Source organism: Lytechinus variegatus, chromosome 5, assembly GCF_018143015.1.
Source record: "Lytechinus variegatus isolate NC3 chromosome 5, Lvar_3.0, whole genome shotgun sequence".
Lineage (NCBI taxonomy): Eukaryota > Metazoa > Echinodermata > Echinoidea > Temnopleuroida > Toxopneustidae > Lytechinus > Lytechinus variegatus.
This window is the reverse complement of record NC_054744.1, coordinates 47,006,254-47,126,420: the sequence shown is the minus strand read 5'-3', so window position 1 is coordinate 47,126,420 and position 120,167 is coordinate 47,006,254. Positions and strand designations below refer to the sequence as shown.

Below are 120,167 nucleotides of genomic sequence, written 5' to 3'. Positions count from 1 at the left end.
CATCTTTTTATTAATTTCACGCTAGACGCCACATTGAGCCTATTCATTACGCCACTGGTCATATTCAAACACGAAATAATTAATCAAAATTCTTTTTATTCCTAAACCTCCCAAGAAAAAAAATTTGGGCACCGTTGCCGTACTCTGTTCTCAAACTACCGTAGTAACGTTGCTTAACAGCCAATCAGAATGCAGTATTTCGATCGGCGTTCATGGTGGCGGGAGGGTGGGTGACTGACACATTTTTCTTCTGTGAGGGATTTTTTTATAGTTAAGTTTAGGAATGGGGGGTCAAAAATGTAATAGTCACTGCCGTACGCAGATTTTTTTTTTCATTGGGGTCAGGGTGCAAAAACAAATTCTCGAGGAAAATCAAAAGTGAGGGAGTGAAGTGATCGAGCATGTGCTCGTGGCGCTTTTGTAATTTCTCTCGTGAAGTTGAATGATTAGACCTCTGGAGACTTTTGGTGAATTTCGGCGATTTTTTTTTTTTCAAATTTCTTATAGAGGGTAAACTGTCCCCCTTGCACAGCATACGGCCATGGTAAGGAGTGTAAACATTTTCGGCGGCCAGACATTGCGTAAAGGCAAAATTTTACAACAAAAAAAAAAAAACTTCGAGCGACTGCGAGCGAAGCAAACAATAAAAAAAATGAAGTAATCAATGCAAAAACTATTCTTATATGACATTAGAAAATATATAGGCCCTATTTCACCTTGTTTCTTTTCATTTTCTTTCCTTTCTTCTTAATTTGTCGTTACTATTTTTTTAAAGCTCCATGCGTGCCCCAAGCTCCACATCCATAAGCCAACTAGAGGGGGGTGGGGGCGGTGGGTCCTTTAGATTGAAGTTTTAAGAGTATGTTATGTCTACACCAAGACTAGGTTCTACGTACATGTACTTAAACGAAAAAAATGCGAGCGCGAAGAGCGAGCTGCATTATTTTGAAAAATGACTTGACAATGAGCTATTTTGATAACTCTTGTCAGCTTTCACGGTTACTAACCTTTTATACACTCTTTTTGATTTCTTGTCTCAGGTCGTTTTTATGTTCTCTACTCATTTTACATCATGAACCAGGATAAAAAATACTAACAAAAATGGAATTACATTCAAGGGTGGTAAAATTAACGGAATACACCCATGCGCTCGGTTGCAGGGAGGTGTTACATAAAAAGATATCATGTCATGTTCAAATCATCAACATGAACATTTCATTCTATAAAATTTTCAGCCTGGAATTTGTTCTTTCCCCATCCAACTGTTTCTAACAATATCTAATAAAGATTATTAAATTTAATAATAGTACATATAATTGGATTCAGCTTTATGCAAAATTTGATATAACATTTGGAAAAGAATGTCACTCCTTCAAATCTTTTAAACTTCATCTTTTTAGAGTGGACACGGAACGAAATAGTCCCCACAAACCCACATTGATTTACGTTCTTTTAATGCGTTGTATTTTATTACTGAAATTTAATTTAAAAAGATAATAAAACAGAAAATTGTCCGCATGAATAAACCTCCGCATGAAGATACATTCATTACAAGCAAGATACAATGACGTTTTTTGTCATGACTTGAAGGGGGGCAATAATGAAAGACTTCTCGAATTATTTCAATCGATGCTCTCTATGAAATTGTCTGAAAAAATGCTAAACACATCTTCAACATGTTCAATCCTATGATATAGTCTGCTATTGCTAAATTTTCTGTGATTCAACCTACTTGTCTGATAGTAGTCAGTTACTATACTACCCCCCCAAAAAAAAATCACAATAATAAATAAAAATAATCATCTGAAAAATAAAAGACAAAATCGACAGATAATGTTAAAAAAATCCACAATATATTTTCTTTGTTCAGCATTATTATGATTAACCCTAATTTAATGGTCAGGGCATAATCAACTGAGCAGAACTATCGGAAATAGCTTCATTCGACACATATTTTTTCCCTCATGCTTAAATCGATGAGAATGCTCGAGAACCGCTTAAAGTGTCCCAATGGGAGGGAGGGTGTTCTTTTCTCCCTGAATCTCTGGGGAACGTGAAATGATCGGATCGGCTTTGAATACACATTGGTATGAACTGTGAGTCGATTAGCCAAAGCACAGAAAGTGAGAAATTTTAATTAGTGCTTTTAAAAGTCATCCAGTGTTTTATTTTCTATCCAGGAGACAAAACTCATTATATACAAATGCGTAATGACTTTAAGAGTCGATAGGAGAAGTAGAGCGGCAAAAATATGAACATCAAGTGCGATTTAAAAAAAAAAAATAAGGAGAGGCATTTATTAAACACTGAAGAGTCATTTTGTAGGATAGACCCACGCTATGATAGAAAAAAAGCAAGAAACAAAGCAATGATGATTACATTGATGATCGAAACAATATGATTCAGGGTGTGGGAAGGGGTGTTACTCTTGCGCTGAAAACGGGGAACATCAATACAAACGATAATTTTATCTACGCAAATTAGGACAATGATAATTTATTTTATTATGACCATTTTGCTGCTTAAATATTTTAATTATTAGTGCTACTACTGCCGCTGCTATACTACTACTATTGCTACTACTAGTACTACTACTACTACTACTACTACTACTACTACTACTACTACTACTACTACTACTACTACCACCACCACCACCACCACCACCACTACTACTACTACTACCACCACCACCACTACTACTATACTAGTACTACCCCTATTTACCCATCTCCCGATTTGGGGGGTCGCGCGATCACTGCATGGGTAAGTGCAGTGTGGATGAAAACGTGCAGTGAGCTAGGGGACACGAATCTCGAAGGGCCAGCATCTGGACTACCGACCACATTGTTCGACTTTTTACAATATATCATTAAATGTTGGCTTTTTCAAAAGAAATTCCCCTACATGCAGATGGGGTTCATATTTACTTTCTCCAAAGAAAAATCACAAGCGTGGATGATGTCCCCAATTTTTGTTTGCCCAATGTTCCATTCCGTTCTGAAAAAAAAGAAAGAAAGAAATACGTGGAAGTTGATTAGTCCCGCTCTAAGTCTAAGCTCATTTTCAGTCACTCAGTAGTGTATGCGTGCAGTGTTTGCGGGGTACTCTCACCGTATTCAATTAAAAATAATACAATATATTAAAATGCTTAATCATGAAGGCCATCTTTGCTAAGACCTACAAAACATCGATTTTAAACTATGAGGTAATCCTTCATTGTGTGTTTCGGCTGTTATTAAAAGATACAATTAAAAAAAAAATAATAAAGTCAAAGAAGAAGAAGAATATATTATACAGGATGTTTCTTGGAAGGATTCATCATCAAATCAGCTTAAAAGTGGAAAATATGAAATGTAACGAAATATCTATTGAGAGAGTATAAAATTAGAGACATTGTATTGTATGGGGGTGATGATAGTGACCGATTAGCATTGACGAGACATCAAAGCGACCGAGCAGTAAAGGTGGTAGGAAAAAAGGGGGAAAAGTGAAAAAAAAAATCGACCAAAGAAAGGAACAGAGGCGTGACAGAAATGAGAATCGCCACAGGATGAGAGGTGAATACAGAAGCACCGGAAGCAATTCTGGATGAGGGGAGGGGGGGGCTCACGTTTTGGGGGTGGGGGCTCATGTTAAACATATGGCCGTATAAAAAAAATTTCCAAGGGTTAGAGGGGATGACATTTTTCAAAGAATCTCAAACGCGAGAAAGCATCCCCAATTGCCATTTTTTGCAATTTCAATAGCGAAATTCAAAGATTTGGTGCATCACAAATTTAGTGAATTTATTGAGACGACTGCTTCCTTCTCCTTCTTTGGTAAGACCAAGGTTTAGAATAATGCCCCACACCCCCCACATTTCCTTCATATCCTGTACCCAGCAGCACTGTTGAATATTGCATACACTCTCAGAAAATATGTCCCATTGGTGAAAATACGAAATGTCATGAATGTCGGTGAACAGAAAATTGTGTGTGAAATGGAGATTTCGCTAAAAAAAAAAACAGTTGATTGGTTAATAACCGATTTGATAGGATGGTTAAAACATTTCGGAGAGGGCGAATGAAATTCTATCTTATTTTAAGTAACTTACGTTAATTTTCTTCTTCTTCTTTCAGTTATATACACTTCGTTTAGCAATAATTGCGACCTCATTCAGATTTAGAATTTCATGAAACATTGACGTATGGAGCGACAATAATAATAATACATGATTAAACAATGTAACACAATGCCTGGTCAACATTCGGCGGTTTTCTTTCAACACGATATTGATAAATGATTTCTGTTCGTTGTTGAAGGGATGTAAATCCCATCATTAACGAACATTACAAAAAAAAATGTTGGAAAAACAACATTGTGAAAAAATTCTCTTTCTCTTCCCTTCTTCTTCTCTCTTCCTCTCCTACGCTAAATCATTATTAGTATCATTATTATTGATAACATTAACATCATCATTATTATCATCATCATCAGTAGTAGTAGTAGTAGTAGTAGTAGTAGTAGTAGTAGTAGTAGTAGTAGTAGTAGTAGTAGTAGTAGTAGTAGTAGTAGTAGAAGTAGTAGTAGTAGTAGTAGTATAAGTAGTAGTAGTATTAGCAGCAGTAGCAGCAGTAGTATTATTATCATTATTACACTCTTAATGAGGTTGGGTGAAAAAGGCAAAATTGGTTGAGATCTGTCCATAATTGGGTAATAAAACTCATAATAGGGTAATACCTTTGTTTAATTGAAAAATATAAACATATTTTTACGCGCATGCATTCGTAATTCCGGAGCTTCGTTATTCCGAAAACGAAATGAGGTTCGTAATTCCGAAGGTTCGTTAGTCCAAAAACTAAATGATTAACGAACCTTATTTCGTTTTCAAACTTACGCTAAACCTTCGGAACAAGGAACCTTATTTCGTTTTCTGATTAACAAACCTTCGGAACATTGAACCTTATTTCGTTTTCGGATTATCGAACCTTCGGAATAACGCCACAAATGTTCGGATGAACGAACCCTTTTACGTTTTCGGATTAACGAACATCGAGGAATAGGCAATTTACGTGTTCCGGAATTACGAACCAGCGGAATGAAGAACCTTCGGAATTACGAAGTGTAACCATTTTTACGAACCTGTATTACCCAACAGAGTGGATGGCATGTTGCCCAACATTTTAAGTGTGTACTATTATTAGTATTATGATGATGATGATGATTTTTATTATTATTGTTATTATTATTATTATTATTACCATCATTATTATTTTGTTATAATTATCATCATCATTATCATTTTTTTTCTAGGCAACTGCCTTCATTTTATATGTCATTTTTTTTTATGAATTAGGTAAAATAAAATTGTGAGCGCTTTGAGCCATTTGGGGAAAGCGCGCTATAAAAAAAATTGTATTTTGTTACCATTATTATTATCATTATTGTCATTATTGTCACCATCATCACCATCACCATCATTATCACTTTCATCATTGTGGTTGTAGTAAAGATGAGAGCATCCATGCAAGCAGTCGAAGGTTGGTAGTGATAGACACCTGTCAATCGTCATCATACCTAGAATAACACTCATCTTCTGTAAATGGTGATCTGTTTTGTCTCACTTACTCTCTTGATTCTTCTCACAAGTGCATGTATGGTTGCATCAGTACCCCTCTCCAGTCTCTCAACACCCCCCTCCACCCCCTTCCACCACATACCATTCTGATTGTCTGACCCCAATCGGAAACCATTTCGATAGTGCAAACGCGTCCTTTTGAATTCCAAATTAGTGGGCATTGAGTACCTAAACGAGGTAACAATGGTCATTAGGCAAATAAAGTGTATTGATAAAGGGATGGAGAGGTAACGGACAATAGGGCCAGACGCAGACGGGTTTGTTGAAAATCTTCTTTAGCTTTCTAAACAATCTCAATCAGGGAGAGTTTTAGAGCTTATTATACTTGTGTCAACCGAATCATTGAGTTTTCATTTCCAGAAGTTGGCTGCTTGATTGTGTCCGATGAGGATTATCCGTGGGGGAGGTACTCTTGATGAGTTTGGTCGGCGCCTGTTGCACTTTTGGTGAGCACATTTTAGACCCCCTTCAAGGAACCAACCTTCTTGCACACTGATGGTCATTGGGGATAACATCGATACCCGCTCATCACAGAGAGTATGCGTTTTATATGCTTTCGGGGTTACACTTCGTAATTCTGGATGTTCTTTAGTCCGAAAACGAAAATGAGGTTCGTAATTCCGAAGGTTCGTTAATCTGAAAACGAAATGAGGTTCGGAATTCCGAATGTTCGTTTGTCCGAAAACTAAATGAACAACGAACGTCATTTCGTTTTCGGATAAACGAACCTTCGGAATTACGAATGTATACGTGCTTTCGGTATGCTTTTCACACTGCATTTCCTTAACCCCGAACTACCCTTTACCCCATACTATCCTTTTTGGTCTTTCTTAATCCCTTACTATTTGCTTAGCCGGGGCGAACATTGCCGATTTTGCCACACAGATTGTGATTAACGTGCAATTTCGACTTCTGTGATTGGCTCATAATGCTATAGCAGTCCAGTTTCGTTCACACTGCACCTCTTAGCACTGCAATAATCCGGCTAACCCTGTTGTTTTTGCAAGGCCAGATAGGACCTTACTATTTACCGAGCTAGCCCATTTTGATAAAACGTAGTTTGAAACCGAACCCAGGGAAATTGGTGGGGCTAAGCAAAACATTCAACATTTTTAGTACAAAAATCATATTTTGTGATAGATTTTGACATAATTTTCAGAAAATAGCATCGAATTTCACCCTTCTCTCTTCCCTTTTCTAATTTTTATTTCTTGGTCGTAAAACCCATCCGCACGTCACTGCAGTTTGTTATACCATGGACCCTATACTATGCCCTCAGTGACAGCATTCTGAATTTGTGAACATTGATGATTCTGTCGCAATTAATGCATTTAAAGGGATGGTCCGGGCTGAAAATATTTATTTCTTAATACATAGAGTAGAATTCACTGAGCAAAATGCCGAAAATTTCATCAAAATCGGATGACAAATAATAAAGTTAATAAAGTTTACAATTTAGCAATATTTTGCGAAAACAGTCGTCATGAATATTCATTAGGTGGGCTGATGATGTCACATCTCCACTTTCCGTTTTCTAATGTTATTACACAAAATCATATTTTTTCATTATTTCATACTTGTGTGAATGATATGTCCCCCTTATCATGCTTATAATGAAATAAGTTGCAGCAATAAATATCTAATGCACTAAATTAGTTGTCAATGAAATTTTTCTAGTACTTGGAGGAAATAATTTGAATAAACTTCATTTCATATAATAAAATACAAAAGAACAAATAGAGATGTGACAACATCAGCCCACCTAATGAATATTCATGACGACTGTTTTCACAAAATATTGCTAAATTTTAAAATTCAATAACTTTGTTATTTGTTAACCGATTTTGATGAAATTTTCAGCATTTTGCTTAGTGAATTCTACTCTATTTATTAAACTATACATACTTACAGCCTGGACCATCCCATTAAAGCACTTGCCTGATGACATCTGAACTCGCTATAGTTCGATCCTGGTCTCCTCTTTTTATTTTTTTTCCGGGGATGGGGTCACAAATTTAGCTTGTTTGGATGTTGAAAGCAATTGAAAAAAACTTTGGTTGTCTATATTATTATTCTTCAGTTGTTAGTTTGAATTTTGACATTGTCAAAGTTTAGGTACTCAATGAATGAAAATTGATTAAAATCGACCAAATTCATTTAATACGCAAATAATATGCAAAATCTATATCTTATAACAAAACAAAGGATCATATAAACGAGCAAATATTTACGTCAAATCACCCAACAATAAGTTGGTTTAAGTATTTCATTACATAGTTTTTACCAAATTTTTGTAAATTTGAATATGATTGATTTACAATACATATCAACACTGGAGACCCCACGCTCAGGAAAAAATACAGGAATGTTTGCATTACAAAAAGGTAATTAAGACTCAAATATAAAACCCGTTATGTTTAGATTAATATGAGAATAGAAAGAGGGTGACGTCATTGATTTTATTCTTAATCTGCATAAGCCGCCTGTGTTACATGCTAAGTAAAATTAATCGAAACTGTGACATGCCACAGCTTTCTTATTTTACTTCAAATTTCGATGAAATGTTCAAGGTTACACTGTCTTTTTTAATTTGATTTAATTTAATTTCGTTTATTTCCATTTCAAATATACATAATTTCTCTTTCGTATATTTTGATATACAGATATATAAGCAATAAAACATACAGCAAGTTTCTACGTGCAAAAATTCTCAATACAGTAAAATTAAAATTAACTATGTTGGGGCGTGCATGGCCTGTGACATTGCGGTAAATTTCAAAATTTACATTTCTCAATAAAATGTATCTTCACTGAGTGGGCTCTCTTCAATAATAAAGTGAAAATGATATAATTTCTGTTATTTTGGCACAATAAAATATAAGTTCTCACAATTTGTTACTTTTGTAAAGTGACAATCATCTTTTGATACATGGTCAACCAAAATGCAAATTAATTGTTGATATTATTTATTTCTTGGCAGAGAACTTAGCCTACACAGAACTTAGCCTACACACTAGTGTTAAATCACACTGATTAAAAAACTAGAAAACTATGTCGTTAATATATTTTTAAGAGGGGTAACTCTATGTTCCTTTTGTTTATCATATACTTTATTTTAATGACTCATCGATATTGTTCGAGACCTAGTGTCATTTTGTGATTGTTCTACTGACCATGAACCCGTTTCATTATAAATTCAATACAAGAAAGGGATGGGTAATCCTCTTTGGAGTGACATTTCATAAGACAATCATGGTGATTAGGTTAGGTGTTAACCATTGAATACGAACAGGGGTAACATCAGTACCCTCGTCTTTGTATCACGATAAAGAAATGTCCGCTTGCCAGTTGTAGATGTGATAACAGATATGGCCCAGATTTTTTTATTATTATTATTTTAATCTCTAATATTTTTATTTTTTTTTCTTTTTATTATTTTTTTTTCAGTTTTTTTTTGAGGGGGGGGGGGTCAAATTACCCATGTTACCGGTGGATAGATCTTTGATTTCATCAGGCTGAATAACAAGGGGAATGTGTTCGCGTCTTTTCCTTTTTTGAACAAGTTCCAAGAGAATCTTCGACTTGTGTTGTATTGGGTTGCATTTTTAAAATCACGTTAAAACTCACATTCAGTCACAACATGCAGCTTTTTAGCAAGTCCATAAACATTAAAAACAGGTGAAAGTGAAATAAGAAAATATTTCATAGAATTACAAGTTATTATAATTTAAGAGGGGTTTATACACTTCAAAAGAGTTTATCCAATACTGGGTAAAATGATACCAAATACTTTATTAATGTTGTTTTGAAATTTACCCTTAAAACATGCATTTTGCCAAATATGGATAGGGGGAGGTACACATCAAACATACATGTTCCCTTTCTACCCAATATTGGTAGGTTTTTACTCAATCTTTTCAGAGTGTAATTATCATGATAACCTCCTGACTTTGATATCACACTCAAGAACTCGCGCATTTTAAGATCGAACGTAAATCGTTTGATTTATTAACCATAATTGCAATTATTATTCGTTGTTTTTTCCAAACCACTTTCAAATAGTAAAGGTGGAATATTACAAGATCGTACATAACGGAAAGCTTCAAGTTCCTGTTCTTGATCCAGAACAAGTTGGAAAGGGAAAGAAAACAGGTGGAACGTACACTGCAAAAACACCGGTGTTAATTTAACACATGTATCTATATCGGTCCACAACAGAGAGGTGTTAAAACAACACCGATTTGGCTTTGAGCTAACACCAATTCGACAGTTAGGCAACACCAATTAGTGTTAAACCAATATCGATTTGAGTCTTAACTGGTGTTGTTTCGACGCTTGTCTGGTGTGGACCGATATAGATTCCGGACTGGTGTTAAATCAGCACCGGCGTTTTTGCAGTGTAAAAAGTTTGCGTGATTATTTTGACAATATGTGTAGCAATTCTTGATAAATTGTTTTAAACATCTTCTCTTGAAGCCCTTTATGACAAATTAAGAAGATATTTATGTCTTGTTTTTGCTGGTAATAATGCCCGAGTCCGAAGCTCGCTATATCGGTTTCTTTAAACAGTCCTTGAAATAAATAAAAACACCTATATATATATATATATATATATATATAATATAATGCAACATATCTCTTCGGGATTTGTCATTTCCTGTATAATTTCCTTTTGTATTTTTTATACTTGTATTTCTAATCACTTTCTAAGTTGTTTGTTGGTTTAAATGCTGTAGTATACTGGATTGTTGACACTCTAAATGGCAGGGAATTTAAGTAAATCTAGGTGGATTGTAGTTAGGTACTAATTTAATGTTTGATTTAGTCTTAATCCTAAAGATTCATTTTTAAATCTCAAAGGATTGAAGTTCAAATCCCTCCAGATTTGTATATATACAAATTAGGACTAAAACGAAATCCAAAAGCTGATTAGTCTCTAACTACAGTCTACCTGAATTAACTTTTAGATCACTGCCATTTCAGTAGAGTGGAGAGTAGACCGACCGCTAGCTAGCTTCATGATTAGCAGTGGCGTACCGTGGGTCACGGCATTGGGGGGGGGGGGGCACCAGCAAAAATTTCGGGTTACTTAGTGATCGCTCGAAGCGCGCTCAGTTGCCAGGTATACTGACCTACAGAGACATTTTAAGAATATGCAGTGCCATTAAACAGATGTGTATCTCACTGACTAAATAATGCGAGTGCGAAGCGCGAGCTGAAAAAGTTTGATATTCACACCCAAAAAGGAACATTTTAAGCATATTTTTGTAATCATGATACGTATACCTGTCTCGCTAAACAAACAATGCAAAGCGCGAGCTGAATTTTTTATATTGACATCAAACAGGTATATTTAAGGACTACATTTTAGGAATCCATTAAGAGTAAAAATATTTTAGCATAGTCATCTTATGCTAGTGCCAGCCTTTGCTGACTTTGTTAGAATTACATCTTAACACATGAAGCACTTTTGTAGTCATTGTAATCATGATTATCATACGCATCTCACTAATCAAATACTGCGAGCACGAAACGCAAATTAAAATTTTGGAAATTCAGACCTGAAGAGGGACATTCTGAGGCTTGTTTGTAGGAATTCGCTCAGACCATAGGTATTTTACTTACAAAATGATGCAAATGCGAAGCGCGAGCTGAATCTTCTCTATATATTGAACCTAAACATGGATATTTTAAGGACTATTTTTTAAGGAATCCATTAAGAGTATACCAGTCATCATATCTCACCATAGTCATCTAATGCGAGTGCCTAGCGCTTTCTGATTTTGATAGAATTACATCTGACACATGAAGCACTTTTTGTTGTCGTGGTCATACGCATCTCACTAATCAAATACCATGAATACTGCGAGCGCGAAGCGCGAGCTGAATGTTTAGAAAATTCATACCTGAAGAGGGGCATTCTAGGCTTGTTATTAGGAATTCACTACGACTGTACGTATCACTAACCAAATTATGCGAGCGCGAAGCACGAGCTGAAAATTTTTGATATTCAGATCAGAAAAATTGACATTTTAAGGACTGATTTTAGGAATTCATGAAGAGCAGACATCTCATCAATCAACTATCACGGACAGGAAATGTTCTATATCAAGACCTTAAAGTAGGGCAATCACTTTAAGTAGTAATGAAAAAGAAGCAAATGCCACTACATAAAACAATAACTAGAATTGCGAGGACATATATTTGGTGTATATAGATTTGAAAACGGGAAGTTTTAGTACAAAAGGATTATATATCTCGTTAAAGGGATCGTTTAACTTTGTGAGAAGCTGATTTAAAAAATTCTCAAACTAAGATGAAATATGTTTATGAGTTTATGTATTTGTTCCAAGAAACCCTAGAAATCATCTTTATTTCGGATGAAAAGTTGTTAGTATGTGGGAATATGTGATTATATTGGATCGCGTCTACTAGACGATTTTTCAAATCACTGAGACTTCGCCAATTTGAACGCCTCCCTCTGCCGTTGAGATCGTACTAGTATTAACGGCTACGCAAGCGAGAACTGTCAATCAACCAACAGTGAATAGTGGGGGGGGGGGGGGGAGGGCCTCTACGGCCGGTATCGGCGGCTGCACTGAGAATTGTAAACATTACATGCAGCGCATGTTCCGCTGGCCCGTGCCGTGTAATGTAGCGCCTTGCCGGTTCTTGGGTGTCGAAGCAGAGAAATTCACTTTGAAAGAAGAGAAACAGAATCTGAGCGCAATACAAGATACGTACAGACCCTTTTAGATAAGAAAAATTGCGGACTTACTGATTCCTCGCCGGGATGATAGTAACGTGGCAAATTTGGGTCGATGTATTACTTGAAGATAAATCTAAAGTGTAGCATAAGAATATGTGCGATCCAAAACATATCATACATGTACTTGCGAATGGAATAAGGACATGTGGCCTCTCGAGCTCTGTGTAGTATGTCGTGAACTGAGGGGAGGATCCGGGGCCGGGGGAGAATGCCTTCATCCCATGCATGAACGTTTCATAGTTGATGTGGGTATGCAAATTACTTGGTATTACGTAAGACTCTTCTCATATCGCTCGAAAAATGAACATAATGCAGGACATAATGTTTTCATTTCTAATGCATGTGCAGTCATATGATTATAATATTTCATATATTTAAGACTGAGCTCTGATGGGCCGAGCACAACTGCGCTGGCTGGTCAAGGAGGGGAGGGGGGGGGGGGCAAATCCGACTTGCACCCCCTTTTTGAGAGTAGTAATCAAAACTTTTGAGGTAAATATGCCATACATTTTTCCCACGTGTGCACCACCAACCCCCCCCCCCCCCACCCCTTGAACGGGAGGTCCTTTCCTCTTCTTTTTTTGCTTGACAAATTTTTGGCGAAATACCTTTTAGATGAAAACCTTTTTATTTTTTTTGCCGTGTCAAAATTTTCTCAGGAAATGGTGCCCCCTCCCTTTAGAAAGTCCTGGATCCACCCCTGCACAACATAAAGCTGTTTATCTCCCCCTTCAACACATAACTGCACACAGCCAAACAACCAATGTAATGTGATTCCTAAAAAGAGTTAGTAAAAAGAGTTCGTGCAGTATAATATATATATATATATATATATATATATATATATATATATATATATATATATATATATATAAAGGTATATCTTGGGCATAAAAAGGACATAAAAATAATTGCATTCTGCGGCCGGCGGCGAAAGTATAAATATATTAGATTCTGGATTGGCAGCGTTGAAGCATAATCTTCCGCCGCCAGTGTCAGAATGTATATTTTTAGGTCCTTCGGGGATGATAAGAAATATTTCCATCCACGTTTCACATCAGCAGATACAATACTTATTATCATTTAGGAGGGATGTCCCATGCAACTAAAGTCTGATTTTTTAAGTACATCGTAGCTTTATTTTTATAATCATGGACCTACTATGGCCTAAATTAATGATGCGAGCGCGAAGCGCAAGTTAATGTTCACTCTTATATTTCGATTTGAAAGGAAATATAGGAGCGCGAACTGTTTTATGTACATGTACATCTTAAACGGGTCATTCTACTCTTGGTAATCAAGCAGGGTATGGATATCTTAAACATTTTGATTTGATTTGGTTTGATTTATGTTCTCGCGTATAACATTGTTTAAAATTTTGGCATGAATCATAGAGTGTAATTAAACATTATGATTCAACCCACACACACACCAAATTATCCATATCCAACTATTACTATAAATTAAAAATTAGCAAGATCGAGGATTGTCATATTGTAAGCATATTGCTTTTAAAAAAATGACTGAAAGCCGAGATTCAAACTTACTATTTAATTTGCATTGATGATACAACAGAATGGTGCGAGCACGGAGCACGATGCACAAGTTGAAAATTGTTAATATTTTGACATGAAGAGCTGAATCGGGTCATTCTAAATTACGGTTATATGGTAAGTGTAAAGATTATACGCTAAGCGAGCTGAAATTTGCTGAACATTGGATAAACTGTTCTGTAATATTGCATATTTTCCTAAATAATGATAAGAGCGCATGTAGAACGCAAGCTGATTTTTTTTTATATATTCGCGATTGAATTTTTTTGTATAATGATTTCTATTTTTCTGTTTTTCAAATCGTTCCTCTTTCCTTATTTCATTCACATTTATTCTTCTTCTTCTTATATCCTTTCTTATTGATCCTCTCTGTTTCCCCTTGCTCTATATAGGCATAGGTAGAAAAGCCCAAGAAACTCCAGAATCCTGAGACGTCAAGATGGTATTTTGTACCAAAAAATATGAAGTCATGCACCAACCTAAAAATATCAATTCAATCGGATTTAAAAAAAAATGTGGAAAGACACATAGTGTTCGGCGACAGGGCATATAAAGTTAAAGAATAAATAAAGAAATGCTAGTAAACGCAGAGAGTTGAGTTTTAAAAGTTCCTCGATCTTATATTCAAACCCTATATTTTTATTTCAATAGCATTTTCGTGAAATTCCTTATATAAAATTGCATTATAAAGGGTTATACATGTATAAAGCTATTCCCGGGATGCACGGTTTCAAATCTCCCGAAATTTTCGGAATTTCGGGAGATTTGACCTTTTCCAGGAAGGGTTCTGAATGAAACAAATCAAGGAAATTTCGGGAAATCCGAAGATTACAAGTAAACAATAATTAAACATAGCAACTATCAACATTCATGTTATATTTTTCAAAATTGTTTGCTGAAAATTTTCTGTTCGCGCTAACGGATTTCGTAATTATGTTGATCTTTCAAAAAAGGGCATGAATAAACGGGTTTTAAGTCCTTAATTTTGTTTCGGCTGGCTACATTATTTGTAGGATTTTTTTTTAAATATCAAACTAGAAATTCCAGGAAATGTCTATAAATTCGAGAAGTTTGTTTTGGATCTGTGGAAACACCGATGCACATGACCCTGGGAAGCGGTGGTGCTAAATCACCTCCAAGATTTATATGGGGGTACAATGCTATAATGTACTGGTTTGATCCAAACACCTTCATTTCGGAGGGGATTTTTTTTATATATATTTTTGATTGTATGATTATTTTGCTTTAAATTTTAATTGTTTTCCTTTGTCAAAACTGCTAGTTTGGTATCATTAGTAAATCGTAATATTCAACTTTTTCTTATTTTATTTCCATATTTATTCTTTCTTTTCTTTTTTTTCTTTCCCTCTTCCTTTTTAAGGGGGAACTGCCCCACTTATTTAAATTCAGGAGGGCGTCCCCCCCCCTCGCTTCCATTTATCGATACCTTTCCCATTCCCTTCGTTGGTCTGCAAATCTTATTTCGACGTCAAAGTGTACACTATTATACAACACATGAAAGAGAGAAAATTGGGAGAGAGACGTAAAATGAAAGGACAAAAACGATAGTGTGACGTGGTTGAATTCTCTAATTATTCACAAAGTGCAACCCTGGACATGGAGGAATGGGGGGGGGGTCTGAACATGTCGTGATTTTTGAAATCTTGAAATGAATATCATTACATCATTATGGGATATAAACAGGGGGAAAAGACACACAAGAACATAGCAGACATTTTCGTTTCTAAAATCAAAATGTGCTTTATTTTTTCTCCTTCTTCAATTTCTTGTCTTGTCCGAGGTTGGAGGTTGGTTGCCAGCGACCCCCTCTCTTCACGCCAGCACATTTACACACTGACGAAGCGGATCGGAGAGATGAAATCGTATATCTCCAGAATGGTCGATGAAAAAATTAAAATTATTGAAAGGGGTAGCGGGAACGGAACGCTACAGATTAAGCCAACCCGCGGCCCCCTGAAAAAAATGGAGACGAGGGAATTGGAAGGGGCAAGTAGCGTATTTGTTCTAAATAATGATAATGATAGTAATAAAATAATATCAGATTTATATAACACACGTGTCCATCTTGTTAGGTGCTCAAGGTGTATCATTTTACTGCTTGATTCGTGTGATCAAAACGAACATACCTATAATCCTTTATTTGAGCCCCTCGCCCGCGCAAACGAAAAACACTATACGAACTTCCACAACCATGCAATAGAGAGAGAGGGGGGGGGGGGGGGGGGGAGTGGTGTTCATTTTCAAAAGTGATTATTTTATTTTATTTCTTTATTAATTTATATTTTTGCTTACGAGCTACACTCCATCGTAAATGTTCAAAATGTTTGTCGGTATAGCCCTTGATTCTACAAACGTATACTACCGGTACCGACGTCAGACGACCATGAGTCTTGGAAGTGTTCGACACTCTCAGTCACATATTCTTTCGCCATACCAAGGCCCAAGGGGCATTACCAGCTTTCTCAGTTTTGGCATTATTCATTATTCATTTCATTTATTTATCTGTTATATATTGGAGGGCTTGACGTACTACTAAGGATCGAAGTTCTAATACAGTCTTATCTTACCATATCTCATAAGGTCTAAATATATCACATTTCAGCTCATCTTATTGTATACTTTTTATTTAGAACTGAGAGTTGAATATTCTGGGCAGTTATTGTAGTCATGAACAAGATGCGTATCTATGATTCATACCTGCGAGCGCGAAACACAGAAGTAATTTTTTAACATACTCACCTACAAAAGTATCCATTTTGCAGTGACTCATGAATAAATATGTCATACAAATCTCACCAATCAATAAAATGCGAGCGCGAGTTGTACATTTTAAAAACCTCGGACATAAAAATGTATATTCGAATCACATTTTCAACCAAAAATTGGATGGATATATTATAAGCATAACTTTATGATGCGAGCGTGAAGCGCGAACTGAAATTCTAATTTTCCGCCCAAACTCGGACATTCTAAGCACTTTTTCTGTCATGTACAATAATTTTTTTATGAGTATTATTGAGAACTGAACATATTAACCACGTTTTTTGAAGTCATTAATAGGATGAGTAAGCAATCAATCAATGTGAGCGCGAAGCGCGAGCTGATTTTCCCCCACCCCCCCCCCCCCCCCCCTCTCTCTCTATATATATATATATATATGTAACTCGACAATCGATGCGAGCGCAGAGCGCAAGCTGATATTTTTTCCGACATGAAAAGTGGACTTTCTTACATGGCGTATCTAGCAGGGGCGGCAAGGGAGGCACGTGCCCCGGGAGCCACTTTCAGTGGTGCAAAATGGAAAGAGGGATGCTAAGAAAAAAAAGAAAAACAAAAAATGAAGAGAAAAGACAAAGGAATTAAGACGCAGAAAAGGAATACCGCTGACGGTGTGATTAATACCCCCGTCCTATGCACCTTTAATGATCTTGCATGTCCTTACCCAGAGATGAATATTCGTGACAACTTTTGATTAGTGATCTACTTATATTCTCTCCTTGAATTCTAACAAACACTCCTTATAAAAATAAAATCCTTTTTCAAACGCAAATGTCATAACTTTTAATCTATAGCTACGAGTTTGCATAATTTTTTTTTATACCTTTTCATTAATTCTTGCAAACAGTTCGGAAGTATATTTTTTCTGGTTTGCCAAAAGGGAGATAAAAACTCTCCATTAGTTTTACAAACGATAATTAAAAGGACATTTTTAGGTGAGGATATACATGTTTGTGTAAAACAATAATCAGCTCGCTAAGCGCTCACATTATAGGGCCTACCCCAATGAGATACGTATCCTTTTCATGAATTCCTACAAAAGTCCTAAAAATTATCGATGTTTTGATTTCCATTCGTTTAGATTTATCAAACTCATTGTTCTGTAACCTCCCACAAAAAGATTCGACGAAACTTTAACGTCTACAAAACTCTGCTGCCCGTCTCCTAACGTACACTGAAACGTATGACTCCATCTCGCCAATCCTTCAGTCCTTACATTGGCTGCCTGTTGATAAACGAATCACCTTCAAAATTCTTTTACTTATACATCATTCAATCTATATTCTCTCTTCCCCATATACATGTATCTCCGAAGCTCTATCTCAAAATATTAGCATTCATGTAGCTCTGATCATCATCTGATGCTCTATTGCTCCCGACACCCAGAACAAAACACAAATGGGGGACCATGCATTCTCTGTTATAGGACCAAAGCTATGGAATCAATTGTCAAATTTTCATCAACAGAAACATTCAAGTCCCAGTTGAAAATTAAATTTTGATCTCCCACTAACATTCAGGAGAATTCGAAATCTATACCCTTTCGCTTTATATTGTTGGTGTGTGTTGTGTTTATTTTTTTTTTGAAGCGCCATGAGCACCGAAAGGTGGACCTGTGAGCTATATAAGCCACCATTATTATTATTATTATGAATTATTATTATTGTTAGTATTATAATTATTATTATTATTAAAATTTCCCCTCAATATATTTTTTTCAGCTCACCCTCGTGCTTGCATGAGTTGCTTAATTATAGATACGCATCGTTAAGAATCATTAAAAATGTCCCGATTGTAGGTCTCAATATCAATTTTCGGCTCGCGCTTCGCGCTTGCTTTCATTGTCTGGATATGCATTATGTTAATCATTACAAAAATTGCTTAGAATATTCCTTTATACGATCTTAATAGGCACGTGCTTAGCGCTCGCATACATCATTTGCATGATTAAAAGAAACGGACTAAACTATTATTTTGTTTTGACTGGTCAACTGCCGAGTATATATATCATAGACCTACAATTTGAAAGGGGTGCGATTTTAGCACTTGCCTGGGCTTCGTTTGTTCTAGATACGTCACTGCTGACATGGGGGATATTCATTGAAACAATGCAAGCGAATAGCGCGAGCTGAAGTTTTCTATATTATGACCCGACAACTAAACATTCTAAGTAGGTTATTCTTTAAATGTAAATATCAAATTCGATGTACCTCAATAAAAAATCATTGCAAGCGCGAAACACAATAAGCTATTTTATCTACACGTATATACGAAGGTTATCATCTCAACAATATATTTTGTGATATAAATACTTGATCACGACTGGACGTTGTACAACAATAAAGAACAAGCTGTCTATATTGCGAACTAAATTTACTGATCTGAAAGGGACTATTTTAAAAGTGCTGCACAACACGTATATAAGAATTTTGTGAATATATTGAATACTCTAATTAAATGACGACAATTTTCGCGACTGGGACCTACGGCCGGGCAATTTTAATCACTGTACGTAAAAAATGATGGGCTTAATTTTAAGGGATTTAGACGTACAACCTATACATTCAAAGCATTTTATTAGAACAGCCCTGTGTGCCTACATTACACTGATGGTATTTAGCCTATATACATGGAGTAGAGGAACATTCCTTCGTGACAATCAGTTCTATCATTTTTCCAGTAGGCGTCAGTCCGACAACCTCTTTTCTTTTAATTTTTCCCCCTTTTCCACTTTTCTTCTTTCTCTTCTTCCCCACCCTTTTCCCTTCTATTTTCCCTCTCTTCCCTTATCCCGACAGTCACGCATATTAACCGACGATAAAATATCCAGAGTGGTGGGGGGGGGGGGCTTACCCTGTTAGAGATGGCCTTTCAATATTGACGGAAATACAATTATGCTCATTCACAAGCATTTGTTTTAAAATACACGAATTCAAGTGTACTGTTACTTGATGGTTGTGGTGATGATGGACTAATTATTCCATGGAATCTAAAAATTACAGTGATTGGATCGAGCAGAAACGGGAACTTTCGTGATTGACGGTGTGACTAGTTTTGTTTAAAATTCTGACTCAAACTAAGATTTTTACATTGTTTCATTTTTCATTATTTTCCTAAAATGAACATGATATGATGATATATATAAACAATGCCAGATTGAAGGTAAAGGATGCTTCATATACGCTGAAATAATGAGGGGTTTATAAAAAAATTGTATAAAGAAAATCAATAACCAATTTACAGGTTTTCAGGTATTACGAGCTAGAAAAGAACACAAAAAACTATCTTCACGTAAGGTTCATAGGATTGTGTAACAAAAATCAGATTGCGTCTTTATACTGTAAAGAATTTACGGAAGGAAGAGCGAAGGGAAGCAGAAGCGGGAAAGAAATGGAAATTGAAAAAGAAATGTGATATGATTTGAAAGGTGTCATGAGCGGATTATATGGCGGAGAAATGTAAAGAATTATTGACCCCAATCATGGATAAAATTAAATACGGCTACCCCTTCCAAAAAACACACTGTCATACATGCAAATCAAATACACAAAACAAACTTATGCATAATAATTTGTAGGTCTTATACAGTCATGATATTCCAGGGTCTCGGGAGTTGAGATGTTTGGGTTTGCAAATTACTACCCTATATCTAACACGTTCCAAAATAGTCTAAAACGGATAGGCCCCGATCGATCGGAGGGGGGGGGGGGAGCAACAGGACCCGGGAGTTTCTCACAAGTATCTTACGTGAAGATATGCCTATACCGAAGATTGTTGATGGGAACATAGGCGGCGGAAGCGGGGGGGGGGGGCCGGCCCCCTAATTTTTTTTGTTGATAATCTTTTTTTTTTGCTTGTCAATTTTTTTTTCCTGCGTGATCCCCCCTAAATTCACGTGGACCCCCCTGAAACGTGTGTTGCCCCCCCCCTAAAATTTAGGTTGATGACCTTTTTTTTTCCTTGTCAAAAATTTTAGGTAAGCAACTCCTAAAATTTAGGTTGATAACCCTTTTTTTGTGGGCGCTTGTCAAATTTTTTACCTGTGTCCATGAAAATTCAGGTGGACACCCCCTAAATTTTTTGGCTTCCGCCGCCAATGGATGGGATGATCTTTGTTGGGGGAGCTCGTGGAGAACGTAAACACACAAACACAATGGTGGATGATGAAGTTTCCATGTCAGGGGCACGGGGGGGGGGGGGGGTGGAGGAGGGGAGGTCACTGCCTTTCGGGCTGCCTTTATTCCCAGCTATGTTCCGTGCATGTAAACATGCACATCGACATATCATGACAAGAGTTGCGCTCGGATACATACATGGAGCTATATTCAGTGCATTCGCCTCTTTTATCGTCCATATCAGTTTATCTCGATCGAACCAGTCGACGGACGTTTGCTATATCGTGACCAGGTAAAAGAGAATAATCAAGAACCACAAGGACGTATTGTAGTTTATGCAAAGGTAAAGCAAAGAACAGAAAGGTAATTTTGGGGGGAGGGGCACAATATAGCTTCTGGAAAATCACACTCCATCCCTCCATGATCCACATAACAAAAAAAAAAAACCTACTCTACACTGTACGCAGCTCTGGGATTCTTCATGTATTTGTAGACCTGGCCGTTATTTAGCGTTATTTTCTGTTGCCGTTTTATTTGCTACTAATTTATGTCGCCAAAATATAAATTCATCAAAATCCCATGGTCTATCCATAGAGCTATTGGTCTATCATTCGAGGCATACATGTGGCTTGACCCAGGCTATAGCATATACAAAATGTACAGACCAAAGGCGGAATGGACACTCACGAGTTCGACACCTGACAGTACATTAGATTCCCCAATGAAATGCAAGCGATACACACACAACTAAACCCTTTCACCATAGAGCTATTACAGACTTCAAGGCACATGCGCTTATCACACAGAGCGGACACCGAGAGAACACAGACCCCCCCCCCCCAACAAACTTCGAACACAACAGATCACGGAGAACTGAATTCCGCCGTGGTAAGCTCCGCCTACTTTCTCACATACATCACAAGGTGGCGCTATATAATATCGATTTAAATTGGACACAGAATCATGAATCAACCGTCGAGAAGTGCATTTTTCTCTTCAAACATTGCCTCAGATTTTCAGTTTTTAAAAACACTTCCCGAATATGTTATGATCCCAAACTTTCACATGGGTATTTTTGAGTTGTTAGTCGAATGTTCATAACATTTTCAAAGAGCAATATGATAATTTTTTAAATTGCTCACAAAGTTAAATATTCCCTTTAAACAGTCTATGCGAGCACCAGGAACAATAAAGACCTGAGCAAATAATTTTTCATAAAGTTATGAAAAAATGATTCTTATGTAATATAACACAATATAATAATGAACGATAATTTTTTTCCCACTACGTTTCTCTTCCTTTCTTAATTCTTTTCTCCTTTTCCCCGTTTTTTTTTGCCAGCCGAGGTTAAAAACAAATCTAGGCGATTATGATACGTCTTGTATGTTGAATCAAACAAGCACTAACTCTAGATGACTGACTTTATCGAATAAAGAAATCGTGTAATGACATTTGGATTGAACTATAAAACTAACCCTAATCACCATCGATATATAAACAAGAACTGGATATAGAGCAACGACGCGCTCTCTTGATGACACCGGAAACACATCAGTAGTCCAAATGGTCAAGCGCACAAAGTATCAAACTTTTTTCTATCTCTCTCTCTCTCTTTCTTGCGTGTGAGTCTTGTTTGGCCCCATTGTGTCTACTTTTCCTGTTACTTCGATGTCATGGGTGCAGCGGTGCACAACGAGATCTATCCATTTTGTTTTATATCAATGGTTATCTGTAAGGCGTTTTCAGAGCGCCCTGATGTATTAGGCTCTATTTAAATGCCGAATATTTTAAAAATTAAAAGTAACAGTTTTACACAATCAAAACTGATGATTAATCAGATTACTAGCGAGATTAGTAAAAGCATAGGCCTATTGTCTCATATCCGGGGGGGGGGGGGCACTTCCATTCACGAATGGATACCATGAGCGACCATGAGGTCTCGAAAAGGCACCCTAAACACGTATTTTCCATATTCTGAAAATGCACCCCTTAAAAAGTATTGGCGTGTGAAACCCTACCCTTAAAAAGTATTAGAAACAAACGATACTATTGGCAAGTATTCCCTGACATGCCTGAACTGAACCCCTAAACAAGTACAGCGATATTTCACGGACGTCGGTCGTCAATTTTACCTTTACCTACATCATTGGGTTAAATACAGCCCCACCACCCACACCCCGCGCAAAAACACTTAACACGTATAGTGTTGACTCTTGGGACAAAAAGTACATCTTTTATAAAATATTTTTGTCTTAATTTTTTATACCCTCCCGAATTTGACCCTAAACACGTAGCTTTCCTAGCGAAAATAGATACCCTTTTTCATTATTTTAGTGTGCTTGACACCCTTATTACGTTACGTACGTAACGTGCCCTATCTTGAAAAAGACATCCTTTTTACGTGTTTTCGGGGTTGCGCATGGTATCCTCTCGTCAAAGTGCCTCCCCCGGTCTCATATTCATTAAATATAAATAAAGAGAACGAATAATTATTTGATCAGTGAGCAATAAATCAGGAAGGAAAATCAAAAACATGAAAAGGAAATATATAAGAGAGAAGACAGATTGTAAGAGGAAGAGAGATAAAAGAAGAGGTAAACTGAGAGATGAAGAAGGAAGGAGATAAGAAATTGGGAAAGACGGAGAGAGGGAGAAGAAAAAAGAAGAGAGAAAGAAAGAGAGAGAGAGAGACAGAAAACACAAAGAAGAAGGAGATATAGGATGAGGTATGAGATCCCTAACCAATCAGTCGTCATCAGACATTGCTTGTACCTGTTTACCCAACGAATACCTACCACTTGTCTGAGTCTATAGATGGAGATGTTACTTCTTATTGTTACTCTAAAACTGTTGGTTAAATACCTGTTGCCAAACAGCCCTTATCTCAATTTTTCTGTTTTTGAGGAAACCCCAAAACACTTTTCTAAACTCTTCAACAGCATGTCAACAATGGTCTTTGAAATGACGGGTAAATAAACAAACAAGAGGGCGGGGGTCAACAAAATTTCAAGAAGACAAGTCAAACTAAATTTGAAAACATTTTTCTCAAGTATTTTCCCCCAGTAGTTTCGACAAACGCTGCTCTTTCCGGATTATCATTTAAACATTGTTATTAGCTAACACTGAAGTACGTCGTATAGTTGTCACTCAAAACTTCTTTCATAACTTTGCACGATGTTTTGTTTACTTCCAAAGCAACAATAAAAACTGTTAGTATACCCAGTAAGCTGACACGGTCCGCATGGGATGTTTTCCCGGACAAGACAGTAATTCAAATAATTTTATGAATATATCTTCGAAATATTCACTTGTTATTTCCTATTGAATGCACGAATTTGAGAATATCCAGAGAATAAATGTTTTTACCTTGTCAATGATGTCCGCATAACGAACCCCACGTGTGGCGGAAGCCAGAAAATTTAGGGGGTGTCCACCTGAAATTTTGGGATGGACACAGGTAAAAAATGCCTATGACGAACCCCAAACGACAAACACAAAACATGCTGGATGTATATTAAATTCAGATGTCAGATTCTTTTCTTTAAAAAATTCTATAGTAGCCTCTTGACATCAAACTAAATGAAATGATGGTCGGTAGGATCATGACTTGTGTTCAGGGGCGGAAATCTCTCCCAAAAGGTGGGGGGACATAGGGGCGGATCCATCCTTCGCCAGTAGGGGGGGGGGGGGCGGAAATTTGTTTCAGCCATATTTTCTACGATCGGCAGCTCGAAGATAATTTATTTCTTTAAAGGGTAGTCCTCATTAGTCACTTCTTAGCTTTGTTCTTATAAATTATTATATAATATCATAATCCTCATTAATATGATGCGAGCACAAAGCGCGAGCTATTTTTTTGGAAATTTTATGTATTTTTCCCTCAAATTTGAACTGATTCTGGACAATGTTTGTTATCATGAAAAAGACATGCAACTTAATAATTACTACGAACGCAAAGCGGGAGCGGAAATGAACTGATGAAAAAGATACATGTTAAAGTAGCATTTAACAATCAAATAATGCGAGCGCGAAGCGCGAGCTGAATCTTTTTGACATTTTCACCCCAAAAAAGGAAATTCTAAGCACTTTTTGTAACTCCAGCAGAATAGGTATATGAGTAAACAATTAAGGCGAGCGCGAAGCTCGAGCGGAAAATTTCTAGATTTAGTCCTATAATATTTACTGAACGAGACACTCTATTCATGATTTGTAAATCCTGAAAACGATGAGTATTAATAATGCGAGCGCAAAGCGCGAGCAAAAAAAAATTATATACGTTTTGAACTGGTACCTGTTGAAAAGGTACCTGCTTGCACTTAGCCATGAAGGCGTCACATATTTCAACAATCAAAAAATGCGAGCGCGAAGCTGAACATTTTTGAACATTTTTAAAGAAAGAATGGAAAATTTCAATCAGTTTTGGTAATCGTGAACAGGATCGCTATATAATTTAACGATTGATGCGAGCGCGAAAAAATCGAGATTTAGACCTATAAGTGGGCCACTCTGTTCATGTTTTGTAAATCATCAAAAGGATGAGTAATATGGGGTGTTCCTTCTTTAATAATGCGAGCACAAAGCGCGAGCAGAAAAATTTTGATATTGTGATCTGAAACTGGATAATGATTTAAATTAAAGAACAAGTTGAGTATCTGAATAAACATGCGCAAGCGTGTTTCATATTTAGACCTAGAATCTAGTCATTCTAAATACAACTTTAATCATGAAACTTTGATATTCCGATCGGAAAAAAGAGTCAATTTCAGCTTTATATTTCAAGCACTTTGTAGAAAAATTGTTAGGTGGATATGGATCGCACTTAAAAAAAGAGCTGATATTATTATTACTTTGAGTTTTGACATAGGACCGGGACATCCTTACGACATGCCATCATATGAAAATGATGACTATCTTCCTATTCCTCTTGCTAAGCGCGAGGTGAAACAAAAGGGACAATTTAATTATTAAATTGATATCATATTTATCAATGCCTAAATGAGGGCGCAAAATCTGACGATATCATTGCATTAAAACTGGACATTTCACTTTTGTGACAATGAATAGGATGCATCAGTTAATATATTTTTAACCATTAATGCGAGCGCAAATCGCGAGCTATAATTTTTGATAAACTGTCATGAAAAGGGGATTTTAAGTATTTTGTTGTATAATCAATATTGAAACATTTATATAACTCGCCAATCAAAATGCGAGCGTGCAGCGCGCTAGCTCATGCGTCTTAACAATCAGACCTGAAAAGGGATATTTTGAAAACTTTATGGAATACACGAAAATAATAGGTACCTGATAAATCAAAATTTGCGAGCGTGCAGCGCAAGCAGCAAATGTTAACATTCAAACCCTAAAACTGACATTTTTACAGAGCACTTTTTAAAAACCAATTTGTAAATTACACAAAATAATGAAAGTTCGATATCCGAGGTGAAATTTGTGTTGTATATTGACTTCCAAACTTGATATTCGAACTCCATATTGAACAAGATATGTGAATCACCTAACAGGCAATGCGAGCGTGAGCGAAAATTTTATTTAGTGTCACGAAAGATTCTTTTTATTTTCCAAGTCTTCCCCGCATCTTATTTCATGCACTCGTCGTTCTTCTCTTCCTTTTCTCCTCTTCTTTTTTTTGCTCCGCCAAGAGGGAGGGGGGGGGGGGGGAGCTCGGCCCCCTGGATCCGCCTATGGGGACAAGGGGCGGAAAAATATGACAAGCAAAAGAAAAAGGTTATCATCGCCAAAGTAAGGTCATCTCGTCCCAAAATACATGTTTTATTTCGATTTAGAATGATGTATTTCTTACCATCATAAAAGACCAAAATTAGTAGGGGGACATTTGAAAAAAAAAATGATTTCGTGTAAAAAGTCAATGCAAATTGGGTTTTCAACCAAAAATCATAAACATGTTATTGTTTTTACTTTTGCTGGTCTATACAAGTCTATTTTAGGCTGGTTATGATCGCGAAAGTGTCCCTGACAAAGTTCGTAAAAACAATGAAAAGCAAAAGGTCCCTAAAAACAAAGAAACATATGAATTTGCAAAAAAAAGATACATTAAAGAAGCCATTTTCATCTTCTTTTGCTAAGAAGACCACAAAGAGTTTCTGTACCCAAAATTAGAACATTGGAGTTTTATTTAGGGAGTTTGAGGACAAAGTATGATTTTGCATACTAATTACGCATAGATTAGCATAATCACTTAATAGCAAATTGCATGAAATCATTTACTATACAGTTTTGTAGATTATGTCCCAGAAAAACTGCGTGTCAATGTTCGGCGCGATTGACGTCCGAGATCTCAAGAGGGGGGGGGGGGGGGAGCTTGTGTTCATCAGCGTATCAAGAAGAGTGATACAAAGAACTAAAGAATAAAGTTAAAGTTGTAATCAAAATGAGCAAGCTTTGAAAGTCAAGAGGGATTTAATTTGCCCCCTCCCCCATCTACCCCCACTCCTTAGCGATCTGCAAGAACAGTTTTGTATAACACTCTGCAGGAGGGCGTGTAGTATCATATTCATTATAACGATCGACAAAGACGAACCGGCACCATCATCCAAGGGGGTGCCCCCAAACGATTTTTTGTGTCATGGAGGGAGTACAACGGACTATCAGCACTTGGAGTCGTCAGCTCGGGAGGGGGCTGACTCAAGATGGAATTAAATATAAAAAAGGCACTTCGATCCAACAAAAGTGGGAGGACTGATTAACCCCCTTACGTCTATTCCAAATCCACTCACACAAATTAAGGTCGTTTGACTGGCACAATGCTACAATTCCAGATTTAGATTTGTCTAGAAGTCATTTGCAGCAGCCGTTGTTAATCCTGGCCTCCCAGAATGGCTTCGATTGACCCTAGTTTGGTTCATCTTTTCCCACAATCCTCCTCTACCACTTCGACAGATTAAAGAAACCTTACATTAGTTATTGCAAAACAAGACCGAAACCTTACAATTTCAGCCAAAGATGGGACTCCTGCCGGATCGAGGATCTATACAAAAAAGTAATTTTAAACGTCATATTTAAAAAAAAAAGACAAGTCCACCCCCACAAAAAAACTAATTTAAGTAAAAATAGAAAATCCAACAATCATAACACTGAAACCTTCATCAACATTGGATGTAAAATAAGAAAGTTATGACATTTTTAAATTTTGCTTGATTTCACAAAACAGTGATATGAACATCCTGATCGTTATGCAAATGAGGAGCCTGATGACATCATCCACTCACTATTTCTTTTGTATTTTATTATATGAAATATTCTAATTTTCTCCTCATTATCAAGTGAAACAACAATTAATTCCTCCCTGATTAGCATTGTTTAATACTATATGGTTCAGTCAAGTTTATCCTTATTGTCAAATCTGTAAAAAAAAATACTGTCTATAAATTCAAACTATAAAAAAAAAAAATAGTGAGTAGGGGAAATCATCGACTGTCTGATTTTCATGTCACTGAAAATTTGCATATCACTGTTTTTTTGAAAAATAAGCGAAATCTTAGAATGCCATAACTTTCTTTTTTATGTCCGATTTTGATGAAACTTTCAATGCTAATTTCTCTATTTATTCAAATTATTATCATTCTGGGGTGGACTTGACCTTTAAGTCGTGATCAAGGTAATGAATTAAGATCAATTATATTTTTTTGAAGAAAAAGAAAGCCTTTATACACTTTCATTGCATTTCATGAAAGCTGTTACAAGCATCAACTTTTAATATTTATCATTATACTTTTGTTAAAAAAAGTTAGAATTTTGATTTTTTATACAAAGAATTAAAGAATGAAAACAAAATTTTTACAATCGGAATTTCAAGGGGTAATTAGATTTCGTTCACATGATCAAATATTAACGAAATATTAAGGCTGGATAGTAACATAGATAAATGGTGAAAAGTTGCATTTATATAGCTCATTTCATTGACAATCCAATGCGCTTTACAATAAAATAGCATACATGCAATATATCACTTAATCTCAGTTTAGACATGTTAGAGATATAATATGCATTATTAATTATCAACTCAAATAATAATTACGTCAATCCGCACAAGAATAGTATACATCAAAACATAATCATTATGATCATAATAGAAAGAAACTTAGCGGTAATAATAATAATGATAATAATAATAATGATGATGATGATAATAATAATAATAATAGTGATAATAAAAATAGTAATAATAATAATAATGATATTGATGATAATAATAATAATAACAATGATAATGATAATAATAATGGCATTCATATAGCGCCATCAATCTATAAATATTATTTTCCGAGACGCACAAGAGAAAAGAGTTTGGATGAGGGTCTTCATGGTCTTATAGTGACAAGAACCGATACTATAAAACATATAATCCCTCATGTAAGCTTTGAAAGTCTCTAATGATAATGTGATTTTTAAATCAATGGTAAATAATTTCACAGAGAAGGTGCTGTAACAGAGAAAGCTCGATCATCGGAGATTACTCGTGTTTTGAGGGCATTCAGAAGAAGATGACGTGATATGATCTCATGCTACGAGATGGTGCAATATACCTGTAAAGTCACACAACATTTGCTCCTGTCCTAAAAGGGAAAAGGGTTAGAGTTAGGATTGTAATATGATTTTTGGTTCAGAATAATGTAAAGATAAGGACTAGGGTTTATTTAGTTGGTTTTGTCTAACCATTTTTCATCGGACCAGTTATCGGTAGAGCGATTGGCATAGAACCACTGGGGAACACTGTATTAAAGATTTCGTGATATTTTGGCTTTTTTTAGTTGAGATAGATTTATAAATAATATTCGGAAAATATCACAATTCCCTGTCTTCGTTTTCCTGGAGGGAGGGTCAAGTGCCTCCGGTCCCCAGAACCCACAGCTTAAATTAGTCGGAGTGCCCAGTTGTTCCGGATATGTTTGTACATCTCAACGTGCGTGGATTTGATTCCCACTCATGCCGATACGAGGTATCACTCGCGTAAAACATTCCTCAAAGACTTTTGAAAGATTCATGCAAAATAAACGTGAAATTGGAGGGTCAAATGTTTACTACAATTGGATAGGATATTCCATATCTGACAATTGTAAGAAGGGTATCGTAGCCAGCTCATTTAAAAAATAAATTTTAAAAAAATTTATGAAGATTACTATGATGAGATCAAATTTATCAACTGAAACGATAAAATGGCCCTAATTCTTCCGCCAGTCAAAAAATAGTTCCAAAGTCATTGATATATCTTCCCAATTTGGGAAGTTCAGTAGTTACCATTTCTAGAATCAGTGTTGTTAGATTTTCAATTATATATTCATACACTTTTGTCAATCAGCGATATCAAACTGAAAAAATTTGGTTGGTTCGAACGAATATCTTTAGCCTTTCTGTTGTAATTAGTCTCATGAAACCACGAGCGATTTAATGGATTTGTGATATATCTAATTTCTCTTTATCTCCCAAGAACTGGTCAATGTGTCATGTATGTGTAACTTACGACAAGCTTTATGAGATACCTTTCTGATGTGATCATTATAAATGTATCGAAATCCTATAGGGCGAGTGGAATTGGCCACAGAATGAAAAAAAAGGAAAAGACACTAAAAACAACAAAAATCAAAACAAAAAACAAGTCAGTTCCATCGAGCGAAAAAGGAGGTGGCTAGAGTATTTAACTCCCATTAGCGTTCCTGAAGATTTTTGAACGGGAAAATAATCTCACAAGTGGCAAAAATGACGACTTGTCATTCAATTTTGGGAAGGAAAGCTGCACCCCTTCGCAATCGATCCTTGGTCTGCTACAGAAAAATTTCACAAAAAAAAATGAGACAAGATTACTTTTACTCCGGAGAGGTTTCAACGTTCTGAAAGCAACAACTATACCAATCGTAAAACACTAATAAGATGATAAACACATTCATTTTCTCATTTCCATCTTGTACGTATTATTCAACCATTGTTTAAAAAATGGCTCCATGGTTCGAAATTGACAATTTGAACATAAAATGAAACAAGAATGCGACAACAAAAGCTAAATAATTACTCAGCCCTACCCTTTCTTGTTTTTCTTTCCTTTCGACCATTAGCAAATCGGATTTATATTAAGATGAGAAGCATTGGTTAATCAATGCTGTCTATTATGATTTCATTCCCGGATGAAGAATACCACAAATTATAAGCCTCCTTAATTGGGATGCTACTCACAATTGACTAATTGACTTTAAACTCTCCTCCCATTGCTCTGTGTCTGCCCGGTTAATGAACTTCGAACAGGGACATCACCCCCACCAATCTCCACCTGTAATTTTATCATTGCCACAATCCACCCTCTTTAAAAAAAATCGTCTTGTCTACATAAATGCACAAAGCGCCCTCACAATGTTTTCATTAAGATAATCAATTGAACAAAGTCCTATAATGATGATACATCATTAGAGCTCTCTATGTTTTTCTATAGGAGCTAAGTGGTGGTATTGACGGGGGGTGTCGGACTGCAACACCGTCTTGGCGACACCATCAACTTGACTCAGTCCAAAGCCCATTATATAAACCAACACTTTACTTTATTCCCTCTTTTCTTCTATTCATCCGATCATCGAACCAGCTCGAAAGTGCTTCCACCTTATCACTCAAACAAGACCAATTCATCCTCAGACAAGTCACAGACCAAGCTGCCACTCAGAGTATAGACTATTGATAACGGTCTATTCACATTCACTAATCTACTATTGTCGATGGGACAATAGTAGTCTATTTACTGAATAGGTGCCCGCCCCCCATATTCTGCCTTGAGCCGTTTGATTGGCACATGCCCGCAAGTTTGACAACTTTTCCTTTTTTTACAAGTATCCTTATTCCTGAGCATACGATCCGTTGAAAGATAGTGGGTACGGTAGTACAAGAGATTCAACGGGTCATGTTTTGTTTCATTTCAGGGTTGGCTAGTCCTACGGATAACAACATTCAGAGTTGACTTTGAATTTCAATCTCTCACCTACTTCGATATCTATACTCTCAAATTGATCGGCTTGAGCTCTTGGGATACATAACATGTTTCTACCGTTTTGACTCGAGTTGAGTTTCTAGACTATTGGGCTGCTTCTGCTTAGTCCCAAATTAATCTAAGTTCATCCTGATAGGCCAATTTTCATAATTTCGTTGGAATCACAGGCCTATACCCCAGAAAAAAATGACGGCAGTTGTTGTCCCTTCGTCCAAGTCCAGACTCCCGGAAGTGAACATGCCGAAGACCATCTTACCAACCACTCCGTGTAGTGGTCCAAGCAACTACTCAATAGACTTCCTTCTTGGGAGAAAAGCCCCCGCTCTTGAAAGATCTAGTCGGAAAGTGATGGCCCGAGACCGGTCACCTATCCGGGTGGAACACAGCGAAGGCTACCATGACAAGGATGACCACGGAAGGGCGCGTTACCATCGTGATGTTTATGACTTTGAATCGACGGGTAAGGCTTCTTTCATTTCCTCCATATAAGAATTCTTGTTAAACTTTGAGAGGCAAAAAAACAAGAAGACCTATAATTTCGGAAAACTTGAAAGGTTGATGATTAGACTTATGATGTTTTTCGAGCTTGCTTTTCAGATCATCTTCAGGAATTTAATTTCAATGGTATTGGTTAGGCCTATGTAGCAATTGAGCTGTAAAAGTATGAGAAAGAAATTGCAAAGATACATGCAATTTCAATGTGTGTTATTAGAAAATATATCAAATTACGTCATACTAATATATATAATGTTATCAAATATAGTAATAGTGGACATTAAAAGTGGTTTAATTCGAGTAAAACCTAAATTTGGTACTTACCCGCGAGGAACAATATACAAATGTGATGAATGGGGGAGGTTTAATTTATTCTGTTTTATCAGTTGACTTATAAATCAGTTGCGCTTACATTTTACATCACTTCACGTTACTATTTTGTTTAATTCAATTCAATTCTCCCGATCTTATTTCTTATCAAATTACGTTTTGATTGCATTTAGGATGTTTATATTCTGTTTATACTAGAAATGATACTTAATTCCAATCCAATGCTTTCACCCCCCCCCCCCCCCCCCCCCTCTTCGTTTTCTACTTGAGTCTCAAAAACCTCATCAAAGATGTATTCTGTTGCTGAATACAAAACAATACAGTCTTAAATAAACAGAGTAACACAGTTTTCCAGCATAAAAACAGATACAGTGTCAATACAAACACTATATTCTTTATTGCAAATATCCTTCGTGATTTCTTTCCTTGTAATGTATAATTATTAAACTTCATTTAACTTTTATCACTACACTCTAAAAAATACTGAGTAAAAATGCTCCATGAGGGCAATTATGTGTCCAATCAACTTGGGCATTTTCTTTAAGCATTTTTATTTATCCAGTGTGATGAAAACTTTGCCCATTCTAAAGCAATTGCTGCTTATTTTTTAACCTTACTGGACAATGCTTCCCGCATTGGGTAAAATACTGCCCAAATTGGTTTAGCACATAATATTACCCTCGTGGTGGTAACAATTTAACCCAATATTTTTTACAGTGTATTAAACAAAATTATTTAAAATATCCGATTAATAGGTATATAGTGAATTTATTTGAATTCATTTACGTTCGTTAAAAGTTTGCAACAGATTGTATGATTGGTATTTGATTATTACACTCTATACAGAGAACTGAGTATACAATCAAGCAATCAAATATATCTATTCACATAACTTTCTGCTTTCCCCTCAAAGTTAGTAAAGGATGATTCTACTCAGAATTCTACAAGAAATTGTGAATGCTTTAACAGATTGATAATAAGGAATATCACATAATAAGCCTATTGATAAAAATACATATTATTATTACGTGTATAATCGTTATCATTATTATCATTTTTCATAATTAGGTGGTCTGTCATTTATGACAGATCACCTTTTAATTTCGTCAGAATTTTCTTATTATTTTTATTTATTTATTTTTACGGATTTTTCTTGTCGCCAAGTTATCTCAAAATAGACTTGATCAATTTCATTGAATTTCATGTCATCTATAGGATCTGTCATGGACACGTCAAAATAAGCTTTTCAAGGTCATCACGTCATGATGACGTCATCTAGGCGCCATTTTGTAAAATCACATTATCAATCACATCTCCATTATCAATTATCAAAAATCAATCAAATTTACATCACATCAATTTCAGGTCAAGGGTCATTAAGTCATGTCATCAAAGGTCACCTGGAGGTCACGACGCGCGCGTACGCGCGCGTCAAAATTTAAAAATGCTCAAAATCACTTTTTGACCAAACGAGAGTACGTTTTAGGTCATTCTAAGCATTTCAAAAATTTGCGCGCGCGCACGCATGCGTGCGCGTTTCCGCGCGTAACACCTTAACGCAACTCAGAAACACCGTTTTTTTTACATCATTGCATTGATAATAAAATTTTGAACAATTTGATACCTTGATCAACCTTCTACGACCATTAATAACGAAATTAACACCCGTTAAACTTTGCAGCACGTGTGCGCGCGAGCTCTCACTATAGGCCATATATGGGCAAAAACATGCCTATTGCAAATTCACTGTAGCTCTTTAAATAGTCCATTGACCCCCAATTTTTTTTTCATATATCGATAGATTATGAGTTGTAGATTTGATTTCATGTCACCATTGTCCCTAAATTATATCGTGACGTCATCAAAATAGAGCCTAAACTAAAAATTTCATTTTTTCAAAAATGACGTCATCAAATTTATGCAAATTTGGTTGTAACTTCTCGAATATAGATCGTTTTTCGCCCAGATTTCGATATGTTGTGGTTTAGAATGTACTCTTTTTCCTTAGTAAACATAAATTTTCGTTTTGAGAAACGCATCATTGCGTAAAACAGCGATGAAAAGAGGCATGTCATTTTTCCTCATTTTGCGTGTAATCTCTATGGGACATGACTTTTTCTCAAAACCAGATTCGACATTCCTCTATTTCGTGAGCCATATCTCCATTTTTTCTTGTCAGTTTTCTTTAAGCTTTTAGTATGTTGTAGCTGAGATTCTAAGCTTTCGCAGATGTGCCCTTCATTTTTTGATCAGATGCCGAGATCATGCCCGTATTTCACTTGCAAAATTGGACTTGTAATTCTCAAAATTGCTTACGTGTATTCTCTATGGGGAATATCGTGGCTTTGACTGCTTCCTAAAGGGCGCGGGTTCGAGTCCTGGGGTGGACAAGATAATTTTTTTTTTCACTTTTTTTTTTCTTTTTGCCACTTCTTACATGATCCTTTATGATAATTTAAAGGTATACAAGTTTAAATTTAGCAAGATAAAACAGATTATAATTACTTTTTTTCATATCACATGTATTGTCATACATCAAAGAGACCCTTTTACAGTGCTTTATCATCTCCCGTCTTTCACAAGCATTCTATCCATAATCAACATTCAGTTGTCATCATGAAGATCACATTGATCTGCATGAACATGGTAAGTGATCATGACGGCAATAACAAAGACAGACCACCTAATTCGTCCGCATGACGAATTAAATTCTAGTTATTATTGTTGTTGTTGTTATTATTATGATTATTATCATTATCATCATCATTATCATCATCATCATCATTATGGGGAAATGTAAAAACCAAGATATTATAATTTTCATTTCCTTATACAAGACCAGTTTTGTAGAGAAATGATACTGCAAAACTGCATACCTTTGTATATAACACCAGGGCTGATTTCAGAAAGCATTTAATTACTGTTTACTTGCGGCATGTCACAGTCACACTGTAACGATAATGACTCTCAACCGACCGATACTATGCATGGGTCAAAACGTATTCGTTTTGATTGATTTGGAGTCGGATTGATTAGTGAGACTGCGGCTTTACTCTTAAAACATACGGTCCTCTTCAACTATTCGGCTAATACACGATAGTGGTTCAATTGACTATCTTTGATTTATTGCTATACACTCAACCGCTTCAACAAATTAATAAAGTCAAGTTCAATTTAACCATGGCATGTACTACATAACAAAAAAGGCAATCATTTATGTGTCAATGTGCATGCTAACGAGTATCGTGTGTCTTTATGTCAGCATGTCTATCTGTATACACGTTTATCATTACAGGAGGAAAAGGAAAATAATTATAATATTATCTCTCTAAAATAGACAGTGTTCACTCTTTTATAGGAATATAATTGAACTCATCAGAGTGCATCAAATGAATGGGCCTATATATTTTTGTTAAATCATATGTTAAGGTTACAGATAGGCCTGATAATATAGAACTTTACTGCTGCAGAACTGATTTTACTTTTGTCCCCTACACTAGAAAAAAAAACAGTAAAAAGTTTGGTCAATATACATATATATTCTCAGAAAAAAATATCACGATTCAACATGTTTACTCAATTTTTATGCTTGCCATTCGATTTTCAGAATATTTTCTATGAATAATACAATTAATAAATCGAATTAATTTAACTAATCCCTCTGTACTTGTGAAAGTATGCATTTATTTGTTACAATCATAATTGTTTTCAGAATGGGATAATAATAATTACTTTATTAAACGATTTTATCCTTTTATAGATGACAGAGACGTTGACTTCATGACATCGGTGAAATCATCCTCCAACTCCTCCACCTCACCATCATCAAGAGGAGATCGGTTCATACCATCATCACTTCCATTGGCATCATCACCGTCACGCAATCTACCAACATCGAACATCCCTCACATCAACCCAGCACTCATTTCACCGACATCATCCACGCATTCATCATCTTCATCGTCCCTAGATTCCGACTTCTCCGCCGCGATCGACAGAACAACGATGTCAGGAGACGAGGCGAACGCAGCGGATGATGCCGATAGTTCCTCACGGAAGCTCCGACGATCTAGGACAACTTTCACCACCTTTCAGCTACATCAGTTGGAGCGAGCATTCGAGATGACCCAGTATCCCGATGTCTTCATGAGAGAGGAACTGGCCCTCCGACTAGACCTGAGCGAATCAAGAGTTCAGGTATTATTATCTCAATGTTTGTTTCCTCACTGAATGAGATTTAATATTATGAATAACCCAACCACCCTAACACCAATAGACATGATAGACCCCCCCAATCTCGACGCCAGTAGACCCCCAATAGACCACCAATCTTAACGCCAATAGACATGACAGACCCCCCCCCCCCCCCATCTCGACGCCAGTAGACCCCCAATAGACCACCAATCTTAATGCCAATAGACATGACAGACCCCCCCCCCCCCCATCTCGACGCCAGTAGACCCCCAATAGACCACCAATCTTAACGCCAATAGACATGACAGACCCCAATCCCGACGCCAATAGAACACAGTAGGCATCTATACTATTATCCCTCAATCGTGTCGAGCATGCACGTCAACTTTGGTAAATTATTCAAAATTACAGAAAACTAAAACATGTTTAATTTCATGTAATCACTTTTCGTATACATTAATGCTTTGTGACATTTTCAACAATTGTTTTTAAAAATCATGTTTTGTCGTCAAACCTTAAATGAATAGCTAACGTTATCTTATACTTATCTTTAAACAACATGCAATAATTATGTGGATCTACACATATCATTATAATTGCATTTGTAATAAACTCCAAAGGGCTGCTAAAAGTTAAACCAGCATTGTGTATTATTTTGTTCTAATGATACAACCAAAGCCCCGTGTTTTTCGTTTATAACGATCCATTTATACTAATGAGCCCATTATTATGAAAACTGATAATTAACATTGTAGTATTATTTTTGTTTGGTTACATTACCACAGCAGAGCATTACAACATCTATTCAACAACCCACAAGTATCATTATTTTTCGTTTGTTATTTTCCAACTTTCTTTATCTGTCTAGGTTTGGTTCCAGAACCGACGGGCTAAATGGCGTAAGAAGGAAAAACTCTTCGACCGTAAGAGTCCTTGTAGTTTTGGTGGCTTCGGGAAACCATATCCTACCGAGATGACCAAAATGGCGGATCCCTTTCTTCATCCGATGGACAGACCAAGCCATCCATTAGCATTCTCAAACCGAGGAATGACGGGCATCCCCTTACCAGCTAACCCATTCGGTCTAGGAATACCCTCTCAACTTCCAGCAGCGCCACCACCCCTATGGATTGCCAACCCCTATTTGGCCGGAGTTCTGCGCGGTGGCGAACCTCCACACTTTGCATTTCAGCACACAACTGACATCGATTTATTAAGAACCGGCCAAAAGGCTATGGACCTGGTTAGTTTGTCTGGGGTTGGAGCGTTACAACAAGGCACCAAACTCCCACATTCCCTACCAATCACGATCCCGAAACTTTACATGTCTCCAGCTGAAAAGGGTCGGAGAATGGAAGAAGAAACAAGGAAAAGGAAAAGCATCGATACCCTTCGATCCAAGGCTAAGGATCATTCTTTCAGTGACTCCTCCTGTTCTTCACCTCCTAGTTCACCACTTTCCATCCAATAATCAAACTGATCGTAAGAAATATTGAAGCCCGTGTGTTTAGAACCTTGCCCTATAACGTAGGCGCATCTCGTACGCACTGATTTTTTTATGGTTTCCATAATTTTGACCATTCAAATACCGAGACGAAAATAGTCACAATTACATGTAACATCTATTTCATTAGAAATGTCTCTTATCAGTAAGTATATAAACATCTTTCGGTATTAATTCAATGAGTATGTCATCGACTAAGCCACTGATGATGAGATCACGGGGGGGGGGGGCGTTTCATGAAAGGACTTGTCAAACGTTTTATCCGACAAGTCCCATTTTATCCGACAGTTACCATAGGAACAGTGCCTCTCAGCCAATCAAAATCATGAAAAGATGTCAGATCTGACAACTTGTTGGATGAAACTATTGATGAAATGCTCCCCTGATGTCTGACCACGATGTTACGCGGTGCCGGCCTTGCGTCGGCCTCGGTCCCAGTCACAAAAAGAAAAATGGGGAAAAACATGGAACGGCCTCATGACTATGCTGAATATTGTTATACACGGCCTCGGATCCATCCTACACAGCAAAAACTGTGGTGTTAACCGGTGTACATGGAGGACCACACCAGTTCTTTTACACCGGTGTTAAATTGGTGTTAGTTTTACACCTATAGGTGTTATTACAACACCTTTGGTTGTTACATTTACACTCTTTAGTGTTATGTTCAATCTTTAGGGTGTAATTTTAACACCTCAGGGTGTGGTCCTCTATTAACACCAATTGGTGTCAGTTTTAACACCACAGTTTCTACAGTGATAGCATCCCCGTGTTTCCATGATAAAACATGAAAAATAAATAAATTTTGCCCCCCCCTCCCCTCCCCTAGTTCCTCAAATTTTGTGCAATGATGTATAGTATTATATGAATAATTATTCAAGACAAGGAAAGTCGATTCATATAAAAGTAGTTTTAGAACATGGTTTGGCAGATAAATATTCAAGAAACTTTGAGTCAAATAGTGTTGCTGTTCATTACATTTCTCAACTGGTCAGATTCCAGATCTTAAGAGGTATAGGCCTATTAATATTTTACTTATTTTTAGTAGTTTACATCAAGGTAGATCATAATATACGCAGTATGAGACGAAATGGTAGTTTCTGTAAATAAATTGGAATTATATTTCAAGAAACCTGTATGTGCTGGAAATTACAATTATAATCGAAAGATCTGATATGATATCTCTGAAGATTGACTGTACTAAAATGATATGAATGACGGTATAATGAAGGATATTTGAACGAATATCGAAATCCAATTTGAATTCGAAGAAACAATCACTAAAAAATGATTCAAACCACTTGCTGGAGCAGACTCCGTATGTGTCGGAAACAAGCAAGTTGGTGATATTAATAAATTCTCATTAAATTGACTCCAAACCAGCCGATAGTATGTCATTGGTAGTAATGTAACGGCTTTTGTCGGTCTAAAGTCGGGTTCACCGGCATTACTTTATCATTTTAATACACCAGTATTTAATTTATTTTTCCATTCCAACGTGCTTATACATCATTTCGCTTTTTGTATACAGTTTACAGCAATTTTGACATGCCTGAAAGGCCTTTATCATTTATTTTAACTTTGTTTTATGTGGTTTTTGTCTTTGCAAAACTTGGATGGTAATAAAATGAGCTCAAAGCTCCTAAAATATCAGTTGACGCATTGTATACTTCCTTTTATTCCCTTCGTGGCACACAATTACAAACCATTTTCTTCATTTCTTCCAGTGAAATAAATTGAAACTGAGATTTCCATTTGTTTTTTTTTTCATCATATCCAAACGATCTACAGTCTCTACACAACCACAAAATGCAACTTTTCCTCTTCATTTTGATACCAAATATGATATGAATAGTATAGATGAGCAAGAACAGTTTGAAAAATCAATGTCGAAAAAAAAGTTGCGCAGAAAAAGGATCTAGATTTGTCAAGGATGAGACGACTAATAGTAAAAGCAAGGAATAGCATAGCGAGTTTCTGCGCAAATCGTTTATGATTATACCTCAGTATTTACAGTTTTTACTCCGCAATACGTGAATAAATAACTAAGTATTTGGTCTCAAATCAAAGAGAAGATCTCGTTCTTCCTGTTGGGTTTATGATCGAAACATATTGGTTTAGTCTAAAAACGGGTTTCTATTTTTGTGGGACTAAATTGAATAGTTTATTGCAAAGAGTGGGAGGGAAAGAGAGGGGGGTAGGGAGAGAGGGGGTGGGGGAGAAAGAGGAAGAATTGGAAGAAGGGCATTATATGTAAACGCGATATGTAAAAATATTACGAATATATTACTGCAGAATGTTTGCAAATTGATATATTTAGCACTCTTGCTGATATTGTATCTTCAGAAAACACCTCTAATAGAAATTATGTTATGGATAAAAAAATTTATTCAATACTTCAGTATTGGCAGTCCATTTCAATAAACGTAATATCGAAGGTATTTATCTTTTTTTAAAAAAACCGCATATCTTTATATTTGTTACATTTCATTTTGACGTGCAACTCATCGCCGACCAAATTCAAATTGCGATCTTCACAAGATCTCAAGTTAGGTGGTATCTTCTCCGGTCTTTTGTACCTCCCTGTTTCTATCAGTAGATTACGAGCTCTCAGTCGGAGCTCGGTTGTATTTTTTTCTCGAATTTACATTGCGCATTGAACATAAATAATTTTCTTGCCTTATATTGAATTTGAATTGCGGTAAAGTTCTTTGCTTATTTCCTTCCCTAGTGTCCCTGTCGTTAAATAAATCCAATTCAAATTATTCTTCAAATTTTCTTTCCATGGAGGTTTTGCATGTCATAATAAATTCTTTTTAGCGAAATGAGTATATAATCTGTGTGCAGTAATAATAATAATAAGAAGAGATTCTTATATAGCGCATAATATTCTACAGAATCTCTATGACCCCAGTAATCCTAGGGTCATGTACTTTTGCATGTTGAATAATTATCGGGTTCACATTAAAAATATTGTCCCCAGTCGCGATTTTTTCTCTCATAAGCCACACAGCTATCATGCGATGGCAAACTTTAGTGCGATCCGATTGGTTGGAGATACAGCTATACGGTCACGCCTACAATATTATTGGAGATTATCACGTGACTCGACAAAAAAAGTTTCACGATATATCACGTGACAAATAAAGTGAAATTAATCGGACACAGTTTTCATCATGATGGTCGAGCAAACTCCCACATTTCCTACCAATCACGATCCCGAAACTTTACATGTCTCCAGCTGAAAAGGGTCGGAGAATGGAAGAAGAAACAAGGAAAAAGAAAAGCATCGATACCCTTCGATCCAAGGCCAAGGATCATTCTTTCAGTGACTCCTCCTGTTCTTCACCTCCTAGTTCACCACTTTCCATCCAATAATCAAACTGATCGTAAGAAATATTGAAGCCCGTGTGTCTAGAACCTTGCCCTATAACAGTATAACGTAGGCGCATCTCCTACGCATTGATTTTTTATGGTTTCCATAATTTTGACCATTCAAATACCGAGACGAAAATAATCACAATTACATGTAACATTTATTTCATTACAAAGGTCTCTTATCAGTAAGTGGATAAACATCTTTCGGTATTAATTCAATGAGTATGTCATCGACTAAGCCACTGATGATGATTTTAATAGTATGGGGGTAAGGAAATGCAGTGTCAAAAGCATAAATAATTTTTTTTTCTTAAATCTTATGTGGTTTAGGAAATGAAATCGATCCCTGATCACCACATTTCTTACGAGGGAATGTGTTGACTAGGAAGACAATTTTAATAAGTCATTGTCGTTAAACCCCCACTCCCTAGCTGTCATATTCTATTATACCTTATATTACGTTCAAATCTAAAATTTGAAAATAGAACTCTTGAAAATAAGAATTTTCGTTCCTTCGCTTCTTAATGCGAAGACTTGGAATAAGGAGTTCTATTTCCGCATTTAATGTTGACTTTTTGACCATTAAAAACATCTTTTTGAACTACAAAAAAACGTATTTTTTATCCATTAAAAACGACCCTTTTCAAACAGAGTGAAAGTATACGCACGCATGATTGATTATTCAACGAAATTGAAGAACCTTTGGGTTCATTAAAGGTCAATTCCACTTCAGAAAAAATTTTGAGTTGAATAAATAGAGAAAACTCAAACTAGTAGAATGCTGAAAATTGGATGTAAAATAAGGAAGTTATGGGGTTTTAAAATTTCGCTTATTTTTCACAAAACAATGATATGCACAACTCAGTGACATGCAAATGAGACAGACGATGATGTCCCTTTAATACTCACATTTTCTTTTGTTTGTTTTTTATTGTTTGAATTATACAATATTTCTTTTCAAAATAGGGATCAACTTAACTGAACCATATAGTATTAAACAATACTAAATCCACATGTTCCGAAGGAAATAATCGTTGTTTCACTTGAAAATGAGGAGAAAAATTGAATATTTCATATTTCATATCATAAAATACAAAAGAGATAGTGAGTGGATGACGTCATGCAGTCTCCTCATTTGCATACTGACCAGGATGTGCTTATAGACCAATTTCACAACGTGAGAGGGCAGCAGACTGGTCGCCATGCTGCGGTGGGCGAATCAACTTTTATAGTACACAAGTCAATAGGGTATTTGGTACATTCGTTCGATTTTTTTTTATTTTGGACCAATTGAGCAGATTTCTTGTAAGATTCACAATGAGCATTAATCGGAGAAGTTCAGGTCGCAGCTGTGCTGTGTTCAATTGCCACAACAATTGGAGAAAGCTTCAGGATTGGAAGCAAAGTGAATGTGAAATTCACTCGCCTTGGACTCATGAAGCCTGTTTGTGTGTGAAGCCGTACTCCCTGCATAAGTTGTTATGATAGCAACTCCTGCTGGAATGGTAACTACCATGGCAAAAGTGAGAATTCTGCTTCCTGATTGGCTTTTATAATAAAAGTTGCCATTCCAGCAAGAGTTGCTATCATAACTTTTTTATGAAATGGGCATTCTCACTGTTACCATGGTAGTGAACATTCCAGCAGGAGTTGCTATCATAACAACTTTTTATGAAACAGGGCCCTGGCCCTCTCTTCCCCTTCCTCCTTTCTCCTTCCTCTCTGTTTTATTCTCTTGCCTTGCCCCCTCCTTTTGGATACTTATAGGCCTGCATAAAATGTGGTGGTGGTGGTGTTTTTTTTGTGGGGGGGAGGGGGGGATTTATTTGATCATGCTTAGATGGAAATATCAGTCCCTCTCTCTCTCTCTCTCTCTCTCTATCTCACACTATCCCTCTCTCTCTCTCCCTCTCACTATCCCCTTCTCTGTATTACATTATCCCTCTCTCTCCCTCTCTCACACACTCTCTCGCTAGCCCCCCCCCCCCGGCCCCCTCTCTCTCTCTCTCTCACTACCCCCCCCCCCTTCTCACTATTCCCCTCTCACCATCCCCCTCCTCTCACACATACTCTCTCCCCCCTCTCCCCTCTCTCATCCTCTCTCTCACTCTTTGTCTCGTTCACTCTCCCGCTACTCTAACACAATTTACTAGCAACAAGAAGTGAGCTCCCTGATGAAAACCAAAAGCGATTCTTGGTCATCATCAACTCACTTTTACTGACAAAACTAAGGGGAAAAAGTAGCCAAAGTTCAAAAATTCATCACACCTTCATCGGTCAGATATGGCCATTGTCTTACATCGTCTACCCAGGTGTCCATGCTTTATTTTATTGATTTATGATGAAGTTAATGACACAGTATCAGAGCTTATCTGTAATCTTTCATTGAATTTGTACACAGAGCCAATCGCGGTCAGCGCACTTGCCCACCGCAGCAATGGCGTCGCCGATAGAGGGCCAAATACATAAACCGGCCGTGAAATTGGTCTATACTATCCTGTGAAACTAAGAGAAACTATAAAATGTCATAACTTTCTTATTTTCCATCCGATTTTGATGAAATTTTCAGTGTTATGCTTTTGGGGTTTTGTCTTTTTATTCAAATTAACTTTTTGTTGAGGGTGGATTTGTCCTTTAAGGAATAACGAAGAAAACATAAAACTCCTAGGAGATTCATAACTTCCTAAGTTTTTAATTTTGACCTATATTTCATTCATCTTGAAGTACAACACGAAAAGGATTAAAGTGAAACGACATGTCACGGAATCAATTAAACAGAATGATATTGAAATTGAGTCGAAGGCAAAATTGATTTGTTTGTTTAATACAAAGTGAAAACGACACTTCATTTGTTGTTTAAGAGAACATAGACTGTTTAGGGACGGATTTTTTTTCCAAGGGGGGATGTTTTCATTGACATTTTCCCCGATCAGCCGCTAAAAGCTGATTTTGTTTGTTCAAAATACATCTTTTAATCTTAAAAACATGTATCATAAGGCTCAAACAAATATTGCGAGCGTAAAACGCAAGCTCAAATTTGTGGGATATTTCATGTATTTGGACCTGTAAATCAAACATTTTGAGCAGTTTTTATAATCATGAAAAAGATGCGTATCTAACTAAAGGATTAACAAGAGTGCAAAGGACGAGCTGAATCTTTTGATATACCGACTCAAAAATGGGCCTGCATGGTAAGGGCTGCTTGCAGCGATTCATGAAGAGGATACATATCTTATCAATCGAATTATGTGAACACGAAGCGCGTGCTGAAAATTATTGATGTTTCATTCCAGTTTAGCTTTTTGGAGCTGCAAGAGGAATTATCTCATCAAGTATCAAGTACCTGTAAACTGGACATTCTAAGCACGTTGGTAACCATTTTTTAAACCACATGCTGTAATAGGATGGGTATCTATGATGCAAGCATGAAGTGCGAATAATTTTTTTTACAATCTGAAATGTGTTCTTTCATAAAGGGTACTTTATTTTGAGATAAACAGGCACATTCAATTTTGAATAAACGAAAATTTTCATTTGAAAAAGGGCATTTTCCAACTTTAAAAAATGTTTTTATAGGGGTGGGGGCAAGTTCCACGTGCCCGCTCGATTCCATCGCCCCTACTTGCATTTTATTTCATATGCTTCGATATAAATCAAAATAAATAAATAAATAAATATATATATATATATATATATTGTGTGTATGTGTACTTGAATTGTTTGTATTCATGATTGTACATTTCTGGATGTTTTTTAAATAAAATAAATGAATATATTTAAACTTAATTTTACAATAAACGACTGTAATGATCAATTCCATTAGTTGAAAATCAAATTTCCGGGTTTCGTGTAAGGTTTTTGCTTTTCTAGGATTTGCGTTTGATTACTTTGCAATATCAATAGAATATATCATATTTTTCTTTTGTTCCTTCTTAGATGAAGCTGTTAAGTTTTAAGAGTGATGGAGCGACCCGGAGCCTGTTCACTGTACCGTATGGTTACACGTATCATGTTTGATTTCTGCATAAAGATCAAAAACAGGGTTGCAATTAGCACCGCATTACTCTCATCAACACAATGTTTAAAGAGACATTCCGTTTTTTTTTAATCTTAGCTTTACCAGAATTATAGTAACATGTCTTTGTTGGTTAAGAATAAGTGGATCTTGTGCAATTTGTCTCCCTTTTTGTCTTATAATGGTCATGTGATTCTCCTCAGAATATACTAGATTGATGTTGCGCATTATCATGATAATTGTAATCTGGGCTCTGCATTTCGAAAGTTATGATAATATATCAAAAAGGTTTAAGGCCTGTTACAGGGGCCGCGGAAGCGTTTAGAAAGTGTGTGTGTGCGGGGGGGGGGGGCTACGCCGATTTTTTAAAACTTTTTTGTACACGATTTTGGAAAAAGTGGGGGGGCTGAAGCCCCCAACCCTCCGTTCCGTATTACCAATCACGATCAACAAATAGTAGCCGATCGGGATTTTAATTTTTGCCTTGGATCGGAATCCTTTGAATTACGAGGCCGTTAGAGTTTCCGAAGGGTCTTAAAGTGTTTCTGGTTATTTTTGTGTGTGCACTTTTTTGCAATATTAATTTCATTTTATTTAATTTAATTTGTTTCCATATCCAACAATCAAATATGACTCAAGTAACAAGTAATTTTGACCATACTATTCATGGCATCGCTCTGACCTAATTATCTAACGAGGCTGAGTGAACAAAGTTTTTTTTAAGTCCTTACGAATGTTCCTAATCCATGAAATGAATTAGGTTTAGATGAAACATCAAAGAAATATGATATGATTACAAAGTCCCATTCGTGAGCACTGTAATTCATGATTTGTTTAGATTTATAAAAAAAAAACATTTTTTGTATCACTTCAAATCCCATTTCACATCATACCATAATACCGCTTGCACGATCAGTTTTTCACTTGCTTTAATCATTACATCCCTGTAACCATCGATTTTACCATGCATACTCCTTTAAAACGAGCCCAACGACGGGGTTTGATTGTACATGACACAAATGCGGGTAAAATTGATCGCTTTCTTGGCTTAATTGCGATAAATTTTCGTAAATTTGTATCAAATTCGATCTTACCGTCTAGTGATTGATCCGATGTTTGGGTTTGATAACCAAACGGTACTATCTATCCATCATTATCATTTTTGTTAGCTCCCCATCACCTTGAAGTTCTTATTGCGAACACTCGGAATAGGGAGCTTTTTGCGTTGGCGTCATTTTACCGTTAAAAACATTCTTTTTCAATCGTATATACGCACGCAATGATTGATTATTCAACGAAGTTCATTGATATAATGAAAGGACGAAGAAAAAAATAAAACTCGGAGGAGGAGATTTATACGTTATAAGTTTTCAATATTGACCTTATATTGTTTATCTTGAAGTATACAGCACGAAAAGGACACATGACACGACATGCTTTGGAACCGTTTATTGAAACTATAAGATATAAGAGAAATTTTATTTATTTATTTATTCATTCATTAGAACATATTTAATCAGGTACGAAAGATCAGTATAAAACTGTTTTTCATCAATGACCTGATAAAAACATAAAGAACAACATAAATCATCAAATCATACATGAAAATAAAGTCAAAATCTAAATCAAAGATAACAATACTTAGTAACATAAATAAACAAATATTGTTACTTAAATGATAATATCAATCAAATTGAAATATTTCAAATCATTAAAAGGGATTAACTGTAACTAATTTTAAAACTACTAATTGTATAATTAGTAGTATAAATTTAAATTGTGTTTTAAATTTGAGTCGAATGCAAGTGTTTTATATCTTCTTTTCACAATGCTCGTTCCCTTGAGTTGTTTGTGCTGCCAGCATATGCCGAATACAAGAGTGAATCGGAGGTCACTCCTTTCAATCATTTTCATCGCCATTATATATAGATAGAAATACTTATTTACAGGTGCCAATTGCTTTGGCAAATAATCCACATTTCAAATTTCATTTACGTCGAAACGCTCACCACAGGGTGTAATGTTATCTATTATAAACTCCAACAATTTCATTAAAGACTGGAATCAATTGTAGCCATTGATAATACGGAGACTGGTGACAGATAAATAAAAGATGACAATAGTCCGTTCTTCACATTATCGTGATTATGTTCTTTCAGATCAAGACAGTTTTTTTTTACAATTAGTATGCTAGTCTTTAGTCATGTTGATGTAAAGACCACCAGCTTGTTATCAGACTAGATTCATGTTAATAACATTTGGTTTAGGTCGAAAATAATTGACATCCCAGAGAAAGCCTAATTATCAGTGCTTGTTTTTCCTGCTTATTGCGTTGTAATTCAAAGAGAGATAATAATTCCGATTTCGCTCGGATTATAGATCGGGTCACGTGATATAACATTGGGTCACTCCATTCTAGATCGGCTTATTATTAATCATACAATGCAAACATGCCGGTGTTAATTTAACACCAGTCCGGTATCTATATAGGAAAACACCAGAGAAGTGTTAAAACAACACTACTTCGGCTTCAGGCTAACACCAGAAAGGTGTTTTTAACCTAATACAACACCAAGTGTCAAAACAGCATTGGTTTGATTCTAGCCTGGTGCTCGTTCAGCTATAGCACTTTTTTTCGATATGGATGCCGGGCTGGTGTTAAATTAACCGTTATGTTTTTGCAGTGTACTTTATCTTCAGTGTAACTGAGTTTAGGATGAAAAGAATCCCAATCAGAATATATGTAAATCCATTAAAAAAATGAAAAATAAACATTAAAAAAACATAATGAAATATAAAATAAGGAATTTTCTTCAAATTCTAGAACAATATTCTTAAAGTTATACACAATTTAATTGTTTAAATTGAATCACTTCATCTCGTATCTAGGTAAGCTTAAGAATACATTAATGTAGCTCTTTTATCCCCATTTTGATTAGAAGTTAAAGTGAGTGACATTCATGCTCATTATAACATTCATGTCTTGAATCAAATAAAAGATTACATGTCAGATTGGATCGCTAAGCTTGGTCTCATAGCCAGTCACACAAAAATACTACCAACTGCATATCGTCTAAAACTATTACATTATTTTAAATGAGAATATCATCGGTCAGTATGGAGTCGGATTAGTTGGTGCGACCTGACGGTGAGAGTAAGTAACATTAATCTGATTTATCGAATTTATCGAATGAAATTATTATTTGAATATAAGGAGAACACAATAACGATTATCTGAATAGCTTCCCGCAGCGTGCATGCACCTCTGGGGCCCGTTGCAGAAAGAGTTGCAATCAATAGAAACTATAAAAATCATGCGCGACTTGATTTTCAACCAATCAACAGCGTGCATCTGGGACTTGCGATTGATCTTTTGACTTACGTTTAAACGCAACTTTTTCTGCAACGGACCCCAGATCTGATGGCGGACCTGGCCAATTAACATGATAAGGCTAAATTTAATGAATGACCTAGGATGTAATTGGGCGTTAGAGAGGAGTTACTTTCATGGAACAAGCTACCAGCTCTCGCGTTAAAATTAAGCCTCGTTGGTTTACTTGATTATTATCAGCTAATGTGTCTCGCATTCATATAAAACGCCAAAGAGATATATACCAAGTGGTTGACGCCTCAACCTCATTATGGTTTGTCCGGATATTATGGCCCTCTATCGACAGAGAACATATAATCTACGTTATGGGCTAATGCTCACCCCCCCCCCCCTACTACAAGAACTACAAGAGCGGTAGATGTATATACCAGTTATCATGGTGATATTTGCTAAAATCAACTATCTTTATTAAACGATTACTATACAAATATCTTTTGTGGTGATTTTTAATCAATAAATATTAAAGAAAATCGAATATTTCATATTATATCTTCCAATACATTCTATAGTATTTTAAGTTTGTTATATATTAACTCTTCTTTCAATCTCGGTCTACTTTCGGGACAGAAGAAATAATGAATATTCCAATAAAACTCGGTAGACTAGTTCCTTGGTGCCCATAAACATGATAAACGAAACTTAAAACTGATTCAAGAGTTTGACTCGATTGCTTCTTATCCGCTCTTTCTATTCTAGGGTTATTCTACTTTTTCAAGTGTTTTCACCTTCTAAGAGATTTGTGTAAACGTTTATTTGTGTGTTATAGCCTTGTAATCTGGTTTACATTGATGGCAGACTCGAAGGAAAACACATAGGACCACTGGAGATTCTTTGCCCAAGAAAAAAAAATATTTGGCTTCTGGTTTAGCTTCTTTTTTTAATCGTTACTTCATGTCTAAGCGTTTGTGGTGCTTGTTGGACCATTAGACCAACGGTTATACTAAAATAACCTCTCCAGTTGGAATATGCGTTTTACGGGGAAAATCCCACATTTCATAGGCCTACTGTATTTTTTTCTCTTCCAAAATATTTATCACACTCACTCAGCTAATCTCACGAATGCGTCCAAACGATTAAAAAATCTGGCAAATGCAAGTGTATCTGTTCGTTAGGGTGACATATATGGTCTAAATTATATAGTGAGTCAAATATAATTTTTGAGTACTTTTAAGTTGTTCGACCTGATTAGACGGGCTTATAGATTTTCTTTTTGGAACCCTGCTTATTAAACGTAAAATGTCTGAGAATGGCCCAACGACTGAACATTTTAATTTCGACTACGCTAGCTTGTCGATCTCTGGGCAAAATGAAAGAATCTCACGGAAAATTCCTAGTCACGTCCATTTATACGTCATGTTACTAGAATTACGAAAAAGGAATCCATATAAATGAAAAATAATGAAGGAAGGGTGTTATAGAAATGACATGTATATTCATCCATTTATTTTTTTTTCTAAGGATATTCATTGCCGATGATTAAGGAATATTCCAGAATATCTGAGTTAAGCTTTTCTAGGTATATAATAAATGAGACAGAACAGCGATTGGTAATCTTGTAATGTAATATGGTCATTGACGACATTGGTGACTGTTGGCTGGAGAACCAAGACAGTGTTGTTTATGCTTGTCACTCTAACAACTATTGTTTAAAGTTTAAAACAAGTTGTTTAAACTTTAAGTTAGTAAACCCCACCACAAAATGCACCCATTCATGCTGATTGTGGAATGTAAACAAGAACACTTCAATGTTCGGCCAGCCCAGAGAAACAAACTTTATTGAATCATGTAATATGACATTAATTGACTTCACAATTAAATATCTAAAACGTGGCAGAACTGAAACACTTTTAAATATGTACATTTTCTTTATAGCACCAATGTATCTTATTACGTCAGTACTCAGAAAATACTCACAGCATTACACGGTGCTTTGGGCTAAGTTGAACACAACGAGTTGATAAGCGTAAACCATGACAGTGTTGTACAGATGGGGGGGGGGCTCATGCCCCCTTCCAAATTTTTAACGACCAAGTTAAAGAAAATGAAAGAGAGAATGGAAAATATATTATTTTCTAAATTTTATGTCAAAATCTATGACAAACTTTATTTATTAAAATAAAAATGTCGAATTTTTCTCGCTCGCTTGCTCGCAATTCTATATTATTTTAATTCTTTTTAATAAGTTTTACGCGATACACCATATTTATCCCCTCATGTAGTTTAATTACGTCACCGAACTATGACTACAGGATGTTTAGCCTTTAATAGAACATATAATTTTGAATTATGAAATCATTCGAATGGCGTGAATAGCGTAAAATATTGGCCTATTATCATAACCACACATCCACACCCATTTTATTACGAACGAAGGGTCCGTAAGAAGAAGGCATTCAGTATACACACATCAGTTCTTCGCTTTTCATTTTCATATCACGCCCTCATTTAAGCGATACGCCATATCTAGAAACGTAATTCCTAATGTGACGTGGGAAACGTGTCCATTTCTTTTTGTCAATGTACCCTTGAGGAGGAATACTAACGGATTTGGATCTATTCAAGTCAATTATGAGACGTTAGGATGTTACACACATCGAATTAGGGGCCTATTCAAAGCCCATTCTTAAGGCCAGACAACCGGTCTCTACTCAGTCCATTCTGACTTGTTCATTGACAGCTCATTATCCATTCAATAACTTTAGATTACAGTGGTCATTCTTGGTTAATTCCTTACACCACCTATCTTTATTTGACAGTTTGTTAAGTTTGTTACAGGATTCAACTTTGGAAGTTTAGTTAAATTTTTAACTTTAGTCAATCGATATACAGAATCATTTATTTTATTTTGTATATGAATTGAAATTGTCAATAATAACTACTCAATACAAACATTTTGATTTTCGATATTTCCTTTGTCATGAAATATTAGTATATTGTTCCTTTGAAATCAAAAGCGTGTTATCTTCTTTCAAAATTTGATGAAACAATAAAAATGATGAGAATAATCGACAAAATAAACAGATAGAACAATAAACGATTATTGAAAAAATACTGTAAAATACAATAAATGGTTGAATTAATAAATGAATAGTTAAATAAATAAATAAGTAAATTAATTAATTAATTGATTAATAGATAAATAAATAAATAAATAAGTAAATAAATAAATAAATAAATAATAAACAAACAAATAAATAAATAGATAAATCGCGGTGCTCCTGTTATCGATGCAGTGAAAATTGAATTATTCGCAAGTAATGATAATGATAATTTGGCTTTCTTCAGTTCAACTTCAATCAACCACATACTCGAAAATAATGAATAAGAGGAAATTAAGAGAATAAACCTTCAATTCTGTCCAAGCAATAGTATTAATATTGATCAAACGAATGACCAGTCTGTTGCTATTCATGTTTCTAACATCTCTTCAGTTACCGTGACTTAATCATTAGAGTTAATTGGATGGAAATAATCCGCATCTTGAAATTCAGTGGAATGTTTGAAAATATTACAAATGTATTACATTTAGGTTACTTGCATAAGGTTAACAAATAAGACTTGCATAACATTTTTCATCACTCATTTTTCCGCGTCCATTGTGATTTAACACTAAAAAAAAAATACCCAATGTTGTGTAAAATGGAATCATGCATGTCTGTTGGGTAAAAAGATAAATATAAAATATATAATAAATTAAAATATTTTAAATTTTACGCAATATTGCGTTGAAATTTACCCTTCAAACATGCATTCTGCCCAATACTGGGGGAAAATTAACCCGGCTAATATGCATGTTCCCTTTTTACCCAATATTGGGTAAAATTTAACTCTGTTTTAGAGTGTTCAAAGCCATGAAATACTACATAGGAACTTTTTTTTTTCAATTTGGGGGCTTCAGAATCCTAAGTTTTATGTATATTGTATGATTAAGAGACGTTATATGCGACTCGGCCATTAAATCTGAAAATTTTTTATATCATGATTTGTTTGTATGTTGTGTAATAATTCCAACTCTTTGACATAAAGAAAATGAAATACAATACAAATTAAATATCATCTCTTTATAAATTAGTAGATACGCGGTTCAGATTATTAAGGCGTAAGGACTGATTCCTCTTTTCCTTATACTTCACCCCTCTCTACCTCTTTATCTGTATTTCCTTCTCCTCTTTTCCTATTTCTTCTCCTCTTCTCAATCTATTCCACACCATTTCTTTTCCATCCTTGCTTCTTCATTTTTCCCATCGTTATCTCTTTTCATTCCAATAATTCTTGTTTCATTTATGTATGCCAGACTGTAATATATCATATAATTTGCGGAACAAAATCACACCTTTTATATATATAAACTCAAGATTTAGGCCTACTGATGTGAATTTACACCTTATCTGTTCATATATTTATAATTGCATAATTTATATATTTATGTAATACCATATGTTAGTACAATGACCTCATTTTAAAATCAGAACAACTTAAGATAGCATATCCCCTCCTTCCCCCTTTTCATCACTCTAAGTATGAATTTCGTTATGAATTGAATTGACGCGTTTGATATGCATATAATTATTATCTTTTGTTTTATGTTTGTTTATGTATATTGTATTCAATTTATGTTGCCCTGTATTAAGTTCGTGCAATATAGTCACAACAGTACCTAAAAGTGATTTTCCCAAATACACAAAAAGAAAAAGTTGATAAAACCCAGACGGATCAAGCCATGGACAATATCTTATAAACCTCTATCACCTCGACCCCTCACACAACTTAGCCCCACCCCACAACCCTCCCTTGATAACATGTTATTATCAATAAAAAAATAATGATTATAGTAATAACAATAATAATGATGATAAAAATAATAGTAATATTAATGATAATAATGATAACAATAATAATAGTAGTAGTATAATAACAATATGGTGATGATGATGATAATGATGATATTGATGATGATGATGATGATGATATTGATGATGATGATGATGATAATGATGATGGTAATATTGAGTAGACAAAATACAATAACAATGGCAATAATATTGTAAAAAATAATAAAACGAAATAGAGATGTATATAAATGAAAAACTGTTTATGAATTATGATCACACAGTCACTAGCGTACCTAAGGGGGTAGCCCCCCCCCCCCGACGTGCAACAACTCATGCAGAGGACGTACCCCTGCCCCTCCTGACTAGTCACAACTGATCCAAAAAACTGATCCTTGTGAACATTTTTTCGCGGACAAAATATCCTCCAAAAAAATCGCCCTCCCCTTTTCGCCGCTGCACACAGTGCAATGAAATTACTCTCAACACACCATGATGACGTAGATTGATTGTAGCATAGAGCTGTAATAGCTCCATGATTGTAGTATAAGCTGTATGGGAATACGATAAATGCAGTTAAGAGTGCTATAACAACAAAATATATAGCCGTAGGAAAAGAAAAATACGAACATTGAATTATTCGTGAGTGATGATGATGATAATTAGATAAATCTTCAGTTCAATCAACCACACACTCGAACAAAAAATGAATTAGAGAAATTAATAAGATAAACTTTCAATGCCTTCGATTAAGTTTCCTTGCATAAGATTACAAATCTGGACTTACATAAACCTTTTTTCTCATTGTTTTAATTTACTCGTGATCTGATTTCGAAACTGTATAGTACTAGGAACTTGTTATTGTTTTTTATTAGGGAACATCAGAGTCAAACCATTTGATATATACTTTGTACGACCAAGAAGCGTTTTTTTATTTCTCTTTTAATTTGACAGAAAAATATTCCGATTTTTGAGTAGCAAGAGCCCCTCCCAGGGGAATAATTATCATTTAGAAAACACACAATAAGCAAAATATTAAAAATCTATTTTATGTAGAGTCACACAATTATATTTTGTTCCGCGCAATGAACAAATGTAAATTCCTTAATCCTATCAAGGCCGGGAATTTTGGGAGATCATAAGGCCGGGCAGGGGGGGGGGGGCTCCCAGGCCCCTTAGGATTTCGGCCGTCGATCCAGCTATCACGCCGAAAATCGGCACGCAGTATGCCTGGGACCTAATCTACAAATTCTGTATTAATTTATTTCATGCAAATCTCTATAAATTGATTATGCTAATTTATGCGTTATTAGAAAATCATACTTTTCCCTCTAATTCCCTAAATAAAGCTTGAAATGTTTTAATTTTTGGTGTAGAAACTCTTTGTGGTGTTCTTAGCAAATGAACGTAAAAGAAATGCGATAATAGATCAATTATTATATTGTTTTTACAAATTCTTTTGTTTTTATACCTTTTGTTTTTCATTGCTTTTTTCGATGAACTTTATCAAGGACTCAAATGAAATCATAAAGAGCATAAAATCCAATTTGACCACTAAAAACTAAAAAATAATCAAACATTTATGATTTGGGGAGGTTAAAAACACGATTTACATTGACTTTGTACACGAAATCACGTTTTTGAGCAATCTTTGGTTATGCACTTCCAAAATGTTGCGTAATTTCGGAACCGCGTATACCCGGGCGTCACAAATTTATTCTCAAAAGATGCGCAAGATTTGAAAGCAAAAAGTCAGCAAGTGGCGCTTTTAAAACAATTCGCGAGGCGTAAATATTGCGCGAAACGTTGGGGGGGGGAGCTCCGAGCCCCCCCCCCCGGCCGAGACAAGGTTAAATATTTGGCTGATTTCACTTCTAACATACATATATTTTACCTGCTCGCTTTGCTGACTTGCAAAATGTGTTAAATTAGGTTCTCACGAAATCCTTTCTTAATCATGGTCATAAACATTATCACAAAATAATCGTGATTTAAAGTAAAGCGTAAACTTTAGTTTTGAACAACAAGATGTCGATCACTAGCGTACCTGGGGGCAGTCTGCCCCCCCCCTGACGAGTCACAACCCATGCAAACGACGTATCCCTGCCTTCAATTCAATTCAATTTCAATTCAAATTTATTTTCATTCTTCAAAATGATACAAATAAGTACAAGATAGATTGATTCAATTTGAATAAACAATAGCATGAACAAAATTCAATATTGGAAAAAAAAATAAATATTTGACATTAATTTAAATATAAATTATTTTCCCCCCCCCCCCCGACTAGTTGGAAGACTTGTTTTCTTTTTTTTTACTTGTCACTTTTTTCTGGTACAATATCCTTTATTTGTGATTGAAGACCTTTTTTTTGCTTGGCAATATTTTTGGCGGACGGTATTACCCCCCCCCCCGTGGAAAATCCTAGGTACGCCACTGATGTCGATGTTGGTCTTTTTAACAGAAAAGTTCATCATTAGAAATGTTGCATTCTGGTATGGAATAAATCGTTACAATAGAAAGGAAAAACTCGCATATTAAACTAAATATTTCATCAAAATAGGATGAAATATTTTGTTACTAAATTTCACAAGACATGGACAGGATGTAACTAGAAGAACCGATGACATCATTAATTTACTATTTCTTTTTAATTCTTATGAAATATATAATAATTCCTGTTTCCTTCATTATCTTCAGTGAAGAGCAGTTCGATTCCCCTGAGCATATAGAATTGCCATAAATAAATGAAAATATTCTTATCATTAAATCTGCAAATAAATGAAATATACATACAAAGAGAAATGGTGAGTGTGAAACATTATCGACCCTTTTATAACTGAATGTAGAATGTAAAACAACATATCATAACTTTCTCATTTTTACATCAAATTTGATGAACGTTGTGTTTGTTGATTATAATTTTTCTCATTTTCTTCTATATCAACACTTTGTTGAGAAGGGGGGGGGGGATTCCCCTCAGTAACTCCATGATCGTTGCTAATGTAACCATGGTAACGGGAGATATTTGAGTAGATTTAAAGACAGACTTGAGCTGATGCAATTGCAAAGTGGTAAAGGTAGTTGGTACTTTGATTTTATTACAAACATTGTTGTCATTTCCGATTACTTCTGGTTGTGAACCATCATTCAATTTCCTTTCAACATGTTTGTACTGTCGTGACAATGAACAGATTCAAATGAATCTGCAAAACAATAATTATAGGACAGAGATCTCATAATTACATCATAATCAGGCCATTATTTTCCGAGCATACTCCCATGATTCACAATACAATATAATTACACAACGGGAGATGGAAGTTTGTAGAAAAGATTTTCACCTCGGGGTATGTTATGATCAAAAAATCCGTATAATTGGAAAATAGAATAGATAGAATAAAATTGTTATTTTCGTGGTTGATTGCATGGTAAGGACATTACAAGAAGTTCATTAGAACTACAAAATAATTAGTAATTATACATATTTCTACATAGGCAACACATGTGATGATTTGGCTTTTTCATCTTTTTTTCTCACTAAATAAAGGTTGATGAATTCCAGATTTCTTCTTTCTCTCTAATCAATGCTTACGAGAGATCGAAAAGAGATCTTTTGTCTCTTTTTAAGCCCCCCCCCCCCGCCCAAATATTCACAAAATACATATCACGTTTTGAGTCATTGATATCTGGCATTTGATACCTTAATGAATTCCGAAAAGAAAACTATGACGCAAAATCTTTTAATCGGCAAAAATGTCCCTTTTAATTCAGGAAAAAATAAACAAGTTTTGATCAAAACATAAGCTGAAATCTATCGTTGGCAAAAACATCAGGCTTAGACGTACTGGGGAAATTTCTGCCTTCAAAAAGCAGAATGAATATTGCTGAAATAATTATTTTCATCCAAGAAAGATTCTCTACCACCTGTCTTCAAAGATGAGATACACAAAAGTGACCCCACAGTCTCACTGACGCAACGTAAAGAAAACACATGTGACTGATCCATAAACTTCTCTTTACTTCATTTTACAATCAAACTCGATCATTCTATCCCTTTCTTACTTATTTTTGGATGGTCGTCTAATTAGAAGTCAGTTGTTCGTGAGGCATTCTTCTTGTTGTCTACGAGCACAAAGACTTCTCTTTTCTTGATCCTCCTCGTCGCTTTTGTTCGCTCGTTTACTTAACGCATGCTTTCACTGTAGATCGACAGCTTGTAGGTTGAAAGTGATGGGAAACTGACGCATTAAGGTCGCGTGTGATCCCAATCCCACTGTCGGAAAAAGAAATATAATTTAATTCCATTAATTAGCAAAAAGTAAGCAAAGTAGAAACAATTAGTAGAATACATCTTCAATATCCTAAGCCGGATAGACCGACAAATCAGGGCCGATTTGACATAGAAATGGCTGGAATCGCTAGATCTTATAAAAGTCATTTTTAAAGAGTACATCAGTATTATCAGAAGAGCAACGGTGTGGTTATTCTTGCATAGACAAGATAAATATTATTGTTAAAGGGGAAGTTCACCCTGACAAAAAGTTGATTTCAATAAAAAGAGAAAACCCCATCAAGCATAACACTGATAAGAAGTTATGACATTTTAAATTTTCGCTTAATTTTACAAAACAGTTTTATGCACATCCTGGCTGGTATGCAAATGAGGAGACTACGACGTCATCCACTCACTATTTCTCTTGCATTTTTTTATAATGAAATATTCTAATTATCTCCTTAATGTCAAGTGATAAAATGATAAGTTCCTCCCTGAACATGTGGAATTAGCATTGTTTAATACCATATGGTTCAGTCAAGTTGGTCCTTATTGTCAAATCTATAAGAAATTCAAACAGTAAAAAACAAAAGAAATAGTGAGTGAAGGACATCATCGATTGTCTCATTTGAATGTCACCGAGTTGTCCATATCACAGTTTTGCGAAAAATAAGCGAAACTTTAAAATGTCATATCTCTCTTATTTTATCTCCGATTTCGATGAAATTTTCAGCACCATGTTAGTTTGATGTTTCTCTTCTTATTCAAGTCAGCATTTTCCTTTGGTGGACTTGACCTTTAAGCAGTTACGGTAACGGTGAAATAGGCAAGTCGGGCCATGGGAGAACCAAATTAATCAGATAAAGGCCACATGGCCAAGGGGTCGTTTCATAAAGCTATTAGTAAGTTAAGAGCGACTTTGAGAACTACTGTTGAACCTTTCTTACGCGCTTAATCATTTACCATATTAAAGAAAGGATCCCAGTCGTTCTTAACTTACGAACAGCTTTATGAAACATCTATCAGATCTGACCAAAGAATTTGACTCGAGTAAAGTTCTCCTTTGAAAAAAATGACTTACTTTCGAAAAGGGAAAAGATGCTTTAATTCTATATTACCAAAAAAAATGTTCTTCAAATCAAAATTAATTTTGGGTGCATCGGAAAATGAACGCCCACATCTTATCTTGTATATAGCTAGCAGCTTGCTCATTATAATGAATAATGATATCGGTATTACTGGTTGAGGCAGCGGGAAAAAGCTGCGCAGTAACGCAATTTTTAATGTCCTATTGACCATCACTCCTTCTAAAGAAATAATTGGTTATAAATTGAATGTCAATCAAATTTTGTCACAAAGCTGTACAGGCCACGCCCACCCCGTATTCGGCGACGGTATAGCTTCTTATAAAATGTCTATGCTATCAAATCCCAGGGATTATATATTTATATATAAAACAACAACAGCTTCTTGTAATCATTAAATGTCAACTCGATTCATGTAACGAGGTTTTAAGAAAAAGATCAGAATTAGCAAACAACAGATCTGATAGAAATTGCGGCGTTATGTCAAGTACTAAACATTGATATCGAATTGTTTGGTCGGTATACTGACATTTCAAGAAATTACCATCTACTGATTGAATTATCTGATAAAGTAGATACCAATAGCAACGAGACGGATCATCGTTATACCGTATAGGTAGCGGTGGAGTAAAACCGGTTACCAAGCCATCAGCGCCACCATTCGGGGTTGACATCACTTGCATTAATTTGAATTAGTTTTATCTGTTGTTTATCACCGATTTTCGAAGAGTGATTATACATCATAACAATGGACGGAGCGCATCATCCCATCACGGCTATGTCACCGCCAGCCTGCCCGGTGAGTACGGGACACGGAATGGTTCACGACAGCCTTCCCCTCCATCCAAATCCTATTGTGCTCGCCCGCTCTGGGAAATGCATCACCGGACACGGAGGTGAAGATGCGCCTAAAGTATCCCGTCCGAGTCACACCATTGATGCAATACTTGGAATGCAGCAGTCTAGATCGGATAGGTTCTTTCGACCGTTGTTCACGGGGCCCAACCCCTTTGCTGGTTTATTGTCTAGCCGTCTTGGCCCCAGTGGAGAACACATGCTACCCTTAAATCTAGCCGTAAAAGCGGAACAACAACATTTGAGTGGAGGAAAAATTGGTAAGATTTTTATTTCATATCACGCTTATTTCTGCTTAGAAAACGGGTCACCTCAATACACATTCTAATATGTAACGGATATTGTGGCATCTTTATTCATTTCATTGATAAAAGGTTTATAAAATATACCAAAATATGTCCACATTTCAAAGTTTATCCCCTTGTGATTTTATCTTTATTTTTCTTAGCAAACATGGCAAACAGCCTTTTCCTCTAACATTCTCGTGAGACCATTTACTATGAAAACCTGAATATAATATTTCTTGGTAACACAAGAGTCTAGAGATTAATATCTGATCGCAGTATACATTGAATGGGCCTATAACTTAATCTTTGAAGTAATGCATACTTTCCTTTGTTTGGATATTGTTAGAGTTGCTTTTGAACGTGTGGTTTAGAACCTGACATAGTACTGGCGGTATATTTTTCAAAGCATTCAACTTCATCATTCTCATTTTTTTTGTTTCAATTTCATTTCAAACAAAATATATAATGAAAAAACAATGTATTCATTATGAGATAAGCATATTTGTTAAATTTATGTAATCTTTATATCCGAAATAAACTTTGCAAAATAATAAAGTCAGTGACTCATGATAAACGTAGATTATATTTAGTCAGATCATTTTGACTTTATTTTGTTCGAAGTACTGGAAACCATTGTCAAAGTAATCTCAAAATTTTAGCACTATAAGTCTTCATATTCTGTTATTGTTGCAAGTTTTCTCTAATATCATTCAAGCATTAAAACAAATTTTCGGGTCATGCATGTGTGGATAAAATAACCTCTTATGCATGGATTAAGGCAACGTTGTGGGTATACGCCTTGGGCTAAATATACAGTTTATTACAGAGATATTTTATCATCATATTTAAAATATAAGTTAAAACAAAATTATAATATTGCGTTAGACAAGTGTTATATAACTTTTTACACAATTAAAACGATGTTTAAAATTTCAAGAAGGTTGTTGAAGCCGTTCACTCAAACATTAATTGTTTAAAGTTTGAACCAAGTTGTTTATTTTTTTTTAAAGATGTTGAAAAAGTTTATAGAATTAAAAACAAAGTTTAAACAATTGTGTAAAAGCTTAAACAACTTAATGTTAGTGTGACGGGTTTAAACAACGTGGTATTTTTGTATAACTGTTTTACCTGCATGGCATACATGTTGTGCAACATACTGTCAACTATGTTGGGTATAATGTATATTAATAAATGATATATTCTTGGCAATGATTATCCACTTGAGCAAATTTATTACTTTTTATCTCCCATTTGGACAGATTTCAACCAATACTTGCGGGGACAGTATATATGTTGCCCAGGGTTGGTTAAAAGTTTGGCTCTTTTTTGCCCAACTAGAGTGTATATGACAGATAATTGCTCATTGCCGACAAATTGCCGACAGTACGACATAATTATGGATGATATTCTAAAGAATGTATAAGCAGTGCATGGCGTAAACACTTTAGGGAGGCAGATATTGAGTAATGGGAAACATTTTTGACCTTTTTAATGCAAAATTTCAACTTTGCGATAGATTTTGACATAACATTAAAAAAAAACAGTATCGTATTTCACCCTTTCCTTCCCATCGCTTACTTTCCATTTCTCATTTTTCTTGGTATTGAATTTTTTTGGGGATCCATGATCCATAGACCCGAACATTTACTGGTACCATGTTCAAGACAGAAATGTCTACGTTTTTGTCAAATGTGACTTTCAAATAAAGGTTAAAGAAATGGAACTGACCATCATACAGCTGACGTTGTGTATCACCAATGTCCTTTGGGTTTTGATTGGATAGATGTACACGTAGGTGCCATGGTTGACGCGATTATGATCCTTCAATAATCTTGATCAACGTGTTAAGTTCCCAAGCGCAGGGGTTGTCACCCCCCCCCCGCATGTTGAGAATGATTTCTAAGCAGGTGATACCAAGAAAGATAATCTGTTTTAAATTTTAAAATATGTTTTCATGACATACAGAAATTAAACCAAAAGATTCAATTTACCTCATTGCACAAGGAATACTTTTGAACCCAATCGGACAAGGGCTCTAACTCGAAGAAATTAAAGTAAATAACTTTTCATTTCTTTTTGAGTAAAGTCATTTCCTGTCACAAATGGCAGGGCAACACAGAATGTTGAAGACAAAAATAAAGAATAGAACAAAATATTTTGATAAACGGAACGTGTTTCGAGGTGTCGCACCTCATCATCAGCCTGAAAAATGTCAAGAGTTCCTTATTGCAAATATTATCAATGACAACGCAGTCATCATTATAATTGCATCAAATACAAACGTTTGGGAAATGAACATTATCTTAACACCACAAACAAGGATCCATTTTTAAATATTATTATTGGAATACACGAAGATGATGAGTGATGATGACGATGATGATGATGGTGATGATGATGATGATATGCTGCTGATGATATATCAATTTATCGAGGAGAGAGGGGGCCCAGGCAAAGTTTTGATGTTATCATCAACACCAAATTAAAGAAATTTCTTCGATTGACATAAGAATAAAAATTATTTCAATTGAAAGAAAACATCTAAATATCACTTCCCAATCGGTATTTTTTTGCATTTGACTGCTAATTTGAATCTGTTTTGTCACAATTGATAACCGAATTAATAAATTAACAAAATAATAAATCATCGTCATCATAAAACATCAGTCAAAATGAAGATCTATATACCTCATATCGTTTTCAACATGATAAAACAAACAAATCATACTCACAATTTTATTGTCTTCCACAAACCTATAAGATATTTGCCCCTGTACATTATCATAATTTATGGAAACATTAAACGAGATCTTAACAATCATGGAAAAAAAATCAAACAATCATTTAAAACAAGTCACTCCAAATCTTATCGGAAAATATTAAGGTTATTTTGTATGATTCATCAAGCCTTTTGTGTAATAATAGGGCAATCGACACCGTATACCACTTCTTGCACAAAAAACAACCCGAGAGCTTTTACTCATCAGATAGATCATCTCATGGTTGGATTATCGTGCAAAATGATGGATGAAAGAAAAAAAATTACGCCCTACAGTTTTAAGAAAATTAACGCGTTGAATTTTGCATGCAATTTGTTCTGGATGGTTAGCGTTATGCTAATTAATTGATGAGCGAATTTAATCGAATTAGATAAAAACGGAGCGACAGTCCTTGGTTGTATAGACTCTACCACCCGTATAGGAGAGTCATGCATGATATCATAACAAAGGGGAAAATGACAATTAGATGCGAATTATATTATTGATCTTCAAAGTATATACCGTTAATGCGAAATTACGATTTAAATGGATATATATAAAACAAATTATTTTCCTCCAGTTTATTCGAATCATTATCCCATCATCAATCAGTTAAGTGCTTTAATACAATGGCCTGTTCGCCACCTCCTTTCTATATGTACATTCCCAGCGAATTCCGAAAATTGTTCAAAATGATATTAATCTGATTAAAGAAATAGATAGCACATTTGTAATGAACTACCTGGTCATCTTTAAAAATGCATAATTTAGATAATTATTATTCATGTTTCATCTCCCTTTTAGTATTTCTAATACTTTCAGTTGCAAATCTAACCCATCACATGAGATAAACTTTGAAAAAGGCTTTTGTCGTAATTGCACAATGATAAATTATTAACATATCTTTATTTCACTGTGTTGTTCTCTTTATCATGTTTATGTAGTCTTTGTAAATAGTTATGTCCCTCCCACATATAATTGTCATGATTGTAGAATTTATTAATTTTCTTTTGTTTTCGCTTCCCATCAATTACCTTTTCAAACCCCGTCAAACTTCCGTGAAATGTATTATCCTCGTTATTATTATCAAGAATGAATTCAACCCTCAGTCACAAACAACTGTCGTTGTTCATTCATAATTACGTGTACCATTATTACAAAACTCGGATTCATAAAAAAAAACGGTCAAGTGTATTATTTCATTATATTTTATCATAATAATTGTCCGTCCTTTCTCTTTCTCTCTCTCTCTCCCTCTCTCTCTCTCTATTTCTCCCCTCTCTTCTGATTTATAACCCCCCCCCCTCTCTCTCTCTTTCTTTTACATCTTTTCCCTTTATCACACTCTTCTCTTTCCGCCTCTCCTTCATCACTTTCTTTGATATTTTTCCCCTGTTTGTATATTATTTTTCACATTTTTGTTCTATTTTTTTGTACCCTCTTGTTCCTTTCACATTTTTTATTTTCCTTTTTTTAAATAATATTTTCTTTTTTTCTTCTTCACCTGTTTCTTTCCCCATCTTCATTTCTTTAAGTCCATCCCTTTGTTATTATTTCCTTTTTCTGTGTCATTCTTTTAATTCATTTCCAGAATCTTTTCCTTCTAATTTTCTTCATATTTTTTCGGTATTTCTTTTATTTTCAATACCCTTAGTTATTCCTCTTCGCATATTCCGTCTATTCCTCCCTCCTTTATTTCTTTTCACTTATTATGTCTCTTTCTATGCCTCTCTGTTTCTCTATGCTGTTTTTACTCGTCCTTTCGCTAATCCTCACTAATTATCATAGCATTCTTCTTACACCTCTTCATTATTCCTCGATCCCCTCGTTCGTTTCTTTGCCCCCATTATACTTCCCATCTCTTTCACTCAATTTACTTCTCATCATATCATGCTTATTCATACTGTCTTGTTATTTTCCAAGGTTGAATGTGCGTATTTTTTAATAATCTAACATAAAGTTCAAGTCGTATCAAGTGATGGAATAATAAAAAAAAGATCTTCCTTTCTATCTTCTTATCCATTTTCTTCTTCTCCTTTTCTTCTTCTCCTTTTCTTCTTAATTTACTACTTTTTTGTCGTCTCCTTTTCTTCTTCTATTCTTATTTTTCTATTCCTCCTTCTACTTCTATATAACTTGTTGTTGTTGTTGTTCTTCTACTTATTCTTCTTCTACTTCTTCTTCTTCTAATTCTTCTTCCCCCTTCTCTTTCTTTATTCTCCCTCATTATCTTCATTTGACAAAAACAACAACAACAACCACGATCGGTATTCGCATCTTGTTCTTGAATATGAAATTCCAGGCCAGTTATATCATGTGTATATCGTATAGCAATAATTGCGACCTCATTCAGATTTAGAATTTCATTAACCCTTGATTTATGGAGCGACAATAATGATATTACACGATTAAGCATCGTCAAATATCCTCTGGTTTTCTTCCTAATATTAAAACAATAATTTCTGTTCGTTGTTGATGGGATGTAAATCACTATCTGTTGGATGGGCTTTCTTTGTGTGTAGTAAAAAAAAACATTGAACAATGAATTAACTCGCCATTAAGATAAAACCTGTTATTATTCCATACCATTATTAGCTTGACGTTTGACATTTTTTGACAGTGACCATCAGTCCTGTATAGATTGTTATTACTACTGTAAACTTTTCCCTCTAATCCAATTTACTATGACAATTCCCTATGTATTTGGTAACATTATTTTTATAAATTGAATTTAAATTTCATTTCAGCATAAACCGTATACGCTTCCTCTGTGTTATGCAAGCACATCATGGCCATTGAATATTCAGAATATTTCACATATAGAATTCTACAATTGCACACACACTCTAGACCGACAAAATATATTTTTAAATACGTATGACATATCTTCGGTCTGTGTGAGTCGAATATGTGACATTATGCAAGCTTTACAGCTAGGAATTGTGATTAAGGGACTTTTTATTGTGTTTATAAATATGTATAGCAAGTGTGTATTTCAATATCGAACACAAGTAAGCTGTGTAATCAGAGTTCGGGGTCAGACCCCCCCCCCCTTTTTTTTCTTTCACGAGCTTGACATCTAATGTAGATCTTTTCAGCGTGGTATATACCGCTGTCCACGGCAACAGAAGTGCTCGCAACGCCTGCTTGTATTTTTAAGCATACGCTTTCTCTTTTACCGCGCTACCCTGGACCTACCGCCTGAGGGGTGATGGGTTTGACCCTTTTGTATGAAAACAAAAGAGAGAAAAACTAACAAACAAATCGTCGACGGGGCCACAAATAGGAACATTTACGCGTTTGTCACTTGTAAGCAAAACGCAATAAATTGGGCTTGCAACCGCCGTTATGGTTTGTGAATATGGTTGGCTGCATACTTCCACTAATTGACGTTTAAAATGCCACAGAAATTAATGTTCTTTGATCATTAATCGCGAGACGGGGAGACAGAGGAAAAAATATTGTAATTAATTAGATAGATGCTATCTAATAGAGTGAGGAATAGGGAATATATAAAAGGGGACTTTGATAATTTTATTTACCGCTCTGCATGTATTAATCAACAATTAAACGTAAAGAATTACAAAATGAATGAGAAAGAAAACCGCAACAGAATTAAGGGTCATTGATCTTTTACCTTGTTTTGAACACAAAGGCCGGGAAGATGACATACGTTATATTAATGCATGGTCAGTTGATTTGAGATGAAAGTGTATTATCTTGTTCAAAGAGCTAATAAACAATATTCGACAACTGTTCATGGCGGCTAATTGCTCTCATCCGCCTTTAAGTCAAACGTGTAATTAACATTTGTTCAGGCATTATTCCCATGCATCAAACAGTCAAATTTATTCATGAAAATAAGAGCTTTGATTCAATGCTGACAGCTACACTCATGAATATAATTGATCAAATTTCTATGAAAATGGGTTAAAATATTAAACTATCCTAACTCATTTTCCTTGTCTACAGATTTGTTTTCTATTCGTTATTATAGAAAGTTCAGATGAATACAACATTTTTATTGAATGAAAAAAATGCTATTCTCTTTTAAGAATTTCGATAACATAGATCCAGCTTCTAAACTGTAAATATTTAAACTTTTTTGGAAGCCTTGATCGTGTGCCCACACATAACACAGGGTGTATAAATCAGATACAAAATGAAAATTATCCTCTTAGCGTTCCATACACTGTGCTGGATTTGATATTGTTATATTACACGCTCTGTTGCGGGCGTCTCTACTCAGTGAAGTCGAAATTAATGGACGAATAATCAGTGGAGCAATTATTCTAAAATCAAGTGTTCATCTGTTCATGTGAGCAAATTCAGATCAGATACCATTTTAAAAGCAAGATCTGTAACTGAAAGCACTCAGTTAGTGATATTTCATGATATCATTTTCGTTTAGTTTATTTGGATGTCGTGGATTTTATTTTGGGCAGATAAATTCAGTTGGTAGTGAAATGTGATAGAATTGATTGAAAATTGAAAATAATGAATTGTTTATGGCAATTATGATATTGTTATACATATGAAACATATAATTCAAGTACTGTTACTACTTTTTATTCGTTTATTTATCTTTTCAATCTTTTATTTTGGGGGAAAATGCCCCATCTCCCCAAAGTATGTATTTTATACATCACCTCCTCCCCCCCCCCCCTCTGTCTCTTAATCCTGCGCAACCCATCTCCTTTTGCCTCAATGTTTTTCTTTATTCTGTAATCATTCTTAAAATCTATTTCTCTCCCTGTGTTTATATTGATATATTTCTTTATAATCTATTCAATATATTTATCTTCCTAGCGAGCTGGCTATATGCTGTATACAACTTATTTACGTTTCATTTATTTCATTCATATTAATCTACGAAAAGGTACACTGTAAAACTGTGGTGTTAAAACTGACACCAATTGGTGTTATTAGAGGACCACACCATGAGGTGTTAAAATTACACCCTAAAGATTGAACATAACACCAGAGTGTAAATGTAACAACCAAAGGTGTTGTAATAACACCTATAGATGTAAAAATAACACCACCAATTATTTAACACCGGTGTAAAATGAATGGTGTGGTCCTCTATGTACACCGGTTAACACCACAGTTTTTGCTGTGTAAGAAATGAACTCGCAATATTTGATAGACATGCTTTGATAAACATGCTTGTAGAATAATAATAATAATAATACCAACATTCTTATATAGCGCATATCACTGCCAAATGCGTCCCTATGCGCTTCATTGGATATTATTACCCTGGCTTTAGCCCCGCAGCCTTTTACAGCGCGGTGGCATTTTAAAGAAATAAATTCCTGCCAGGTACCCACTTACCTCATCTGGGTCGAGTGCAGCACAACGTGGACGAATTTCTTGCTGAAGGAAATTACGCCATGGCTGGATTCGAACCCACGACCCTCTGTTGACCATGTCTGTTTCAAAGTCCGAAGACTAATTCACTGGGCCACAACGCTCCAGTGGAATGGAATGCACAGTTCACACAGGATGTCCGCCCAATGTTGTGTTGTTGTGTCACTTATATCCTATTATTTATCATCATAAAAACACCCCACTCGATTATAACATTCATAATAGAGTTTTTGTGCCCCGTCCAGCTGTACTTTTGTTTCGTCTGTCCTATTCTCGTTTAAAAAAATGTTGGGGTGAATATGGCTAAAATACAGCAGCAATTGCATTAAATTCCCTGCAAGATGTGCAAGTATGTAACACAAACTGCATGCCAATGATCAGATGATGGTAAAGATATTTAATTATTTCGTATAGTTTCTGATGAAATAATTACATTACTGTAAAGCCGTGAACACTGGCGATATCTTCAATCAAGGATTTAAATGCTTCAATTGCTTTTATTTTGCAACCAGATGAGGTCAAAGTCACACTGCACTCAGTCTACGAAAGAATGAAAACCTAGACGGAAAGAAAAAAAATCTAATTGGAGAACTATTTAATTTGTGGCAAATGACCCATACAAGTGGAGTTTCATCATGGCCTATTAAAGGAATAGAAAATGCTGCGATTTTGGGTGCCATCATCATCAATGATTTTACATTTGGGAATTTAATGTGTGATAAAAGGAAAGGAGTATAATAACGAAATGATCTCCTCCAAATATCTGACCATAGCTTGATGATTTGCTTTACTTTTTCCTTACTTTCATCAAATTGATTTCACGGTTGAATGATTCTTGCGCCATCAAAACATTTCCTTCAATTATCCTCCACGATACTCTTTCCATCGGAAGGTTATTAAGACGGTATACGATGTCTACTCTTGATTTTTTTCTAATTCAATTTTGTTCCATATCTTTTTTCGTCCAATGCCGTGCTTGCCTGATAACGAGTCTCCAAACACCGATTTGTTGTTGAATGGGCCAAATTGAGCGAGTCATTCACGAACCGCTATCCCTGTCGCATCCGCGTAGCCTGCTACCCCACTAGCTATGATACCAGCCCCCATCCGTCTACATTAAATTAATGAGCCCGGTGCTCAATATACGATTTGGAAAAAAGGAGACACGGGGAGAAAGGGAAGGAGAATAAGAAGAGAGGAAGAGAAAAAGGGAAATGAAAATAGATAGGACGATGCGACTAAAGTCATGCACTGATCGGCAGACGACTCATATTTTCCCTTCCCGCCAAAATTGCAGTTATAAAAGGCTTCCCGCGCACGTTTAATCGCCTCAGAGGTGATTTGGCAAATTTTATCGAATTATGGGAAAGCGCATTTACTGTAACTAGTCTATAAATCAAAATCTGACCGCAGGGTATAATTCAGGCTGGTGTTTGAATAAACATATCAAAATATTGTTACATTGAGGGCCATAATCGGCTGATTGCAGTAATGTCATTCCAAGCGCGTTTTATTGGAATAGTCCATTGCGACACTGCTCTGGTTTATGACCAATAACGACTGCTCTATACTTTCACCCATAATTCTGTTATATACATTGATAAAGAAATACACAGGAAGGAAAACGCACATTTTATTTTCATTCACTTTAACACTTTCAATGAATCGGACAGTATTCAGTTTTTGTTAAACTGGAAGTAAAGATAAATGTCTTAAGTTTTGAGAATGGTCATTTCGTGGCAATTGTAGAAAATTGTTTTCAAGGGGCCACTTCAAAATATTTTAAAATATCAAGAATATACAAGCCAAGCAAAAGAGCGAAGCGACCAAACTGATTACGAATCCAGTGTATCCTTTGTATTTCGTTTTGATTGGAAACTGAAGGATCTATTGCACACTTAGTGAAATTCAAAATTTGCTTTGGAAAAAAGAGGTTTGGGATTTTGGGGAAGGAAGGGCCAAGTGCCTTTTGCCCCCACTGTGTACATGGATATAATTAGAGAAAAGAAGTTGATAGAAGAACTTGCATCCAATCCAATGCTTGTCTACTATGATGTATTTACTAACTATCCTCTTTCGTCCCCCATCATTTTATGATTTTGCCTATTTTGATGTAATTCATTTTCCCCTCAACCTGTCTCGCTTTTCCGATAGAATTTTCTTTTATTACCTGAGGAAATAAAAACTAAGTGATGTGTGATTCTTTTTTTTTTCTTTTAATTCAAGGGATCCCTTTTCATGCTGATGAAGGATCAAGCAACAATCTTAAAGACGGTGATGAACCTGAGCACCTAGACCTTCAACATGATACAGAAAACGATTCAATGTCCAAGAGAAATGCATCGATGGATGAAACAGTCAACGATCACGCTGATATTTCAAAATGTACACCAGTTGGGGTTCACGATTCGGACGTCGAGGACTTATCGTCCCGCAGATCCATGTCTCCACTAACCTATCTGCCCGGAAGAAAACAAGCCCTTGGTTGCAGTTCAACATCGGGTTGCAACAGCGATGGCAACGTCGTCAGCCCTCGACATTCGGGAAAGCGATCTCGATCACCGAATCAATCATCGCTATCGATGATGGAAGATGACATGGACGAGATGGAGGCTGATGAAAACGGTGAACCTAAGAAGAAGCATCGTCGCAATCGAACCACTTTCACCACCTACCAACTTCATGAACTGGAGAGGGCGTTTGAGAAATCTCATTACCCGGATGTTTACAGCAGGGAGGAACTGGCACTTAAGGTCAATCTGCCAGAGGTCAGAGTTCAAGTAAGTAACAGCATCATAGGGTTGATGAACATTAAACTTCTCATTGACAGATATATTGCGACATCGTGAATTCTGAAAAAAAAATCACTAATCACAGTAACAAAAACCTAAATGCTCCCCCACAAAAATAAATAAATAAATGAATAAAACCCAAAACAGGGGGGGGGGGTGAGTTTACTATATTTTTTAATTAAGTAATATACAAATCCATTTTAAGCTTTGATAATAAGTAAAAAATGCGAATTATACTCGATTGTCATCCAACTTTCCAATGTTACAAAAGTGCAATTCCCTTTCATTTGTTTTAACCGTTGTACGCTGCGAAATCCGGTACAATTGTATTTCAACATTTAAACTTTAGATAATCATGATTGTAATGCTTATGGAACGCTATCTTTTTTTTTTAGCTTGCCATGTATGCACTGTGATATTCGTACAGGAAATTTCAGGGTATAATCTTGTCTGTAGCTTTCTGATATCCACCAACATTATAGTCTGGAAGATAAGTGCTCTGAAAGGTAATTTTAAGAAAAAAAATGATAGAGGGCGCTATATAAATCAATATCCAGTCATAAGGATCGACGGTTGAGAAACATCGACAAAGGATCGACGGTTGAGAAAAAAAAAAAAATCATACTAAACTTTTGTGACTATAGATGATTTCATATTACCAAAGCTTAAAATGGAATTTAAGAACCGTCGATTTAAAAAAAAAGATAGTTCGTCATATTCCACAGAAAAGGATAACACGCTGTTTTTTTTTATCGATTTAACCAAATAAAGTTAGTAATGTCGATTTCTTTAAATCTAGAAGAAAAGTGTGGAGCGTGTTAATTTTCTAGACAGAGATAGTCTAGGAACCATTTCATCTGGTAGGTGATGGTGCATAATGTTAAAAGCTGCGACGAGGTCGAGCTTGAAGAAACTCCTTTTTACTATCAAATCGAATTACTGCACCCCCTTTCCCCCATTATGTTTATAATCCAGCTTACTAAAGATTTAACTACCGGTTGTTGATTTTCTTAACAGGTTTAAGAATGATTTGTTTATTTCAAAGTTTCTTTTTTTCCTGGAAAGTGGATATTAGTGTTATTGCAAGTTGGTTATTCCTTATTTTCTTCTATCGTTAAAATAACGTCGACGATATTTTTGTTCATATACATTAAGTTAGATTTCTATAATTATCGCCATTAACTAGTGTAAAAATAATTGTTATCTTCGGATAGATCACAATGCGGCCATTTTTAAAGCGTATTTATATTATGTTCACGATTACTGAACTATCTCTCAAAGTTGAATGTTTTTAAGTTTGTTAATTATTCTCAACAAACTAAATCCTGCTACCGTAATACATCACGCGGAACATCGTCAAGCGGTGGGCGACTCAGGCACGCCATTATTCTTCCAGTGTATCAGAGAATGTCACCCAATATTTTTTTTTTAAGGATGTTTTATTATATTCTCTCAAATCAACATACATAATCAGATTCTATAAACAATTTGTACAAACTATTTGAAACATAATTATAAACTATACAATAAATCCATTACAATATAATTATACAACTTATACATCAAACTTCAAAAATACTAGAAATTAATATACTAATGCGTTTCAGCAATTACAAAATGAAATATTAACAAAATATATGACATGATCAGAGAGAAAAAAGATAACAATGATAAAAAAGATAAAAATGTTGTTCCACCTCCCACCCCCCCCCCCCCCAATATAAGGGCCTTAAACGATAGGAAGATGATGAAACGAACACTAATCAGAACCTTTAATATGGCTTCTCTATTACTTAAAGGGATGGTCCGGGCTGAAAGTCTTTATAGTTTAATAAATAGAGTACAATTCACTGGCTTCTCTATTACTTAAAGGGATGGTCCGGGCTGAAAGTCTTTATAGTTTAATAAATAGAGTACAATTCACTGAGCAAAATGCCGAAAATTTCATCAAAATCGGATAACAAATAACAAAGTTATTGAATTTTAAAGTTAAGCAATATTATGTGAAAACAGTCGTCATGAATATTCATTAGGTGGGCTGGTGATGTCACATCTCCACTTGTTCTTTTGTATTTTATTATATAAAATTAGGTTTATTCTTTTTTATGAAAAATAACCAAAATTTTAAAATATCATAACTTTCTTGTTTTACATCCGAATTTGATGACATTTTCAGTGTTACATTAGTTTTTATTTCTCTATTTATTCAAATCAACATTTTCTGGGGTGGACATGAGCTTTAAAAGAAAATGCCCTCCAAAAGAAATTAAATTTCATCAAAATCCGTTGTAAGATAAAACAAACAGGAGAGCTTGATTTCACAAATTACATTATGCACTGGGCCCTGTTGCATAAGACTTACCATTTAACTTTCCATACAATTGTAACTTATACATTAAATCCTTGATTTTGATTGGCTGTTGATCGGCGTTACCATGGTAGCTACCATTGGATGGCAAAGTAAACATAGCTTTTATGCAACGGGGCTCTGGTCGGTATGCAAACGATGAAACCGATGACGTCACTCACCAACTACATGTATTTGATTTGTATTTCATTATGAAATAATAATTTTCTCCGAATAATAATGTAAAAAAGTTGATTCCATCCTGAACATGTGGAATCGATATTTTTTGCTGTCTATTGTGATTTGATGAATAGTCTTGTCAAGTGTAGAAAAAAATGAATAGTTTATTTTTCATTTTCTAAAGACGCATAGTGCGTCAGATTTAAGAAGTGTTTTTTTATATTCATTTTAGTATATCATGGCAAATGATATCAAACAGAGAGAAAGAGAGAGAGTGGAAAAAAGGCAAAGAGGAAGGGAGGGAAAGATAAAGCGGAATGCAATCTTGGGATATTGAGCAAATTTATGTACGTTAAAAAACAGATTAATATGTACAACTGGCCCATCCCTATTGAAAAACAAGTTATACACTCCCCGAGTGGCACTTTCTAGAGGTGCCCAAAATACAAAGACGTATTACAAAGAACTAAAAATATACATATATATATATATATATATATATATATATATATGAGATGGGAATAAGAAAAAGAACTCAAAATAAATGAAATTTGATCTAACGAAGAAAAAAGTGACCGGCGTCAGAATACTGGGCGGGTATGTAGGAATGTGTAGGGTTTTGTTTCAAAAATACATCATTAATATTAAAATAATGTTACTTCAATTCAATTCAATTTAACATTCATTTGCTTCAGAGTGACATTTCATCCATTTTCATGTATAATATACAAATCAATGATATAACGAATATACAAAACAATTTATGTCTATCACAGTATGTAAATTATGTATTCAAGACGACGATCTGAGCATGCGTGATGAGATGGAGGTGGTAGGGGCGTGCTGAAGAATTGTCTATTATTTCCTGATGAGTTAATAGGATGACATTACATTCACGAAGAGTTTCATTGATCTGATTCTACTCTTAAACGGCCTCTGGTCCGAATTAAAGCTATAAGATAAAAATATCCTGAATGTTTAAATGAAATGGGAACACAATTTTTTAGAAATTAAATATTATGGAAATAGAACTTATACTTGTTTTCAGGCCAAATTTTGATATTTTTCGGTATTTATATATTCAAAATTTACTATACATCAATTCTATGTATTCACAATTAATGATCTGACTCTTACTTTGAAAAATTCGTCAAATTTGTGATTTCCTGTCTTGTGTCGTCTGTTAATACAGTATCCAAGGATAAGCTTTGTTTAAAAATTAGGATGATCAAGTCATCACCATCTGTCTAATACCTCATTAAAAAGTGACATTTAAAGTTTGTCTCCGACTAGATCTTTATTCACATCGCTCTTTCATTTTAATGAAGAAACCTCACAATAATGCGGACCTCGCCCCCAGGATGTGGCGCTAAGAGCAGCTGGTGCTCCGCTGGGAGCAGCCGAGCTCGATCGCATGCCTGTTCGGGTGCAAGGTAATTAATAATCATCATCCGATATGACAAAATAAATGTACTAATGACAGCACAAATAGCTTAATTGGCCTCAAAGTAAGGCAAAAGATAGAGAGAATAAAGTTATGGAGAAAGAGAAGATGAGGAAAAGCTGAAGCAAATTTTATTTCTTTGCCGTGACCATATTTCCTCAGGGGAGAAATAAAGAAACACCGTTCACCCGAGGTACCCGCTATTCAATCCCGCCAAACAGTGAAAAAATACTGCATCTAAATATCGGAAGAATTATTATACGACACACCTCTCACTTAGGAATGTATATATACTCTCTTAAAGAAGACAAATATGATAGGGTGTATATGGGTGATATGTCGTCATTATTCACCCTTTATGTTGACATGGAGATAGTGACAACTGAATTCATCATTAAGACCTGTGAATCCGAGACGGAGAATCAATTATTTGGATGATTTTCACGGTCGTCTGTAGGCATAGGTCCTTGGCTCGGCCTGAGAAGCAGCGAAAAAAATATGGCCTACAAATTGTGAGCTATCCATTATTCTGACATTTGCTAGTTAATAATGAAGACTATCGCAGCTTTGAAGGGTAACAAGTCAAAATTTAGAGGCAATGTTTTCTTATATGTAACCGGGGGATAAAAGATATATAAACAAAATGAGAGGAAGTACCCGTAATTCAGTAGACTATAAGCTTCGACATGTTTACGGGATCCAATATACACCAACACAATTCTAGTAAAAAAAGACCCCAATTTTAGTCAGAATGACTATTAGCAATTATATTAACATTTCTAGTTCATAGCGGATCTCAGGGCAAAGTGTAAATGTGGCAAATACTCTGAGGGCACAAGCGAACCATATTCCCCCTCAAAAAGAAGAAGAAGAAGAATGTCATGTTTTTATACTCCCGACCAGCTATAGTGGTCGATCTGATTTAATTAAATATTATTTTATCTTATCTTGATATATATTTTCATTCATTCACTCATACATCCATCCATCTATTCATTAATTCATTATCTATTATCTATCCATTCATCATTTTGTCTTTATTTTCGCATTCACACATTCATCTATTGGAATTGATCATATACTTTTCAGTTAATTGAGCTGAAATAGTTCTCTTGGTTATCTTGATAATCAATGATTTGGTATGAAAATATCTCAAAAGCATCAAAGCGTTTTTAGTGATGAAAATTGTTTTTCTGTTTTACTTTACTTTTTTTCAAATTTATTGCCAAGCCTGTCTGTAATATTGAAATATATTCAAAATTGTAAATGTTTCAATTTATCTCCTCATCATACCCACTTGATCATCAGTCTCAAATAATATGTTCTATTTCTATTCTCGCTGATGAAAATAGAGCTCAATCCTGAATTAAATTTAATCTATTTTTTTTTCATCTTCTAAATTTGGAAGACCTTTACTGATGTAACGAGGTTATATCGAGTACGAGATAGATTATCCGTTCTGGGATTAGTTTGACCCACCTTGAAAGAAATCTAACAATATCCAACACTGTTGGATATAATATGAAAATACATAAGGTTCGGTAGACACGTCACCCCCTACATAAAAATGAGTTCCCAATTATTTTATTTATTTGTTTATTACAAAAAGTATGGCGAAATCATATTAGACCGGAATTTATAACCCTCAAAAATAATTATATGACCTATATCAAATTGAATGATATTTCAATAAGTTATACTTGAAAGAACAATGCTTTTCACACTACCAAAAACAACAATGATCACAAATGATTAAATAATGCAAACTATCATATATATTTACATTATTTATATATTGGTTTAATATTATGCCAATCTTAAATTTGACTAAACATTTCACCTAATATCAGTAAGTACAGTGGCCTTTTTGCGGTATAATGATAATTAAAGAAGGAAAGTCAGTCTTAAGTTATTTATTGTATTTATTGAAGGGTTAATAAGTAGATTTCCCCGCCCATGGTTTTCTCATTGATTCTTCTACATGACTTAACCTTATCGATTGTACGTTGCTAAAAGGATATGTATTATTTCTGGACCGAAGGACGTGGCGTAAAAGTACACCAAAGCCTTGTGAATTACATTGGAATCTAACGAACTGTAAATTCAACGTGTTGTTATCACGAACAACCCTTTGCAACATTTAAAAGCAACCATTATTGATTCTTGAGGATGTAGGATAATTATCGACGAGGGCAAATTAATGAGTTCAATCTTCGTTTACTGCTTGAATGTTTCAATATAGCTCTCACCCATGAACCTATAACCCCCCCCCTCGCTCATCGTGTCTATCTACCCCCTCCCTCTCTCTCTCTCTCTGATTACGGAGTCTGCTTTCTTTTCCTTTAAATTAATTTTTCAGTGATTTCCCCCAAAACTCACAGACAAAAATTATAGAAATGGGAATCACTAGACCTCTACACCCCCCCCCCCCCGGCTGGTACATACGCCGTCAATACATTTTGTTAAATGATATAATTATACATCATGTTCATGATTGAAGAAAACAAATGCCTAAACTTTACAGTTTTCAGGTCTTAAAAAATCACTGAGCTCGCGTTATATAAGTAACCTTTTCTTAATTTCTCATAATTTTCATTCCAAAATGGGCTCTTTTCATAATAATGATATAAACAATTTCAACTCGTGCTTCGCAGCCTCGTTAATGTTTTATGATTATAAAAAACCCTTAAAATGTTGTTTTTCAGGACTAAATACAGAGAATATCAAAACATTTCAGCTCGAGTTTCTTAACTGTTAGCTCTCCGAACAGCCAATCAGGAAAAAGTTTGATGACTGATGACCCCCCCCCCCCACCAGTGAAAATACTGGATTCGCTCCTGAAGTACCGTTACCCATGAATATAACAGTGACCACTGACCAGGCCCTGATCATGCTGAAGATCGAAATTCTAAACTAAATTTTCTTTTGAGATTTCTTTAAAATGAGTCAGACCGCATTTCAAGTAAATTCATTCAAATATTTGCTCTAAAGTGCATGTAGTTTACACCGAAACTGTTCGTTAAGAATAAAGATGGTAAAATGTGCACTTCTTCAAGCAATATAGAGCAAATCGCACCAAACCGTTAAACTTAGAATCAAATTCAATACAGTTTATTAGTACGCGTATCAAAATTCCCATATACAGGCACATTGGCTGATTCCACCCCCACCCAACCCCCCCCCCCCAAAAAAAAAAAAGTTAATAGGAAGGAGAAACGTCGTCGTGTTAAACATGTTTAATAGTGATAGCTGGATTGAAATGTTTGGCCAAAGGGAACAAAGCGCAATCTATTATCGTCTTACCTATAGCTCACACTACGGTGCTCAGAGCATTCAAGGAATTGAGCCAATACCAACCCCCATTCACCTCACCTTGGTCGAGTGCAGTACATTCGTGAGATATTTTGAGCTGAAGAATAACACACCACCATGACTCGGATTCGAACCCACGACCCTCTTTTTGAAAGACGAGAGTCCGAATCACAAGATCAGGATGGGTCCACTATTGTCGCCATGATATTAAACAAACTAATTTCCATAGAAGAACATGGACGTCACGGTACGGTGATCATCTTCCACATCAAAGTGGGTTAGCTGAATTAATTTTTCTTGCCGCTTGGTAGGCGCGCTATAATTATGGTTCCTGTGTTTTGAAGGGTTTATCATATTCATTAAAACCATCGAATTTCAAATTAAGCATTAATGGGGCATACAGGCCTCGATTATCCAGAACTCTTAATGTAGAAGCAACGATGAACCTATTTACTCGAAACTTTTCTCGCTTTATCTGTGATGTGTAACAGGGAAGTGGGATATGTAGGGTGACGGCGATGAAATAGGACAGAATGATAGCAATCGAGGATGGGGGGGGGGGGCGAGAGAGAAAAGAGGGGCGGGGGTAGGAATGAAGAACATTAACTAGATTGAAATTGTTCAAATAGCATTATACTTGTTATAGAGTTAGCTCAACTCTGGGAGAAAGCCGGAGAGTAAGTGGGGGATGTTACGCCGTCAGATAATGACAAAGCTTGATTGCTTTCATAATTTAATGAGAAATGGGAGCAATTAATGGCATCACTTTAGACGTGTGTCTAAGCTCTATATTTTATGAAACACTCTTCCAATCATTACCTGTAATGGTCTACCAATTCCTAATCATCTTCTTATACATTCTTTCTTCATATAGGTGTCAAGTTTAGAAATTGCCAATTTTTCATCGGAGATAATATAATATCAAAGCTCATTATGTTTCTAAATATCTAATTAATCCCATGAACCCGCGTAAAGTGGGATACTGATGTTATTGTCAATGTTACGATGTCATGATAATCCCCTACCTCATACAACAACATATGCCACTACCATGACTACAGTAAGTGGAAACTTCGTCGTCACTCCTGCGTGTAATTTCTGCTACAATGAAAAGGAAAGTGTAGTCATAACTTAAATTTAAGATTTTATCTGCGCATAATGGATCCTGAATATAATTACAATTCATTATTCGGGGATAGATTAATGCACAGTTACGATGAGGACTATTCTCCCGTCATAAAGAAGGGTGTTTGAAAGATAAAAATGACATTAACTTTTATAATTTCTCAGATTTATTCTGCTCGTCTTCAGCCATTCTCACTCACCTCATTCAATCTCCTTTTCTTCTCATCGTCTTACATGTCGTCATCCTCGTTGTCATCATCATCATCATCATCGTCATCATAATTTTCACCACCACCACCATCACAATTACCGTCATCATCATCATCGCAACAATCAACATCACCATCAAAATAATTTCCATCATCATCGTGATCATCGATCATCACTTCCACCACAATCATCGCCATCCTCTTTCTCCTCCTCCCCATCATCATCATCCATTTCATCATCTTCGCCACCATTACAATCGCTAGCATCATCAACACCATCAGGGAAATGGTAGATTTTTTTTCCAAATGTCTTCACGAAGACAAACATGCATGCAAGCTATATTACTTTGATCAAACAATCATACACTGCTTCATTTAGGGGGGACATACTTCACTTTGTTCATCGATCTTTTTTATGGCAGGCTGGAAATATTGCGGGCATGCATTGGGTTGCTGTGATACCATGCCAATAATTAAATTTCATAGTTGAAGCCGCGTATCTTGATTTCATGTTTTTCATCTTGTTTCTGTTGTTATTATTGTTAAGATGGAGTTTATTTGTTTTAATTAGTTTGTGTTTGTGTTTCTCTTGTCTTCTACAGGTTTGGTTTCAGAACAGACGAGCGAAATGGCGTCGTCAGGAAAAGATGGAAGCTAGTACTCTCAAATTGAAAGACTCTTCCCTACCAAGCATCAGTCGGTGTGTACCATCTTCAATGGCAAGCTCTTTACCTCTGGATCCATGGCTTAACCCTTTATCTACCGCTCGACAATTACCAGCCCTCTCCTTGCCTGGTATTCTTCATCCATCGCTGTCTGCTAGTGTCGCTGCCGCTGCAGCGATGGCGGCTGCCGGTGGATCTCTTCCCCCGGGACTGACCCATCTTAGTGCCGCATTACCCTTCTTAGCAGCCCATCAGCAACACCAGCAGCAGCAGCGCCAGCAAGCAGCGGTGGCCGCTGTCGCTGCAGCCGCCAACCAATCGGCGACTGCTGCGTCTGCATTTCCGTTGCTCAGTCCCACTCGTCTGACATCGCCTCTCGGCCGTTCTGGTAGTCAGGAGCGCCTGAACAGCCAGGAAAGTGCAAGCGGTGAGAGTTGTAGCGGGAGTGATCTGGGTGGATCATTAGGGGAAGACCAACAGAGCTCCAGTATTGTAACGCTACGCAAAAAGGCGATGGCACACCTGGAAAATATCGTCAGAAACAGTGGGGGCGAAAGCCCCCCTCTCCTTTCTGAATCACGCTGAATTTCTTTTATGTGTTTGAAAAGCCCATGTTGGTGTACAGGTTATACATAACAAATATTCTTAACAGATAAAAGGCCTTTCCTTTATATCTTAAAAAAACATTTCTTTCTTGCCTGAAGATAAGAGTATAAGATTACTGTATATATTTCGAAGTATTTTCATTATTACAAAAGCTTTTTTCAAAGTAACAAGGCGCGCGTGTTTATCGCTCACATCATTCTGAAACATACATAGGCTAATCACAGTACAATATTTATTAATTGTTATTTTTGTTAATATTTCTACCATATAACTAATGTTTTTTGCAAATTTGTATGATCTATTATCACTTGGATTTTTGTACTTTTTAATGTTTCACGCATTACGTTCTTTGCCTTGATTAATTCACTTTCTTGCCTTTAAACAACAACAAAATGTTATTTCAAAGCAAATAACATTTCACTACGCAGGCATATATAGCTATTCTTTGTTATTATGGTTAATGTTAAACCATGCACATCTTCTTTTAAAGGGGGACAGTAATTGCCTCTTAGCGGGTAACATGCAATATAAATTAGATGCATTGATTTAAAAAAAAAATCGTTGGAAACGATACACCGTGATCGTATTTCATGCACTCATGAGTGGATGTGTGTGTGCGAGGCAGCGAGGGTGCACTTGAGTTTTTTTCAGACGTGTATCAATCAGCTCGTGATTTGTGGTCTGGAACTGACCTTTAACGTCACAGACGTGATCAGGACTCGAACCTCGAAACTCTTCATCAGCTCGTAACTTCCCCATGTAGTTGCAGGCATAGGCCACAACGCCCAGTTAAATGAGAAACCCACAGAAAATGAAAGATGAAACAAAGTATTCTATTTCAGTTACCTTGTTTGGTGTTGAGATAGGCCTCGGTTTTTCATGGACACTCTTATTGCTTTCTAGATAATCAAATGGAGAGTACAAATAGTATAGGAATGGAGCCATTTATGAATAAGATTTCTGTCGATTCATTCATCTTCATAATTGTCATCAAAACGTCAATGATGACGTGATGACGATTCTAAAAGAATAATTTTGAATTCAACAACTTTTCAACATCGATCAATGTAAAACAAGAAAAAGAACAAGCTACAGTAGCATGATATACTTTTTTTTCTAATCTGATGCTTTTCTCGTGTCTCATTTCTATTTATTATTGTTATTATTGTTATCATTATTATTGTTATTATTATTATCATCATTATTATCATCATCATTATTACTATTATTATTAGGATTATTATTATCATCATCACTATATTGTCATCATCATCATCATCATCACCACCATCATCATATTATTGTATCATCATCAATTTCAATCCTTTATCGTTATTTCATCTGTTCGTCATCAAACTGTTCTATACATGCACTTTTCTATGAAATTTGTGAATTATCCTTCATGCCAGTAGTTTCATGTATACGTTCAATGTTATCGATACTTTCATGATGAAATGTATCTCATTTCTCAGTCGTCAACTTCTCGTTACTTGTATGAAATGTGAATAAGTTTGTATATAATTCGAAACAAATTATAATGATGTAATGTAATTTCAGAGAAAAAGATGGTAGGAAGTCTAATGTATTCTTGTCTGTGCGAGAGTTGTCTTATAATGTTTACGCAATGATCCTTGTTGATTTTCACATTCCTTATGCTGATTATTAAAGCAAGATATTTAGACTACTGTATACGTTTCCCATATTTTGTAATGATTTCATCTGTTGTCTTTAAGCACAGTTAGACTTATTGTAATGTTTGGGGAGAACACTACCAAATGGATGTGTAAGCGGAGATAGAGGGGTAGAGGGAGAGAAGAGAGAGGGAGAGAAAGAGAAGAGAAGAAACAAAGAGTGAGGGGAGGGCGGGCCTAAGAAAAGTGACTGAGAAATGATGGAGAAAATACATAACTTGAATTCTATCCAGCGTCCCCCTACACATAAAGCAAGAAATTGCACTAATCCTCTTGTTAATGGATCCTTTTTCATCCCTTGGAAGATTATTTTTCCCTTGTCTCCCTTTTCCCACTTATCTTTGTTTCTTTTCTTTTCATGTTCATATATATATATAAAATATTTCACGGGTGTAGCTACCGCCCCTAGGCCCTAACTACAGGGCCCTGGGAACGATTTTTGGCAGGGGCGGATCCAGCTTTCGCCAATGGGGGGGAGGCGTAAAATATTTTCACGATCTTCCCCGATCGGCCATTCACACTTGATTTTTGTTTAGTTTTTTTAAAGGGTATTCAGAACAGTTACTTCTTAGCTATATGCTTATAAGACAATATACATATATAGTAATCTCATAAGCCCTATTAAATATTGCAAGCGCGAAGCGCGAGCTATTTTTCTTGGAAATTTCAAGTATATTGTCCTAAAAATTGAATATCTTGTTCGTGTTCCTGAACAAGATGCATATGTAAAAATGAACCTGTTATGGACCGTTTGTATGATTAGCCATGAAGACGATACATATTTTCAACAATCAAATAAAGCGAGCGCAAAGCGTGAGCTGAAAATTTTTGACATTTCAACCTAAAAAATAAAATTTTCTACAAAATTTTAGCAATCATGAACAGGATAGGTATATAACTAAACAAAGTAAAACGGATCCCTCTATTCATGATTGTAAATCATGAAAAGGGTGTGTAATTTGGTATAATTCATCAATTGTGTGCGCGAAACGCGAGTAGAAAAAATGAATATTCTAGTCTCAAATTTGTTAATTTAAGCATATTCTAAATAAAGGGCAAGCTGCGTATCTCAATAAAATAGGTGCGTGTATTTTAAAATTATGCCTAGTATCTTGGCATTCTTGATATATTTTCATCATGAAAATCAATTATGCGAGCGCGAGCTGAAAATATTTGATCATCTGATCTGAAAACTATGAATTTAAGCACTGATTCAAGCATTGTGTAGGAAAATATTGTTAGGTGCCGTGATATTATGGATCGCTCTTAATAGAATGATGTGAACATGGTGAAAGCGAAGCGCAAGCTGATATTTTTGTTATTTTTATTTTGATCTACCTGGGCGTATTAGGAAATTTTGTCATCATATGAAAATAATGACTCTCTTCTATTCCTCTTCCTAAGCACGAGAAAATTCCAATCTGAAGAAAGGGACAATTTAATTGTTAGGAATTCATGAAAATGTTATTACTGTTACTAATAGGCCTAACGACAGCTCAAAATTGATTGATTAAGGACTGAAAAAATGACATTTTAAGCACTTTTTAAATATGAATATAATGCATTGGTTAATATATTTGTAACAATTAATGCGGGTGCCAATCGCAATGTCGTGAAAAGTGGATTTTAAGTATATAGAATAACGTATTATTATTATAGAGGTATACATTATTCACCAATCAAAATGAGAGCGTGCAGCGCTGGCCGATGGGTTTTGACAATTAAACCTGAAAAGTGATATTTTGAGAAATTTAAAGAATGCACAAAGAGAATATGTCCTTGACAACAAATAATGCGAGCGCGCAGCGCGAGATGGAAATGTTTATATACTGAGACCAATAACGGACATTTTACAGAGCACGTTTTGAAAATCAGCTTTTAAATCAAACAAACAAAATCAGCTTGTAAATTAAACAAAACATAGAAAATTCGATGTCACAGCTGAAATATGTTTGTATATTGACATCAAAACTTGATATCAGCCTATTGAGGAAAAATCTTACGTATCTCATCAAACATGCAATGTGAGCGCGAAGCGCGAGCAAAAGTTTTATACAGTTTTTAAGTCTTCCCCTCACCTTATTTTATTTATTCGTCTTCCTCCTCTTGTTTCCCTTCTTTTTCTCAGCCCCCCCCCCCCTGGATCCGCCTATGTAAACTTGAAAAGCAAAAAACAAACAAACAAAACGATTTCACTGCAAAATGAAGGTCGTTTTGGTGTCAAATACGGTTTTAACACAAGATGTTGGTCATTTTCATGCATTTCTCTTAAGTAACACATCTACCAGAATTCCAGGGGGTGCTACCAATGGAAATAATACTCGCAGCACCCCTGGGGAAAATATTGGTAGTGTTTCAGCACTCTCAGCACCCCCTCTGCCCAGGGCCATACCTATCTACCCATTACACCCCTTGTAGTAACGGCAATACGGGTCCAGTTAGCATAATTCCTGATACCGCTCAAGCACTAGCGTACAGATGGGGGTTCTTGCCCCCCCCCCCCGAATAAAAAAAGAGAAAACGAAAGAAATAAGGGTGAAATATGATATCATGTACTGAATATGAATAATCTGTAAAAAATCCAACACAAAATTGGATTTTATAATGAAGTTGTCGATTTTTTTTCTCGCTCGTTTCGTTTGCTCGCAACTTTTCATGAATTATAATACGCGATACACCTTATCTAGCCCCTTCATTTTTTTTTTTGGGGGGGGGCCTCATTACGCCACAGCACTCATGTTTTTTTTTAAATCACAGTGGCATAATGAACCAAGCATTTTGAGCGGCGACATGTGTGTAAAAAATTCCGAGCAATCGATAATTTGGGCCTTTTTCAAGTAAAATATATGATTCGTGATACTCAGCAAGTAATATCACATTTCACCCTTTTCATTCTTTTTTTCTTCGTCGTGTTTTTTTTTTGGGGGGTGGGGGTAGAGCCCCAGCCCACATCTGTCTACGAATGCAGTATATCGACTTTTTTTTTTTTTTTTTTTTACAATCACGTATCTCATTATTTTGTTTCCTTTACATCATTCTCTACCAGAGAGCCCCTTTGTGCCATCGACTTACTTTGGATCAGTCCCTTTAACACAATAATTCCTATAACTGAAAATACATAAAAGGCAAAACATACATTACGTATACAGAGTAGGATCTCACCAATTATCCTTGATTGGATTGTATATGCAGACGGAATGTCTGAGTTTGTTAAAATGAGATTTTGTTATGACTAGGAAAAAACATTTAGATTAATTGACATCAAAATCAATCCTCCCCGCTTATCATGATCAATAACCAACACAATGCTAATTAAACAGGATTTGTTTTCAAATTAGGAGAATGTGGTTCAGCCATTAGGGCGAACGTCGCATCATTTGTCACGTTGATTTTAAGTTTGAAAAATTGAATGTATCATTATAAATATCAGAGCAACGAAATATCTCGTCAGAGGAGTTATTCTGCGTGAGTATTGTTTGAAAATAAAATGCCAAAATTTGCTAGCAGCTTTCCTCCATATCGTATGCTGGTATGGCAAAAAAAAATCAATGAAACGTCATTTTTTGAGAAAACTGAAAATGTTTTTACTGTACTTTTACTTATCAATAGACACCTTTTCCTAAAAAGAAAATGAAAATAACTCATCACGAACCAGTATTTTATATTACTGTATATGGGACAGCTACTCGTTATGACATCACAAATGTCCAATAAATTACTGATCATTCATGCTAGAAAAACCCATGAGTTATGAAATAATAATAAATTTTAAAGATGTATATATCACGTTATAAACGAAATGAATTATAGTTTTTGACAAGTTTTTTTTGTGAAAATGAAAACAAAAAAGAAGATCACAACCCAATGCATAGAGAGAGCCAACGGTCGAGCAGTCGCCAATGCCATCAGCGTAACGCATTTCATTCAGTCTGGTGTATTATGTGTGATTGGGTTTATAGAATTGACAAGTAAAGATTTTCTGTCATTTCGTCAATTAGGCCAGACACGTTTGATCCTTTACTGTTATTATCTCGTGCTTTTAACTATACGACATGTTTGGCTAATGAAGTATTCGCAAAGCTCACGACTTTTGACGCGCGTCTTTGTTGAGCGCAGGCGGTACGACTACTACTAGTATAGCATAATGATAACAGGCAGTGCATTGGTATTAGAAAATCGTTCAAAAATCTTTTCTACTGGGACATACATGTACATGTCACTTCTCCAATGCGTGGTTAATGAGTTTAAGTATCAAATATCATATTCTGATAAAGGAATTACTAATATTTTAATTACTGGTTTAAGTTCAATAGAGTGACATACTATAAACCCGAAATAATCAAGGTTGTTGTTGTTGTTGTTACTTTGAATAGGTAAACTAGTCAGTTTTGACTATTGTTGCCTTGTTAATTTACTTTCCTCTTTTCCCCCAAAAAAATAAAAAATCTCTTTGTTGAATCTATGGCAAAAATAAGCTGCGGAAAACTGCTTATCTAAAAAAATAAAAGAGAGCCAATGGAGTAAATTAGAGAGTCAAAAGCTTTCGATCCTCCCAGAATCTTCGTCATCTTCGTCGGAGGCAAAATGCTCCGACGAAGATTCTGCTAGGATCGAAAGCTTAGGCCCCTTTTGACTCTCTAATTTGTTGAATCAATATCAGTTAGAAAAAGTAAAGAAAAGAGAGGAAAGAAAAGTTCTTAGGAAATCGTGCAAGATCACCTCTCCTGCCCTGTATCTATTAAGGATACTATCACGATATATTCATGATATTAGTGATTGATTGATTTTTGTAGGAAGTGAGGACGCCTATATATCAACGTGATCACCGGTCAGATGCGTATAGAGAGACTCTAGCAGGGGATGACAAACATCGGGGGGGGGGGGCTGGGGGTTGGGGCTGGTCTTCTGGTGAAGTCATGTTACAAACGTTAAGCGCCAGTTATAGAACTTATCAAAATACCCGCAAAGTTAAGTCACCCACACATTCAACCACTCTGAGGGAATTGCATGTGTGTATAATTGGAAATGATGATGTAATGTAAAAAAAAAATCCAACTAAAATTATTTATGTTTTATTTTGAAATCCTCATGATATCAGGTCGCCGAATATTAATTCAACCAAAATATGGATTGATTAAGCTAAGTTCAATGTGTTGAAATATAAAATACGGATCAGGTTAGTCCTAAAATCTGTCCGGGGAGGGGGCTCCATGTTCCAGGTCACAACAATCCAGTATTAAATAGAAAAAGTAAGATCTGACCAACAGCAAATTGTCAAGTCGGACGTCTTGCCCCCCCCCGCCTTTTTTTTCCCAAAACCACTGACGAACTGTTTTAAAGTCATGTATTATCACGAACAAAATCTTAAAATACTATATGGCTTTATTTGATTTTACCTATGTACGTTTTACCGAGGTTAAATAGATACCATACAATACAATACGATGAAAATAATGACTTCTAGGATTACTTGAAATAAAAAAATACATAACTTCATGATCTACACACAATGAAACAATAATGTCTCTTAATGCATCTCTTTGTAGATTTATAGGTCTATGTCTTCTTTACCTCTAAAGGGTTATTAAAAGTTATTAATAAGAATTCATGTCAATAACAAGGATAAATAAAGTTGAGAAAGGACCTCACCGTGAAACCTTACAGCTTCAATAATGATTTGTGCGTATGGAAAGATTATGATACACATGTTTGTCATTCGTAGATTGAAAAATAGACAAAATCAAAACTAGATCAGTTAGCGAATAATTTAAAAGCACAATATCGAGAAGAAGTCAAACTTGATCTGCGTTTCCTCCATTTTCATCGGAATTGATATGCTCTGTCCTATGAAATCATGCCAAGTATATCTCGTCTAATTTTACGATTCATTTGATGAATAATCAAACACAAAAATTATTCAATAAAACCTTGGTGTCTTGTATAAAGAGAAATATCACAGTATAGTATTAAATATACTTGGAAATTATATTTAAAAATTCTAAATTCAGTTTTAGTATGTAAAGCATGATTGATACGTGTTAGAGCATGAGCTGTTTTGGCATCATTAATGAAATAGAAAAGATCAATAAAGCAGGCGCTACAATGTCAGAAAATATAAGTATATTTTCGAACATAATATAAGTTTTATGCGCTATTTTGTTTTTCCCTATGATAAGACACGTTCCTTCTGATTCCTCAAAGCATGGACCTACTAAAAAGGTCCATGCTCAAAAAAGGGGAAGAAAGAAATCCCCACAAATAATCAGTGACACCAAGGTGAGATACTTCTCATTTTAATTGACAACTACTCTATAGGATTAAGGAAACATTGGGGAATCTTAACCCTTTGTTAAGGGGTCCAGACGCTATTAATTCGTTCCCCCATTTATTGTAAGTCAAACAGGTAAGATATATTTAACTCATTCTCTCTCCCTCTCTCCCAAACTCAGTCTCTCTCTTTCTATCTCTGTTTATCCCTTCTTCTCGGAGTCATGCTGAGTGCAGAGGGGCTGGCGCCAAACCTGATGGATTACCCACCGGACATCTAGCACTACAATATCATGCGACATTCACGTCTCACTGTAGCAGCTAATGAAGGACCGTTTCATCGTGTGAATTATTAAAGTATCTGAAATACCTACCCCAGTCCCTCCCCCAGTTTTCAAAGTTTGTCATTCCCAAGAATCATGAGCAACAACAACATGTTAAGGCCAAAATAAACACCATTATGCATTATTATTTTCATAATTTATATATCAGTTTGGATAAAGATGATAATGTACGAATGATGCGACGTACGCGACGAAGACTAGCTCATTAGAGCTCCACTCATGAGACATTATCTCTTCATGGTTCGCTGATCCTTTATAACTACAATGAAACCTGTCAGATCCGGGACCAGCGTGAGCCTTGATGGCTTTTATGACATGGACAGGACATGACAGATAAAGGTCTCGGTCTATTCAAAGTACATTAACTCGATAAATTAATGGGCAAAAGAGGAGTGGAGACGATAATCAAGAGTGCAGAAAGGTAATTAAAAAAGTGGCTTAATAGAAAGGGTAATGAAGTGAGAGAGATTAAAAAGAAAATAGAGAGAGAGAAAGAGAGAGAGAGAGGGGGGGGGGGGGGACGGAGAGGGAGAGGAAGGGGGGGGGGACGGAAGAGAGCCAGGGCGTATACGAAGATGGAAACAGGTAAGAAAGAAATAATTTCTAAATATGTCTTTCAGACAGGTAGTTCTAGTTTTGTAGATTTTTATAAAACCACCAATAAACGTTTTCTTTTTTTTATCTTTAAGTGGACATTAATTATATTTGCCTTCCAAATGCGATGACTAGTCATCTAATGAAGATAGCAAAGTGTCCATTCACCCACTAAAGTCTCAATAGCGTAATAATAGGGATTGAATCTTCAATAACGTGAACAGTAAATTCAGAGCGAGAAATTGCTACTGCAAACTTACTAAAATAAAAGTCCATCTAAACATAGCACATATAAATTATATTGGGCCCCCTCCAACTGACATGCAGTTACACACTTGCTTCATCTTAAAGGTATTGTTTAACTTTGTGAGCAGCCGATTTAAAAAATTCTCAAACCAAGATGAAACATGTGTACAAGTGCATGTATAAACCCTGATAAACCCTGAAAACAATTCAATTCAATTCTTTTATTTTATTGAGAATGAAAAGCTAAAACTACAAGGCAAACCCTGATTTTGTAAATAGGCGTCTTATAGACACCTAAATAGTACACATAAGTGTATGGGATGAAATATGGGATGGTGTTTCCGAATCCGGTCACTTAATATTTCAATTTTTGAAGCACTAAATAATCATTTTCGAACGCAATTTTTTCAGGGCTTCATTTTTGGAACATATCACATACACAGGTGACAAGTGTGACCTTCTAGCTCAGATTTTTTAAAAGTCAAATCAATGTTAACCAATCACTTTAATTACGCCGTTATGCGAAGGTGTACCCCAACGCTTTTCATTCTTATTTTTTGAGGGGGGGGGGGGGGCGCTCTTCCATGAACGAAATTCAGCCTTTCACAGAATCGTCGAAGTATATAGGCTACATCGGGATATCCGAAATCACAGTCGCAATACATTTTAGAAGTCACTGGATTCGAATTCAGCATAGCAATTAGACCTTCAGTGAAACAAGAACGTCTGTGAAGATGTAATATTTATTGCATCTGTAAATCATAGCCAAACTTTGCCTTGTTCTCCGAGGTACTTGTCGCCCATGGTATCCAGGGCGGCGTCACAGAGGACAAGGCGAGCGCCCTCTCTACGAGTTTTATGTCAAGAATTGGAATTATGTGAATACAAAAGTGAAAGCTAAAAGGAAGGAAAGGATGAAAGATAAGGATAAATTCGTCTTGATCCGTGTAAAAATATCCAAAGGCCACCCCGAATGCCGTCACAAAATTGGATTTAAAAGAAATCTACGGGTTTTCAATTTTTTTAAATATATTTTTTTCAAAAATTATCATTGTGGACCTTATCCCTTTTGCAAGCAAACTGAAGTAAATCTTTTGATCTCTTTTGAATAAAAATGATTTTCTTTGCCACCTTAATTCACATTTAACAGTTTTTTATCATCAAAGCGACTAAAAATCTACACTGGGTTATGAAACAGAAAACAATAAAATTTATGAAAAATTGTATCTAATCCTTTTTGAAAAATGTGCTCTGCAGAAGAGTTTGGTTGCAAAGGGGGTCAGGTCCACTCCATGAAAATCATTTTTTTTAATCCTCCCATAAGTTTATTTTGGGATCGGCATGTGTGGGGGCTCATGCCTTCGGGCAACAGTGATGTATTTCGCTTTTGTGCCCCTGACCCACAATGCAAATCCCGCATTCCTTTAAAAATGTACTGTAATTTTTATTGTAATGTATGTACATTTTATATTGGTCAAATAAATAGTAATAATAATATGGATAACTAGGGAAGTTTCTGAAAGTAGTCATGTTATGCCTCTGTATTAATTTCTAGGTTTTTCCTCCTCAAGATGACTGGCTCATTTCCGGGAACAGGGCTTTCGTTGTCAAATTTTATTGGCTCCTTTTTCCAGCATCTATCCAGGGCAGTTTCAAAACTGTGCACACTTGGGGCAGTGATAATTCATTATTTAGGCTATTCCATGTCTTATGAACATTACAATATTCTTATGCGAAACTAAATCGTCATGATACCCTACCATGTGAACATAAGATTGGATATAAAATAAATCTACCTGTCTTCATATTTTTAGAAATATTGTTTTCCAAAAAAAAATTGTGGACCTAACCCCTTTTGAAAAAAGGTGAATTTTCTTTGCCATTTTCATCACATTTTAATGAGAAGAAATTCAACTTTTATTTGGTATTATCTTATATAGAGCTACTTAAAGTCTCTACATTGAGGCAAAAAAAAATCAAATTTGATTAATAATGGATCTAACCCATTTTGCAACTGAGCTCTTCATATGCAATTAACAACTTGCACACACATGTATGAACAAAGCATAAACGGGAAAATGTCGAGCGGTTCGTCGGAAGAGGGCAATATTTCACTTCAGTCAGTGGGTGACAGAAAGCAGCTAAGTGCGTATACAGCCTCCTTCGGAATTATCAATTTGGCTTCGTCCATTTCTGAATTTCACATAAATTTCTTTTGCATGAATGCTTCAAAAAGTGTTTAACGAACAAACTTAAAACAACATTTTCTCTTTCCAAATCTCCTTCTACGTCAAGTCCGCCCCTCGTACTTCAAGGTCTTCTTCTTCTTGTGCGATTGTATGCCAACGAAGAATATTGGAATAACTTCAATTGCTTAGTTTTCCTCAATCAATGTGATAAAAATATGATTTTCGTTCGATTTATATGTTTGAATACAGTACAAGCTTCCTAAAACTTATGTTGATTGTAGGGAGCTTATTATTTATGGGCTAGCGCCATGAGATTGGTGTGTGCGCTTTATAGGACATCACCATTTTTTTAAACAGGGCCTAATAATTATCATTATTACATATATCCAGAAAGGACTGAATGTAATGTCTGCGAACTTTGCTCTTTAAGATACTCCACTCAGAAAGGGAATATTCGCTGCACGGCAGGTTTAATCATGATTCGGGAAAAAACACGTTTATACATTTCAAGGCTTGGCCTAATAGGCCTACGTTCCTGAAGATGGTCTAAATCATTTAAAGATACTGTATTTAAGCTGGAATCCAACATGATACAGGCCCTTAGCCTAAGTTTAAAAAAAATAGCACCATGGTTGTTTTGGAATAATTTAGCACAAGTACATATATATGATCAGGGGCCCGTTGCAGAAAGAGTTGCAAAAAACGCAACTCTAAAAATCACGCGCAACTTGATTTTCAACCAATCAACAGCGCGCATTTTTGACTTGCGATTGATTTTTTGACTTGCGTTAAAACGCAACTCTTTCTGCAACATGATCATATATATGTACATGTACTTGTGCTAAATTAGTCCAAAACAACCATGGTGCTATTTTTTTTTAAACTTAGGCTAAGGGCCTGTATCATGTTGGATTCCAGCTTAAATACAGTATCTTTAAATGGTACCCGTATCTTTAAACTGGGATCCGTTCCGGGAACCAGTTTAAAGGACTTGTAACTTTGCTGTAAAAGTAACTAATATGGTAACAAGGCTCAGCAGCCAATTATAATCAAGGTTTCCATGGTATGGTTGCAAGTATATGGGCCCCGGTGATTTCGTCTTGACTTTGGACCAATCGAAATAGATACACGTGTCACCACCCATCCGTACTACTTAAGTTACTCAAATATATTAAGTAAATAGCCTTGTTCCAAATTTCAACCCAGCTCGTTCTGTGCAGCCGTACGAAACACAATTACACGTAAACTATTTATTTTCAACAAGCTGAGTGGTATCAATTACGCGATGCATTTTCTCAATAGCCAACTTCCGTTTACCTTTTGTTGTTAGCCGCATACCGCATGATTTCTACAAGAACAATGAAGGTGCTTGCAGTATTTACAGTGGCTTTAGTCTCCTTAATTTATCTGCTATTACCGGCAGATGCAAAAGGAGACAAACAATCGAAGAAAGACCTTCTGGTTACTGACAAGGTGAGTTGGCTGTCGGGGAACAAAGTTGAAAAAACAAATGAAATTATCTCAGACCCACGCGTAGGAAAATGTGTTGTGTGGATAGTAAAAATGATGATGATGATGTCGGCTCAGACTCAGGTCTAACCCAGGGAACTCCGCGGGCGGGAGCCCAGGACCTTACGTGTAATTTGGCATACTCACCCGACAAGCGTGAAGTATGGTCAAAATAATTCTCCGAATAAATAGTTCAAACAGAAATCAAGCACTTACCACGATTATATGGATGAAGGTCTAACGACATGAACGAGTGGCAGTTTCCTGATATTTGGGCACAAACTGGAACCTCAAAAAAACGAAAAGTTCTCTCCTACCCCCGTCTCTATCAGCCATTTTTGTTATGAATCGTAACAAAATGGCCGATCGAGACTGGGGTAGAAGGAGAGTACGAAAAGGGTCTACTCTTAGTTACCAAAGATCGTTTTTCGTGTCCCCCAGTTTTTAAGATTTGCTGCACGCATGAAAATTCAGAATTGAATTTGGGTTAAACAAATCAAATTTGTAAGCTTTCAAATCAATTTTTATAGCCTAGCCTAGGCCTCGGGAGGCAGCGTAGCTCGGTTAGAGCGCATGTTTTGGATAAGATCGTAGATCTCATGTGAGGGGTTCGAGTCCCGCTCATGCTGATACGCGTCTAACAAAAAATCTGATGCTATAGCGTTGTGTGTTAGCGTGCCTCACCACTGTATTCAGTGCAGGTGTGAATGCAGTTTGAAAACACCCCGTCCATCGGAAAAGACGCAAATGGTTATGCGACGCAATTAAGCATCGCTATCGTGGGTAAATTTTTTAAAATGCGTTTCACATGGTGCATTTAAAATGGGAGACATGGAAGACGGTTCTTGCAAAGAGCTAATGTCTGTGTCTCGGTAATGTCTGACTGATGCAATGAGTACTAAGTCGTAGAGAGTAAGACTGCCAAATTTTGGACAGATAGACCCCTCCCCCCAAAAAAATGATCATTTATAATAATTAATATTGTGCTATTTCGAAAGATGGGATCGGGAATTGCTTTAAATAGTAATAACCATGACAGTGTTAAACTAAGCCCCAAAGCATTGTCATTGGGGAGTTACAGCAGACAGTCAAATTATGTCCTGATAAAGTCTGCTGTAGGCTATACTGCCTACATGTAATAAAATCAGCAAATGACCCAGGGTGCGTTTATTCGACACTTTTTTACCCTAGAATCATGATTAGAATCATGATTCAAATCACGATTCTGCAGAATCACGATTGCGTTTAGTCGAAATTGAATATAATCATGATTAGAATCACAAACATGAAACACGAAAAAAGGGGCGTTTGGAAAGACGTTTCTGTAGAATCATGAACGAAAAAGGTCGTATGAACGATATCGTGATTTGAATCATGATTCTATGACGTCATTGTGTCGTGCTTCTTCCGGGTTCGACTCAAAGGCGCGCGCTGTGTTTCGTGCAGGTTAATTTTCGTGTAGCAGTATTGCCAGCATTTAGGAATTATCATTCTGTGTATTGTACCCCCAGGGTTGTACTGTAGCGTCATTTGTATATTTCATTGTTTTCATCCATCATTTCTTCAAGTTCCAAAGGCACAAATTGGACTGACGATGAACTCAGGGCTCTACTTGTGCTTTGGGCTCAGCCTGAAGCACAAGCATCCCTTACCGGGATTCACAGAAATAAGACGATTCCTTTCAGCGGCGCTTGCGAGGGAGGGATTTCAACGGAGATGTGGCACCGCCTGTCAAGACAAAATTAACAGAATTCGTGCCCAGTCATGCCAGTACAGGACCATCATAGACAAGAAAAATCGATCGGGAGGTGGGAGGGAGGATGACGACCCCTTCTGGTTCCCGATCAAAAACAATACGAGGTACAATACACGGAATTCTGGAAGTAAAAGATTTATTTTTCGGAATCCGAGTACGCGTTGCACTTGCACAAACGATCGCGCGTTAGCTCCGGCGGCAGCAAAAATCTAGCAGCCGACGTGAAGTTAGAAACACGTGCGAAAATATTGACCTATACTTCCTGGGTCAAACTGCGCACTGTGATGCGCACTGGATCGGCCCGAATTCAGGGAGAAACAGCGTTAGAAAGATGGTCGTATAAACGCTGATTCTGTCGGATCGTGATTCATGCTGCTGTTTTGAATCATGATTCAAATGGTGATTCAAATCATGATTCTGGGTCGAGGTCGCATAAACGCAGCCCCAGATACATGCATTCTTTTTAAGGACATGGTCATTTCGGCAGATTCACAGTATGTGCTCCAACTATCAGTTGCAGCAAGCATACCAATTTCCAACTTTGAGGTCGATACCACAGGTGCAGTCAGTGAACAGTGCTAGGGTACTACATGTATAATGTGACTGTCTGTGTGATTTGTTCATTTCCAATTCGTCTAATGCCAATTCATCCAATTGCTAACTGGTCTACTATCATTTGGTCTATCATCAGTTTGTCCTTTATCCACATGGTATAAGTGCCAGTTCGTCCACTCACTATTTGTCTACGTGTAATAATCAGTTGATACAATAGCCGTTCAGACCATATACCATTTGGCCTAATTGGACTTAGTGTTAATTGTGCAAAATAAAGGAAACTGAAATTGATATTAGACCAACTGGATATGAGACAAAATGGTCATAGATAAAATAGTAGTGAGATGAAGTGATGATTGGACCAAATGGTTATAAGACGAAATGTTGATGGATGGAATGGCATTAGACTAAATGTGAGTAGACCATGTGGTGAGTGGACGAGTTGGCAGTAGACGAATTGGCAATTTACCATTTTATTACACTAAACAAGTGAACACCATGCCAAAAATGGAAGAAGGATTCTATGAAAACGATCTAAATTTTGCAAAGAAATATGTGGCAATTTCTCTCCCACCTTCTGGACCCTGGGGCGGTATTTTTAACATTGTCTTTTCTCAATATTTTGTTTTCTCAGCGATATGACAGAATCGGTATGGATATCATAACTTTATCGAAATTGTCATAAATTTTGTCTGTTCTCTTTAGTGTTAAAAAAATGTGTGGTTCAAAAATTCTCATAAATGACATAATCCCAATATACAAGCAAACGTTATGACAATATTTATGACAGGGTCTAGCACTTATAAATTTTGTCATTTCCTTTAGTACCATAATATCCCAATACCCTGCCGACTAAATGTCAAGCATACAATTACTTTCACTCATCATCCATGACCATTCTCAAAAATATTTTTTCATCCTACTAGAAGTTAGGCCTTACATATTAATTCCTCCTTTTTTCTCGGACTCTGTTTTCTCTTTTTTGTATCTCCCCAAAATCCTTCACAGCTTCCCTTTCTCTTGTGTAATTCTTGTAATTGACATGCAAAACCATGCCAAATGTGAAGTTAGCCCTCATTATTTGTTCTTATTTCATGCACAGGTATACTTTGATATAACGATAGGAGGTGAGGAAGCGGGACGGATTGTCATTGGTCTCTTTGGAAAGGTTGTACCCAAAACAGTGAAAAACTTTGTTGGCTTAGCCACACATGAGGTAAGTAACACGATTTTAACCTTTTATAATTAATGCATCTTGAGCTTGTCAATAGTGTCAAGTAAAATTTGTCAAATTTTTTTTCCTTATAGTTATACATCCATTATGCATACATGTACATTTTATTTGTAGCAAAATCTTACTTTCATAGTGTACAAATTGCTGTACAAAGGCAAAGGTATCAATAGATAAGCTTGAAGTACCGTAAGTATACATGTATGTAAGTTCACAAGCTGGATATTTTGAGTCATTTAAGTTTACAGCTTGTCAAACTCTTATTGCCTTTCGAGCTGTTTATTGCCTTTCATTTTTTGAAAAATAATTATACCAGTATGCAAACTTTGACCCTATTAAAGACTGGGCTATTTTGATGCCTAAGAAGACTTATGATCTTGGTCGTCCTTTGTGACAAATATAGACACATTTATATGCTGTACATGGCATGATAAACTGAATTGTAAGATCAAATTCTTTGTAAAATCTCATGTCTAATTGACTGATATGAATACATGTAAAATCAAACTTTGCTCTAATTAACTTATAAGGTCTCTAAAATATCAATTTTTTGTTCAGACTCTTTATAGGATTCTGATCAAATGAACATTTAAAAAATTTGAATATAACAATTATTTTCTGATGTATTTTATTGTTTTCAAAAATTCTCATGCATTTCTAGCGCTCTATGTTTGTTGACTGTTTTTTCTTGTCTTTTTCAATGGAAATTGTTTGGGACTTTATTTTGACCGTAAACAAGATGGAATTGATTGAGTTTAATCAATAGCAGGAGAAATAATGATACATTTACTAAGTTTTTTGCTAATACTTCCTAATAGCACTATTTGCATTGGATTTTAACAGAATTCATGTTATTGAGCAGGTTTGGGTCTGCATGCACTTACGAAATGTTGTGTAATTTCAGAACTTCATACCTGGGGGTCTTAAAATTTGCACGAGACTTGAAAGTAAAAAGTCAATGAGCGACACTAACAAAACATGCGAAGGCTATATCTTTAAAAATGTTGAGGGGGCTGAATCAGCCCCCCCACTACATTTTTTAAAAATATGATTAATCATATATGATGTAACCCTAGACCAAGGCAAATTGAACTGGAAATGAGACGAAATGGTATATCCGCTATTTACGGCAATTATCCTGAATGGTTAGTACTATAGATGAACCAATAATAGACAAAGTGTAGGGTTTAAAGTACATGTTTAATCCTACTTTGTCTCTGACCAGTTTATCTAAGTACTAATACTATACATTTACATACAGTATACATGTACATGTGGGATGCGAATGAAAATTAATGGAAGCTACATGTACATGTAGGGTAGTCTAATCAGGAATTTACCACTGCAGTATGGTAGACCAAGTTTCAACAAATTTCAGAAAGGTCTGAAAGCAACACCACTCCGTTAATGAATCATTTTTCATGTATGAATGGGCCAGTAGAATAAGTGAGATGAGGAATTGTGAACCATAAGAGAGGAAAACAATGAAAAATTGGAAATCCAATAATCACATCTGCGTGTTCCAAAGTCTGGGAAACAACACCTGGAAAGAATCTGTGTTTGGATTGCCTGGTATATTAATGATTATTTATCATGAAAAAGGGGTAGAGTTGTTTGTGGCACATAATCTCCATCACGAGTGTGTAATTTTAAAAGAGTATTGTATGTGGGGCATATAGACCTATACTTGGATTTCATTTCTTGATGAGACTACCCTGAAGACTGTATGTGATGCATATCACTTATCAGAAGCAAAATGGGAACTTTTAATGTACAGGACTAAAGTAGTTATCTACATACTATCATGATTTGATTTCCCTGCTTACAAATCAAAGATTTAGTTAGTAAGGGAGAATGTGAATCATGCAAAAGTATCTTTTAATTCCAACCCACTGGCAGATAATGATATTAATAATTAGATCCGGGGGCTTCTGAGAGGCACATTAACATTTTTTTTTGCTTGTTAAAATTTTCTCGTGGATGAAACATTATTTTAGGTAGAAAAGTTTTTATTTGGCTTGTCAAATTTTTCCTTGGGAAAATGTGCCCCCCTTTTTGGAAAATCTTGGATCCGCCCATGTTCCAACTTTATTAAAAATGAAGAAGGGTTGCTAGGTATTTTGATATTTCAATAATTTAAAGATTTAGCTTGTATATCATGTGATACACAATTGATTAGATTGAATTATTCAATTCCAATTAACTGTTTCCATATGGAGTTCAAGTTTAACCTGAAATCATCGTTCTTTATAAGTTTGATTAATCTTCAGAAAATTTTACCACAAAATTTTTGAGTGTCGTGCTTGAATGTAAGATATGTTCAGGTTCAGATGATAACAGAACATATTTGAGATATTATTTTTTACCATGGCTTTGACATTCATGAACATTTGTTTAATTTGTGTAAAATTTAGTTGAGATATTTGTTTAACCTTATGTTTGCAGCAAGGATTTGGCTACAAAGGAAGTAAGTTTCATCGAGTCATCAAAGATTTCATGATTCAAGGAGGCGATTTCACAAGGGGAGACGGAACTGGAGGTATGACATTTTAATTGTGTGTGAATATTACTTATTCACAAGTACAGGTAATTGTTTGTGGCAAATAGAGTTACTGAATCACCATCAGGAAGATGTGTGGTCAATATTATTTTATGACAGAGGATTTCTCGTAGGGCCTATAGAGATTAGATGCCTTTATATTTTATTTAGAATTTGCCTGCATGAAAATATGACCCACTGTTATGTAAATGTACTCTGGGGATCATTCCATTAAAAGAAATTCTTACAATTTGTCAGATCTGACATTTTTCCTCAAATTTGAATGGCTGAGAAGCACTAAATCTGATAAAACAAGAATATGTTGGATAAAACATTCAACAAGTCCTTTCATGAAATGTTCTCTTGAAGTCCAGTTTAACTTTGGCCATGGACAGGGTCTAATTCTGTGCTAATTGAGTTTAAATTGTATCCTTGTGTTTAGGTCCCCCCCCCCTTTGTTTATTGGTGAAGAAAACTAGTTCATTCTAAGAAAATTATTCATGCATTGAGGATCAAATAAACTGAAAAATTAAACCTGTGTTTTTAGAGATATAATACAGTTGGTGATCTGTAGTTTAATTGCAACTTTCATTCAGATTCTGAACTCAGTTTAGAATGTGGTCCTCTGTGTCAAAGATATTTGGAAATACAGTTTTGTTATGTTTCTTGTTTTTATTGTGTGTCTTTAGGAAAGAGCATCTACGGTGACAAATTCAAGGATGAGAACTTCAAGCTAAGCCACTATGGAGCAGGATGGCTAAGTATGGCTAATGCAGGAAAGGACACCAATGGTTCTCAATTTTTCCTTACTACAGTCAAAACATCATGGCTTGATGGTAGACATGTTGTCTTTGGAAAAGTCTTAGAAGGAATGGTGAGTAGAAAACACATTCATTTGTTTTTTTTTTCTTTAATCCGACTGCTATAAGAAGCATCTGCTTCACATGGTATGGTAATCTGTAAGGTTATAAGTGGTGGTAATCTTATTGGGAGGCACCCCCGGGGGGGCCACTTCCATTGAAAATTGGATAACATGCGCGACCATGGGGTTGTGAAAAGCACCCTAAACACGTATTTTCCATATTCTGAAAATGCACCCCTTAATTAGTACATGTATTGGCTCGTTAAACCCTACCTTTAACAAGTATTGGAAACAAAACAATGCTCTTGGCAAGTATTCCCTGAAATTAACCCCTAAACAAGTACAGCGATATTTTATTGTTATGTCACAGGTCTGTCGGTCGTCGGTTTTACCTTTACACATCGTTTGGTTTAGTACAGCCCCACCTTCCACAGCTCGCTCAAATCGGACTCTAAACACGTAGTGTTTGGGCAAAAAGGACATCCTTTATAAAACATTTTAATTTTGCTTTATCATCCCCGCAAATTTGACCCTAAACACATATCTTATCTAGTAAAATAGATACCCTTTTTTCATTATTTTTGTGTTTTTGACACCCTTATCACGTTACGTACGTAACACAGGGGCCACAGAACCAGGGGGGGGACTGAAGCCCCCCCCCACTTTTTCCAAAACCGTGTAAAAAAACGCAAAAATGACTATAAAATTGTGATTTTTATCATGTTCAGCCCCCCCACTTTGAAAACCGTTCTGCGGCCCCTGTAACATGCCCTATCTTGAAAAAGACATCCTTTTTACATGTTTTTTTTTTTTGGTCGCGCATGGTATCCACTCGTCAATGTAAGTGCCCCCCCCTGGAAGACACCCCTCTATTGGGGTCAAGGTGAATGGAAATAGTTTTCAGGGCTTAAAGAGTAAAACCCTAGATTTCATATCACATTCTATGTCAGTGGCAATGTTACTGCTGGGAGGGTGATTGTGATGGTACATGAGTGCAGGTTGGAAATATTGAATGGTCAAAGGTTTTGACACTGGCACCTACCATATTAGTGACATCACTGAATTCTAATTATAACGAGTGTATTCATGTAAAGTTGACAGTAATCTGAATGAAAATCTAGAAGTTAACATATATAACAGTATTTCACTGATTTGTGTATTTTATTTGTTATTTCTTTGATTTGCAGGACGTTGTGAGAAAGGTAGAACAAACTAAGACAGCTCGACAAGACAAGCCCGTCAAAGATTGTGTTATTGCTGACAGCGGCACGCTTGAAGTAGCAGAGCCTTTCGCGGTAGAAAAGAAACCAGTCGTAGAGTAAACTTCCCTTAGCCCTTCCTGCCTCTCAGACTATGTCACAAATGATTATACCGATAGACAAGTCACAATGTAGATGTATAGATTGTTCAGTGTTTATATGCACATGCAGTTTATGCAGCTTTCGAGTAGTAGTGTAATAGTAATAGTAGTTATTCCACTTCAAGTAAGAATATATAATAAGATGTCTCATTTTCAATCTGATGGGTGAAATTATTATACTGTCTTGAAGGATGGTTCTATAGGCTTTCAATTTTAACTTTACAATGTTCACTTCTTGAAAATCATGAAATTGCTCTGTTATTGCTGCCAGATTCATTGTTGATTGCAGTAGGACCATTGTGCATTGCATATAGGTCCCGTTACTTTGGGACTTGTTATTATATTGACAACAAATGAACAATTTCTGTAACAAGTTTGCTATCAGCCAATGAAATTGAATGCTTTCAGTAGCTTTAAACTGATATTTCAAATATGTTACTTTAACACGTTTTATGAAACGTGTCCCTGGTCCGTAGATCTTTCCTCCTCTGTATTGACTAACTCAATATCCCATATTCTGAAGTCGGGTGTAACTTAAACTCGGGTTTAAAGTTGTGGTTTAAGTATGGACAGCCAATTGTTACATAATCACTAACAGTAGAGATATTAGACTTCAGCTCATTCGGCTCTCAAATCATTCATAATTGTGTAGGAAGTATAAATAGATGATTGTCTTCACCATTGATGAATCAGGATATAGCACAGTGAACATAAGAAACATACAATTTGATGAAATTTTGATACTTTTGGCTTCCCATAATTAAACCACAACTTTAGACCTGAGTTTAAGTTAAACCTGACTTCAGAATACGGACCAATATTTATAAAAGGATCTTCAGAATGCAACCTGGAATCAACCAACATGATCTTCTTAATATACATGTATCTCAGGCTTGATGAATTCGTCTCCTTTTCTTACAATGAAATTTACCACTCAATCAGAGTGAAGATTGATTGCTGACTATTGGACAAAGACATCATGTATGTATATATTCAAATTTGTCTGATCATGGGATTACATCTATTGTAGTTTATATTGTTCTCATGCCCATAGTATAGAATCTATAGATATAATATTGTAGTGATAACTTCATTCATTCCTTTGGCAAATAGTTTTAATGCATTGCTTTATTTTATTTTAATGATAGCAGCGTAGTAGGAATATACACGTACAAAATGAATTCCTGATAGAAATGGAATTTTGTAAGTTATTGTGATAGATGTGTATACCATACAATTTGAAATGCATGCTATTTTTATTGCATTTTTTCTGAAATTGTTTGTCTGTGATCAAATAACAATAGTGGTAATCTCTTAGTCTGGTAATTTTATATGACAAGATCTTCTCATCACTGACAAACTTATATTGAAATTAGATAGAAGCATAAGTGTGTTATATGTAGTTATGATTCTGTTGTGTAAAGCAATGTCAGCATTGCATAGCAAGCCCCTTGTGACCATCTGTTGTATAACTTAAAGGGAAGTTCACGCTTACAAAAAGTTGATTCGTAAAAATAGTAGTAAATATGAGAAAATATATTTCTGAATGTTTGAGAAAATCCATCAAATAATAAAAAAGTCATTAGAATTTTAATTATTTGGTTTGTGATGTCATGTGCGAGCAGCTTTTCTACATTTCGAATGGTAAAAAATCAATGAAATGTCATTTTCTCAGAAAATTGAAAAAAAATTTTTGTACCTTCAGTATATCAATAGACAAAGCATTTCACACCCATTCCTACAACGAAAACAAAATAAGTCATCATGAACCATTAAATTACAAAACATATGCTGCAGCTGCTCGTTTAAGACGTCACAAATCCAAAACTTCAAATTCTAATAACCTTAATATTTAATGGATTTTCCTCAAACCTTCACCAATATTTTTATTTCTGCTATTTTTACAACAAACTTTTTATCAGGGTGAACTTCCTCTTTAAAGGCTTGTGTTAGAAGAAATAATATATTATTTAGTATCAAAATATAACACCAATTTTTTAAGGCAATATAATTGCTTAAAATCAAGACCAGGAATGAAACTGTCACTTGAGTAATATTGTTTCTAGTAAAATATTTTCTCTAGTCTAATTATCTTATATTTGATGTTGGATTGCGTCTTTATTTTATATTGATTAACAAACAAATTGAATATGATGAAATTGTATTTGATATTGTTGAATGAAATATTGTTATTTCATACAGATTCAATTTAATTTTTCTCCATTCGACTCATTTAGTCTGATTGTTTTTGGAACAGTTGCCCTAAAATTAGATCAGTTAGCCTTCAAACCTTTTTTCACTGGCAGGAAGTCATGGTGTTTGAAATGTCGGTGTGTGTCTTTTAAGTTTATTATTATTTTTTCTACAGACTGGCATTTGTTTGGTCTCTCATTTTGCATACCTCTTCATGTTACATTAGAAGAATAGTGGTGAAATATTAGAAGCAAAGGCTTGCCTCTCGGAGCAAGAATTCATTGTATATATTATAAACAGTGCCTTTCTTCTTACCCATTCAATCTGAACACATTAGAAAGCAATATATAGAGGAATTCTGTTTATGTATCATCAAAGTTTGATAAGATGTGTCGCATGTTAGAAAACCATACAGAGGCAGGCTTTATTACCTGTCTATTTGGGTTGATGATGTGTTGTATATCTATAGAGTATAATTTAAGTCACAATGTATTACTATGTACATGCAAGGAAGCTCCTTGGTACATGTAAGTAGCTTTCCATTGTTTTACCAAACAGTGAAGTGCAGAGAGAGTCTCGCATTTAGAGTAGAGTGGTTAAACTTTGTGATGTATGTTCAGGGTTTGATTTTTTTTACAAATAAATCATTAAAGGTTTATAAACAGTGGAAGGGGTAGGGGTAGTCTGACTTTAATAAGAGATACATTAAGACCATACAACTTTTTTTTTCAGCACCTCCCCTCTGATGGGCAGTGAAATGTGGAAAGGCTAATCATTCTCCTAATGAGGAGGTGTCTTTTCATCTTCTCAAGCCAAAACCCCATATCATATAAAATATTTTCCTGATAGAAGCAGCTTTCATGGTCCAAGAACAGATATATAAGTGTACTTCATAGTTGGGTATTGGTATAAATGTTAAACGGTTGTCTAATATTCACTGTTATTCTTAAATAGCCAATGAACAAGTGCAGTCAGGAGGGAAAGATGGCAGGTCAGAGAATTATTTGAGGTTTTGAAGTTGACTTTACATTCTTTTCACTTGAGCAATATTTTATTATGGTGATCAGGTTTCCGTAACTCAAAGGTTGGCGATTAATCGCTAAGTGAACCGACCTATCATGACCTTCGTTGCATGCGCAATTTGCTCAGTTGACTGACTAGTAACCAATCAGAATTGTTCTTTCATATTAGCGATTAATCGCAAATCTTTGTGTTACGGAGCCCAGGGGAGCGTTTCATCAACATTTTTGTCCGACGAGTTGTCAGATCTGACATCTTTCCTTGATTTTGATTGCTTGATAAGCAATGTTACTATGGTAACTGTCGGATAAAATAGGACTTGTTGGATAAAACGTCTGACAAGTCTTTTCATGAACAAACGCTCCCCAGATGTAGTTTATTTTAGAAATATAGTTTCTTTGTTCATTATGTTTCACCAGTCATGTCAAATTCAGTGAATTTGATCCTTTCGCTGTGATACAATAGACGCACGGACTGTGCACGTGATAACTATACTTGTGTATTTTCCCCTCACTTATTAATTACAGTATAGAGAGAGAGGGGGAGAGAGTGGGGGGGGGGGGGGAGAAATGAGGGCAAATAAGAAGTTTGAGGGAGGAGGTGAATTGAAATGGTAGAGTTCTAGCAATATAGCAATTGTCCAATTTTAGCACATTGACTATTTGGGCTACTGTCAAACACAACTGATTGTGAATACTAAGTTACTCTTCAGTGGATGTGAAGAAAATAATATTTGAAAAGGAATATCAAATCACGGAGTCGTGTGATGTGAATTTGAAAAAATAGGCCTACCTCGGTGGTTTATCACAAATGACATTTTATTGTTCATGGGCAGTTATAACTGTGAAAACACTAATTTCAAAGCTAATATATGGTATTTCGTGCTCAACTGTAATCAATGAATAACTAAGGACAGCGCTTCTCAAACGGTGGACCGCGGGAAGCTCCAGAGGGAGAGAAAAAATAGGAGAAAAAGTATAGTATATTTCACAGACCTGTCTGAACATGGTATGTCCGATCAGTCTATATGCGGGTCAAGCAAAACTAGGTATCATGCATGTTGCAAAGCCTGCACATATACACTATGGTGCTTTTAATGCAATTGTCGCCCATTGATCGGACATTTGCTGAATGCAGATAATTAGTTCTCAAACTTTTGTTTAACAAATTTTCGGCATTACTCCTATTTGTTTAAGATCAGTATGCTCGATCTGTAATGAAAATCATAAGATCAGTATGCTCGATCTGTAATGAAAATCATAAGATCAGTATGCTCGATCTGTATGAAAATTTTCATACAGATCGAGCATACTGATCTTATGATTTTCATTACAGATCGAGCATACTGATCTTAAACAAATAGGAGTAATGCCGAAAATTTGTTAAACAAATGATAATCTCCTCCTATAAAAGCCTCTTAATTTACTAGTTCTCAAACTGTTTCAAAATGTGATTCAGAGCTGTGTGTTCGAATCTCATGATTTTTTTTCATCAAAATTGACATTTTCTTAAGATTCTGGTAGATGGCCTCGAAAACAATCAGAGAGTCAAAGTAGTCTTCAAGTAAAAAAAAGGTTGAGAAGCGCTGCCTCAGTGTCTTCTCTATATAGGGGTCCTTTTATAAAGGGTTACAACAATTGTAACTTTGCCACCTTTGTACCATTTTTCAACCAATCAAGGTTACTATGGTACTAGTCTAGGAGCCAGGGGGCTTTATTCAGAATTTTTGGTGGGGAAGGTTTGACAAGCTTATCCGGGGTAAAATTGTGCGCTGATTCCAAAAATGTCACTCTTATTGACCGTACTCACGCCATTTTGGCCAAATTTTGACCAAAAATGACCATTTTGACCACTCTTTGGAAAATGGTCCCTTAACAGACTGCTTTTGTAGCCACATGCAATTAAAAGAGTCTATCTTAAGTCAAAATGCACACAGATTTCAGATAAAGTGCTTTCATTTGCCAAATCACAATAGCAGTGGTCATTTTGGCCATAATTTGGCCAAAAATGACAATTTTCATGATTTTTGGCCGAAATGTGTTACAAATATTGATCAGAGCTACGACTGGATGTTTTTAGAAATCCACATTTATTTTCAAAATGTGCGCTGGATCATAACCATCAACCTCATGTAATTTATTCCGTCAGTTTTGAACTATGAGGGTCATTTTGGGTACTTAAGACATAACTGACCATTCGCGCAGTTTGCATTATTGACTGTTCAAATAGGCTTGAAATTGAGCGGGTCTTCAGCATGTTTTTTCTTCTTCCCTTATAAAATGAGAATGCATTTAAATGTCCTTCATGTGTAAAATTTTATGCTGATTCCAAATATATCAGCCATAATAACCCTATTTAATATCTTGTGGTAATTTTGACCACTTATGGCCCTCATAATGGCCAATGACATCAGTTCATTTTACTCCCAAATACTTCGAACGTTATCAGAACCATAACAAGGTGTGCTGCGACACCTAACATTGGTGTGTTAATCCTTTAAATTGAACATCTCACAAAGTATTTTGACCTTATGTAATTTATTATATCAGTTTTGACCTATGAGGGTCATTTTGGGTACTTTATACATAACTGACCCTTCACGAAGTTTTGCATAATAAAGTGCACGTATACATGTAGGCAGGAATTTGAGGTCTCATATATAGCGTGTTTTATCTTCTTCCCAATATAAAATGCAAATGCATTCAAAAATCCATCTTGTGTAGAATTTTATGCAGATTCCAAATATATCAGTCTTAATGACCCTATTCAATAGCTTATGGTTATTTTGGCCACTTATGGCCCTTAAAATGACCAATGACATCAGATCATTGTACCCCCAAATACTTCGAACGTTACCAGAACCATTACAAGGTGTGCTGCGACACCTAACATTGGTGTGTTAATCCTTTAAATTGAACATCTCAAAATTATTTTGATCTTATTCCATCAGTTTTGACCTATGAGGGTCATTTTTGGTACTTTAAACATAACTGACCATTCGCACATAGGCAGGAATTTGAGGTCTTCAGTGTGTTTTATCTTCTTCCCTTATAAAATGGGAATACATTTAAATGTCCATCTTGTACAGAATATTATGCTGATTCTAAATATATCAGTCTTAATTATCCTATTGAACACCTAATGGTCATTTTGGCCACTTATGGCCATAAAAATGACCAATAACATCAGTTCAATTTATCCAAGATACCTCAATGTTACCATAATTGCTTCCAGGATGTGCTGTGACATTTAACATTGGTGTATTAATCCTTTAAAATGAACATTTCAAAAGTATTTTGACCTCATGTAATTTATATCATTAGTTTTGATTTTTGACCATTTTGGGTAACTGACCATTCGTGCAATTTTGCATAATAACTGCAAATCGGCAGGAATTTGAGATCTTTAGTGTGCTTTATCTTTCTCCTTTATGAAATGGGAATGATGCATATGTCGTTCTTGTGTAGAATTTCATGCTGATTCCCAATATGTCAGTCTTAATGACCCCATTTAACAGATTATGGTCATTTTGGCCCCCAAATGACCAATACCATCTGTTCAATACTTCAGTTTATCCAAAAATACTTTGAATGTTACTATAATGCAAAACTGCGCGAATGGTCAGTTATGTCTAAAGTACCCAAAATTACCTTCACAATTAAAAACTGACGGAATAAATTACATGAGGTTGATGGTTATGATCCAGCGCACATTTTGAAAATAAATGTGGATTTCTAAAAACATCCAGTCGTAGCTCTGATCAATATTTGTAATACATTTCGGCCAAAAAATCATGAAAATTGTCATTTTTGGCCAAATTATGGCCAAAATGACCACTGCTATTGTGATTTGGCAAATGAAAGCACTTTATCTGAAATCTGTGTGCATTTTGACTTAAGATAGACGCTTTTAATTGCATGTGGCTACAAAAGCAGTCTGTTAAACCCCTTTTCCACTAGGGCCAGGACAGCGTCAGGACAAGGCGCGGAATGTAATAATTACAATCCGCGACCCTTCCGCAACCTGTCCGGACATTCCTAGGAGTGTCCGCACGCTGTCCTTAACCCTTCCTGGTGTTCGGGAAATCAAAATTTGTCCGCATCCAAATTTTGGTCGAGACCAAAATTTGGACGCGGATAATGAATTCCTGACACCTTCGGGACCCTGTCCTGACGATGTCCTGATGATGTCCTGCCCTTCCTAAACCCTTCCGCGTCTTCCGGAAACCATCCGCAATCAGGTCAGCTTCAAGAAGGAAAGAAGAAGCCATGCGGATTTTATCAGGAACATGCGGATTGGAATAGGAAGGCAAGCGGACAGTTTCAGGAACGTGCGGACAGGAATAAGAAGGCAAGCGGACTGTTTCAGGAACGTTCGGACTGGAATAGGAAGGCAAGCGGAGTGATTCAGGAATGTGTGGATCCAATGCTAATATGTATGGAACGAGTACACAAGTAGCAAAAACCATTTGCAAAAGCACCAGATGGGGCAACGGGATAATACAAGACAAGAAAATTACAAAAAGTAAAGAAATACGGGGTCAAGGGGCCTAATTAGTATATACTAAACAAACCTGAGAACCTAGTATTTCAAGCAGTGTTTTAAACATAATTACGCGAGCGCAAAGCACGAGTTGATTTTTTTTTTTTGGGGGGGGTTACAGACTTGAAGAAGGAATATTTCAAGCATTTTCTACTGATCTGAAAAGTGGACTTTTAAAATATTTCTTGCACTAGTGAAACTGGCAATGATGTGAGCAGATTATTTTATTCTGTACTGAACCTAAAAAGAAATTCAAGTGTATATTCCTATTACATTTTAAGCACTTTGTTCGATCATGAATGAGGTGTCATTAATAAGAAATAATAATAAATGGTAGCAAGTTTATAAATATCGCTTTTATCAGAACGGCTCAAAACGATTTACAGCAGGGGCAAAACGATTTACCCAGGATTCATTTCAATCCCGCATGAAAAGTGCACAATTTCCACACCCTGGGAAGCATTCCTTGCATTTATCCCGGTCTAAAAATTGCGCTGGCAAATTCAAGCATACAATAACTTTCGCTTCCAACCGGGTACCCATTTAGCACCTGGGTGGAGAGTGGCAAGGTATGCAATACGTCTTGCCAAAGGACGGTTTAGACCGCGGTGAGAATCGAACACACGACTCTCCGTTTACAAGGCGGGAGTCAGAACCACTACACCACGACTCTTTACAAAAAAATAGGCCTTCCTGAAAAAAGTCGTGCACAGAGCATGTTTCTCATTAACATAAAATATGAGCGCGAAGCGCGAACTCACTTCTTTCAAACATCAAGGACGAAAAAGAAAAGACCTAAGTATTTTTCGTAAAAAATGAACAGCGTGTACAATCTTCTTATGATTAAACTATTGAAAGTATGAAGCGTGAAATGGACCATTATTTTCTACAAATTGAACTAGCTGAAACGCAGATATTCCCCCCGTCTGCAGGTCTGTCAATTTCTTCACTCTTCTTCCCTTTTCCCCCTCTTCTTTGGTTACTCCATTTTTCCTATATTTTACGCAGTCAATAGGGCGTAGCGTTCGCATTCGGCCTCCTGGAATTGCCCATTTACATTTTCTTACTTAGTCTATTTCAATTGGTACAAGAGGAGGCAAAGGCGATTAGACACTGGATTCACATTTTCGTCTATAAATTAAAACTGATATTTCTAATCTTACACTTTCATAATCTCGACCAATTATTTTCTGTTCATTATCGCGATTTTTTTTCCTCGATTCTATTTCACCTTATTTCATTCATCTCCTTCGTTTATTCCTATTTCTTTTGTGCTGTTTGTATATCTATTTAATACTGGGAGGGGTAAGCCAGCAGCAGGGAGAGGAGGGCCGCATCAGCACGGCACCATGTTGCACCCACAAATGTAATAACGCCCACAAATGTAATAACGCCCACAAATGTAATAACACTTTACCCACAAATGTAATAACGCCCACAAATGTAATAACACTTTACCCACAAATGTAATAATTTCACCCACAAATGTAATAATGCACTTTACCCACAAATGTAATAATTTTTGATCGCCCACAAATGTAATAATGACTTTACCCACAAATGTAATAAATTTGAAGGGATTTTTGGCAAATCCGTTCTGAACTAAAATCGTATAGTAATGCGTTCATATAGCACAAAAGTGCAAAGTCTCTTTTCCTGACCCGGTTAATTAACAAATTATACTATAAATCCAAAGTCTTTATTCCAGACCCGGTTGTTTCAAAAATAATAATATGAGCCCAAAGTCTTTATTCCAGACCCGGTTGTTTCAAAAATTATAATATAAGTACAAAGTCTTTATTCCAGACCGGGTTGTTTAAGAAATAATCATATGAGCCTAAAGTCTTTATTCCAGACCCGATTGTTTCAAAAATGATAATATAAGTCCAAAGTCGTTTCTCCAGACCCGGTTGTTTAAAAGATTATAATATAAATCCAAAGTCTTTTTCCAGACCCTGTTGTTTCAAAAATTATATTATAAATCCAAAGTCTTTATTCCAGACCCGGTTGTTTAAAAAATAATAATATAAGTCCAAAGTCTTTATTCCAGACCCGATTGTTTCAAAAATGATAATATAAGTCCAAAGTCTTTTCTCCAGACCCCGTTGTTTCAAAAATTATAATATAAATCCAAAGTCTTTTTCCAGACCCGGTTGTTTCAAAAATTAGAATATAAATCCAGTCTTTATTCCAGACCCAGTTGTTTCAAAAATTATAATATAAGTACAAAGTCTTTATTCCAGACCCGGTTGTTTCAAAAATTATAATATAAGTACAAAGTCTTTATTCCAGACCCAGTTGTTTAAGAAATAATCATATGAGCCTAAAGTCCTTATTCCAGACCCGATTGTTTCAAATATTATGATATAAGTCCAAACTAAGATACGATAATGATGTTCCGGTGGAATAAAAATGAGAATCGAGCCTAGTCTTCTCTCCAGACCCAGTTAATTAAAACTGGTGGAATCAAAGTCTTTGTTGTTGTTTTAAATTATACTGAACGTATTGTGAATATACGCGCTATGAGTAAATTGAGAATCAAGCATAGTCTTTTCTCCAGACCCGGTTATTTAAAGGGGAATCCAACCCAAATAAAAACTTGCTTTTATAAGGAAAAGAAAAATCAGACAAGTTTAAAGCTGAAAATTTGAACAATATTGGACAAACAACAAGAAAGTTAAGAATTTTTAAAAGTTGTAAATATTGGTAATCACTATACCCATGGAGACTTCAAATTGGCCACATATGGGATGTCATAGTGATGTAAGGCAAGGACTACTCTTCCATGTACTCCAATACATATTATGGCTAAATTGTCATTTTTCCAAAAAGTTTTTTTAAAATTATATTTTTCTTTCATGAGGACATAAAACAATATACTATTTGGGTTATTTTTAGATTACTGCCTCAGGGGAATGGGTACTTAGGAGAAAACCACAAATCCCTGATAATAAAGTACATGGCCTATGGGAAAGTTGTCCTTGCCCCTTGTCATAATTTACTTACCCAGTTGCCAATTTGAAATCTACATAGTATTAGTGATCTCAATTTTAAAGCAGCAATAACTTTCTTATTGCTTGACCGATTTCTTTCAAACTTTCACCATTCTGTTTAATTTATTTTTCTCCTTCCCAACACACCAGTTTATGGCCAAGGCTGGATTCCCCTTTAAAACTAAAAACTAAAACCCTATAGTAATGCCTTCATATAGCACTAAAGTCCAAAGTCTATTTCCAGACGCAGTAGTTTCAAAAATTATATTATAAATCCAAAGTTTTTATTCCAGACCCGGTTGTTTAAAAAATAATAATATAAGTCCAAAGTCTTTATTCCAGACCCGATTGTTTAAAAAATGATAATATAAGTCCAAAGTCTTTTCTCCAGACCCCGTTGTTTCAAAAATTATAATATAAATCCAAAGTCTTTTTCCAGACCCGGTTGTTTCAAAAATTAGAATATAAATCCAGTCTTTATTCCAGACCAAGTTGTTTCAAAAATTATAATATAAGTACAAAGTCTTTATTCCAGACCCGATTGTTTCAAAAGTGATAATATAAGTCCAAAGTCTTTTTTCCAGACCCAGTTATTTCAAAAATTATAATAGAAGTCCAAACTAAGATACCATAATGATATTCCAGTGAAAAAAAAAGAAAATCGAGCTTAGCCTTTTCTCCAAACCCTGTTATTCAAAAATTGTAAATAACAATACAACAACAACAAAAACCGTATAAAGACCCCATAATCTTATTAATGCTGGATAACATGGACATATAGCGTAGTCTTTCAGCCAGACCCAGTCATTTGTTTTTCAAAATAAGGCTAAGAGTAAAAATATAAATAACTCCAAATCTAATACCAAGCAATCCTTGAACCTAAGAACATGTTTTAAAAAGAGGTTTAGAATGTTGTCTTTATTCCAGACCTAATTATTACAAAAATTACGAAAAAATCTAACATAAGACCCTATCATATTCTCTTGGAATAACATGAGTTGTAAAACGTACTCTTTCCTCCAGACCAGGTTATCTAAGAAATGAATTAAAAAAGAAAATCAAATCTAAAACCAGTTTTCAAAAGTTACACCCAGTAAAAAATATGTCTGTACCCCACACCCAGATTCTTTTGTATAATAATACTAAGACCCCTACAAACATTGTAATTATGCATTTGCAAAGAAAACGTCCATTTTCCAGACTTGGTTATTATTTAAAAATAAAATTGTCTAAAACAAATACCCAATAATCTAACAACTGTGGAATAACATGGAGATCGATTGTAGACTTTCCTCCAGACACAATTATTTCAAGAATAAAAAAACACTAAAACCCAACCCCCAACAACGAATCTAAGAACCAACAATCCTCCAAATTAAGACCAAGTACAAAAGCACATGTTTAGAGCGTTGTCTCTATTCCAGACCCAGTCATTTAGAAATTAATTCAAACAATCTTAAAAACATAAGACTTTGTGATATTTTTATTCCTGTTGAATAACATTATTATTATGCTTAGACCTTCGTCTAGACCCAGCTATTTATAAGATAAACAAATATTGAAAAAAAAAATCAAAGCTAAGACCAATCTTTAAAATTAAACCCAGTTAAATGCTTGGGTTTAGAGAGTTGTCTTTACCCCACATCCAGTTCTCTTAAAATACAAATTAAGCAAAAGATTAATCTAAAAACTTAGACACCAGCATCTCCCAAACTATAAAACCCTGTGATAAGGCATACCGTAAGTTGGTATACAACTTGTTTTTGTTTGATGGAAGTGAAATAAATAAAATTGAATTGAATTGAATACCACAAAAACGTCAAATTAATAAAAAGAGTAAATATTCAGATCTGAATGGTACGCGCCTTAAAAACCCAAAATAACAACAACAACGTTATTCTACATCAATGATATTGTGGCGTCTTGGTTAATATTGTTTGTCTGTTTTTATCGTTTCTAATAATTTCCTATTTTGAAATAACTGCATGGGTCTAGAGCAAAGACTACACCATATTTAAAGACTGGGCGTTGTGGCGTGCGCCTGTAATCCAAGCTGTGGGGAAGTTACAAATTGATGCAGAGGGTCGAGGTTCGAGCCCTGGTCACGTCTTTCGGATGGTGACGTTAAAGGTCGGTCCCAGACGTAAATAATCATATCTGATTGATACACGTCTGACAAAACTCAAACACACACACACACGTTTGCCCCCTGGAAAGATTAAACCTCAAGATGTTGATGGACCTGAATCCACCGACGGGACAGCCTAACTCCGTAACTCTGGTACGGGTGTGGGAGGGGGCCCTTCTTTGTTTGCCTGTCTCTTTTTCAGTCATTTCAAATCAGTTTTTTCCCTATCTTATCACTTCTTGATCACATAAATCCTCTCTCTCTCTCTCTTTACTTACTTAACGGGTCAATATAACCCCAGAAAATATATCTTAGGCCACTGAGATTATTGGAATTGTAACTAATAAAAAGAAATGCTGGTGCTTGGTACACTGAAAATTTAAAATACCGAAGAACTTGTTAAAACTTTATCCCCTCTTGCTAGAATGATTTTCTTTTATATAATATCTCATAGATCGTCGATCAACAACCTTATCGTTTACGGGAAGTAATCCCCATATTGTGTGCTGATATCTTATTCCTCAGTTTTTTGTTTTATATGTATTTAAAGGTTTTGTGTTTTTTTCATAAAAAAAGGAATTAATATACAAGAAATAATAATAATAAACAAGTGGAATACCTCTGACCGTCTCACCTGCATCACGCGATTCAAAATAGCAGCAGTGCTGACTTTGAAAACTACTATAACTCGCACAAGATGTTAAGTGATACTTGGTTACTCTTATTTCCACGTTTTATGAACTAGACCAATACACTTACAGAGATAGGATGGTAATTCAACAAATACCCCCAATGTGGCCGAAATTCATTGACCTCACATGACCTTTGACCTTGATCATGTGACCTGAAACTTACACAGGATATTTAGTGATACTTTATTACTCTTATGTCCAAGTTTCAAAAGTCAGATCAATAAACTTGCAAAGTTATGATGGTAATTCAACAGATACCCCCATTATGGCAAAAGTTCATTGACCTTTGACCTTGGTCATGTGACCTAAAATGCACACAGGATGTTCAAATGATACTTGATTACTCTTATGTCCAAGTTTTATGAACTAGACCAACATACTTTCAAAGTTATGATGGTAATTCACCCAAAAAAAAAAAATTCGGCCAAAGTTCATTGACCCTAAATGACCTTTGACCTTGACCATGTGACCTGAAACTTGCCCAGGATGTTCAGTGATACTTGATTACTATTATGTCCAAGTTTCATGAATCAGATCCAAAACCTTTTTAAGTTTTGATTGTAATTCATCAGATACCCCCAAATCGGCAAAAGTTCATTGACCCTAAATGACCTTTGACCTTGGTCATGTGACGTAAAACTCATGCAGGATGTTTGGTGATACTTGATTAACCTTATGTCCAAGTTTAATGAACTAGGTCTATATATTTTCTAAGTTATGATGATATTTTAAAATCTTAACCTCAGGTTAAGATTTTGATGTTGATTCCCCCAACATGGTCTAAGTTCATTGACCCTAAATGACCTTTGACTTTGGTCATGTGACATGAAACTCTGATAGGATGTTAAGTAATACTTGATTAACTTTATGGCCAAGTTTCATGAACTAGGTCCATATACTTTCTAAGTTATGATGTCATTTCAAAAACTTAACCTTAGGTTAAGATTTGATGTTGACGCCGCCGCCGCCGTCGCCGTCGGAAAAGCAGCGCCTATAGTCTCACTCTGCTATGCAGGTGAGACAAAAAGAAGTAATAAAAATAATACTAAATAAAATTGTTACCCTACTTCTCATACAGTGGTTGGCAAAAATAGTCAATCATGACTTATTGCCAAATAAAAACATGGAATGGAATGGTTATCCCCTCTTGTTAGAATGTTTTTCTTTTATATAATATATCATAGATCGTCAATCAACAACTTTATCGTTTTCGGGAAGTAATCCCCCTATTGTTAACTGATATCTTATTTCTCAATTTTTTATCATATGTATTTTAATGTTTTGTTATTTAGTTTTTTTCATAGAAAAAAGGAAGGAATATACAAGAAATTATTTTTTTTTAAAGGGGAATCCAGCCTTGGCCATAAAATGTTATATTGGGAAGGAGAAAAATAAATTAAACAGAATGGTGAAAGTTTGAAAGAAATCGGACAAGCAATGAGAAAGTTATAGCTGCTTTAAAATTGAGATCACTAATACTATGTAGATTTCAAATTGGCAACTGTGTAAGTAAATTATGACAAGGGGCAAGGACAGCTTTCCCATAGGCCATGTACTTTATTATCAGGGATTTGTGGTTTTCTCCTAAGTACCCATTCCCCTGGGGCAGTAATCTAAATATAGCCCAGGTTGTATATTGTAGTATGTCCTCATGAAAGAAAAATATAATTTGAAATAAAACTTTTGGGAAAAATGACAGTTTAGCCATAATATGTATTGGAGTACATGGAAGAGTAGTCCTTGCCTTACATCACTATGACATCACATATGCGGCCAATTTGAAGTCTCCATGGGTATAGTGATTACCAATATTTACAGCTTTTAAAAATTCATAACTTTCTTGTTGTTTGTCCAATATTGTTCAAACTTTCACCTATCAACTTGTCTGATTTTCCTTTTCCTTATAAAAACAAGTTTTTATTTGGGTTGGATTCCCCTTTAAAGGACAAGTCCACCCCAACAAAAACTTGATTTGAATAAAAAGAGAAAATTCAACAAGCATAACACTGAAAATTTCATCAAAATCGGATGTAAAATAAGAAAGTTATGGTATTTTAATGTTTCACTTCATTTCACAAAACAGTTATATGCACATCTCGGTCGGTATGCAAATGAGGAACTGATGACATCACTCACTCACTATTTCTTTTGTATTTTCTTAAATGAAATATTAAACATTTTTATTTTCTCGTCATTGTCATGTGAAATTAAGTTTCATTCCTCCCTGCAACACGTGGAAATCTATTATTTTAACATTTTGTGCTTTAGGCAAGGAGGTCCTAATCATCAAATTCGTAATAATTGAAATAATGTATAATTCAAACAATGAAAACCAAAAGAAATAGTGAGTGAGTGACATCATCGACTCTCTCATTTGGATGTAGCTGGCTCGTTCATATAACTATTTTGTTAAAAATAAACAAAACTTTGAAATGTCATAAATTTCTTTATTTACATCCGATTTTGATGAAATTTTCAGCATTGTGCTTGTCTGATTTTTCTCTATTGATTCAAATCAACATTTTTCTGAAGAGGACTTGACCTTTAATGGTTGCAGGGTCTTTGTTTTGTTGTTGTTGTTGTGTTTTTAATGACTTTTATAACTGGGTCTGACAGAAAGACTACGCTACATTTCCATGTTATTCAACATAAATAGGATCGTGGGTCTTTGTTTTTTTATAATTATTATAATTTTTGAAATAAATGGGTCTGGAAAAAAGACTTTGGACTTATATTATAATTTTTTTAATTAACCGGGTCTGGAAAAAAAAGATTTCGCATTTTTGTGCTATATAAACACATTACTATAAAGTTTCAGCTTTTAGTTACCGGTCTGGAGCAAAGACTATGCTTGATTTTCAATTTACCATTAGCGTCTGGAGAAAAGACTAAGCTCGATTCTCATTTTTATTCCACTGGAATATCATTAATGTATCTCATTTGGGACTAAAATTATAATTTTTCAAATAACCGGGTCTGGAAAAAAGACTTTGGATTTATATCATGATTTTTTTAAACACCCGGGTCTGGAAAAAAGATTTTGGATTCATATCATGATTTTTGAAACAACAGGGTCTGGAAAAAGACTTTGGACTTGCATTATTATTGTTTAAACAATCAGGTCTGGAATAAAGACTTTTGGCTCATATGATTATTTTTTAAACAACCGGGTCTGGAAAAAGACTTTGGATTTATATTATAATTTTTGAAACAACCGGGTCTGGAAAAAAGACTTTGGACTTATATTATCATTTTTGAAACAATTGGGTCTGGAATAAAGACTTTTGGATCATATGATTATTTTTCAAACAACCGGGTCTGGAATAAAGACTTTGGACTTATATTATTATTTCCTAAACAACCGGGTCTGGAATAAAGACTTTTGATTTATATTATAATTTTTGAAACAACAGGGTCTGGAAAAAGACTTTGGATTTATATTATAATTTTTTAAACAACCGGGTCTGGAAAAAAGACTTTGGACTTATATTATCATTTTTGAAACAATTGGGTCTGGAATAAAGACTTTGGGATCATATGATTATTTTTTAAACAACCGGGTCTGGAATAAAGACTTTGGGCTCATATTATTATTTTCGAAACAACCGGGTCTGGAATAAAGACTTTGGATTTATACCATAATTTTTGAAACAACAGGGTCTGGAAAAAGACTTTGGATTTATATTATAATTTTGAAACAACCGGGTCTGGAATAAAGACTTTGGCTCATATTATTATTTTTGAAACAACCGGGTCTGGAATAAAGACTTTGGATTTATATTATAATTTGTTAATTGACCGGGTCAGGAAAAGAGACTTTGCACTTTTGTGCTAAATGAACGCATTACTATACGATTTTAGTTCAGAACGGATTTGCCAAAAATCCCTTCAAATTTATTACATTTGTGGGTAAAGTCATTATTACATTTGTGGGCGATCAAAAATTATTACATTTGTGGGTAAAGTGCATTATTACATTTGTGGGTGAAATTATTACATTTGTGGGTAAAGTGTTATTACATTTGTGGGCGTTATTACATTTGTGGGTAAAGTGTTATTACATTTGTGGGCGTTATTACATTTGTGGGCGATTATTACATTTGTGGGTGTAACACACCCCCTTTTTCTTTTCCGACATATCATT

At 35.5% G+C, this 120,167-nt stretch overlaps 3 protein-coding genes across 4 annotated transcripts; all 3 read left to right on the top strand.

Annotated features, from left to right (window-relative positions):
- Positions 1 to 31,717: 31,717 nt before the first annotated feature.
- LOC121416315 (ALX homeobox protein 1-like) lies at positions 31,718 to 41,791 on the top strand. 2 transcript variants are annotated; one of them, XM_041609869.1, is made up of 4 exons: positions 31,718 to 32,321; positions 36,447 to 36,883; positions 37,749 to 38,181; positions 41,593 to 41,791. In XM_041609869.1, exons 1-4 carry the CDS (start codon positions 32,048 to 32,050, stop codon positions 41,760 to 41,762), a joined length of 1,314 nt encoding a protein of 437 aa, XP_041465803.1. In that variant the 5' UTR covers positions 31,718 to 32,047; the 3' UTR covers positions 41,763 to 41,791. The 2 variants fall into 2 exon arrangements, with proteins under 2 accessions (XP_041465803.1, XP_041465802.1); XM_041609868.1 differs by having other exon boundaries at positions 31,719 to 32,321; positions 37,749 to 38,223; positions 41,635 to 41,791.
- Positions 41,792 to 59,690: 17,899 nt separating this feature from the next.
- LOC121416314 (homeobox protein orthopedia B-like) lies at positions 59,691 to 82,525 on the top strand. Its single transcript, XM_041609867.1, has 3 exons — positions 59,691 to 60,473; positions 70,859 to 71,412; positions 80,644 to 82,525. The coding sequence occupies exons 1-3, from the start codon at positions 60,107 to 60,109 to the stop codon at positions 81,289 to 81,291; spliced, it is 1,569 nt and encodes a 522-aa protein (XP_041465801.1). The 5' UTR covers positions 59,691 to 60,106; the 3' UTR covers positions 81,292 to 82,525.
- Positions 82,526 to 93,925: 11,400 nt separating this feature from the next.
- Positions 93,926 to 103,027, top strand: LOC121416313 (peptidyl-prolyl cis-trans isomerase B-like). Its single transcript, XM_041609866.1, has 5 exons — positions 93,926 to 94,116; positions 97,566 to 97,679; positions 100,140 to 100,233; positions 100,923 to 101,107; positions 102,283 to 103,027. Exons 1-5 carry the CDS (start codon positions 93,985 to 93,987, stop codon positions 102,415 to 102,417), a joined length of 660 nt encoding a protein of 219 aa, XP_041465800.1. The 5' UTR covers positions 93,926 to 93,984; the 3' UTR covers positions 102,418 to 103,027.
- Positions 103,028 to 120,167: the final 17,140 nt, after the last annotated feature.

Bases quoted from the DNA above. Each gene is read 5' to 3' on its own strand.
- LOC121416314 (XM_041609867.1), top strand. From the start codon at position 60,107: ATGGACGGAGCGCATCATCCCATCACGGCTATGTCACCGCCAGCCTGC. The intron at 60,474-70,858 runs GTAAGATTTTTA...TTTTAATTCAAG, and splicing joins TTTGAGTGGAGGAAAAATTG to GGATCCCTTTTCATGCTGAT. The intron at 71,413-80,643 runs GTAAGTAACAGC...TGTCTTCTACAG, and splicing joins TGCCAGAGGTCAGAGTTCAA to GTTTGGTTTCAGAACAGACG.
- LOC121416315 (XM_041609869.1), top strand. From the start codon at position 32,048: ATGACGGCAGTTGTTGTCCCTTCGTCCAAGTCCAGACTCCCGGAAGTG. The intron at 32,322-36,446 runs GTAAGGCTTCTT...ATCCTTTTATAG, and splicing joins TTATGACTTTGAATCGACGG to ATGACAGAGACGTTGACTTC. The intron at 36,884-37,748 runs GTATTATTATCT...TTATCTGTCTAG, and splicing joins TGAGCGAATCAAGAGTTCAG to GTTTGGTTCCAGAACCGACG.
- LOC121416313 (XM_041609866.1), top strand. From the start codon at position 93,985: ATGATTTCTACAAGAACAATGAAGGTGCTTGCAGTATTTACAGTGGCT. The intron at 94,117-97,565 runs GTGAGTTGGCTG...TTTCATGCACAG, and splicing joins ACCTTCTGGTTACTGACAAG to GTATACTTTGATATAACGAT. The intron at 100,234-100,922 runs GTATGACATTTT...GTGTGTCTTTAG, and splicing joins AAGGGGAGACGGAACTGGAG to GAAAGAGCATCTACGGTGAC.